General features: G+C 41.2%; 1 protein-coding gene across 1 annotated transcript; it reads left to right on the forward strand.

Moving 5' to 3' along the window:
- The first annotated feature begins 52,334 nt into the window (after positions 1-52,334).
- LOC126198442 (DNA repair and recombination protein RAD54-like) lies at positions 52,335-113,429 on the forward strand. Its single transcript, XM_049934765.1, has 4 exons — positions 52,335-53,775; positions 62,220-62,558; positions 76,260-76,456; positions 112,845-113,429. The coding sequence occupies exons 1-4, from the start codon at positions 52,468-52,470 to the stop codon at positions 113,215-113,217; spliced, it is 2,217 nt and encodes a 738-aa protein (XP_049790722.1). The 5' UTR covers positions 52,335-52,467; the 3' UTR covers positions 113,218-113,429.
- Positions 113,430-144,179: the final 30,750 nt, after the last annotated feature.

The following is a 144,179-nucleotide window of genomic DNA, read 5'->3' on the forward strand; positions in this document are numbered from 1 at the left end:
CAGGCGGAATGATAGGCACATGCCAGATACTGTTTACTCACCTAGGGCTTGGCAAACTGACAATGCGTGATCGCGAATAAAATAGTTGTTATTGAGAAAAATAAACAATTGATCTGTCGCACAACACAATGGTCAGTGTATTGTCAGCAGCTAAGGATAATGCGCGCGACAGGAATGCACAAGCTAGCCATGTGTGCCTTGTGAGATGGAGCTCGAAAAACATTGTCATGAAAGTAGATCTGCCTTTGTCAGCAGCACATTTCAACAAATTAAATATATCTAATCATAACACTCTTTTAGGATATTCCTACTTTCGTAATAATACCGACCATTTTCTTCATTTGTGTAGCCTGTTGTTGTATAATTAGTTTATTAATGCTGATAATGTCCATGCAACACTTGAAATGCTTTTTCTCGTCACGGCGAACCAATTAAAACATTGTCATTTGTGACTGCTTTTCGACTGTTTCTAGCTTGCAGTGGAAATATGTTGTTCAAATGCATGTAGTACAGTGTGTCGTATTACATACAGATCAGAGTAATCACAGTGAAACTTCTATACTTCAGATCTTGGACGCTTTTTACCACAAGAGCAAAGGGATCACACCTGTGGAGATTATCCCTTTCAAAATTTTTGTAACAGATCGTACAGATACGCTAGCTTACAAGGCAGCGAGAACATAACCTTGCTTTACTTTCCTGCCTTGATTCTTAATCACAATGATTTTATAATATTCCTTGCTTCCTTATTCACTACCCTCTGTCCCTTCTTGCGATCTGAAAACATCACGGAGGCATATGGTGCAAATTCCAGCGGCCAAAGGCTCATCAGTTACTGAAGTATACATTTTTCTTGACAGAAGAAAAACAAAACAAAACTATGCACATATAAATAGCAGAAAAGTATAACGTGCTAACGAAGAAAGCTGGAGCGTTTAAATGGCGAAAAACGAAACACTACCCAAAGGCAATAAAATTCGGTACACAGTAAGGCAAAATTTATCGTATTGTCAATACTACCACTGCTGATATGCGCCGTTCCGATGTGACCATATGGCCGTGCTACTTTTCCGCTCCCCTCCTCAAATTTCCCACGGTGCTAGCGTGGCAAGCGCGACGCGCGGCGCGAGAAACTGTGCCTCAACCACAACGCCGCGCGACCTGGCGCAGGCGCGTGTCGCGTCCCAGTCGCGTCGCGTCGCAATTTGCGCGGTCCCATTTGAACCTGTGACGTTACAAAAACGCGCACTGCGCTGCGTCGCGCCACACGCGCTATACGCGTCTCAATTTGCGCCTAGCCTAAGGCGGGTCCACACTGAGCGCGCCGCGCCGCGCTGCGCAAAACGGATCTGCGCGCTCAGTGTGGACGGCGAACCGCGCTGCGCCGCGTCGTGCCGCGCCGCGCAGTTTTCCGGCTGTTGTCGGTACATCAAAGGAAGTGGCGCGTTTGCGCGCGGTCATTTTAGACGGGGATTCGGTTCGCTCCATCTCCAGACCATGCTCGCGCTCCAACTGGAACACAGTGCGCGCCTCGGAGCGGCGCGGCGGGGCGCGGATGGCGCACTCCCCTCTGCTACAGCTGTGCGCGGGCTGCAGCAGCGCGGCGCAGCACGGCGCGGCGCGGCGCGCTCAGTGTGGACCCGCCTTTAGACAGCGGGGCAGTGGGCAGACACCTTTAAATACCACAACAAGGGGACGAGTGTGTCAGTACTACCAACAGAGACTTCTACTCGTAGTTGAGCAGTGAGGTCTTCGACTGTGATCCGTCGATCACTTCGAATGAGAGTGTCTGCACGTTCCTACATGGTAGAGGTCACAGCTGTGCGTGAGCGGCTGACACGCGGGAAATTGGACTGGTTTGAGCGACCTTGTTGCGATGACGACAGACGCGTCGCCCAACTACTCACCGTGCTTTTGTTCACTGCCAGGTCTCTGCAGACATTCTGCAAGCGCCTATGAATATCTGCGATGCTCTGGTTCTCCACGATGGCTCTCTGCTTAGAACGCACCTGTCTTACAGACGCCATTTTGAAGGCTACTTATAGCGCCGTGGCCTACCGGGGCTTAGGTGGGAATATTCCACGATGTCCCACAACACACTCAGCATTTTTTCAACGGAAATTTGCCGCGGAAAAAATGTGTTGCATTACTTATTGAACGCCTCTCGTACATGTGTCCGTGTGCGTTATTGAATTCTGGCATAATTTTCATATCAAGTGGAATCAGAATCCAATGCTACCCGACTTCCTAAAAAATGGAATAGACTTCTTTCATCCGCATACTCGGCATATCATCTGTTAATTTACTGTAACTGTGTGCATTTGTGTACAGTACGCCATGAAGGCCATGAAGGCGATGTCAAACTGGCATGAATTGAAATACATGCTGCCAGCTGGTGTGGCCGAGCGGTTCAAGGCGCTTCAGTCTGGAACCACATGACTGCTAGGGTCGCAGGTTCGAATCCTGCCTCAGGCATGGATGTATGTGATGTCCTTAGGTTAGTTAGGTTAAAGTAGTTCTAACTTCTAGGGGACTGATGACCTCAGATGTTAAGTCCCATAGTGCTCAGAGCCATTTGAACCATCTGAAATACATGGTTGTTGATGCAAATGATAAGCCTAGACTGATTTGTTGTTAGGATGAACATAAGAAAACATTCTACCACTACACGATCTGACAGCCTAACATACCTAAGCACAACATTGGGCTGACTGATGTGGGATACAGCTGCTGTCAAATCTACACTCATTAGGTGGAGAACAAAAGACACACTGCAACTGCATCACTGCTGTAGGAATGGTTGGTTGGTTGATTTGGGGGAGGGGACCAAACAGCGAGGTCATCGGTCACATCAGATTAGGGAAGAATGGGGAAGGAAGGCAGCTGTGCCCTTTCACAGGAAGCATTCCAGCATTTACATGATGTGAGTTGTAGGAGTAAAAATTCTTCTACCACTATTGTCATCTGCTGATAACTCAGTGTAATTGTACCTTCGACTTAGCATTCAAGATAGAACTCATAACAACTTGTACCAGTTCTGACATGGAGGAATAGATATCAACTTAGATGCTTAGATGTTGTGGGTTAGATGAGATAGAGAAATGAGGAGGTGCGGGTGAATACATCTCCCAGTGTACCAATGGCGTCGCTGACAGAGATGGGGTGTCGGTGCCATGACAGGTGGGCAGAGCTGTAGAGTAAGTGGAGGCCACAGCTGCCAGCTGTGTGGGAGTGGTGTGAGAGTGAGTTCACGGTAACAGTAGAGCACCAAGAGCACCAGCTATTGGGAGGTTGTCGCTGTTGCTGGTCATGGGGATGGGAAAATGATGGTAGAAGAAGACGAGGCATCTGTGGTAAAGGTCAAAGATTATTGGTATTGGGAGGTCCTGAAGGGTGTGGCGTTTGCTGAAGCTAATTTTGGATGAATCACCATTGTCAGCCATCCACATCTACATCATAGTAGAAATGGCATCCCAGAGCTCTGTGACCTTCCGCCCACCCTGGACACCGACCAAATGTTTGTGCCCACAAGGAAACCGATGGGATGATGATATTCGCTCGAACTACCTGAACAGGTGGAGTGAGGCATATGGCTGCCAGTCATGCTCGAGCTCTCCTGAGCTCTTCCCAGCAATCGCCATTGGATTGCTGCCTCCATTTTTTCCACAAAGGTGCGTATCATCTGCTCTATCTCCTCATTGGGTTGTGTGTGGAAAGGAGCAGCAAGGAGGTGCTGGAAGCCATGTTGTTCATAAAATTCTGTGAAGGAGGTAGATGTAAACTGGAGACTGCTGTCTGTTACTAGTGCCCTTTTTAGACCACTGGTGGCAAAGACTTGAGTCAATATCTTAATTGTGGGCTTCACCGTTGTACAAGGGTTGACTGAAAAGTAATGCCTCCACCTTGGTAACTTTTCAGCAGTTGGCAGCATTGGTATGCGGCAGGTACTGGCTTGTTCCGTAGCCTCTTCTCTACAGCTCCAGATGGTGGGAAGCCTTAGCATCGAACGGTTGTGTTTTTACAGTGTGAGGTATGGAACCCTACTCAGACGGTCGGTCAATGAGATCTAAGCAACATGCAGTCATTGAATTCTTGACAGCTGAAGGTGTCACCCCAAAGGAGATTCATCAGAGAATGAAAGCAGTTTAGGTGATTGTGTTGATGTGAGTACTGTGCATCCTTGGGCGAGTAAGTTTAAATATGTCGAGGTGGGAACATCTGATCTGCGTGACAAACAAAGAGTTGGAGGCCCTGTAACAGCAACCACCGAGTTTCGCAAGCAAAATGTTGACAGATTGGTACAGGGCGATCGTCTCTCACTCAGAGAGAAAATGCAAGCACAATCGGCATTTCTCAGGAACGTGTGGGTCACATTATTGCTTTGCTTGGCTGTCGGAAAATCTCTGCGCGATGAGTGCCCCAGACACTGACTCCTGAAATGAAAACGCACAGACTTGAAATTTGCCAGGAACTCGTCTCGCGTTACGGGAATGAAGGTGACGCCTTTCTCCACTCAGTTGTGGCAGGAGACGAAACGTGGGTACACAATTACGACCCAGAGACGAAAAGTCGGTTTATGGGATCTCGACACAAAGACTCGCCCCAGAGAAAGAGATTCAAGACGCAGCCCTCAGCTGGAAAAATCATGGCCATCGATGTTGATTTCCTTGATCGTGGAACAACAATAAATTCAGAGCGCTACATGACAAAGCTGCGAACTCTGAATCGCCGGTGAACAAGGATCCGAAAGGAAAAGGGAAATGTTTTCCCGCAGCATGACAATGCCAAACCACACACTTTACGTGCCACCACATCAGAACTTCAGAGACTGAATCTCACCACCGCACAGCATCCTCCATACAGTCAAGATTTAGCGCCGTTTGACTTCCATCTGTTCCCGATAATGAAAGACGATCTTCGGGGACATCATTATGCTTCTGATGAAGACGTTGAGAGAACTGTGAGACTGTGGTTGCAGAAAAAGAGTGTCGACTTCTTCCGTGACAGCTTCCGAAAACTTGTTCATCGTTGGCAGAAATGTATCCATTTGGCTGTTAATTATGTGAAAAAGTGAGTATTGGTAATTAAAGATCACATTCTAAGGGTTACTTCTGCGTTTGTTTTACTAAAACCCAATTAACGAAGGTGGAGGCATTACTTTTCATTCAACCCTCGTAGAATGCATCTGCCTCACATATGGGTGTTTAGAACATGAAGCCCATCACCACAAGAAACATCAGGTTTAAAAAGAGCCCTCTGTGAATCCTGTCTGAAGGAGCACACAGTTGAGACCATGGGACAAAGCCTTATGGTGGAAGCCTGGACACGAGTGGCTCAGATGCTCATTCAAGAAAAGTGGCAGCCGGCAAGATCCTCACATAGGTGGTGCCCCAATGTCCTTCATGCAGAAAGGAAAGCAATTTAGTGTGAAAAGTAGGTGCAGTGATCACCTGATAGGACTCATTTTCTGTGCCAAATAGTAGCATGGCAGCTTGAACTGTTAAAGGATGCCTTAAACAAAACGCTTTTGAATGTCAAATTGACTTATTTTGTAGGTGATCTGGCTAGCCTAGCTTCAGGCACACCTAAACTTGTCGAAAACTACTGACCTTCTGCAGCTCTAGTACAATTGTGGATGCAGTTATGGAAACTTCTTCTATAATGTGGTATGCCTCTGTGTTGATAATAGAGAATATTACCTCCAGTTAGTCAAAAGCAAAACCTGACCAGACAGAAACTTACGTAATACATCCACATGCTCATGATGTATGGCAGGCTTGTACCAAATACGACAGTCATATGCTGATGTGAACAGGCTGTGCTGCCATAAACAGTAAGCTGCCATACCCAGTAAAGAAAATCAACATCTGAATAATGCCAGCACCTCAAGATGTAACTTGACATCATAAAGATATGGCCGTGCGGTTCTAAGCGCGTCAGTTTGGAACCGCGTGACCGCTACGGCCGCAGGTTCGAATCCTGCCTCGGACATGGATGTGTGTGATGTCGTTATGTTAGTTAGGTTTAAGTAGTTCTAAGTTCTAGGGGACTGATGACCTCAGTAGTTAAGTCCCATAGTGCTCAGAGCCATTTGAACCATAAAGATATGTATGGAATTTGTGTGTAGTGTAAATCATCATCAGCACATAACGCTGTTGGGATGAGTTCAATATCTTGGATATGAACGCATTAGGGTGCATGGAATGATTTAGTTCATAGTGTAACAAGACTGCACGAGTGCTACTGTGAGAGATGTCAGTTGCTAGTATCAGTTGTTTCCTTGAGAAGTACAGTACTGTGGAATGCATAGACTATAACGCTTGTCTGAACATGTAAAACACTTCGTCACACTCTGGTGACCATACAAACATTGTTCCCTTCTTCCAAAATGCATAAGGGGGTGTGACATTGCTGCTACATCGGCAATGAACCTACCACGACAGTTTACTTGTCCCATGAAGCACTGTTGTTCCTTCAGATGCAGGGAGGAAACATACTATCAATGCCCAGAATGAGATTTTCACTCTGCAGCGGAGTGTGCGCTGATATGAAACTTCCTGGCAGACTAAAACTGTGTGCCCGACCGAGACTCGAACTCGGGACCTTTGCCTTTCGCCGGCAAGTGCTCTTCCAACTGAGCTACCGAAGCACGACTCACGCCCGGTACTCACAGCTTTACTTCTGCCAGTATCTCGTCTCCTACCTTCCAAACTTTACAGAAGCTCTCCTGCGAACCTTGCAGTACTAGCACTCCTGAAAGAAAGGATATAGCGGAGACATGGCTTAGCCACAGCCTGGGGGATGTTTCCAGAATGAGATTTTCACTCTGCAGCGGAGTGTGCGCTGATATGAAACTTCCTGGAAGAGCACTTGCCCGCGAAAGGCAAAGGTCCCGAGTTCGAGTATCGGTCGGGCACACAGTTTTAATCTACCAGGAAGTTTCATATCAGCGCACACTCCGCTGCAGAGTGAAAATCTCATTCTGGAAACATCCCCCAGGCTGTGGCTAAGCCATGTCTCCGCTATATCCTATCTTTCAGGAGTGCTAGTTCTGCAAGGTTCGCAGGAGAACTTCTGTAAAGTTTGGAAGGTAGGAGACGAGATACTGGCAGAAGTAAAGCTGTGAGTACCGGGCGTGAGTCGTGCTTCGGTAGCTCAGATGGAAGAGCACTTGCCCACGAAAGGCAAAGGTCCCGAGTTCGAGTCTCGGTTGGGCACACAGTTTTAACCTGCCAGGAAGTTTAATATTATCAATGGTTTGCACATGCTGCCAGGTGGAAATCATGTCCCTTCGCTGATTATGAAACCTAGATAGTCCTCATATTTTTCGAAAAAGGGACACTTCTTTAGAATACATTTCAGGACCACTTTAAGCATTGCGGTGAATAACATTCAAAGCTTCTGGAGATGTTCACATTTAGTAACCTTCATGACAGTTATGACATCAAGACAATGTGACATGTGGGAATATTGTTGATCAGCAGTTCTAGGTAGCACTAAAAGCTGGTGGAGGAGCTGCAAATTCCAAATGGAAGCCTTAGATGTTGATATAAACCAAATGATGTGTATAAAACTAAAACCTATTGAAACTCAGATGCAATGGGGTTGTAAATACGTGATGTACAGCTCGAGTTAGGTGTAGCAATCGCCCTATTTCAATTTGCACAATAAATCATTCGGTTGAGGGATCAGAAATATATCTACAGTAACTTGGGACTTTACCACCTCAAAGTCCCCACACGGTCTAAGGCAGTCATTTCCCTTTCAGACAACTACTAACGGAGATATCAAGGAACTAGATGTTACGCATGTAATGAAATTTATTCCTGTAGGCTGTTATGTTCTGCCTTCACTCTATCACAGAGGATGTGATGTATGGGCCGACCTCAGGCAAAATGTAATGTGAATCTGAGTCTGTTTGTCTTTCATACTACCTAACCCAAGGGAAAGTAAGTCTGTGAACTTTGTACATAATTCATCAACTGCTTGCAATGGAATATTGGTGGAGGCTAAGTAAATTTTCTCATTAAGTGAGGATCGAAACTCAGTGAAAGCAACAAGGCCAAAAATATTGTCTGTATTCGCAGAGCTAATAATCAAATGAGAATTTTACCTAGCTATACATTATATGATATTTAAAATTGAAATGTTTCTTTTCGCTGTAATTCATGTCCACCACATGTCATAACTTTCTTGGAGAGTAGTTGTAATGAAGATGATCCAAGAGGTATATATGTATTCCAATTCGTAAATAATACAGAAGACCTGTATTCACTTGAAACACTATTGTTTTATCTAAAATTTCCAGATTATTAACAGTTTTTGCAGATAACCTGTTTCCAGATTTACTATTGTGTGAGTTATTGGCCTTACGAGAAGCAGATGAGTTACAGACACTGTTAAATGACCATGTTTTTCACGATGTAAGTAGTGTTTGTAGGACTTAGGAAAATGATGGTGTGGATATTGTACAAAACATGCAGGACAAAAAGGTGGCGAAGCTCAGCTAGTTCACAACACTGAACTGTGTTTAGAATCGCTTGAGAAACAGTCAGAATCTGAACAACACTAAGGGGAGTAGTCAGTCAATTTTGCTCCATGAACAAGCACTTCAATGAACTCTGTTGTTTACAGTTGCTGTCCCTAACCATAGGTTGCTTTTTCGCTGGCCGATCTGATTATTTGTCTCTCTTAGCCATGGACAATGCACAAACTTAGTGGTGTGTTTCGTAGAGCCTTTTAGTCTCTTGTGAGCATTCGAGACTTTGTACATTTCTGAGAATATCATCCAAAGACAAATTGGAAAACTTAAATGCCTGAGTATGTGCTTCTTGTCAGGTGCACAATGCACAACCCAGTTCCTGATAATGGAACCGAAACGATTGTTTGCCTTGGTAATTTGTGCATGAGAAATTGACACAACCCAATCCTTTCATATGTGATACCCATTCCCAGCATTATTCAGAGATCAGTTCCTGACGATAGTAGAATTCTAATCTGGAAAGCACTAAATACTTTTTCCAAATAATATATTGAAAAAACACTATTCAGACCCTGGAGACTGACCACCTACCACTGTTGTCAAAGTGACTTAGTTTCCTAAGGGTAAACATTACTGTCTTGGATGACCCAGACAAAAAGAATGTTTTTGAATATCAAGATAATTTACCAAGAAAGCATCAAAATAACATTTAATTCGATACAGGTTCGTTTCCCAGTCGTCTTTCCATCCACGAATGAGGAAAATGATGGAACCATTTCATTTCTCAAGAAAAGGATGATATATAATATTAATATTTCCTTAAACAACAATATTTTTCATTCAAAAAATTGTTAAAAAATCCAAAAACCTTACCTCAGTTTATTTCATGTACTTTAGGATGATTCCTTAACCAAAAACTTTACAAGATGCAAAACTCATGTTACTTTTTTTAAAAATACTTTGATATTGTACTTTTATTTAGATCATTTTGATAATCATATAATCTTTTGAAGTGAATTAGAATCTTGATTATGAAAATAGATAAAACTTCAAGTTGAAAAATAACCTCAAGTTTAGAAATGTTTACTTAAAATGTTATGTCTTCAACTCAGAACTAAATAAATATTGTACTACAAAAATTAATTTGTTTCTATTGGTTTGTTCATTCAAATCTGAATTTATAGTAGCTATTCAAGCTAAATGCTAATCACAGGTCCATAATCTTTCTCATTTGAGGGAAAAGAGAAGAAAGTTTTTAATTTGAAATTCAAGAAAACTTTTGTTCCATCCTTAACTGAAAACATATTTTTCTAACGATAAAATCATAAAAAATTCTATGATTTTGTATCTACAAATCATATTCATAGATAATGTGTGGTTCTTCAATTTCTTCCAGCGTATTTGTTCACTGGACTGTCGACGGGTGTGATTGATTGATTTTAACAGGGAAGTTGAAATAGCTTAGGTCTGACCCACCACTGCCCGCACCAAAACTAGGTTTACTGTGTGGTATCGCTCCCTGTATATCTAGTAAAGCCAACCAGTGTCCTTAAATAGTGCAAGGAGTCCCTCTGCCAGTCTTTTGTTAGTCACAATGTCTTCAGGTCTAGTTGCCCCGAAGATTCTGTATCTTTTACTCTCCAGAGCCATGCATTAAAAGATTATGTGTGATGCAGTTTCTTCACCCTCATCACAGATCCTACATTTAGGGTCCTCTTCCGTTATACCCATTGTGTGTAGTTGTTCTTTGAAATTCCCATGGCTGGTCATTAGTTCAGTCATGAGTCTGATCTCTTTCCTGTTCAGTCCCAGGATTACAGAGCTTCTTGTAAAACCTGGCTTGGGCATCATTACCTTACCATGTTTTTGTTTATGGATCTTGGTCCAATATCCTATGTACTGTTTCCTCAGCCAGTTCCATAGTTCTAATTTGATCATAGCCTTGGTGATTGTCAGGACAGGACAGATCCTGGTCCAATAAATGGTGTTGTTGCCCCCATCGGCTTGTTCATTGCCACAGATCCCTGAGTGCCCAGGGACTCACACTAGGTTTACCCTATTGCTTCCCCTAGCTCCACCAGAGCCCTGTGGCAATCTGCAACAATTTTAGATCTTGTTGCAGGAGCTGCCAATGATTTCAGGGCTGCCTGGCTGTCTGAATAGATGTAGATGCTAAGGTCATTGTAGCACCTACGCATATTCTCCTCCACACATGCCCTGATTACAGTGATTTCAGCTTGGAATACAGAGGCCAGTTTCCCAAGAGAGATGATGCTCTCCAGTCTTGGCTGAACCCCATTCACCCCTTCCCCAATGCCTTGGTCTGTTTTCGACCCATCGGTGAACCAAACGATGTCCCCCATATGGTGTTCAACTGATTTTTTTCTCACTGCTCCGTACTTCCAATTATTATGTTGGGAGTTATTATATAGTTGGCAGGCATTTCCCCAGCCATTCCTACATTTACCTCACTCACTATGTTAGTTTGTGATTCTGTATATCCGAATGAGACCCAGTTTTTGCCAGCTTTAAGTCTGTGTGCCCCTGCTGCTGCCTCCATCTTGACTCAAAGGTGAAGTGGTGGCATATCCAGCATGGGGTCCATTCCAGCAGTTGGTGTGCTGCTAATTCTGCCCGTTATGGCTAAGCAGGCCAATCTCTGCACCTTAGCAAGCTCCTTAGCAGCAACCTGCTGTTCCACCTTTTTCCAGCACACTACAGTCCTATAGGAAATCCTAGGTTAACCACTGTGGTGTATATCTAGTGCATACCCCTGGGGCTTAGGCCCCAGTTTTAGCCACAAGCCCTCCTAGTACTCAGTAGAGTACTTTTTGCCTTGGAGCAGATGCTCTTAATGTGAGATGTCCAAGTTAGCTTCTCATCCAAGGTTACCACTAGATATTTCAGTATCCCCTTCACAGGTAGAGTTTCATCGAAGAGCTTTATATTCCAACTTGTGTGCTGAATATGTCTCTTCGTAAATGGCACCACAACGGTCTTATTAGGATTAACTCTCAGATCCTGTTTTATGCACCATTTTTGCACAATGTACAATCCTCCTTGTGCCACTGACTGTGTCAGTGAATTTACCAAGTATTGCTATGCCAAGGTCATCTGCATATCCTTGGCAGAAGAATTGTCTAGAACTTAGGTCCTCAATGAGTTCGTTCACCACTAGATTCCACAATAGAGGAGACAAAACTCCTTGTGGGCAGCCTTTAGTGGTCTTAATTACCATCTTTTCATTCACCATGGTAGCCTCTATCTTCCTTGCACTAAGCATGGCCCTGGTCCACCTACACACAGTGGTCCCCAGGTCATGCACCTCTGCTGTCCTTACCATGGAATCGGAGATCGTGTTACTGAAGGCCCCCTGGATATCCAGGAAGGGGCAGAGTGGTATTTCTTGGAAGTGAAGTGTTTTTCCACCTTCCCAACGACTTGGTGGAGGAGAGCTGTCTCACATGAGTTACCTGCTTGGTATGCATGTTGGTTCGGGTGTAGAGGCACCCTATTTAGCATCCTCTCCCCAACATATACATTAACCAGTTTCTTCAATGTTTTGAGAATGAGCGAGGACAGACTGACAGACTGATTCGTCTCATATCCTTGGCCTTGGTATGATCAATTCTCCCTGACTTTGGAATGAAGACAACATTCACTGCCCTCCAAGCATTGGGAATGATTCCTTCTGCTAGGCTAAAACTGAATAGCCTGCATAGGACTCTTATGAGCTTTCCTCCTGCCTGTTGCAGAAGAGCTGGAAAAATTCAATCTGGGCCAGGTGACTTGAACAGTTGGAATGTTCCCACCACCCACTGGATTTTATTGAAGTTCACACACTCCTTGGCCAATTCCCAGTCCTCTCTTCGAGTGCCTGAGAACCATTGTCTCTCTGGGGTCACATACTGGTCTGTGTTGTCCGGCAGAGCATATTGAGGAAAGTGAGTTTTGAGGAGCAATTCCAGCATATCATGTGCTGTCTTTGTATATTCCCCATCGTCCTTCCTCAACGTACCTCCTGGATTGGTTGGTACTCTAGTGAGAATCTTGTGAAATCTGGCTTGTGCAGCCATGTCCTCCACTTCATGCCTTCCAGAATGCCTCCTTTGCTTGTCTTATTTGCAAGATTATAATTGACAAGGGCCTCACCATATTTAGCGCATATATTTGTCTAATGATAAAATAATTAAAACTTCTATGATTTTGTATCTACAAATCATATTCATAGATTCTGTGCGATTCTTCAATTTTTTCCAGCGTATTTGTTCATTGAACTGTCCACGGGTGTACTACCCATTCATATTGTCCAACTGGCACAATATTTCGGTGATCAGACGTGTCTCCACCCTCAGGTGCGCTGGCGAACTGAGCTCCTGAAGGCTCGTGGCCAACTTATACTGCCTCACACTGCAAGCCATCCCCTCCACAGTCCGCGCCCACAGCCACGCGTCGGCGGTCGCAGAGATGCTAGCGTCAGCATCTGTGGTAGCACTGGTCTAGGTGCTCTGTCCACCCTTGCAGCCAGATCGTTCTGTTCGCTGAGAGTCTTCTTAATTAAACTCAGTGCTTGTTCCCAAGCCTTGCTAAGATTATGGCCACAGCCTCGGTTGATAATATCGTCCCTGATGCAAATTTCTATGGCCTCTCTAATGACGTTGTCTCAGTATTCGGAAGTTAGTGCCAGTATCCCTGTACGCATATACTTCATCACATGATACTACCACAAACATAGACATAACTGGTCTGTTTTTGCAATGTTGATTGTTTCATCAGTTGAAATAGAAAATCTAACAGCAACAGCTATTATGCTAGTTTGAATGTTTCTGAAAAGTTTACTAATTCCATTCTGTGTTCTAACAGACAACTATCTGCATTGTTAGTACTTGTTTCCAGATGGGTTTTTATTACTATATCTATTTCCTTCAGCTGTAAGCTACAAGAAATTTTTGAACCTTCAGTGTACACTAAAATAAGAAAAAAGGTAGAAGTATGATTACTTTTACATCTTTTCTTCTATTGTAGCACAAAGATTTCAATTTTTGCAGAAATTTATTTGAAGCTGTTTACCTTCTACTGTTTCTGTCACTATAAAGAGAGATTATGACTACACTACACACTGTAAAGTATGCTACTGTGCAACATACTATACTGATCAGCTGGAACATTATGACCTCCGACCTGCTATCGGCACAAACCCGCCCAGGTGATAACGGTGAGACATTGTGAGGAATGACTGCTAGTCAGACACATACATGGTACATGCATTATTAGTGAGCTTGCTCTCCATATGTAGACTGGGGAAGGCACACAGTCTAGCTGAGTTTGACAGAGGGCAGATTGTGATGGTCCAGAGACTCGGCACGAATATTTCGGAAACTGCATGACTTGTTAGGTTTTCGAGGAGTGCTGTGGTGATTGTCTTCAACACACGGCAAAACCAAGATGAAACCACATCCAGACATTTGGGGTTGGGCAACCTCCCTCATTACAGATGTCAGACGTCGTAGGCAGGACAGACTTGTAAAACACGACAGGTGGTGAACAAACATCAGACTTTAATGTTGGGCAAAGTAAAAGTGTATCTGAACACACAGTGCACCTAAGACTCCTAACAATGGGCCTCAGTAGCCAATGACCCATGCATGTGCCAATTTTAACACCATGACATCAGCAACTATGACTGAAAAGGTTATTGACCTTCAGTGCCAGATACTAGTGCAGTGACAGAGTGCTGCATAGTCCGATTAATCCTGATGCTGTCTCCATCATGCTGATAGGTGGTTGCAAATCCATCGACTTCTGAAGGAACAGCTGCTTGACACGTGTAATGCAGGATGGAGACAAGCTGGTGGATACTCCACTACGGCCGGCCGAAGTGGCCGTGCGGTTAAAGGCGCTGCAGTCTGGAACCGCAAGACCGCTACGGTCGCAGGTTCGAATCCTGCCTCGGGCATGGATGTTTGTGATGTCCTTAGGTTAGTTAGGTTTAACTAGTTCTAAGTTCTAGGGGACTAATGACCTCAGCAGTTGAGTCCCATAGTGCTCAGAGCCATTTGAACTCCACTACGCTCTGGGGAACATTCATGTGGGCACCTTGTGCGAGACACCATGGTGGCCAAGAAGTATCATACACTGGTTGCAGACCATATGCACCCCTTCATAACGACCATGTTTCCCAATAGCAGTGGCATTTTGCAGCAAGTTAATGCACAATGTCACAAGACAAGAAGCGTGATGGAGCAGTTTGAGGAACACACTGGCGAGTTTCATTTGATGTACTAGCCCTCAAACTCTCCAGATCTGAACCCAATTTAACATAACTGGGATATGATTGAACATGGCATCAGAATTCACCACCCACTCCCCGGAATTTACGGGAATTAGATGACTTATGTGTGCAGATGTGGTTCCGGTTTCCTCCAGCGACTTACCAAGACCTCATTCTTTCCATGCCACGACGTGCTGCCACTGTTATCCATGCAAAAGGAGGATATACCGGCATATTAGGTAAATGGTCATAATGTTCTGGTTGGTCAGTGCATATAAAGTTTGCCATTCTACTTTACTGCAATGTCAGAACTTCGAAACATTTATTAATAGTACCTCGATGTTTTTAGAAATGTATGGATATTCTGATACCATTCTATCAGAAAGCAAACATCCCTCTCGTCCTTCCTGTGGCCACCTGCACTTCTGTGACATTGTCTTTGCTTCATATCTCTATTTGCCGGCCAGAGTGGTCGAGTGGTTCAAGGCGCTACAGTCTGTCACAGGTCGCAGGTTAGAATTCTGCCTCGGGCATGGATCTGTGTGATGTCCTTAGGTTAGTTAGGCTTAAGTAGTTCTAAGTTCTAGGGGACTGATGACCTAAGAAGTAAGTCCCATAGTACTCAGAGCCATTTGAACCATATCCCTATTTCATACCTCTACTAACACAAATACTCTTTGAACATGGTACATATCGGGAACAGCCGAATAGGATGAGTACATTGCTTAACCACTTACTTGAAATTATGTGAATGCAGTGAAATTACATGTTATGACTATAACTGTATTACACATTAGCAGGTTTAAGACTTAGTATCAATAATTCATAACAACATCAGTATCTGAAAAATATCTGTTCTCCAACAGTATCTCTATTTATTTATTTATAATAAAGAATAAAGCTCTATATTCACCAATGGCTACTTGAAAGGCATCGATTTGAGATTATAAATAAATCTGCCTAATGTAATAATTTGTAGAATACAACATTTTATGACTTTATTATTATTACTTTAAAAAATGTAACTTCACTATGAATTTCAATATGCAGTAGACAGCTCTATGCCAGATAACAAAATTTCATGAAAACAATCAGTACCAAAAGATTTTAGAATGCTAAATATCTAAGCATAATACATTCATATTTTGCAGAAAAAAAATGTAGAACTTACTTTCAAGGAAAATGGTCTTGTATTATTCAGAATAAAACATTTAATATTTGCTTTTGATGTATTGGCTGACAAGAGGACTGGAATCTTCAAACATCTGAAAGTGTGTGTATGGCAACACTTTATCACTTGTCTGGTTTCAGATACATAAAAATATATGCATGGCTCTCATTTCTCCCAAGTTTGATAAGAAAATGTGACGCCATAATCTTACCTAATGGTAGATATTACATAAAGCTACAAAAAACGATGTTCACAAACGAAGTGTATATATGAACTGTTGTCAGTTCATAGATATACTATATCATTCGTCTACAAGGAAACAATGGGAAAGTCTTTTAACTACCCAATAAAAGAAACTGGATGCTTATGTTCAAAAATAAGAATGTTCATGCTTGTGAACTGTGAGTATGACCAAAGGAAACGTACATTAATTTTATAAACAACTAACGTATCTGCTTCAGCCATGTTAAAACGTAACTGAAACAGAAAAGAGCAATATTTATAAAAGATACTGATGGATCTCATTCACTTCCATAATGTACAGACAAATTACAATTTATATATTAATGCTTTAAGATATTTGTATTACACTAAAATCTACATCTATACTCTGTAGGCCACTGTGAAGTGCATGGCAAAGGGTACATTGTAGCTGTTATAAGGGCTTTTCTCCATTCCATTCACATATGGAGTGTGGGAAGAATGACTGTTTAAATACCTCTATGCGTTCTGTAATTAATCGAAGTTTGTCCTTATAACCCCTATGTAAATGCTATGTAGGGGGCTGTAGTATATTCCTAGTGTCATCATTTATAGCTGATTTTAGAAACTTTGTTTGTTGACTTTCTTGGAAGTTTCAATCAATTCTCAGGAAGTGACTGCCAGTGCAGTTCTTTCAACATCCCTGTGACACTCTGCCACGGTTCAAAAAACCCTGTGAGCATTCATACTGCTCTTCTCTGTATACATTCAATATCCTCTATTATATTCGGCAGGGATCCCACACACTTGAGCAATATTCAAGCTTGGGTAGAATGAGTGATTTGTAAGTAATATCTTTTACAAGGAGATTGAATTTAACTATAGCGACTGCCACGAAAATAGGCATTTCAAGATAATTTCACCATATTATGACATTGCCAGTTAGTCATAATTTCAAATTTTAGTGAAGTCTAGAATATGATAGAGTACTTTCCAAAAGAAAATGCTCGCCAGCTGCTACGAAATAAAATAAAAACTAACGTTATAAGAAATTTTGAATTTAAAAACTTTTAGTTCCACACATGGAAAAAACAGAACCACTTACATATTTGGATTGAAAAATATGTAGGAAAATTCTGAAAGTTTATAGATTCATGTCGTATGTATTTTATCATGAAATAAAAAAGTATTTCGAGATAAAAGATAAAATATCGTAATGGGTGAGAAACGAAAAATGTCGTCGCCTATGACTTTGCCTTCTCTTGGATCTTCTACAAACTTCTAGAGAGAAAGTTTTTAAGAAAACAATAATATTAATTTTGATAACATATGAGACATCGTTATTGTATAGTGTCACCCATAACTGCAGTTTGTTTCCAAGTGCGACAGGGCTCGAGTACTTGTATGATTCGCAAATACTTTATTTCCGACGGCTCGCCGTAGTACGACCAATTATTTTTTTGTCTGCAGCCGTTACATACCCTTCATCACTACACAAATCATCCAAGTCGCCGATATATGCTATACAAAATTAACTGTAGGTATTTTCAGCCGACTATTTCCGTTGAAGTCGAGCAAAATATATTTGTTTGTATAGTTTTGTAAAACCCAAATTTTATTGACGTATGCTACAAGACCATTGTCCTTATCACACAATAAGTACATTGTACACAGAAACTTCTCTCTTGCTGCTAAAATGTCCCTGCATTCCATTAAAAACAATCTTGTCCATCATTACATTATCTGAGTCGAAAACCAAGTAAGCAGAGAAGACAAAGAATGGAATTATTTGACGTACATCGCCATATATTTTTCTATCCATCGGATGCTCTCCTTTGTCGTAATAACCAAGTATAGTTCTGCGCACTAAATTTTTGTTAAAATCGTCAAATCCCGCAGATTTCCGTTTTCGTTTTTATTCCATTCTTGCAGGTCAAAACAAGTGCTCACGCCTGGAGATTCTGCCGGTGTTACCGTTCTATTCACACGGAACATAGTCGATTCAGAAATAGCGCAAGGTTTCGTTGTTCAGTTTATGAATTTACGAAAAATTTATATTATTCTTGGCTTCTTCAGTACGTTCATTAGGACAATCTTTGTTTATTTTGGAGTTTCTTATCACCCTTAACGCACATCGATCAGATGAGAACCTTGCTTCTCCGTTATCCTCACGACAATCCAAGTCAGTGCACCTTTCTGCTGAAGATGAAACCACACATGAGCATACTAGATGGAACGAGAACACTGAATATGCAGCTGGTGCTGAGCTCCATCGTTACTGCAGTGAGTATTCGTCAAAAAAGCTGTGAAGCAGACAAATGACAACGCTTCGCCCCTGATGAGGTCCTACAGTGGGCTTGAACTTGAGGTACCTCTTTTGGTGGCGGACATTCTAGTATTTTACCAATAAACCGAAGTCCGCTACCTGCTTTACACACAATTGATCCTCTTTGATGGTTACATATCATGTCCCAACAAAGTGTTACACCCAGCTATTTGTGTGGGTTTACTGATTCCAGCTGCGGCTCGTTAATACTGTAGTCACGAGGTATTATATTTTTTTATCATTTTGTGAAGAGCACAATTTTACATTTCTGGACATTTAAAGCAAATTGCCAGTCTGTGCACCACTTTTAAATCTTATCAAAATCTGACTCAATATTTGTGCAGTTTCTTTGAGACTGTGCGTCATTGTGCATCTGCAAAAAGTATGAGGTTATTATTAATATCGTTCACAAGGGCATTAACATACAACATGTGCTCGAAAGATCCTAACACATTTACCTGGGGCACACTCGAAGTTACTTCTGTGGCTTTCCATCCACGATAACTTTCTGCATCCTCCCTACCAAATAACCCTAAATCCAGTCACAAATTCGCTTGATACGCCATACGATCGTACTTTTGATAATAAGTGTGGTTGTGGTACTGTGTCAAATACTTTCTGGGAATTGAGAAATTCTGCATATGCCTGACTGCCTTGATCCATGGCTTACAGCATGTCATATGAGAAAAGCATGAGTTGGATTTCACTTGATCAATGTTTTCCAAATCTGTACTAGTTGGCATGGAGGAGATCCTTCTGTTCGAAATGCTTCATTGTTTGTTAGCTCATAATATGGTTTGAGACCCTACAGCAAATGAATGTCAATAATATTGGACAGTAGTCTTGTGGATCACTTCATCTGCCGTTCTTGTATATGGAGGTAACCTGTGCTTTGTTCCAACTAATGGGCACGGTTTTTTGTTCACTGGGTATATGATAGAGTATAACTAACAGAAGGACTAACTTAGCCACAGTTTGGTATGGAATGTGAGAGGGGTTCCACCAAGACCTCGGGCTTTGTTTAACAATTTTAGTTATTTCTCATTTCCTTGGGTACTCTGTTATGGTAGTCACTGAAGGCTTCACACATTGCTCTGTTGACAGCCAGACGCATTTATTTCAGCATTTATCAGTAGCCTTATGCTTTGTTTTGGACTTATTATGCAGTAGTCTCTGTTTCTGTAGAAGCTTCTTTACAGTGACTGTATATCATTGAGGTTCTGTCCCCTCATGAACTATTCTGCTGGGTAAATATAAACTTGAGCCATAGTTCATCTAGATTTTCCAGTTCTGACCTAAAAGTTTCAAGTTCCTCATTGAGATTTGACACTTCTGCTTCTTTGTTTCGTTTGCTGAACGTATAACTCTTTCTACTCTTTGGTTGCTCTTTGTAATTTGGTATTCATTATTACTTTAACTGTCTCATGGTCACTGATAACTGTGAGATACTGAAGGAGGTTAGGTTTATTTGTTGCCATTAGATCTAATACGTTTTCATCATGAGTGGCCTTCCGTACTATTTGTTCTAGGCTGTTTTTGGAGAAGGCATTTATAAGTGTTTCTTAACATGTCTTGCCACGCCCACTACAAACAAAACTGTAACTACCCTAACTGATTGTTGGTGAAAGTCTCCTCTGATCGTTACAGCATGATAGGGATAGTTATGTACAGGTGACTGAGATTTTCACTAAAGTTTTCGATTACATCAGGAGGTGAATCTGGTTGTTAATAGAAGGGTCCAGTTATATGTTACACCTATGCTTGATACTAAGTCTTGCCCAAACAATCTTACATGCTGCCTCGATTTCTGTCTTGGTAGATTTGAATTTCTTGCCTACTGCAACAGGTACATCACCTTCATTTCCCAACAGCCTATCCTTTTTGTATACACTTAAATTTTCCCCAATCTAACTGTTGCCAACTTCATATTTTAAGCGGCTTAATGTACCTAGTATTATGTGAACCACATTGCTTTTTAAGCGCACTTCAAACTCTGCCATTTTGTTGTGAATACTTTTGTGGTTAACCACTAGGATCTTAATATTCTCACCTGTGGGAACTTTTGTCTGGATTTTATTCTGATATATCTGGGTTTCCTACAGCTATCATTATCTGGGTTGGAGAGAGAGTCGTCTAATCAGAAGAAAAGACCTTGAGCGATTTCGTCTCAAATCATACAGATGAAGAGTGAATGTGTCACATCACTCTTTCAGAGTTTGCTGAAAAAAATAAATATTGACGTTTCACACGATACCTCTCCAAAACTACAATATTTTGATTTTATGATGAATTGTTAAAACACTAAGGACCTGTCTAAATTAGAGTCTTTGTGAAAATGTTGTAACAAAAGGGAAAATTGAAAAATTGTAATAAAGAAACACAAAGTGACAGAGATGTGAATTTATTTTCAATAAATACTCCATTCCCGATACTGAGACATGATTAATACATACATCCTTCTAAGCTTTTTCATTTTTTTTGGAAAAATAAAATATGAAAATTTATAACTTTTTGCGACTTTCCAAATTATGTTTTGAAAATATGAATAGTCAAAGGATGTCAACTGTCCTGAGAAATAATAAAGTGGAAAGGCTGCTAACTGTCAACTACGACATTAATGCATGAAATTCTTTAACTGTCAAATTATTTATACATAAAGATGAAAGAACTGGAATTTTTTTGTTATTTAGAAATAATTTTCTCCAAAAGTCCCATCCTAAATGTTCTAAAAAGTCATGGTACATTAGCTGGTCATTTCACTCAGGGAATCTACAATCAATGTGGACAATATTTGTCTGTAAGAAATGTGAGAAATTGTTTAGGTAGACATAGCTCTACTCTCAACATTAAAAATCATGGACACTTAAATATTTAAACTGATCGCTGATTTTATGTAAATGTTGTACAAAACTAGTATTTCTAAATAAAAATAAATACTTTACAACATTATAAATGAGTGGGAAAACAATTCGTAATTTTGTCTGAAAGCATTTTATAACAAAAATGAGATATATAGAATATTTATCCCCATTTTTCTTTTTATGATATTATTCACAAATTATTATGGCCTTCTGTCAAGATTTTACTTCTTCATGACTTTCCATGAGTTAAAATTGCCTACAATTTAACAATCAACACTGCACTGTTGAAACGATTTCATTTGTTTTTTCATCTGCTTCTCATTGAAGCCAAGCTGAATTTGCATGGACAAGAATGATCCAAAAAGAGCAGTACTTGGGAAATGAAAACTGTACACTGATGTTTTGATGATAGCCATTTGAAACCATTAACAGAACCATGAGGTGTCACATGGGAGACAGTTATATCTTGCAGCTAATAAGAGACACTTATTATCTGTTCCATTGACCACTGATTGTCATACACACAAGAAATGAAGTGGCTCACTACAAAGTCTTCTAATGTATACTGTGGTCTCTGCATTTCACACACAGTAACAGGCAGTATTTCGTGGAGAACCGTTCTTGCAACATATGTGCCATTCCAGGATTCAACCCGATACTGACTTATTAAATTCATACACGGGCTTCATAGCAGACCACTCTTCTTTCTTTTTAAATGGAATACCCTTAATGTACTTTAATTTAGAATTAAGAGTTTCATGTTTGTTACTAATGTTGGTGTGGTGCATACAAATTCACTAGCACCTCTTACAGCATCAAAAGCTTCATGCTGGAGCTTAAACATTGTTGCAAGATGTTTACAGAGACCTCCTACACCATAGCATGCGCTTTTTCCGTGACCTGTTTCTGAAAATATCCATTTATATCTTAATTCTTGTCCTACAGTATTGACAAGCTCATAAAGCTGAAAGAGGTTTTTAAAATTAAATGCTGCACCATCAGTCACACACATATGTTTAGAAAATGCATGGCCTCCTGATTCTATGTCATCAATTATCATGCTGACAGCATAGCATGCATGTACACTGTCATGAAGGAGATCATCACTGACAATAGCAAAACAGTGTGATGTTACAAGGAAGTGAGCAACACATGTGGATATTGATACCTGTGATGTGTGCCATTGGTAACTTTGAATTTCGTTCTGCAAAGCAACAGACCTGTTCTCAGTAAAGTTGAAATGAAGAACTAATGTATCAGTATTCTGGGATGTGGCTGATTTTACTTATGCTAGGCCTGTCTCTGAATCCTCCAGATGGTGAGCTATTCATTTCATGGCCTAATGCCTAACGTCTGTAAGAAACTTCTTTGGCTCTACTGTCTTCTTCACCAACTCTCCTCCCATCAGCAATGCATAGGTTACGTCATTGTCAGTATCCTGAAGGTGTAATGCTTCAACAGTCATCGCTTCAGCACCAGGACACATTGCACACTCCTGCAGCCACCATGTATCTTTCGGCTCTTGACATTTACACAAAAGCATCAGGTCTATCTCTGTGTGCTTCTTTCCTGTGACACTTCTTATGGCGAAACAAAAAAGTTTCAAATTGGTGCAGTAAATACACGTGCATACTTCCGTCACTGTCTGGCATTTTACCCATTTTGGTGGTAAGGAGTAGGATTTTGTGAGACCAATTTTTAAATTCGGGTTCTCCTTATTCATTCCCTTATTGATCTTGTTATAGATCTTCTTACCTTTTTAACTTTTTCATCATTTTTAGTAACACAGATAACATCAGCCTTGTTAGGACTTAGCCCTCTGCAATCTTTTTCATCACTTTGGTAATAGTCCAGAGCAACAGCAAGTGTATCTTGCAATGGAAGCCCATGGTAAGAATCAGGGCATACCCAGATACTTGCAAGTGTATCTTGCAATGGAAGCCCATGGTAAGAATCAGGGCATACCCAGATACCTTTCTCATTGTTTACTTTATGAGTTTTTGAAATTAAATAATGTGATGAGTGGGTATATATCTCTGTATCTGCTGCTTAGAGTAGCTACCTGGTATCAGTGTCAGTAACTGTATCTTCTCAGTGCAGGTGGCTGCTGAGATAGCAGTATTTAGATTTTGAAGCGATACATTACATTTCTTGCATATATCACTATCTTCAGATTCTGCACCAAGTGCATCTACATTATATGCATCACAAAGTTTTGAAGATGTTGCTTGTGAAAAATTTGTTTCAATTTCTTCCATTTTTTTCTTTTTACATCCTATTTTCTTCTTGTGCTTCTTACCTTTCCTGGACTTTTAAAGGAGGATATAGTGGGGGCTACAGCAGAACTGCCAACATTCAATGTATGAACATCTTTTCATACAGGAATATAACATCTGCACCATCTTCTTCAGTTTCATATTCGGGTGATATTGATCATTCAGGTGGGTTGTCACTAATTTTTTTCTTCTAATGTGTGTAGAACTCCTGCACAATGGATGCGATGCTAATACTATTACTTGAGGACCAAGATACTTCTGCATTATCTCTAACAGATTTCAAACAACATAAGTGATTTTCACTTTTCTTAAATACCACCTTCTTGTGTCTTTTTTCATATTACACACACCTCTCTCTTTCACCACTAAGATTGTATATCTAACAAAAAGATCAAACAAAACACAAAACTCGATGCAGATTGGTTTATGTGCAAGTTCTCACTCGTTTGTTACAAGCAGAAAAGCGCTGGAAACAGTATTGCCAACACATATATTTTACACTAGAAATTGAGTGATGCAAAATATGCAGAATACTGAAAAATTTTTAACACTTTACATGGAAAAATATTGCCCACTGTGTTTGCACTGACTATTAACATAGTAATCAAACAATATTTTGTGTAATTCTCAAAAGTTTTCGGGTGGAGGTTTTCGAGTGAATAATTCGTAAAAATGTTTTACATTTTAGTAATAACTAATGACATAATACACACAGCTGTAGCAGAGGAGATACTATTGATAATTACATCAGTGGTATCTGGTAATATGACAGAAAAGATAGCATTCTGTGACTTTCCATACTAGAAAAAAATTTAAGTGGAAAAATTAACTTAATTTCGCCTTTTCGTCTTAAATTTGTAAGTTAAACGAAGTGTGTGGGTGTCAACTAATTTCAACACACTAGGAAGGAGTTTAATGCAAATCATATGCCAAGTCTCCAGTACTTTTGTTTTATTAGTTACATTTCTTTCGTTCCCTACTGTTTTAGGAGTTATTTACGAAATTACATTCTCCAGAGGGCGTACTGTTTACAAAAATTAAGATAAAACGAAAATACTTTAATTCTAAACACTTTTGATAGATAGGTCTAATATATATTTTTTCGAGAGGGATTCATGACCGCAGGTTGACATGACCTGCATGATTTGAGATGAAATCACAATGTTGTGTTCACCCTTCTGATGTGATTGCACACTTGACCCATTTATGGGGACCCTACAGTTCTCAATCCTATGGTGCAAGCCTAAAACATCACAAGCCATCTTATCAAATAACTTTTGTATTCTCCAGTTAAAGTCTTCCACTTGATTGAGAACCAGGGGTCCACGTTCTGTCCTGGGGACTAATCTTCTTAATCTTCTCTAGTACTCTATGGAATGATTCAAGTATGACCGTAGAGTCCAAATGACAGGCATTGTTTGTTCCAATGTGTGCCACAATCTCCAGTTGTTTACACCCTGTTCTCTCAATGGCATCCAGGAATAGCCTCTTCAATGTGCCAAAGGATTCAGGCATACACACTGAGTGCGCCTAGTGTTCCTTCCCATACCTTGCTGCCATTTCCCTGAGGGGTACCATTGCTCAACAATTGACAGGCCCCTATCCACTTGCGTTTGCCTCCCCTTGACACAGGACGCAGCAAGTTTCCTAACATTTGAAGTGAATCTCACTGGCTCAGTTTCGGTTTCAGTGGAAGACAACACCTGTAACCTGTTTGATAGATGGATAGGTGTAGCATTCTGAGTTCCCTCTGATCCATGTCTTCCTTGTACAAAACACCTAGTCCTACCATTGACATGGTACTCACACTCAAGTGGATGGGTAGTGATGGTTCCTGTATTTCCTGCAGAAGAGACTGTATGTGCAGAAGAGGACAGTACCTGAGGTACCTTTGGTATGAGGGTGGTTTGATAAGTCTGGTAAAAAAGCAAGACAAAATGTCTGTTTCATAAACAACTCGCCTTGCTTCTCGACATAGACTCCTTTGAGGGATATACGCTTGGTCCAGCGTTTCCCCAACTTCTTCATCCCATGAGAAAAAAGATTCTATCAAACACTGCAAAATAATCATTGACTGTAATTACCCCTTCCTCCTTTGATCAAATTTTCTTCCCAACAATCTGAAGTTTCAAGTTAGGGAACAGCAACAAGTGAAGGGGATGGATATGAGACCAATTCGAATCTCATTGTTTTTTTCACCATTGTTATCACTGATGTATGGGATGGAGTGTTATCCTGGTGAAAGAGCACTTTTTTGCGTACCAACCTTCTTTTTTTTCTCTCAGCAAACGCAATTTCCAAACGATGTTCCAGTTATGATTCCGCCATTTTCCAAGTAATCTGTGAGAATTATTCCATAGGAATCCCAAAAAACTGTGACCAACACCTTATCAGCTGACAAAATGGTCTTCACCTACTTTGGCGCACTTTCAGCAGTCTTTGTCCAACGTTTTGACTGAATGGCATTCTCCTTCGGTGCACTTTCAGTAGCTTTTGTCCATTTATTTTTACTCTGGCGTTTAGTGATAGATGTAGGATCCATCAACAGTCACAAAAGTGTTGCAGATTGCGATCAAAAATCGCTAGATGTTGTGTTGAAATGTACCAGATGCACTTCTGGTCGACTGTGAGCAATTACGACCCCCACCTCGCACACAGCTTCCTTATAGCCAATTCTCCATACAGGATATTATGCACTCGCTCAGCTTAGATAAGTCTGTTAAGATTCCTACAGTCTCAGCAACCTCTCGCAGTTTTATTCGGCGGTCTTGCATTAACATATCATGGATTTTGTCAATGGTTTCCTTTGTGATGACTTCAGTTGGATGACTGTAGCACACTTCATCTTCAGTGGTTGCCCAACAATGTTTAAATTCATTAATCCAAAAGTAAATGGTCTTCAATGATGGCGCAAAGTCCTCATGAATTTCATCCAATTCTGTTTTAGTTTGTGCAGTAGTCCAATACTTCAAATGAAAATTTTTAACAGGCCAAAACTCGATTTTCTCCAGTTTTAATCGCAGTCGACACACTGGCCACTTCAGAGGGCTGTCAACAATGAACTGTATGCTGTGCATTGTTTAAATTTTTTTAATGGTACTTGAAATAATCAAGCTTACCAACCATGAAGGCGCAACAAAAATGTTCCATTCTTTCACAGAATTATCTAATAACCTTTATATCTCTAGTTCAGGACATTTGGTTAACCCAGATAAACCTGACGTCCTTCAGGAGGGACGGCGTCACTCACTGTTGAAATTATTTATTTTTGCTAATAACGCATTTTTGCAACGGACTGTGACGCATTGTTACATGAAGTAGGCAGAGTCAGTTGCGCGCTGCGACAGTCAGTTTGACGCTGTCTTTCACAGTGAGTGAGAAACTATGTCTTGAAAATAGGGCCTATTTTACCATGGACTAACTGACTGACCCTGTCATTGATGTGTATGTATATTTTCTTTCATTTTGCAACAATAATTCTGAAACTTGTCATATAATATCTTAAAGAATTAACCTATATTATTCACAGGTTCTTATTACGATTGAAAGTTTTCGTCAGTTGTAATTCAATAATGTTTCCAGAAGGACGTCAGGGTAAATTGTTCTCATTTTGTATTCACAGAAAACGATGTACACTGATGGAACTTTTGGACATGTTAGAATCAAAAGATGAGGAAATACCTAATGCTGGCACATGTAGTAAGGATTATGAAACGAAAGGTATGGGGTACAGTGTGGTAATGACTTATGTTGACCACTTACTTCCACATGTTCCATATCGAATATAGTTTGATAACCTCTGTACAAGCGTTGAACTACTACATGACCTAAAAGAGAGGGGAGTGGAATCAACAGGAACAATAAGAGGAAACAGAGCTAAGAATTGTACTCTATCATCTGTAGATAAAATGATAAAAGAAAATAGAGGATCATATGAAGTTTGTTCTGACTCAGCATATGGGATTGCCATTGTACGTTGGAATGACAACAATGTTGTTACTGTAGCCACCAACCAGGCCCCCATAACCGCACGAGTGGTCGACTGTGAAGAGCGGACAAATTGAATAGCTGGGCGGCAGCCATTAGAGTGGTAAACTGACGCGCGGAGTTCGAATGTTTATACATCGCTTTTGGTTATAAAATGCCTTCCCTCGAGTTAGGTCACAAACATAATGCCTCATTTAAATACGTTACGACAATATACTTTTTAATTTATGGACAAACAGCAACTAGTCACTGTTTATGAATTTATCTTACGTACTACATGGAATTTGCCGTAGCTAAAAGTTATGAACTGGCCCCCTAGCATTTTTCGTAGTTCATTCACGATAGATGTACGCAAAATGCATCAAAATACTCGAAGATTTGCCCACTATGTTAATAGATATTTTCTGGCTCTACCTTGCTTTACATTTTATGACGAGAAGTGCGTTATATATGCCATTGTGCTTTGGCAACTCATGACCAAATTATCAAGTTTCAACCTAACATAGACCATGAAAACACTACCGATCAGCCAGCTACAACAAACAAGACTTAAGGCAGGCATCCAGTATCGCACTAGTCACAACATTTACTTTTGAAGATGTACACTTCAGTTTGTATGTGTGGTTTTTTCATCAGTTTCTGAGCAACTTCACAGCCCCACTGAATGAAACATGTGAAATAAACAAACATTTGCACAAGTACTGTCAAAAATAACAGGTACTGTTCAAAAATGTAAAGGCAGTAACGTATCACTTCTGAAAATGTAAGTCCCTGATCTAATCTAGAGTTACAGCATGTTGAGTAATTTACTCTTTCTGTTATACATGAACATATTTTCCCCTCTATGAAGGTTAGACTTACAGCACACAAGCAATATTTACTTTTTACTGTCCCTGAAGAATAGTACTACCCTCCTCCCTATGAAGGCTATCCAATTTTAGCTTACGAAAAATTTTCATTTCTTAACTGCATGATAACATCACACTTACCTAGGTAAAAGAAAGGTCACCCACAGTGGTTATCAAATAGTAGTTGACAGTTCTACAGAAAAAGTGACTGCTCTGAATAATGAATCAAAGTTCAACCAGCAAAAAATTAACCCTGCTGTTATTTCTACTAAGTTATAACCAGCAAAGTTTTATTGTAGTTTTCAGTCAAAAGTTTGTATTATATTCCAAACAAATGCAGCAAGCTGTCTTATGAAACTTCAAGATTTTTTATTCAAAGTTTACAAATGAAAAGCATTCTAATTTTAAACCACTTTATTACTGATTAAGGAACAAAACATATTTATTTAAGTGTTGCCTTAGCATTTCTTTGTGAAGAGTAAAATTGTAAATACCTGCTACATGATGCAATCTGATTTTCATATAACATGAATTTATGGCCCTTAATAGTAGTACAATATGATTTTCAGGCAGTAAATTGTCTCTGGCATGGACATTTAATTCTTCAAATACACTGAAGTGCTGTAGTTTCTCCAATACTTTAATTTCCACTACAAGTTTAACATTGCCTCTAGGTGGCTTTCCTCCATTTACAGCTTGTATTTCTCTTAAAATAATTTCGTACTGAGAACATACTATTACAACACTATGTGAAGGTATTGTCAAACCTCCATTATTTTTCCTTCTTAAAAACTTGTTATACATTAAATCATCGTAAGTTCCAAAAAGGGAAGAAACACACGTTGAACACATTACAACATTTTTCAAATGCTGCACAAAATACACTACAATATTTTCTGAATATTCTGTCAGGATGGAGGGTGACTGAATATAGTCATGGTCTGGTATGTGAGACCAATTTTCATTCAAGTCAGATACAAGGCCTATATCAATATCATTCACTCGACTTTTTGAAAATATAATGGGATCAAACCATATTTCTTGAAACATATCCTTTTTCCAAGACAATAATGGAGTTACAGATTCTGATGAACAGTTCCCAGTGCTTTTACATTTTATCTCATTCCTCACTAATAGTTGCCTGTAAGCAGAATGGAACAGCAAAGCAGAAGGATTATTATTCCAAGCAAACCTACCTCGTATCATGCAGAAAAACATCTCTATATGATCTTGGCTGAATTTATACATTAACAAATATTTGAGGTAATCAGTCTCAACAAGATCTAACAAATATTTGAGGTAATTAGTCTCAACAAGATCAACAAACAGCCCCTTAATACTGTGAATGATGCATAAGAATCCTATTATTGGCGTTTTACGCTGTGTCTTATAGATCTCTTTTCCAGTAATATCTTTCAATCCCAATAAATAAGATTCTGCCTTTGATAGAAAAGGCTCCCAGATGGATTTGTTTGAGACTCGTAAAGCAGATTTGTAACCAACTGCTAATGGACTTTTGCAATTGCAAATGTCAAATAGCCTATGAAACATTTCACAAAAATCTGTTGTACCTTTAGCATCTTCAAAGGTATCAAGTTGTAGGTCTTCACTTAAGTACCTTAGGCTTGTACAAACTGAGGAACTAAGCACTTGTACAGCTAATTTTACTTTCATCTTTTGTCTCTGAAATGTAACATGATTTCTTTTCAATCTGTTACCCAAAACTAGGCCCTCCTGACACTGTAATTTTTCTAATGCAACTATGTGTTCCCACTTGATGACATTTCCATGCACATGTATCATCACTTTCATATCTGAAAATAAATTTCTTACTAATTTTAACATATGACAGGCATCAAGCAATATAAATACTTTTTCAGCAGTACTGGGATGCAAAAAGTAAGGCTGCAAATGGTTAACATTTATAATTGCTCCTAGTTTTGAGGCAAGTGTCAAGTTAGTGTTTAGACCATCAAATGTGAGGCCCACACACTTCACATTAACTTCGTGCAAGAGTCTGAATGCATTCTGCACCACACCAAACTTTTCTTCAGAGGACATGCTATTCACTAAAAAATATGCAATTGGGATTTTCCAATTAGTGTTTACACCCACAACAAGAATCACTAATGCTTCTTTGGCTTCCACTAACTCTTCATTCTGAACCCCAAAACCTCTGTCAACATAACCAATGAACTGATTCCCATCCCAGTCTAGTCTTTTTTTAATCGACATTTCATCAAATGTTAAACAAACGTAAACATCACCATTTACCTGCTTTGCTCTTTATGAAATTGCTGAAAATGCTTCAGCAGTAAACCCTGGCTTTCCATCTATAGAGTTGTACCAACATCTTAGTGTATTTGGATGTGGCAAAGCTAAGTCTAATGATTTACGCACGTATTCATATGCACATGGAGAATAAAAATACAAAGTTAATGAAAATGATTTCAGTTTTTCAGAGTATTCAGTGTTCTTGCTAGAAAACATTCTCCTAAATAATTCTACAGAGACATCGGAAAAAGTCTCCTCAATTAGGCCAGCAGTTCTCTCACTGATTAAGTTTTTGGCTTGCAAATCAGTCACAAGCTCCTTTAAACACTTTATTTTCTCTTCTTGTTTTTCACACTTCACTTTCTTTGCATACAATTGTTTTCGTATGCTTCTAATCAAACAATCCTTCTTTTCTATTATTTCACTACACTGTCTTTTGTATGTCCTTGGACTTTTTTGCAGCGAATAAATGTGATCTTTGTTAACACTACAAGTACTTGTTGTGGGTTCTGCTTCCATTTCTTGTTCAGCTGTGGCAGTGGAACTAGCTGATTTAGTAGAAGTTTTTGAGGTACGTGGTGTATTTCTCTAAAACAGAAATATTTATCAACATTACTAAAACAGGAGAGTGAAGAACAAAACAGTCTTATGATAATTAGTTAGTTGCTTGTTTCATGATTTAAACACAATAAAGATCATGATAAGCACAGTATAAGGGTTATACTACACATATGATTGTAACTTAAACTATATGCTGAGTATTTACAGAAAAAAAGCACATTTCAAAACACACACACACACACACACACACACACACACACACACACACACACACACACATACTAATTTTTTTGTTCAGAACTATACTACAGAGAGTTTAAAGTTATTACCAAATACACTCCTGGAAATTGAAATAAGAACACCGTGAATTCATTGTCCCAGGAAGGGGAAACTTTATTGACACATTCCTGGGGTCAGATACATCACATGATCACACTGACAGAACCACAGGCACATAGACACAGGCAACAGAGCATGCACAATGTCGGCACTAGTACAGTGTATATCCACCTTTCGCAGCAATGCAGGCTGCTATTCTCCCATGGAGACGATCGTAGAGATGCTGGATGTAGTCCTGTGGAACGGCTTGCCATGCCATTTCCACCTGGCGCCTCAGTTGGACCAGCGTTCGTGCTGGACGTGCAGACCGCGTGAGACGACGCTTCATCCAGTCCCAAACATGCTCAATGGGGGACAGATCCGGAGATCTTGCTGGCCAGGGTAGTTGACTTACACCTTCTAGAGCACGTTGGGTGGCACGGGATACATGCGGACGTGCATTGTCCTGTTGGAACAGCAAGTTCCCTTGCCGGTCTAGGAATGGTAGAACGATGGGTTTGATGACGGTTTGGGTGTACCGTGCACTATTCAGTGTCCCCTCGACGATCACCAGTGGTGTACGGCCAGTGTAGGAGATCGCTCCCCACATCATGATGCCGGGTGTTGGCCCTGTGTGCCTCGGTCGTATGCAGTCCTGATTGTGGCGCTCACCTGCACGGCGCCAAACACGCATACGACCATCATTGGCACCAAGGCAGAAGCGACTCTCATCGCTGAAGACGACACGTCTCCATTCGTCCCTCCATTCACGCCTGTCGCGACACCACTGGAGGCGGGCTGCACGATGTTGGGGCGTGAGCGGAAGACGGCCTAACGGTGTGCGGGACCGTAGCCCAGCTTCATGGAGACGGTTGCGAATGGTCCTCGCCGATACCCCAGGAGCAACAGTGTCCCTAATTTGCTGGGAAGTGGCGGTGCGGTCCCCTACGGCACTACGTAGGATCCTACGGTCTTGGCGTGCATCCATGCGTCGCTGCGGTCCGGTCCCAGGTCGACGGGCACGTGCACCTTCCGCCAACCACTGGCGACAACATCGATGTACTGTGGAGACCTCACGCCCCACGTGTTGAGCAATTCGGCGGCACGTCCACCCGGCCTCCCGCATGCCCACTATACGCCCTCGCTCAAAGTCCGTCAACTGCACATACGGTTCATGTCCACGCTGTCGCGGCATGCTACCAGTGTTAAAGACTGCGATGGAGCTCCGTATGCCACGGCAAACTGGCTGACACTGACGGCGGCGGTGCACAAATGCTGCGCAGCTAGCGCCATTCGACGGCCAACACCGCGGTTCCTGGTGTGTCCGCTGTGCCGTGCATGTGATCATTGCTTGTACAGCCCTCTCGCAGTGTCCGGAGCAAGTATGGTGGGTCTGACACACCGGTGTCAATGTGTTCTTTTTTCCATTTCCAGGAGTGTAGCTTATGAAGATAAGGTATTTGGTAATATATTTACTTTGAAGCACACTGTTACACTTAGTAGGCTATGAATCATATTGTATCCAAGTATTTTACAGATTTCTCAGACAGTGAATTGATGATTCTGTGCCTAAATTATGTTTTCCTTATTGTGTTTAAATTCCATTTGTACCAGAAAATGCATGAAAAAATAAAACTTCCATCGAGAGAAGTTGTGAAATCAGATTACAATTACACACATTCAGTTGCATTTTATAACGATAAAAAGCCTGCTAACTGAAATTTCGTGTAGCTTGCAACTCAACCTCTTTAAAACTTTTGTAATTAAAATAAAATATGGTTCACAAAGAAAAATTGACCTTCTGCTGTACATGGTTTGGAAAACGAAAGATGGATGGAACAGCATCATCTTTCAGCTTTCTGCGATTTACGTAATTTGCAAGGAAACAACTTTCTTCAAAATGATCGGAACATATAAAATGGTATTCTGTCGGTCGGAAATCTTGCCTCCTGACAGCGTGTAACCATTTTTGTAACAGCTGTGGTTTTGAGAAAGGAAACCTGCAAATAGATGCACAGACATTATGCTAATACCGCGTTACAAAAACATTTATTAAGCAAGTGCACTGACATACAAAACAACTTAAAATATCCACATACCTGTGAAATGTAATATTCGTTCCTTTCTCGAATTTATTTGTACAATTCATCGCTGAACAACTCTTCACCATTGTACTTCTTTTGATTGGAACGTACAGACATTAGAATTAGGGGTAACAAATACTGTATGTACGCCCCAACATATATAGAACGTTGAATCAGGGTCTTCACAAACAACAACACTACACAACACATCAGACTACAACCACTATAATGGCGTCCAGCCGAAGGTTCAAATTATCCCGCGACTGCAGCGCCATCAGTGAGTCTAGTTATTATTTACAAGGTCTTTGCCACCAACTTTGACAGAGTGCAACCACTACACTCTGTAGCAAGATTTTCCAGGGAACAAAAGAAAAGGATTAGCGTGCCGCAACCTAACTTATTACACTCCTACAATACTCATATGGGAGCCACAGATCGAGCTGACCAAAATGTATCCCTATATAGATGCTCTGTAAGAGGGAAAAAGTGGTATTTCCTAATCATTGCACATTTTATAGACATTGCAGAGCAAAATGCTTGGGATCTTTACACGCACAATGAAGAACCCATAGATCATCTGACACTTGGTCGTCGAATTGTCACTGCAGTTCTTGAAAGTAACAAAAGAGTCACTACCAGCAGTGGACGTCCTAGTAAGAGGGCAAAACTAGAATCTAGATTTGATGGAAGAGAACATTAGGTTGCCAAATTACCAACGGATGAGATAACAAAAAAGAAGCAGCTGAAATGTCGAAGTTGCCACAAGAAAACTACTACTATGTGCGAAAAATGTGACGAATCGCTTCATGTTTGCTGCTTTTTGTCTTATCATACTAGTGCATAAAATATGTGTATAGGTTATTTTCTTTGTTTATTTGTATTTATTAGCTGTTTTAGCCCATAATTCAAATGTATTTATGTTTATTTGAAAGTATAAAAACCAAAACAAGTTAATTGTGCAATGTCATATACTTTGAAAACATGTTCCCTTATTGTCCTGACTTCCTTCTGCAAGGACGCCCATTTTTTGAAATACTAAATAAAAATAAATACTCAACATTGTTTTTACTTTCTTCCTTACAACCCTGTGAATCAACATAGATAAGATATAAATCAATTTAAAAAAATAACTCAGGAATGTCTGGGTTAATTAGTTAGTTACTTATATGTTCCATATATAATTTCAACGATTATTTTATCAAAATTATGTGGAGCGAGACAATTTACAGGATACATTATTCCTTTACTCCTATTCATGTAACTACTCTTTAGAACTTTTTTTTTTACTGTTTTAAAATTTTTTGGAACATTGTTCCAGGAAAACAGCGACCTCTTAATATTTTAACTTATTGAGTAACCACAGTCGTTGTCGCATATAAATTGTTAATTTTTATTTTTAAATGACCAGTTTCGATCTTCTAAAGAGACCATCATTAGATCTGCCCTCTTTGATTACAACAGGAATCGCTGGTGTGAAGTGGCCCATCTGCCCTTGTGTGGAGACCACTGCTCAAACTCTCTCAGAATTGTCAGTCAAATCAATTTCCATGATGCCTATGTTGTCACAGTTTCTTGAAGACTCTGAAAAGAGAAGCTATTTCACAAAGCAGATGGCATTTCGTAGTTGCTTCTTACAATTCATCATCTACCATACACCTGCATTTGATGGAAGTCTGTAGTCTCTGCTTCCTTTTCTGGGCATAATAGTTACGTGTTTGTCTCTTGGGGAAAGAAGCCGTATGTCTGTTGGAGCTGCTCTGTCGATCTATGTGAAATTGTTTGTGAATGGAAACTGTTGCATATTTTTCCCATACTTTATTTGGAAATTTAGAAAGACCTCTTACCGATCGTTTATCTGATTTCAAGAAAGATCATTAGACTATTATACATACAGGTACCTTACAGACTTTGTTAAATTTAATATTTTCACTGAATGAGACTGCAGCAGTTTTTTGTATTTTCTACTATACTCTTGAATTCATTTACAGTATCTACCAGAGTCAAAGTACCCTCAAGCAAGTTAACCCATGGTTAGCCTACTCCTTGGTTTGCTATCTCTGGATATACGAGGTGCGACAATAAAGTAATGAGACTGATTTTCTTTGCAAGATGTGGCAACCCTGCAGGCTTGTGTAGGCACAATATCTTTGACATAAGCTGTTTCTAGTCCAAGCGACATATCGATGCAACTGCTCGGTTGTTAAAGTGGGTGAAAACGCGATGACAACTTACAGTAAGTTTCAGAAGGCTTTTGGAGAGAAGGTCATGTCAAGAGCTCAAGTTTTTCGTTGGCATAAAATGTTTAGTGAAGGAAGAACGAATACTGAAGATGAAGACTGCAGTGGACGACCATCAACCTCATGGACGGATGTCAACTTGGCCAGGGTGTGTGAACTTGTGCGATCTGATCGTAGATTATCCGTGAAAATTGCAGAAGAACTGAACATCCGTCGAGAAATGGTTCGTCTACTAATAACTGAAGATCTTGGTATGAGAAAGATTTGTGCAAATATGGTCCCCAACAATCTAACACAACAGCAGCGAGAAACACGGAAAAATGTGGCAGCCGATCTGTCAGAGCAAACGCAAATCAATCCAGAATTTTTGAGCCGTTTTATCACTGGTGATCAAAGTTGGTTTATCAGTACAATCCAGAGACGAAAAGTTCGCAATGGTGTTCAAAGGGATCATCCAGACCAAAAAAAGCTCGCATGTCAAAGTCAAAAGTGAAATGCATGCCTGTGTGCTTCTTTGATTCCAAGGGAATTGTTCATAAAGAGTGGGTGCCTCCTGGACAAACAATTAACCAATATTACCACAAAGAAATTTCAGAAAGACTTCGTAAAAGAGTTCTTCATGTCCATGCCAACATTGGTGATAATTGGATTCTGCATCACGATAATGCTCCATCCCATTCTGATCTGTCAGTACAGCAATTTTTAAACTAAAAGCAAATTTCAGTACTATCACAACCACCTTATTCACCAGATATCACTCTGCGCGACTTTTTTCTATTTCCAAGAGTCAAAAAAGCTGTGACAAGGGTCTTGGAGGATATTATAGAAGATGAGTTCCAGAAATGTTACCATCAATGGCAGAAGTGTTGCAAAAAGTGTGTGCAATCAGAAGGTAACTACTCTGAAGGAGACAACACTGAACTTGCCTAAATCAGTAAGCAACATTTTTTTCACATCAGTCTCATTACTTTATACACTCCTGGAAATGGAAAAAAGAACACATTGACACCGGTGTGTCAGACCCACCATACTTGCTCCGGACACTGCGAGAGGGCTGTACAAGCAATGATCACACGCACGGCACAGCGGACACACCAGGAACCGCGGTGTTGGCCGTCGAATGGCGCTAGCTGCGCAGCATTTGTGCACCGCCGCCGTCAGTGTCAGCCAGTTTGCCGTGGCATACGGAGCTCCATCGCAGTCTTTAACACTGGTAGCATGCCGCGACAGCGTGGACGTGAACCGTATGTGCAGTTGACGGACTTTGAGCGAGGGCGTATAGTGGGCATGCGAGAGGCCGGGTGGACGTGCCGCCGAATTGCTCAACACGTGGGCCGTGAGGTCTCCACAGTACATCGATGTTGTCGCCAGTGGTCGGCGGAAGGTGCACGTGCCCGTCGACCTGGGACCGGACCGCAGCGACGCACGGATGCACGCCAAGACCGTAGGATCCTACGCAGTGCCGTAGGGGACCGCACCGCCACTTCCCAGCAAATTAGGGACACTGTTGCTCCCGGGGTATCGGCGAGGACCATTCGCAACCGTCTCCATGAAGCTGGGCTACGGTCCCGCACACCGTTAGGCCATCTTCCGCTCACGCCCCAACATCGTGCAGCCCGCCTCCAGTGGTGTCGCGACAGGCGTGAATGGAGGGACGAATGGAGACGTGTCGTCTTCAGCGATGAGAGTCGCTTCTGCCTTGGTGCCAATGATGGTCGTATGCGTGTTTGGCGCCGTGCAGGTGAGCGCCACAATCAGGACTGCATACGACCGAGGCACACAGGGCCAACACCCGGCATCATGGTGTGGGGAGCGATCTCCTACACTGGCCGTACACCACTGGTGATCGTCGAGGGGACACTGAATAGTGCACGGTACATCCAAACCGTCATCGAACCCATCGTTCTACCATTCCTAGACCGGCAAGGGAACTTGCTGTTCCAACAGGACAATGCACGTCCGCATGTATCCCGTGCCACCCAACGTGCTCTAGAAGGTGTAAGTCAACTACCCTGGCCAGCAAGATCTCTGGATCTGTCCCCCATTGAGCATGTTTGGGACTGGATGAAGCGTCGTCTCACGCGGTCTGCACGTCCAGCACGAACGCTGGTCCAACTGAGGCGCCAGGTGGAAATGGCATGGCAAGCCGTTCCACAGGACTACATCCAGCATCTCTACGATCGTCTCCATGGGAGAATAGCAGCCTGCATTGCTGCGAAAGGTGGATGTACACTGTACTAGTGCCGGCATTGTACATGCTCTGTTGCCTGTGTCTATGTGCCTGTGGTTCCGTCAGTGTGATGGCTTGGTTCAAATGGCTCTGAGCACTATGGGACTCAACTGCTGTGGTCATAAGTCCCCTAGAACTTAGAACTACTTAAACCTAACTAACCTAAGGACAGCACACAACACCCAGCCATCACGAGGCAGAGAAAATCCCTGATCCCGCCGGGAATCGAACCCGGGAACCCGGGCGTGGGAAGCGAGAACGCTACCGCACCTTGTATCCCGAAATTATTTACCTGTTCCCAATATTTTGCGTGATGTCAGAAGACAGTTGGAGTTTTTACAGTGCAGTTTTTAAAATGGCCTGAAATAAAATAAATGCTCCATGTAATAGCTGAATAGATTTTAGATCAAGAGCTACCAGAAACATCAATGAGCAGAAAACAGACCCCCAAAATATGAGTGCAAAAATAGGTTTCACAAAGAAACGATTTCGCAAATAAATGATTTGGGGTCATCTACACCCTCCCTGCAATAAAAGAGTTATTGGCAGAGGTCGAAATGTCGTTCAAAAAGCGTTTTCGAATGAGTGTAGCTAATTTTGATTTCTTTTTGGGGCACTTTTTGTCCTTTAAATAAAAGTCAGATTTGGCATATATGAGACGCAATGCTATTTGGTGTTAAGCTAGAAATAACACTAAGATACCTGGCACTTGGGAACACTCTCGTCATCTCTGCAGTATATTTACTGCATTCCTAAAAACACAAATTCTATTCTCTTCTTGTAAAATGCTGATTGCTATTTATAATATACTGATGACACATTTAAAAGTAAAGCTCTTATATCAGCAGTTTTTTATTGTTCTCAGAGTTAGTCAGGACTCTGAGAATGCAGAGGTGCTATAAACATAAATGTTTTGCGTATAATTTTGAAACCAAATTTCGTGCTCTTGAGAAGAGCCAAGCTATCGTCTAGTAACTGTGCGAATAAGAACACAGTTTTTTTTTCTTTTTTACAGTGTATTTCATATCAGCTCAACCTACTTTCACTTCATTGTAGTATATGCATTCAATGAGTAAAGCAAAATTTTATTATTATTACGCCAGAATCAGGATACCATTGAATTATTAACAATGTGCAGTAACATAAACTTAAGCAAGTCTTTGCTCCAAGTTGGAATAATTTTAGAATGCATTGCCGCTACTGGAAATTATGCTATGTCACTTTAAAACTAATCATAATTAAAAGGAATTGCTTAAGTCTAAAATGAAATTCCTATGATAAAGTTTTTAGAACATTTCCCCAACTAACAAAGTAGTCTTGCTCTTCTTAGAGTGTCGATGACAACCATTTTAATGAAGTCAGCACTTCATCAATATGAACTGCTGTTGGACTTGCCAATGCCAGTTCGTCTTTTTGTGGTATCCAACACAGTTAGCTCTGTACTGCCAACGTAGAAGTCCCTGTTCAGCCTTTGACTTCACTAAGAAGGCAGTACTTGGGATTAAGATTTTCCTGCTGTGAAGATGTTGAGCAATACGTTCATGCCCATGAAGTGGGTGCCTGTCATCAATTTTGCTCCCTTTGGATTTCGCTGTTACTATTTTTCTGATGCTGGGCGGTGCTATTCTGGGCAGAACTTGAATCTTCTCAATTGGAGCATCCTGTCACCTGAGGTAAAGTTTGGCGAAGAACAATGTCAATCTGTTTCGAGTGGCAGGATTGATACCTCACAGGGGAAGTATGTTCTCTTACCGAGTAGCACAAGTCTAGAACAGATGTCTGAAGCACATGTGGGCTTGCTCTCCATCTTGTGCCCTTGAGTTGTTGTAAGACATCGACCTTCATTCTTACATTATCATATTGCTCCTTGAATGTCTCCATGGTATTTGTGGCTAGTGCTGTGACTGAGCGGATTTCCCAGTCGTCAGACTTTTAACTTGTAGTCAGCATTCCTCCCAGGTCAAAAAGAGTAGACAAAAGTAATTTACAAAGTTGAAGACAAATGCCATTTTTGCCATGACGCTCATATTCATATTTATTTATCAATCATTGAATTTGTACATGACATGGATTTTGTCAGTTTTTTTGTTTATTTAGTTATGGCTACATCACAAAAAATATTATTTACAGTTATCTCCAACTACAAACTGATATGCTGGTCACGTATGCAGTCTATTGATTCCTCTGTCATCATCAGGAACTCTTCTGAAGCGCCATGGAAAGCTCTCAGAGGACATTCTTGAACTACTTGACGAGCAATCTGCTTCTCAGCGCCCAGTCACAACTTGGAGAAGTTATTTTCTTCCACTTGTATAGAGAATTGGCACATTCTCTAGTGCTGGTTCTTATTCAGTTAAGAATTTACCAGGTGTTGTGTGACAGCTCAAAGCCAGAAACCTTGTTTGATATGTGTGGCATCAAAATTGTTCCATTGTAGCATTAATCTGTCATGTGCATCTCCAGCAGTCATTCTTATTAAAGCCTTTGCCAAGTAACTTCCTTGTGGGTTCCAGGGGTGGGTGATGAGAGCAAAGTTGTCCTTTGCTGATGGTTGGAATGCATGTTTTCTGTCATGTAAGTGCACTTCCCTGCTATAGAGATGAAGGTGTCACGGGGCTAAGTATGGGTAACCAGAAACTAAGTGTAAGTCTTGTCGTGCCAGTTATGAGACACATGGTATGATTGAGTTATGTCTCAAAAAGTCAGTATGAGTACTATTCATCTAAGTTGGGGAGTAATATTCCACAACAGAATACACCAATCTCAGGACTGCAATTCGGAGTGTCAATGCAGAGGAACCACACGATGTGACAGAGTTTCTGGAGAATGTTATTTTGTGTTTTGATTTCGACAGCTGTTCTTAAGAGATGCTGTTTGTAACTGTCCATTCCATCAAGAGTGACCCCCATATATTTTATGTTTTTTATGTCTGAGTAGCCTTCCTTCAAAGGGATACCGTGAGTTCTCTGTTGCCCAACTTGTTGTCAGGTATATACACGTAACAAGTGAAGACAGTTGTGTAATTCATAAGTGACAAATATATATATAGTGTATAACATAATAAACAATATTAATAACTAAACAATATTAATAAATAGCAAGAGAAATCAAGGTAATAAAATATGTGATACATTATAATTTCTGTCCAATATACAGGTTCCCATTAACCTAAAAAATTGCCAGGGCTTTAATTTTGCAATTGATGCTAACTGCTCATTATAAATCTCTTTATTCATCTGTTACCAATATACTTTGTACGGATGTAGTCAATTACAATACAATTTTTTATATTTAATTTGTTTCAAAAACTTGGATAATAAATACAAATATTTTATATCAGTACATATAAATAATATTACTTTTTCATATTCTGATATTCTTCAATGTCATAAAAACTATGTGTTAGTAAAAATTGTTTAAGAGCTACCTTAAATTTATGAAATTATTTAATTTTCTTTATTGTAGCAGGTAATGCACTAAAAAGTATTTTGGGCTGGTTGTTTACACTTTTTTGGCAGAGCACTCCTTTGTGGGTATCTCTGCGAAAATCATCTCGTTTCCTTGTTTCATGGTTATGAACCTGATTATTTAATGTTGAAAATTCCTGGTGAGTTTTCAGAAAGCAGACACATTCATAGATGTATAAGCTAGGAAGAGTCAATATTTTAAATCTTTAAATATTTCCCTGCATGACACTCTACAGGGAGCCACTTTCATTATTGTAACAGCCCTTTTTTGAAGTTTGAAAGCTTGTTTTGCCATATCTGTATTTCCGCAGAAGATCACACCATATTTAAGCAAACTATTCATATATGCATAATAGGCACGCAGCAATGATTCAGAGTTGCAACAGCCATGAAGCATTCTTAGCACATAGCAGAATTTACTTAGTTTTATACTCAAAACTTCTAGATGCTTTTCCAATCTCAAGTGCTCATCCAACCATATACCTACGAATTTTATGTATGGAGCTTGTGCAATAACATAATTCCCTAACTCAGCTATTACTCTTCTTCTAGCATTACTTTTAATATTACTGAAATTCATCAATACCGTTTTAACCTTATTTATGATCAAAGCATTATCGCTAAACCATTTTCCTGTCTCATTTATCATCCCAGAGACACTCTGCTGTAGCTTATCCTCAGTGTATCCTTTTATGAAAATGATAGTGCCTTCAGCGAACATCACCGCTTCTGCAACTGTCAGATGGTTTGGCAAATCGTTAGTATATACCAGAAACAACAGAGGGCCTAACATGGAACCCAGGGGCACACCATAGCTAGTTTTTTTTTTAATCTGAGAGATACTCCTTGCTTTCATGACATATTTGTACTTTCTGTTGTCTATCAGAGAGATAAGTCTTGAACCATGTGAATGAAAGTCCCCAGACCCCATAAAATTCTAGTTTCATAAACAATAAGTCATGGCTTATTAGATCAAATGCTTTAGATAAATCTAAGAATTTCCCACACCTTAATTCATTCTTGTCCAAGACAATAGGACCATTTTCATGAGTTGGAAGGCTGCCATTTCTGTGGATTTATTCTTTCTAAACCCATTTTGAGCATTAGTCAGTATTTTATTTTTATTCAGGAAGTCAGATAGCCTTTCATTCATTACTCTGTCAATCACTTTAGAGAAACGTTACAATAATGACACTGGCCTACAATTATTTATGTCAGCCATACTAGCCTTTTTGTGAAGTGGCTTTATTATGGAGAATTTTAGTTTTGATGTGAACATCCCTGACATGAAAGAAGTGTTAATAATGTAAATTAGTTACTGGTAGAACTATGTTTGATTACCTTGTCTGGAATTCCGTTAATACCACAAGACATTTTATTTTTTAGTTTATTAATAGCATTTCTAACTTCACATTCTGTTACTGGATACTGAAACATTCTCTTTTCACACATTTTACTTTTATGTTTTCGTTGTTTGAATTGCACAGACTTTTAATTAGATTTGGTGCTATGTTCACATAATGTTCATTGAATATATTGGCTATCTGTTGAGCATCTTCTATCACTTTACTCTCACTTTTAATTTTGAAATTATGGATATTGGTTTTACATTTTCCTATGCTATTGCTTAGAACCTTCCAAATCGATTTTGATTTATTGCTTCTCTTGTTAACGTATGAATCATTGCTTAGCGTTTTTGCTGCCTGTAAAACTTTCCTATAGACCTTTCTGTATTTCCTATAGTATGGTTTTATTGTTGTATTTATTTTAGCATGTTTGCCGAGGTTTATAAGAGTGATTGCAGATTTTTTTAATCCCTTGTGTTACCAATGTGTTAGTCTTCTCACTGACTTTAATTCTTTTTAACGGGAATGCCACATCATAGCAATATTTATAATCAATAAGAAAAGTGTCATACTTTTTGTCTACATCATCACTTTGTTCTATGCCTTACTGCACCCTTTTCAACATATTTTTAAAACCCCTTATGTTGTTTACGTTAATAAGTCTTCTTTGTACACATTTTTCAAATGGTTCAAATGACTTGAGCACTATGAGACTTAACATCATCAGTCCCCTATACTTACAACTACTTAAACCTAACTATCCTAAGGACACCACACACATCCATGCCCAAGGTAGGATTTGATCCTGTGACTGTAGCAGCTGCTCGGTTCCTGGTTAAAGCACCTAGAACCACTCGGCCTCAGTGGCCAGCATATTCAGTGACTGTGCATTTCTTATTGTTCTCATTCCTTATCATCATTTTTAAAGCCATATGGTCAGAAAAACCTCTATCTGCTACTTCAATATTGTACTCACAGCTTTGTTTGTTGGTAAATTTCTGATCAAGTGTTGTTTCAGATCCATCCCCATATCTGGTAATTACCTGCACAGTAGGTTGCATGTTGTATGAGTTAAACAGATTTAATAATTGTCTTATTACTTTTGTTAAAATTAATGTTAAAGTCACCAAGAACTATTACGCATTTTGACCTGCCTCTCAATTCATTTAAAAGATCATCTATATAGTATAAGAATTGGGTACAGTCACCTGACGGGGACCTATAGATGCAAGCAATGACAGTTTGACAGTCTGTAAGTTGACAAATACAACATTCAAAGTATTTTTCTGCACTCTTCACCTTGCTACGTTTTACCTCTTTAGATTTGCCATTACTTCTAACATAGATGCATACACCTCCACATTTATAAGGTTCTCTGCAAAAGCTACTTATTAAGTCAAAGTCTGGTATATTTTCTGCACAAATCTAAGTGTCCCAAAGCCATTTTTCATTGATACACAGCACAGAAACCTCCTTAAGATTAAAATTTAAAATTACTTCCAGCTCACACATTTTATTGCCTAGTCCTTGTACCTTCTGATACAGCAAAGTCAAGACACCTAGATTTGATGCACAGTTCACCTTAATGTGTGAGGGTCTAGTCACTCTTCTTCTGATTGGTACTCTGGACTAGATGCTGTTGTTGACGATGGTGGAGTGTCTGTTGCTGCTGCTGCTGCTTAATCTGGCAGATTCTCTGCTGCTATTTCTTTCTCAATACTTCCTACTATAATCGATTCTTTTTGTTCTAGTACTGCTGTAGCAGGAATTATTTATAGGGAAGATATTTTGCACATCTCCTTTACAGTTGGCCGTGAGATTTTGTCATATTTCTGACAGTCATAAAAAACACTTTCACTGAGGCTTTGATTTTCTGGCTGAGTTGCGATTTGCCCCATTTATTTAGATGCATTCTATGTGTTGTGAAATGCTTTCTTTCTAAATCATCAACAGGGAGAAAGAAAGCATTTGAAGTAGTCTTGCAGATATTTCTGTAGCTCCTGTTTGCTTTTTGAATCTCTTTATTTACACAAGAAGATTCTATAAGGTCATGCCTGTAAGGTATACCAGTCACAATTGCTTTTTGATCACTTAATGTAAATAGTGCATCTCTTAAGAGTCTGTTTGCTACTTTTAGTTCATTATTATAAATGTGATTTGAACCACTTAAAATTACAATATTCTGATCCTACGACACACAACTACTCATGTGATAGTCTTTTAGAACTTCTTGCAAACCTGCTCCAGGTTTCACAATCCTTGAAACATTTAAATCTGCTGATAATGAAGAATTTGCGCAAGTCCTCTTCCGTGGCTGTCAGCAAGCAAAACTGCACTAATATCGGTATTTTCTCGCTTCTTCCAGATACTTCTTGGAGACGTGATATCATTTTTCTTATTTCCCTGGTTGACTGTATCTTCATGTTTATCTAGCAGATCATATTTGTTAGTTGTTTTCAGTTTTGTTTCACACACCATCTTTCTTTACGCCCAAAAAACGGCTCATTTTCCACTTTCTGTTCTTGTTTGAGTTCATTTATCGCTGGTTCCAGATTACTTATATATTCCAGAATGAAATTTTCACTCTGCAGCGGAGTGTGCGCTGATATGAAACTTCCACCAGCGATGGTGGTCTATAGTTTTCTTTGTTTTCCTTGTTATCCATTTCGTGCACTGGCGAAAGTCTGGCTTGCTTTAAGTATTCAGGAAAGATACCTGAACTGAGTAATTCATTTGCAGTACTTTCTAAGGGCCCCTTTTTGCTGTATTTGGATTCGTAGAGCACACACATTGGAACTGCAGCTAAGCCTGGAGGTTCTTAATTTTTTTAATCTGCACACCACATTTCTGACTTCCCCCCTCTGTAGCAGGTAACAATGCCACTCAGTCGGTTAAGTAGCTTCTGGTAAGTAGTATGTATGGTTGGTTCAAATGGCTCTGAGCACTATGGGACTTAACTTCTGAGGTCATCAGTCCCCTAGAACTTAGAAGTACTTAAACCTAACTAACCTAAGGACATCACACACATCCATGCCCGAGGCAGGATTCGAATCTGCGACCGTAGCGGCCGCGCGGTTCCAAACTGTAGCGCCTAGAACCGCTAGGCCATTCCGGCCGGCGTAGTGTGTATGATTGTGCTGTTTTCCCCCTGATTTCTCCTCCCATTTCCTTTCTTATTACACGTGCAAACAAAGTTGACACTCGGGCGGTGGCTGATGGGAGCGACTGTAAAGCCATTTCCCATTTACAGTTGCGCCCAGCAGCCACTATGCGAGTGTCAACTTCGTTTGCATGAATAATATAGCTGCCCTAATTACTTTCCTTTTACAATCTAAACTACATATGTCACTGTCATTCATTGCTTCCTTTGCTGCTAGCAACACCTTCCTGTATATTCCTGTATATTTTTACAGTAATCTAGATACTCTGGGTCACTTTGATTTCTCCATTAGAGAGTAAAGATATTTAGGGGTTCAAGAGATTTCATAGTCCTTTTGGGGACATACTAATTTTCTTCAACAGAGCGTAATTCTTTCAGAAAAGTTTCCTCATATTTTAGTTTAAACATTGATGAAAGCTTTCAGTGCTTAGCCTCTACATTTCATTCACCATACACTTCCTCCTAGGTCTGGTGATATAGTTGCTTTACAGAATCACACATTGCTTTCCTTGAAGAAAACTCTTTCATAAACCTGCTTCCTGTGATATTCTTCCATGTTTAAATTAATGGCTTGACAGAAATGATTTGAAAGCCCTATATCTTTTGCAGTTACGTCAGACTTCATGTTTCAGTGTCAGATATTTAATGATCTACTATTGACACCACTGTTTTGGTTATTCTTGTTGCACTTTTGAGCAATGATGTAGTACCAAATCCATGCAGAATGTTCAGGAGATTGTTACTAACTTCATTGTTAACACTTGCATCTATATTCATATCCACATACAAAATAACATTATCCTTAAAGATAGAGCTCATATCAAGGGCTTGAATTAATTTACTGAAGAAGACATATAAATTACCACTAAGTGACCCGTATCCACATGGTATGGTTAATTTGTTTCTCTGTCCCTCTGTTACAGAGATTTCAAAATGTTTATCTTCACTGAGTAAGCTAATGCCACCTCTGACTTTAAACTGTAAAACTTTTTTTTTTGCACAGATACAGTATGGGCTTAGTAATCACAAACTCCTTTTTTAAACATAAGAACATTCACCGGTATACTTGGGAAGCCAGGGGAACCAGATCTGTCATTGACTATATAATAACAGATCAGGAATACAGGAAGGCTGTGAGGGACACACGTGTATTCAGGGGATTCTTTGATGACACTGATCACTATTTAATCTGCAGTGAAATTTTTATTGTGAGGCCGAAAGTGCAGGAGGTCAGGTCCATGTGTAGGAGGATAAGAGTGGAGAAACTTCAGGATAAGGAAATCAGACGCAAGTACATAACAGTGATCTCAGAAACGTACCAGTTAGTTGAATGTAGTCAATTGCAGTCACTGGAAAAGGAATGGACAAGGTACATGGACACAATACTAGAAGTGGCCAAAGAATGTCTTGGAACAGTAGTGTGTAAAGGTAGGATGAAGCAACCAGCTTGGTCGAATGACACCATCAAGGCAGCCTGTAAAAGGAAAAAGAAGGCATATCAAAAATGGCTACATACTAGAACTCAGGTAGACAGAGAAAGTTATGTAGAAGAAAGTAACAAAGCCAAACAGATAATTCCAGCATCCAAGTAGAAATCTTGGGAAGACTTTGGAAACAGGTTGGAGACCTTGGGTCAAGCTGCTGGAAAACCATTCTGGAGTGTAATTAGCAGTCTTCGAAAGGGAGGTAAGAAGGAAATGACACGTATTTTGGACAGGTCAGGAAAACTGCTGGTGAATCCTGTTGATGCCTTGGGCAGATGGAGGGAATATTTTCAAGAGTTGCTCAATGTAGGTGAAAATACGATCAGTAATGTTTCAGATTTCGGTGTACAATGGGACAGGAATGATGATGGAAATAGGATCACATTTGAGGAAGTGGAGAAAATGGTCAAAAGATTGCAGTGCAATAAAGCAGTTGGGGTGGATGAAATTAAGTCGGAACTCATCAAATACAGTGGAATGTCAGGTCTTAAATGGCTAAACAGGATAATTGAAATGGCGTGGGAGTCGGGACAGGTTCCATCAGACTGAACGAAAGCAGTAATCACACCAATCTTTAAACATGGAAAGAGAAAAGATTGTAACAATTACAGAGGTATCTTTTTGATCAGCGTTGTGGGTAAAATCTTCTCGGGTATTGTTGAAAGGAAAGCGCGAGTATTAGTTGAGGACAAATTGGATGAAAATCAGTGTGGGTTTAGGCCTCTTAGAGGTTGTCAGGACCAGATCTTTAGCTTACGACAAATAATGGAGAAGTGTTACGAGTGGAACAGGGAATTGTATCTATGTTTTATAGATCTAGAAAAGGCATATGACCAGTTTCCTAGGAGGAAGTTATTGCCAGTGCTACGTGATTATGGAATAGGAGGCAAACTTTTGCAACCAATTAAAGGTCTTTACATAGATAGTCAGGCAGCAGTTAGAGTTGATGGTAGATTGAGTCCATGGTTCAGAGTAGTTTCAGGGGTAAGACAAGGCTAGAACCTGTCTCCACTGTTGTTCATATTATTTATGGATCATATGTTGGAAACAATAGACTGGCTGGGTGAGATTAAGATAGGTGAACACAAAATAAGCAGTCTCACATATGCGGATGACTTATTTCTGATGGCAGATTCTATTGAAAGTTTGCAAAGTAATATTTCAGAGCTAGATCAGAAATGTAAGGACTATAGTATGAAGATTAGCATCTCTAAAACAAAAGTAATGTCAGTGGGAAAGAGATATAAACGGATTGAGTGCCAAATAGGAGGAACAAAGTTAGAACAGGTGGACGGTTTCAAGTACTTAGGATGCATATTCTCACAGGATGGCAACATAGTGAAAGAACTGGAAGCGAGGTGTAGCAAAGCTAATGCGGTGAGCGCTAAGCTACGATCTACTCTCTTCTGCAAGAAGGAAGTCAGTACCAAGACTAAGTTATCTATGCACCGTTCAATCTTTCGACCAACTTTCTTGTATGTGAGCGAAAGCTGGGTGGATTCAGGTTACCTTATCAATAAGGTTGAGGTTACGGATATGAAAGTAGCTAGGATGATTGCAGGTACTAGTAGATGGGAACAATGGCAGGAGGGTGTGCACAATGAGGAAATCAAAGAAAAACTGGGAATGAACTCTATAGATGTAGCAGTCAGGGCGAACAGGCTTAGATGGTGGGGTCATGTTACAGGCATGGGAGAAGCAATGTTACCCAAGAGACTCATGGGTTCAGCAGTAGAGGGTAGGAGGAGTCGGGGTAGACCAAGGAGAAGGTACCTGGATTCGGTTCAGAATGATTTTGAAGTAATAGGCTTAACATCAGAAGGGGACTATGCTCTAGACTGAACGCTGAAAGGCATAATCAGTCTTAAATGATGATGATGATGAAGATGACAGTTACAAGATGTTCTAAGATAACAACACTGTATTTTATAACAGGTTAAAGCTACTTCCACTGTTTCTGCTTCCTTATACCAAATATCTGTAATGCATACTACTGAGATATAATTGTTAGATCAGTAAGCTTTTCATTATTGCTCTCCCAGGAGGTTTCTTTTTTCTCTGGTCGATAGAAATCCTTTGGTGTACAGGAAACTCTGTTTTCCTTTGCCTTAATGCACTTATTCCTCCATTTTCAGGCACAGCTAAAGTTCTGTGTCTGATTCCCCTATTAATCATTCAATCAATGCTGCCGATTTATCACTACTTTTTCATTTGATCATTTCCTTGCTTAATCCTATTGTATCGATAGCTACATCTGACACCATATGAGTAGGTCCCTCCTGAACTATATTAAACTCTGCAGAATTAGATTCAGATCTTTTGTCTGCTGTTTTGGTTGATGATTTCTCTGTCCTTTCATGTGCTGCTGATGTTGATTTTTACATTGTACCATTTTTCTGACTGGTAATGAAACTAGGGTCGACTATGTTTGCAGCTGTAAGGCTTGGGGCTCTTTGATGCTATTTTCGCTGATTACTTTTAGTGTTTCTTCACACGTATACCTCTTTTCTTTCCCACTCCTATGAACCATGAACCATGAACCACATGCTTTGTAAAATGACCTCACTGAAGATGTTACTTGCATTAATGCTGTATTTGACCTTCGACCATAGATACTAGTAGACTGGCCTTGCTGTGCAGAAGCTATAGGGCTGGTGTGGCTCCAACATAAACCACGTGACTGTTGGCAAAACGTGGCGGGATTTCAAATCAGCGGTCTGCCATCCTATGTTTGTATCGTATTTTCCTCACATTCCTCAATTGACTGCCAAACGCTTCCAACAAAAATTACTTTTTTATTTGCGAAAAATTATGTCAGAACTACATTTGACCTGGATTTGTTCACAGTACCATTTATAAAATCTAACAAATACATCGAACGGCCCTCTGGTGGGCAGCGGGACGAAATTACTATAAACTATCAATTAAAGTAAAATGTCGTTAAAATTCTTTTAAACAGTAAGAGTGGGCTCGTGTCAAAACTTTAAATATTGGATTCGCCGCGTTTTGAGCTCTAGTCACTTATTAGAAAATGGGATATGGGAATTATGTCAACTATAGGTGCCAAAATTGTCGACTTTAGGAGTAGGTCCATTTTAGGGTACCAATTTTAGGTGCACTTCAAAGGTTCAGTTCCTACTATTTTTACGAAAGTTCAAACTAACAGTTTTTAAAAAAATGATATTTTAGATGAAAGTCACACTTTGAAGTTTCAGAAAATAATTTTGGAGCCTACATTTATTTAATAGTATTAGAAGGTAGAAAAAATTTCTCTTCATGTGTCGACTATAGGTGCTCTTACCTTATTATAATCTCACTTGTATATACAAAAAGGCGCGTATGTGCAGGTGGCTTAAAGTTTTCCCGTTTCAGGGCCTGTATCCAAAGCTGCCTTCGGTATTCATCCCTAGTGAACCTATGCGTAGGAACGAGAAACAGTTATACTTGCTTCTGTAACCGAATTATCACAGATACTTTCCAAAATGTAATATGAGTCTGACTTTACAGGCATCACTTTCAACACTTTAATTTACGTGATACTCTATTTCAAGTGTAAAAAAATATAAAAGTCACTTCAGCAGATTTCAATAAACGCATCTGCACTATCACAGAAACACACGTGAAATGTAATGCCATTTCCCCCGACAAAACGATTACAGCCATAATCGCAACACGAAACAACCATGTTTTGCCAACATTCACGTGACTTTAGCCCAGAGATGATGGAGCCACGAAAATGACGTCAGGGCCAGTCTATTATATTTATGGTCGAAGTATTTGACACACTGCTAAATACGTTCTTCAATTTTCTGTTAGTTGTAACTGTCTCTGTATTGACACACGAGTTTTCCATCACACCAGCTTTATGAAACGTTTACTACGAACAAGTTCACCTCTGTGTTCCCTGTACCATATCTTTTCGAACTCCTACTGCTTGTACGCTTTGAGGGCGGAAAGAATTATTTGAATCTTCCATTATTACGCAGTTTCAAACTGAGCTGACTGAGATTTTACAATCCTTTTACATTTCATTTCACAGAGGTCCTGACTTCGCAAGTCCACTCACTTTCAATTTGTCATCTTTATTTCACAATTGGCAGCAAGTTCCTTTCCATCGCTCTCTTCAAGTAAGATTATTTCTGTCTTGGATTATGTTTTATTGTTTAAACTTAAGATTTATTTATTTCTTCACTGGTAATTGTAAATGTTCATTTTTTCCTTCTTCTTTTATGATGCGCTCACCTCGCATCAGAGGTCTGAATCTGTTTGAGGTTTTCAGTTCATGGATTAGAAGTGATTCAAGTGACTACTATTCTTTTGTCTAACAAAACTGTTGAAAGTTTGTTGCTAATTAACTAACTAACTTAAAAACGATTCAAGACCTGAGCAGTCATCTCTTGGGTCTTACGAACGAAAGCAGAATAGAGAGCATTTCCACATACCTTTGACAATTACTGTCACGCCGGTACACAAGTACTACGTTCCTACAGACAAGCTGAGTTGCGCGTGCAAGTTTTCAATGACTCTGGATAAAGGACTTCGGACACATACCACAAGGCATTAAATGTTTTGGCACAGTAGAAAATTCGTTAAACTTCGAAAGAGGTGTTAATCTTCACAACATAGCTTTTTTCTCACGTTATTGAGTGCTATCTAACAAAATTTTGAAAGTGTCCGCTAGTTGACTTGCCGCAACAAACTCGCAGGAAACGCTTGCTTTTTTTCTGTTGTGGGTGGTAGCACTGTCTCTGTTTGCATTTTCAATATGTTTACGCGCGAAAGTAGTGAAGTAGTAATGTTTAGATTCGTAGTTTGACAGTAAAAACATGCGTGTAATCTGTTGTGTACATAATTCCCACTCTTAAAGTCTAAGTAATGAAGGCATGCGTCGAAGTCTTGCACCTAGTCAAGCAGCTAAGAGACAGCCTCTCAGCGCAGTTCCCGAGACACTTCAAAACCAGAAGAAAATAAGGTTAGATAAATCGAAAGATGAAACGTTTAGTAGCAAACTAGCACTTAAAAAGACATGTATACCGCAAGAAATCACCCCCGTGACCGTGTCTGCACATGAATCTCTAATCCGTAAGCTACTTTCAAAACCTTTTAAAATACCAATCCCGAATTACCAGGGTTCTAGTCTGTCTCGCGCACTTGGAGTCGGTCGACCAAAATGCCGTAGACCACTGCACGATCCTTTGGAGCCGAATGCTTTAGTTCTCTACGCACCCCCGGAACTTTCGGCTCACGAAAAGCTGAAAACTGATGCAGATAAACAGCCTGTCCATGTTGTTGTGGATCCTCTTCTCTCAGCTATATTAAGACCTCATCAAAGGGAAGGAGTAAAATTCATGTATGAATGTGTTACTGGTAAGCGTATAGATAATGCATACGGTTGCATTATGGCAGACGAAATGGGACTTGGTAAAACCTTACAGTGTATTACACTTATGTGGACTCTTCTGCGACAGGGACCTGATTGTAAACCAACTATTGATAAAGCTATCGTTGTAGCGCCAAGCAGCCTGGTAAAAAATTGGTATAATGAAATAAATAAATGGTTGGGTGGCCGTGTTAATGCACTCGCTATTGACAGTGGAGGCAAAGAACAGATAGATAGAGACCTTAATTCATTTATGCAAACATATTCAAAAAGACCTGTGAATCCCATATTAATCATATCATATGAAACATTCCGTCTGCATGCTAAAGTGTTGCATCAGAGTGAAGTGGGACTTGTACTTTGCGATGAAGGACACAGATTGAAGAACTGTGAGAATCAAACTTACCAGGCTCTCATGGGTCTGAGAGCCAAACGAAGAGTATTGCTGTCTGGAACACCTATACAAAATGATCTTCTCGAGTACTTCAGCTTGGTTCATTTTGTGAATGAAGGAATTTTGGGGACAGCGCAAGAGTTTCGGCGTAAGTTTGAAAATCCAATCCTGCGAGGCCAAGATGCAGATGCAACACCGGAGGAGCGCCAGAAAGGACAGGAACGTTTAGATGAATTAGTTGCAATTGTGAACCGGTGTCTTATCCGGAGAACATCAGCTCTGCTGTCGAAATATTTGCCTGTCAAGATTGAACAGGTAGTGTGTGTCCGTTTAACTGAACTGCAGCATAAGATCTACAGTGATTTTATTAACAGTGATGCAGTAAAGCGCACTGTTGGAGCTGAATCTTCAAACAAGGTAATAGCTGTAAGCATTTATAATGTTTAACTTATGGTACACCATTTGTAATGTATTTTTTTCACTTTGTTTATTATAATGTAAATAAGCCAATAGACCTGTTATGTAAACAAGCCAGTAGACCCGTACTGTACCAACGGTCTTGCCGCAGTGGTAACACCGGTTCCCGTCAGATCACCGCTGTCGGGCTGGGCTAGCACTTAGATGGGTGACCACCCGGTCTGCCGAGCACTGTTGGCAAGTGGGGTACACTCAGCCCTTGTGAGGCAAACTGAGGAGCTGCTTGATTGAGAAGTAGCGGCTCCGGTCTCGGAAACTGACATACGACCGGGAGAGCGGTGTGCTGACCGCATGCCCCTCCATATTTGCATCCAATGATGCTTATGGACTGAGGATGACACGGCGGCCGGTCCACACCGTTGGGCCTTCATGGCCTGTTTGGGAGGAGTTTTTTTCTAGACCTGTACTGTAAATATATGTCGGCCTGTAACAAAAAGTCATTCATCTTCGTAGTATTTTTTGAAAAATTTGTTTGGTGTTTCTTTGGCATTTACATAAATCAAAATGTATTTAATGAATTTGTCCAAGCTTTCTTTGGATGTTATAAAGATCAAAATATTTGTAATGGTTTTGTTGAACACTGCTTCAACATGTTAAAAATTCTTTAAAGACTATCTGTGTCCGTGATTGTAATGCAACAGAAAGGTTAAAGTTATCTATAAAAACTATGATAGGCACGAAAAGCAGCAGAAAACTATGTCTGCAGACTCGATGAACAGCAAGTGACATTCCACTTTCAAGTACTATGAGATATACTATGTTCTTAAACATTAAAATGACCACCACTCCAGACACACATGAACATTCATAAAAAGTGCTCATTGTTTCAAAGGAAGTAGGCTATATGGGATGGATGTATGCAAAATGCTCCGTATATTGTTATGTATAAATATTTATTTGGTAATCAGTCTGATTTAACTATTTCAGTTAATTTCTTTCTAAGTGCACATTCTTAAGTAAACATGCAAACATTAACAGCACACTGTTGCCCAGGAAATCTTGTTTGAGGAGGTTAAAGGATTGTGGCATCAGGGTGCACTACAGTTCTGACAGTGACTTACGTCTGAACAGAATGTATGTCTATTGGAGTCAGACCTCATAATTCACATTCCGTTGACAAAAATCATAGAAGCCAGTTGTGATCACATTTTGATGCAATACAGCCTTTCATATTTTTCATACGGTTCTGTTCTATTGATACTGGAAATCTTTCTGTGAAATTTTCTGTGGAACATTTGTGCAACACAGAAGCCAAATGAAGTCGTATTACTAGTTGTTACCATGTATTGCATACAGTGAAATGTATTAAATTATCTATTTATCAAACATATGTTAGTTCCCTATAATACTAAATCTATGCCAAGCTTCTCCATGCAGTAAACACTGCATTACCCTATTATAGTGAGTATTACTTACGTTGTCTGTGATACTCAAACTGGAGTCAGACCACAAAGCAAAGATTCCAACAGATAGAGTGTCCTAGAACAACCTTCTTGTCCTTTGTCACTGCTATTGGTAACTGCGTAAGTGACCTCTGTTACTACAAACAATACAGGATTGATTCAGGGACAATACAGGTATTGGTTTGATAGTAACAAGATATATAGATAGAAAAATATATTTTAGCTTTAGCAGATGTCAACAACCCATCTAGCTTCTAGCACACTGCACATTCAAGCTAGTATAGTGGAACTTCATCGCAAATGGGTAATCCCCCAGGGTTCTCGCACATCTTTTGTGAGTACTTGCATGGCAAGCATGGGGCTCCAAGACATTGCAGTACTTCATCCTTTCCTGTGCTGCAGTATTGCTCTCCAGCTATATCTTTTCTCAGTCTTTGTCAGTAAGACAGATTCCCTGTTGAAAACCTAGCTTATTCATAGGTCAGAGAGTATCTTTTTCCACTTTCTTTTTTTCACAACACGCTCTTCAGTTAATTCATGTTAGCTCCCCTAGGCTGGTTTGACCTCCACTTTTTCGAATTTGCATTTCGTGCAGGCTGTGTGGGGAAGGTCACCCAATACCCAGACTGGTTGCCAGTACATGTGGAGGGATCACTAGGTGCCTGCAGAGTGGTAGCCTCCTGGCTGACTATACAGGGAACACACTGTTGGTGCCAGAGCTGTAACCTCCCTGTTCATTCTGAGGAGTAGGTGCGTGACAGTTTGGGGGCACCAGGACTCCAAGCAGTAACCATTTAGTAAGGGGCTAGATAATATTGAAAATATATTAGGAGAAATCTTTTGACTCGGTGAACTGTGAAGTGGTTCTGCCTCATCATTACCCAGCTCCAGTTTCCCGGATGTGATTTAAAAGTGCTCACCATCTCCTCCTTTCTTCATAAATCTTCTGTTCCTGGTTCTCTTCCTACTGGAGTCTTCTCTCGTTGAAATCTGATTTCACTATATCCGTCCAGCATTTCCCGGGTTTTACAGATGGTTTTTTTCCTTTGATATTTATTTCAAAATATTTCTGGCTAGTCTTTTCTCATCCATTCTCATAACACACACATACCATTTCAGTCTTCATTTTTTCATTACACTGGTACTGGAAACTTTGATGCTGGTTACATTCCTGTTCACCCCATTTTTAGTGTTCCAAACCACAGTCAGTGAAAGTGGAACCCTTATAGGATAATTTTGTTGTCTGTAGCCTATGTCTGTCTATGTTACTGACTGTTAAAAATCCATTTTATTAGGAATGGTTAGACACATCAAGTCATGTGACAGTGTAAAAAAATTAAGCTTGTAAGTCAACACAGTCAACAGATATGGCCATTTGTATCACATATTTTGATACTCGCACTCTCACTCACCAAAACTTGTAGGATACATCCTGTTGTTCTAGAATCATGAAATTTAGTAAGAATTAAGATTTCACAGTACAACAAAAGTAAAAAATTTGAAAATGGTTAATTTTTAATTATATCACAGAGAAAAATTCTCATTTGTTGTCTGTCTGTCCGTTTGTCTGTTAAGATCCATTTTTCTCAAGCATGAATAGACTTATCAAGTTAAAATTTGTCACATACTAAAGTCTGGTCCCCTGCCTGTATATTAAATGTTAACATGTAAGTCAATGCAACCAAAACTTCTTCAGACCCAACTTCAGGTCTTAATAACTTTGGAACTATTCCACATAGTCCAGTGAAATTTTTACAACCCAGTAACATCCCTTTAGAGAACACACTCCATGAATCAAAACACCAACAACATATTTCTGAGGGGAAAATAAAAAATTCCAAAGTGTTATTAAAAAAATGTAATATGTTAAAAGGTACATATTGTAGGTGCCCTCTATGCCAAATATAATTCACTCAAAAAGGGTATAATTTTTTTTGTGGTAGGCTTAATGTGGCCTAAACACACACAGAACTCATCATGTCCATATAAATCACAAAAACTGAGTTACCTGCACACTTCAAAATTGAAATTAAAACATCTTCGGATGTCTTGGACTCCCTGGGACCGATATCTTGCGATATCAGTGCTGATAATGGGCAAAAATCATAGAGATTCTTGATTCCCATATTGGATGAACAGTCTACATACATAATTAAGTCTGTATGGAACCATCCGTGTGCGAGTCCTACTCCCATCTGGCCAATTTTTTTACCTTGTCCTTTCTAGTAATTTGGTTCATAGTTCTTATGAATCTCATTTCTGTCACTTGGATTCTGCTGTAGTAGATTATATGTCCCTAAACTGTAAGCAAGAAGTGGCACAAATATGTATGGTGCATGGTTGTTTTTTCTTTTTTCTGGTATTTTGCATGGCCCTGGAAGGTTTGAGACTTGACTGTAAATGTTGGATGCTTTCTGTTTTCTCTGAATATTTCCAGGTTGATACTGTTGTTTTATGAAGTTGTGCTTTTGAGGTGTTTGATTTTGTCCCTTCCAAATATTAAATTCAAGCTTTGCCCTTTCCACCAGCTTTTTCTGCACCTCAGCTTCTTTTTATCCACCCAGCAAAGTAGGACATTGGATTCATTGATCATTTCAGTAGATTTTATAAGCTTGTCCATCACTATTATGAAAAAGAGTGGCAATAGGCCACCTCCTTAACAGACACTTCTCTTTATCTCGGACAGATTTTGATCCTCCAGTGCCTATCTGGACATAGCTGTAGCAATTTTAGTATAATGTTCTTACTTTTCCAATTAAATATTTGAGCATTTCAAGGTCTTCCCGGCTATCTCAGCTGAGCATCGTATAGGATCTAATTTTTCACTGGAACTTAACACTGCAGATGGATGAGGAATTATACAAAAACTTGGAGAAGTGAGGGGTCTAACTTCATACATTGTGTGTGTTGTGTGATACACGCCGGAAACAAAGTGGACACTGGAACTTTCATTCTTGATTTTGAGGGTGATTTGGTACTTCAGGGAGGATGTAATGGAAACTGTAAACATTTATTTAAAAAAAAGAAACATTACACCCATATTTAGTAATGTACAAATCTAAAATTTTGCATGTGTAAAGCAAAAGAGCTGTGTTTTAATGGAAAAATAAAATATGCAGGATTAATATTTTGCCAGAAATTTCAATTTTTAATTTCTTTTAGTGCCGTAATCTAATCATAATTCTAATCATGCAGTTAATCTGAAAATTTTATTGTAGTGTCCTGAGAAGGTTACAAGACCACTGAACTACAGTTATTAATTTATGGTGCAAATTGTATCATTAATAAAGTTTTTATTTTGCACATCCATTTTTTTTCCTACATATAATCATCTAAAAATCAGAATGTAATTGCAGGATCTCGTATTTTATAGTTTCAGGGAGACAGCAACAAGTTGCGAACAGTTCCTGAAAATTTCATAGCATTAGCGCATATACTTTTTGAGAAAAGGCTTCTCATAATGTAAAACATATAAAATGAGGTTCAAAGATTTTCTTCATACTTGTACATGTAATAAGCTTACCTCAATTTTAAAATCCTTCATACTAATATTCCTCATCCACCGGGTTTCTCTTCTCTCCTCTTTGAATCTTCCTGGCCTGTATTTGCAGGTAAGACACTGATCTATTAGCTTTCTTGACCCTGCTCTTGTCGATGGTGTAAAATGCTTTTGTTGGAAACACACCAGGATCCAGACCAACTCTCTTCAGTACATTAATTATGCCATTCTTTCCATTATTGTAACGTAAAACTGCATCACAGACACCTATTTTGAGTACTTCAAGTCCCCAGAATGTCCTTTTTGAGCATCTAATCAAAATTAAATTATTGAGGCTTTCATTTTGCATTTTGTGTCTTTCCGTGAAGACACTTTCTCAATAAATCAGGGTTTGCAAGAAACCTGAATGTGAGCTTAATTACATTCAAAACAGGTTCTGGTAATGAGTGTTTATGTGAATATGTCTCATTTCTGTTGTTGAACTTACACCAATCGTCTTTCGGACACAGATTGCTTCTTGGTGTTTGTGGAAAAAAAATTGCCCACACCACATGCCTCATTGCCTCTAAATTGTGTGTGTTTTTCTGATAGCTCTCTCATAAAATAACTGAAGAGAACCACTCTCTCATAAAATAACTGAAGAGAATCAGTTTCTTTCAGAGTAAGCCTGCCTTATCCTCCTAGTGGTTTTCCATCCTCAAGTACTCCACCTTTCTTTTCTTTCTCTACCTATAACACACAGGGTGTTTGGAAATTCCCGTTAAAAACTTCTAGAACTTGTAGAGCAGAGTGCATACATAACTTTTTGAATAGGAACCCAGGAATGGGAACATACCATTTCTGTTCTAAGATGGTTTCAGTTCAGATGTTTAACTGATCCTCTTCCGCCTGAGGAATTGACTTAGGTTTGGCGAAGTACAATTATTAGGTAACAATTCGAAAGAAAACATAAAGAAACATCCATTTATCACTTAAGCACATTTGTTTGTATCAACACACAAACATTACAGGTTTACATCGTTCCAAAACAATGAAGAATTCCAAAACAATAAAACAATAAAGAATCCAGCATACTGTACATACAGATTCTAATGTTTGAGTGTTAATACAAACAAATGTACCTAAAAAATAAATAGGTGTTTTGTTAAGTTTCCTTTCGAATTGTTACCTAATTATTTACTGCTTTCCTCAAGCAGACACGGATGAGTTAAACATATGAATTGCATCCATTGTAGAATGGAAATGGTACTTTTCTGGACATGGGTTCTTATTCAAAATACCATGTTCGCACCCCCCCTTGACTAGGGCTAGAAGTTTGTAATGGGATTTCCTGAACACCTTTGTATTTTTGATATTGGTCTGCTGTAGAAGTGCTTATGTGCTAGCATGAGTGTTATGTTGAAAAGTGGGTTACACAACATTGTTATTGGATGAGCTCTAACAGGCCTCAGTATTCCACCCCCATGCCAGACATTGTTCCACTCTCCTAAACATAGTGACTTGATTTTCAACCATTCAAATAATGTTCATGTTCAGGCATTGGGCCTCTAAAGTGTTTTGTCTAGCTTCACCATGTAGCAGTAATTTAACTGTGTACCTTCACTGAAATACGTTACAAGAAATAAATGTAACCTGAGTGTAGTTCATTATTCATCTGTAGTTTAGTTATTGTTACCAGTTTAATCCTCTGTTGTGCTACAAATATAAAAATGGGTAGATTCTGCCCAGTCTCTTAACACTGACTGCTCAGTCCAACCCAGCTAAGAGAAAGTTGACACTAAACAGACTGTTTCGATTGTAATCATTACCCGTTCCTGGGCTGTTTGCATGTGTGCATGTTACTCATACCTGTTAAAAGTTCCCAATATTGAACTACTTATTACGTTAAAAGTTCCTGCACTCTTCGAAAAACTATAGGATCCATAAAAAGGACTGTATGCATATACAGTTTTCTGCTCTTCTATACAGTGCTGCTGAGAGAGTTATTTAAGATTTGACCAACAGGTTACAGTATTACTGTTCCTCTAAGCATTCTGTATTGGACTGAAATACGTCCCAACTCCTGTGCTTGTTAGAATGTGATTCTTTACTTGTTTGCTTTATCGAACGGGTAAAATGTATCCTTTCCAAAATCTTGTTAAACCTTAATAATGGTTCTTGGTTCCATTTTATTATAAACAGCTGTTTTGTCCTGCATGAAAGAAATTGGGCCTACTTAAAGTTATGGCTGGTTCTTCTCATGACACCTAATTTTCTTGACTGTCTTCATAATTTGTTTCTTAAGTCTTCTGCAAAAGTATAACTGTAAGCTTTTTGTTGCTTGCCAGTTAAAATAACAGTAATTTTTCACATCTTTTACCACATAATGGAAGTGTTCACCTTAGTGCTGAGTCATTAATGAGAATGTGTGTTAGTGAAATTAAGCTTTTAAATGCATCAGTGGCTGTAAATACACAGTTATAATCTTTATTTGTAGCTTACCTTTCTTATTTCTGATGCTCACACAGTTTCCCATGCAGCCTCAGTTTTAATTTCAGCATTCTTAATTTTCTTGTCCAGTGCAACGCGTGCATTGTACTTCTGTTCTAGATACAGTTGAATCCAATATTGAAATGTTATATGTTTTCTATTTCAGGCAAGTTTTCATGCCAATTGCTGTGAGAGTCCCACTGACCTCCTCCTTATGCCATTGCTCTATCAGTGTTTTGGTGCTGATTACAAACACAACTAATACAATATTTTAGTGAAATTTATTAGTGTTTAATGTCTATATGTATGAACCATTTGCATTCATTTATGTTAATTAGACAGCGCCACAGATTGAAAAGAGAAATACGAGAAAACTTCTGATTCTCCTACAAATTCATAGCTACCTAGATAGTCGACTTTTATGCTTACTATGTACTCTGTTCAAAGCTTATAAAAGTAAGGTTAAATGTGCAGTATTGGAAGGAGAAGAGGGGTTGGGACGTCTGTCATTTAAATCTGTAAACATTTAAATGTGACCAGTTTGTGACTTTGAAACAACAACAAACACCAGGGTTCCACTGTTTAAAACATAGTTACAGTTCATTACATTTCAGTGAAAAATCCAGTGGAGAGTTTGTGTAGGCGAGGATAGATCACTACTCACGAAATAGGAATGGCACTGAACTGTGCATAGGTTCTGAGAAAGGACAATGAACTGGAAGAGGGGGGGGGGGGGTGTTAGTATAGTGTTAACACTGAAGAAAATCCAGCAGTTTATCATTGTTTCTATGTCTCATTTCTATCAGATGAATTGTTTTCTCTCCTCATATACATAGTTATATTTGATCTGATCATTTTGCGTAATTATTGCAGATGGTCATTTTCTTAATTTTAATGAGTTTTTGATTATGATTGTGTAAGATTTCTTGAATCTATGTGTGTTGTTCAATTATCATATATTAACTGTCACCTGTAAAACTATGCGTATTTTGGGCATTCTTTCTGTTACAAAGGTGAGTCTGTCAGCACTATCTTCGATAACATCATTGAAGAAGTTATGCAATCATCCTGACTTGGTGCTTGACAAAATACAGTCTCAAAGTGAAGGTTTTGAAAAAGCACTTGAGCATATGCCAGCAAAGTATGACGGACGGACTGTAATGCCAGAGTTGTCTGGCAAGCTGATGCTTCTGGATTGTCTTTTAGCTGTTGTGAAGACAACAACTAATGACAAAGTGGTTCTGGTATCCAACTACACACAGACATTAGATGTGTTCGAGAAGCTATGCCGGCTCCGCAATTATCCGTATGTTCGTCTTGATGGGACCATGACAATCAAGAAACGAGCAAAGGTGAGTAAACAGATTTTATTTATGTTCTTATACATATACTTCCATATACAGGGTGTCCCACCACCAATATCTCTGGAACCACAGTAGATATTGACAAACGGCTTATGGCAGAGGCTCATGAAAGTAATTACTCCGAGACATTCTAAACCACATGTAAATATTTCTTTCAACACTTTTTTTTTGGGCACCCCATATTATCCCATACACAATCAATAACATGTGTAATCAAAATAATAATGGCACTGGTTGCATTGCAATACCTCAATTACATCGCGAGAAATTGGAATGTGAAGTTGACGCATGAAATGAATGAAATGCACTCCTATTGCGCTTCCTACGATGCAAGCGTGACCCACATGTTGCTAGTAATTGCGATGTGGTTAACGCACATATTCTTACTTTCATGTTATCACGAGGGTCGAAACTAATAATAGGGATTCCTGCCACAAACATTGATATGTACATAATGGTGTCCCTTGTGCATGTTGTATTTATCTATGTACAGACTATCAGTTCTAGACATTTGACATGGTATGGAAATGGTTGATATGATATCACTGTATGGAGAATGTCACCAAAATGGCACATGTGCCAGCCCAGTGCTACCCTAATAGACATAATCTGACGCACCCGCGCCCTACCTTCATGAATACTGTTGAAGGTCTTCGCATCACAGGGCAGTTGTCTCCACAAACCCGGATCCAGACCAGAGGTGTAACAAATGAAGCAGCAGAGGTGGCTGTTCTGTTGGTCGCTGCAATAAACCCTCATGCAAGTATTTGTGAAATGGAGATACGGATGGGAATGGTTCGAACAAGTATGATGCGTATTGTGTGCAGGCATAGATACCACTCGTATCACATGGCGCTACATTAAGGTCTCCATGGCAACGGCGTTCACAGTCGTCTGGAATATTGTCAATGAGTTCTGCAGCAAGGCCATGACTTTATGCGTAGGGTACTGTTTAACGTTGAGGCCACATTTACAAACAATGGTAACATCAACTTACACAATATGCACTAATGGTGGCCAGAAAACCCACACTGGATTCACCAGGTTGAACATCATTGTCAGTGGAGTGTCATCACATCATTGGCCTATATTTCATTGATGGCACTCTTTAACAGAAGACAGTATGAGCTGTTCCCCAGATGTACCTTATCTGGACTGATGAAAGACCTACCCCTTCATTTGCATCAAACAGTGTTGTATCAACACCGTGAGTCCCCTGCGTATAATACCTTGATGGCACGACAGGTGCTAAACCAACAGTTCCCTCATGGATGGATTGGACAAAGCAGTCCCATTCAGGTAGTTCCAACACAGTTGCCAGACCTCACCCTCATGGACTTTTTCTCTGGGAACATGTGAAAGATGTAGTGTATCAGCAGGTCCCAACAACAATGGTCAACATGAAAGCCTGCATTTCTGCTGCATGCACTGCAATGACACTACAAATACTGACAGCTGTAAGTGGATCCATGATGGAGAGTGCACTGCGATTTTACCAAGCAAATGGTGATCTCTTCGAGCATACGTTGTAGCGTTTAGGCTACGAGACGTGATTGCACACCAGCGTACATTTTGTGTGTTACAGAGGAGATGTATGTTTGTTTTGTTGGTACTACTGTACATTTATGTATGCGTTGCCCCAGCTGCAATGGTCCAGTTGTGTCACAGTCATTAAAGAGTTCAGTGTCATGTCCTGTACGTGGCATGTACCATTTTGTCATTGATGTACAACTACGTACAAGTAGCATGTATCCCTCTATGGGACCCTTTGATAGCCATTGACTTTTTTTACACTGGCCAGTGGTTATCGGTATTTCGTTACTGTTATGCCCTTTGTAATACTGTCAAAAAGTTCGGTAAAGCACATACAACTAAACCGTGTTGTCGTTTCCGTTGTGGGTGAATGGACACCCGTACGTTTTCTAGGCCACATACTAACAGTGCACATAGCAATAGGTAAGTGTAGCATTTGTTGCATCATAGTATGTTGATCACATCATGATTATGAGCCACGTGCTAGTCACACTTGCATCACGGGAAGTGCAGTGGCGGTGCATTTCATTCATTTCACGTGTCAGCTTCGCGTTCCAATTTCTCGGGATGTAATTCACATATTGCAATGCAACCAGTGCTATTACTATCATGATTTCTCATGTTACTGACTGCATATGGAATAATGTAGGAAGTGAAAAACAGACGTTTGCGGTGAAACCAATATTTGCACATGGTTTAGAATGTCTCAAATGTCTCATGGTATTTTACTTTCATGAGCCACTACTGTACATTCATACCATTATAGCCGATTGTCAATATCTATTGTGGTTCCAGAGATACTGGCAGTGAAAAGTTTAGGTGGGACACCATGTACATCACAATAGATAAAATACCCATTAATATTTGATAGTGTTGCCAGAAACATAACATTAAATTCTAGTATTTTGCAACAAACCCAATTACTATTAGTAGTTACTAAGGAGGGCCAGGAAGAAAGAGATGGTGGTTAAATTGGGACTTATTCATACATCTATTCTGTAGATCCTTCAGGGATGAGACAAGCTAGACATTAACAAAATACAAGCAAATCATTGAAACTTAACCTGGACATGGTATTAGCAATAAACTACCACTGCGCAATACTATTCATACATTTGTCATCCAAACATAACCTAGTAAATTAGAAGAAACCTACTTTAAAAAGCTACTCCATCCTTAGGTATATTGAATCAGGGTCTGCAGCTCGTGGTCGTGCGGTAGCGTTCTCGCTTCCCATCCCCGGGTTCCCGGGTTCGATTCCCAGCGGGGTCAGGGATTTTCTCTGCCTTGTGATGACTGGGTGTTGTGTGCTGTTCTTAGGTTAGTTAGGTTAAGTAGTTCTAAGTTCTAGGGGACTGATGACCATAGATGTTAAGTCCCATAGTGCTCAGAGCCATTTGAACCATTTATTAAATCAGGATTTTGGCTTTATACACATTTTTAATACCATGCTTTCTCTTTACGCCTGTCATTGTAATTTCATTTGGATTTTTATATTGGAAACAATCGTATGTTAGCATGTGTTTGTTGTTGATTAAAAAGTACATCAGCTGCACTAAAATGGTTATTTGAAGTACATATTTTTTCTTAATTACTGAGGAAAAATAACTGAAGCCTGTGTATGCTTTGTGTAGCTGTATTGTTTCCTTTCCATTACCGATGTAATGGAGTATTTATGATTTGTGCCTTAGTTTGTTTCACTATATATAGTGTTTCAGATGGTTTTGCCATTGCTTGTCATATCTCTTAAATTCATGTGCATAATGCTTACTTTGAGATTTTCACTAACACAATTTAACACTTCATACTACTTTCTCCTTTTTATATTGAATAATAGTTAAATTACATTATGATGAAGATTTGATAAAGTACATTTCGATCCTCAAATTGAATATGCATACTAAAGAAGGGGATATATTGAGTTATGTTGAACGCTTTAAGTGAGAAGATAAAAATAAAAAAAAATATATTACTCTAGCCCCAAGAAAGTGGTTCAGAGGGGAAATAGAGGTTTCAATGGAGACATTGTATGACTCAGAAATAGGAAATACAGTACTATTGTGAAGAGTGGGACACACAGAATGCAGCAAACCACATGCAAGAATAAAAGCAGTTGAACATTAGGGAATGATAGTAAAGGAAATAGATTAAACATACAGGATTAAAAGATGTAATTATTTCCAAGGTAATAAGACTTGAGGGTTAAAATACACAAAATGTTGTTTTTCCTCAATGTAGTGTTACATCCTCTGTGCTCTTGTTGACAGCTTTTTTGTATGCATTTTCATTTTATTGAAAGGACTCCTATACATCAGAAGAGTTGGATTTAAATCTCCATATTTAGGTTTTTCTTGGTTGCCTGAAATTACCTGAGGCAAATGCTAAACAACTAGGGTTAATTTTTTGGCCATTCTTGACCAAAGAGAGCTAATGCTCTGTCCCAGCTATCCAGATATTGGTGGGACTTTTGAACACTAATCTTTCTATCTTCTTCTTGCTGGAGGACTATCTCAGCTGAATCTTAATCACGCAATATTGTTAATAAACCAATACGTTTGTACACATCACTCCACTCCATGACCCTGGTGCATCAACAGTAATTATTTTTCCAAAAAGAAAGAGGAAAAAAAAAACAATCTGTTGTAAAAGGCTTTATTGCTAATGACACATTTCGCATGGTTCAGATTATTTGCAAGTACTAAAAACGTTTTTGTTACATAAAACACGTGAACCTATCTAGCCCGTCAGTCGCCAAGATTAAGCTAATGGTGACATACTGAAATAATTGTACTTGCCTTAAAACAGCAAAAGCACATTAGCCAAGTAATGGAAATGTTGTGGCTGACTTCTTGGACACTGGGTGGCCAGTAATAATACAGTTAATTAGAACACACTGAATAAGTAATACTTTATTAATTCCAACAAAACCTATCTTTGCTCGCCAGGCTCAGCTGTAGCTATGAAACTGCATATGTGCACTTGCAGTTCAGAACACACTGAGTCACGATTACTGAGTGGTGAATTGATACAAGTTCATCATGGCTGTACTGTGGCTTCACTACAGTCACTAGAAAATACAAGTTTGTAGACACTTGTCGAAACAGTTCTGATAGCGTTGGCGCATAGGCACTGTTCATGGGAGACAGAAGTCCTCCGACAGGTGACACTGGCTGTGTCACGGCAAGTAGCCAGCACAATGGCTCTACTCTGACAGTAACTTCTTGAAGTGGACAGGATCTGACCTCAAACAGAACTTTTCACCTTGTGATGCTATTTCATGGAGGTGATGCTATTTCATGGCAGAGGCCAGCAGCATTGATGCCTTGGAACTACGAGATTGCTTCTACCTAGCATCTCATTGGCATCTCATGATACTGCTTTGCTGTGCAAGACCTCTGTGGTGGTCAATATTTCTTGTGCCACTTTCTTTACTGGACAACACTGCAGCAAAGCGTCAATAACTTAGCCTTAAAGCGAATCACACAGTCATCAGCTTTGGACCAGGAGGGTGGCTGAGAATGGCAAGATGAGTAAAGTTATGTTAAAAATGTTATTGAGCTCAGAATCAGTATTAACACGACCATTACTAACAGGGAGGGGGGGGGGGGGTGCTTTGTAGGCCCACTGGCTCAATATTTATATGTTGTAACTAAGTCTTTCGATATATGAACTTGAAATCAAAACTAATTGTCCATTACCACATCTACAATTGAATGATTATAGGATTTGTTAATTAAAATTCATTTATTTGTTTTTATTCTCCATGGGCCTTAGAAGCCCCACCCCCGTCCCCCTTCCTGTCGTAAATAACACAAAGGAAAGATTTCTGATGGTTAAGACTGGTTTTAAATTTTTAAAATGAAACAAACTTTTGCATTGTTTTCTCCAAACATATTTTTATGAATTCAACCATTTTTATTTTCATTGTTTCTGTTGCTGTTGAACAAGTAACATGAATAGGCAATGTTTACTTGATAGTTCTATTGAAGGAGTGCTTGAAGAAGTCCTGAATGAATCAGATTTAGGTGGAACTGACGTGGATGATGATGATGATGTGGAAGAAATTGGAACTGATTCACCATCTGAGAATGAAGAAGAGGTTCAGCCCAACCCACTGGATGCCAATGATACCAACTATGATAAATTCATTGCCAAAAGTGGACATGAGTATGTTAAGGAGCTATCTCAAGAATATCAGATTTCTGAATAAAATAGAGTGCAGGAAAGAATGGGACTAAGACAACAAGGAAAAACTGAGTCTCCGAAATAGACTATAGAGCTCACTTACACCCCATTCTATGAAACTAATAAAACTACACTCAATTGAAGGGGTCTCTCAACTAGGTATTCAGCACACCAATATAAATGAGTTATTTTGTTATATAGGGCTCTTACTAATCATGGGTTCAAATTGTTATAATAAGATACCGTATTTACTCGAATCTAAGCCGCACTTTTTTTCCGGTTTTTGTAATCCAAAAAACCACCTGCGGCTTAGAATCGAGTGCAAAGCAAGCGGAAGTTCTGAAAAATGTTGATAGGTGCCGCCACAACTAACTTCTGCCGTCGAATATATGTAGTGCTACACAATGTGGGCACAAAGATAAATACTGGCGCCAAAACCTCTGCATCAGTGAATAAATTTAAAAAAAAAAAAAGGTAGAAGACGAGCTTTTTTTTCTCCGCCCCGCGTTTCGACCACTGCATTTTCATACATTATCCAACGAAGTAAATACAAATTCCGTATTGTTCATCTTCGAATGTAGCAGAATTTCAATGTACTACGAAAATCCGACTGGCAAGACTGTTAGGGATGTTTGTCAATATGGCCAACTCTACGTTCCGAGTTTTTTCCTACCTGTGAGAAGAGATGGTTGCTAATAGGAACCTGATGAAATGTGAATCACATGCAGTATTCTCTTCACCATAAGAATAATACGAATATCAACATTTTGCCATGTATTCTTTCGTGTTTGCTGCTATCTCATTTAAATCCTGTCTACGTAATAAACTACGAAACCAGAGTGAGACAACAGCAAACGCGGAAGAATATACGTATCGTGTCATGTTTATATTCGTATTATTCTTATGCCTAATAGTGATACAGTCAGAAATGAAGCACGGCAACTGACTAGATTTTAAATGTAAGATGACTAATTTCTGTGCAGAATTTGATGTACTAAAGAAGCGGCCGCAAAGATTTTCAAACCGAGGAAAATTTTCGCAAAACTCTCGTTAGAACATGTTCTATCATACGCATGTTCTATCATACGCATTTGGTTCTTGTTGATCATTATCAAAGAAAGCAGCAGTGTAAGTAACAACAAATAGCAGTCTCTTGCCATTGTTTCGCTAATGAGACGATTCCTCTTTTTTTAAAAAGCGGCGGTAGCGCGCACAAAAGCAAGTCATGCCGCGAGCGGCGACAGGTCGTAAACACGCACTATCAAAATGCGACAAACAATGCATTACACAGTACAGTAATGCATTTTCAGCTTAGAGTGACGTAAACACCTATAACAAAGAAAACGGCACTTATCAGACCAAAGCAAAATAAGCAATCGATTCAAACCAGACGAAGCACGTAAAAAAGGAAGGGTACCCGTATAAATACGGACGGAGCGCCTGACGCATAGTAATGGCTACCTGGTAAAGCTTAACTGCTTAGCTTACGACTCGAACCAAACTACTGTAGCTGTATCGTCTTTCATTCGACCTAAATTGTGTCTCATATTACAATGGACCAACTTTGTTTCGATTTGGAGGTGCGGCCTTAAACTTTTCTCTCCCCATGAATTTCGAGTCTCAAATTTCAGGTGCGGCTTAGATTCGGGAAATTTTTTTTTTCCTTTATTTCGAGTCTCATTTTTCAGGTGCGGCTTAGATTCGAGTAAATACGGTACCTGTCCAAGATTTATGGTTTGTGCTTCAGGACTACGGCTCAATGAGTGAGACCTGATTTTTTCCAGTTGACCAAAATATTGAGGTTTGATGATAAGAATACAAGCTTGAATTCTTCATTTCATTGTATCTGATTCCTGATCTACACACCCCGGAAAATGAGATGTTGTCCTTCTTCTGTGTTCGCTGCCCATTCAAGGTGTTTTTAAAAGAGAAGCCCGGAGAACATGCCATTCTAATTAGAATGCTGTCTGATTCTGAGACTAGATATGTTATCAGCAGGGACGTCTAAAGAAGAAAGTCTGGAAATGCACAGCATCTAAATGGGCCAATGGGTATTGCAGAGACACTAATAAAACCCATCGAGAAATCGGGCCGGAGTGTTACCATGGATCGGTATTACACTTCAGTGGAGCTTGCTGAGACTCTGTGGAATGATTTTCACCTGACACTTGTTGGCACCCTGCAGTTGAACAGATGACACACAGCTGAAGACTATGACTGGCTGTAGTGTACACTCATCCATCTTCGCATATACTGGACCTCAGACACAGAGGTCACCAGTTACTGTGACAGCAACTCTAGTCCATGAGAAACCAAAGTGACTGCTGTTGATGCTTTTGACTTATCAGTCAGAAAGGTTGATTAGTGAGGACTCAAAAAACACTAATTCTACAAAGGAGTGTGGACACCATAGACAAGATGGCATGACATTACAGCACGAAGAGAGGAACAAGAAGATGGCCTACATCTCTCTTATACACAGTCATTAATATCATAGCAATAAATGAATATCAGACTTTCTTCTCAACTTTCCAATTTGGAAAAAGAATTTGCTAAATAGCAGAAGAGTTTTCCTCACTAACTCGGGTCTTGAACTAATAAGGCCACATGTAGATAAACGGGCCTGAAATTTGTACAGGCTTCAGAAGCCAGCAATAATGGCAATGGAAAGCATCACACAGTGGAAACTTAGCTGCACTGTTGAATATTCACCATCACAGAAGAGCCAGGAACATGGACCGTGCCACCTATGCTGCAAAGAAGCTGCACCTTAGAAGGTAAAGTACAAGAAGTTGGGAAAATCAACTGTTCCCTGCTGTCTGTGGAAAACACAGTAATAAGACAAGTGTTGCGTCAAAATGTGTTTCAGATTGAGACAGTAAATCATGTTTGCTTCATGTAGCAGACTAAAATTAAATAGTTGGTTTTTAAAAGAGAACACAATTATGAATGTCACTGGAACAAAATTATACAAAGTGAATTTTATGATTTGTTGATTTGGTTCCTATTATAATTTAATTTTTTATTATCCAGTATACAAAAATAATGTTTAACAGTTCTAAGTGTTCTCAATGGTGTCAGAAGTATAGAAACTTGCATTATGATAAATTAAATTGCCAGTTTCTTTCTTCCCATTATCTGACTAAAGCCCCTTCCACTGTTAAGGCAAGTACAGTAATTTTCATACCTCACCATTAGCATCATCTGATTGGTTTGTGTTTTTTATGTAACAAAAACTTTATTACTTGCAGATAATCGGAAGATGTGTGAAACAGGTCATTAGCAATTAACTCTTTTGCAGTAGAGACCTTTTTTTTGTTAAAAAAAAGAACATATTAGTATTTAATTAATTGAGATTCTATCATGGGCAAAAAAGGCTAATGAAAACTTCTCTAGCCGGCCGAAGTGGCCGCGCGGTTCTGGCGCTGCAGTCTGGAACCGCAAGACCGCTACGGTCGCAGGTTCGAATCCTGCCTCGGGCATGGATGTGTGTGATGTCCTTAGGTTTGTTAGGTTTAACTAGTTCTAAATTCTAGGGGACTAATAACCTCAGCAGTTGAGTCCCATAGTGCTCAGAGCCATTTGAACCATTTTTGAAAACTTCTCTATCTGTCTTACTGTTTATCAGATGTACAGTCCTCTACAAATAACAGCAGGCTTTCCCCTGCATCCTCCTTATCTTCCCTCTCATGTCATGGACCTTATTCAAATGCCATTTGCTGTCTAGCCTTTTATGGTCTTGTAAGTTTTGTGAGTTCTTTGCCTAAATGACATACAAGGCCTTTTTGCTTGCCACTTGTTCTGCTAAAATGGTTATGATTTTTATATAATAGACATTTCAGTTTTTTGCACAAAAGTATCAGCAAAGGCCTGACATTATACAGTACTATACTAGTGAGCATTGTTCTTTATTTACGGGGTGTACATAAAGTCCGGGAACACTTTCAGTTATTTATTGCACAAGAACCAAACATTGTACAGATATCATACATATGTCATTTTGGAGAGAAACCCTGAAAGTTTTTTTTTCATGTATACCGCCACAGCATGGTTTGGCAATTTGGTTAGTTAGCGCTAGTTGCAAACATGGCGAGTTCAGGTGCGGAGTGAACTTTCTGTGTGTTGGAGTTCGACAAAAACAAGTGTGCTACAGCTGTTCAACAGATGTTTAGAACCAAATACAGTAATACCCACCAACAAGAAAGGCCATTTACCACTGACACAACAAATTCGTTACGATGCATTGCTTGTGCCCAGCAAAGAGAAGCAGACATCCCAGTGTGAGTGAAGGGAGTATGGAGTGCTTACGAGAGACATTCATAAGGAGTCCAAAGAAATCGGTTCCTCATGCATCCCGTGAGCTCGAAGTGGCTCGAATGACAGTGTGGAAAGTCCTGCGACAGAAGTTGTCTATGAAACCATTCAAATTGCAGCTAGTGCAAAAGCTCAATGACAATGACAAGCGCTTTGAGTTTTGTTTACAGTTGCAGCAATTGAATGTGGATGGGGATGGCATTGTTGATCACTTAATTTTTAGTAACAAAGCAACTTTTCACACTAATGGGAAAGTGAACAGGTGTAACTGTTGAATCTAGGGTACAAAGCATCCACATGAATGCATTGAATTTGAGTGTGATTCCCCAAAGGTAAATGTTTTTTGTGCCTTGTCACGTCGAAAACTGTACTGTCCATTCTTCTTTGTCGAGAGCAGTGTCACTGGATATTCCTACTTGGACATGTTGCAGCAATGCAGCAATGGCTGATGCCTCAAAAATGCAGTCGGACTCCCCGTTCATCTTTCAGCAGGACGGGGCTCCACCCCATTTTCATTGTGAAGTTTGTGGGTACCTGAAAACGGAGTTGCTGCATCGATGGATCAGCTATGCTACAGAAGAGGATAGCTGTTTCAGGAAATGGCCTACTAAAGATCAGGTGTATGTACCGCCTTTACCATGTGATGTAGCAGAACTCCGGGAGAGAATACGGGAAGTGACTGTCACAGTCAACGATGCCGTGTGGAGATGGGTAACAATAAATAATTGAAAGTGTTCCCAGATTTTATGTACACCTTGTATTTTACGTAATCTATTTATACTTTTTTCTTACATTGGAAGCAGTTGGTTTGTTTTATTGATATGCGAGAAACTACCGTCTCCCACCGTAACCCATGAAAATGACAATATACCTTGACATCCACAATGAATTACTTACATCAGTAAAGCAGAGGGTGAGAAATGTGTTCGAACCCTGAGACCTCCAGATCAGTTGGAGAACAAACAAAACACTGCAGCTACTTCACTGCTGTGGTAATGAAAATCCTTGTACCATTGCTGCCAACGATTAATCATTCTGCATAGTTGTACCTTCAACTTAGTATTCAAGGTAGCACTCATCACAGTTCTGTGACAGGATTCCATCACCATGTTCATAGGCACAAGAATATGTAGCAGTATTCAGAAGACGTTCTTGGCAGTTCTTTCAGTAAAAATAGTGCCCGCCAGTGTGGGGGAGTGGAGAGTCGTATTGGCATATATAGGGAAACATTCCACGTAGGAAAAATATATCTAAAAACAAAGATGATGAGACTTACCAAACAAAAGCGCTGGCAGGTCGATAGACACACAAACATACACACAAAATTCTAGCTTTCGCAACCAACGGCTGCTTCATTAGGAAAGAGGGAAGGAGAGGGAAAGACGAAAGGATGTGGGTTTTAAGGGAGAGGGTAAGGAGTCATTCCAATCCTGGGAGCGGAAAGACTTACCTTAGGGGGAAAAAAGGACGGGTATACACTCGCGCACACACACACATATCCATCCACACATATACAGACACAAGCAGACATATACAGAGGCAAAGAGTTTGGGCAGAGATGTCAGTCGAGGCGGAAGTGCAGAGGCAAAGATGTTGTTGAATGACAGGTGAGGCATGAGTGGCGGCAACTTGAAATTAGCGGAGATTGAGGCCTGGTGGATAACGGGAAGGTGAATCTGATTCACCTGGTCCTACTCCAAATCCCATGCCACTTTCCTTGATGTTGACCACCACCTGACCAATGGCCAGCTTCACACGTCCGTCCACATCAAACCCACCAACAAGCAACAGTACCTCCATTATGACAGCTGCCACCCATTGCACATCAAACGGTCCCTTCCCTACAGCCTAGGCCTTCGTGGCAAATGAATCTGCTCCAGTCCGGAATCCCTGAACCATTACACCAACAACCTGACAACAGATTTCGCATCCCGCAACTACCCTCCCGCAACTACCCTGGTACAGAAGCAAATAACCAGAGCCACTTCCTCATCCTCTCAAACCCAGAACCTCCCACAGAAGAACCACAAAAGTGCCCCACTTGTGACAGGATACTTTCCGGGACTGGATCAGACTCTGAATGTGGCTCTCCAGCAGGGATACGACTTCCTCAAATCCTGCCCTGAAATGAGATCCATCCTTCATGAAATCCTCCCCACTCCACCAAGAGTGTCTTTCCGCCATCCACCTAACATTCGTAACCTCATAGTTCACCCCTATGAAATCCCCAAACCACCTCTGGCTCCTACCCTTGTAACTGCCCCCGGTGTAAAACCTGTCCCATTCACCTTCCCACCACCACCTACTCCAGTCCTGTAACCCGGAAGGTGTACGCGATCAAAGGCAGAGCCACGTGTGAAAGCACCCACGTGATTTACCAACTGACCTGCCTACACTGTGACGTATTCTATGTGGGAATGACCAGCAACAAACTGTCCATTCGCATGAATGGACACAGGCAGACAGTGTTTGTTGGTAATGAGGATCACCCTGTGGCTAAACATGCCTTGGTGCACGGCCAGCACATCTTGGCACAGTGTTACACCGTCCGGCTTATCTGGATACTTCCCACTAACACCAACCTATCCGAACTCCGGAGATGGGAACTTGCTCTTCAATATATCCTCTCTTCCCGTTATCCACCAGGCCTCAATCTCCACTAATTTCAAGTTGCCGCCACTCATACCTCACCTGTCATTCAACAACATCTTTGCCTCTGCACTTCTGCCTCGACTGACATATCTGCCCAAACTCTTTGCCTCTGTATATGTCTGCTTTTGTGTGTGTGTGTGTGTGTGTGTGTGTGTGTGTGTGTGTACCCGTCCTCTTTTCCCCCTAAGGTAAGTCTTTCCGCTCCCGGGATTGGAATGACTCCTTACCCTCTCCCTTAAAACCCACATCCTTTCGTCTTTCCCTCTCCTTCCCTCTTTCCTGATGAAGCAGCCGTTAGTTGCAAAAGCTAGAATTTTGTGTGTATTTTTGTGTTTGTTTGTGTGTCTATCGACGTGCCAGCGCATTCGTTTGGTAAGTCACATCATCTTTGTTTTTAGATATATTTTTCCCAGGTGGAATGTTTCCCTCTATTGTATTCATATATATAATCAGCTGAACAAAGTTATCCTCTTTGATAAAGAGCTTATTAGATGTACTGACTGGAAGTGATAATGAAGACGAAAACTTCAGCAATTTCTTGGAAGGTAAAGACATTTACCTCATCCTATAACAAATGGAGAGTGGTTGCAAATGTATTCAGTTTTGAAATAAAAAAATTATAAGCCAACAATGAAGTTGATGGGAGTTGCATGTTACACTTGACACTGAAAAAAGCTTTCATGGTTGAACAGCAAACACATGCAGTACTACCACAGCACTGTGGTAACAATTTACCCACTAGACTAAAAACAACAAAAAAGTTATATATGCAGATAAGGGCCAAGTAATAAGCACATCAGATATAGTTATTGAAATGTATTTCTCAAAAAGTTTTAAACATAAAACTTTCTACAGCTGCTTTAACAAATACTTTGCTATCTTTTATATATTTAGCAGCTGTCTTATTTCATCTCTTTCTATTGACTCTACATTAATTAGAAGACTATTGTGCCCTTCGAATGCTGTGTGATTATGTAACAAATAATAATGTATTTACTGATTCAGGTGGTAGAGAAATTTAATGACCCGCTGAGTCCTGACTTCATATTTATGCTTAGTTCAAAAGCTGGAGGATGTGGGTTGAACTTAATTGGTGCAAATCGCTTGGTAATGTTTGACCCAGATTGGAATCCTGCAAACGACGACCAAGCTATGGCTCGTGTTTGGCGTGATGGGCAACGAAAGCAATGTTTTATATACAGGTATGTGCTACCTAGATAAGTATAAGAATTATAAATATGTCAAAAATCATATAAAATGTACTTTTTTTGTAAGTAATGAGAACTGTCATTGTTTACAAAGAAACTTATATAATTTATTTATTTCTGGATGTTTACCACTTACAAAATATTCACCACTTACAAAATATGAGACTGAAGATAACAAACTGGAGAAATGAAATATGAGCATCAGAAAATTAATTCTCTATAACCATTAATGACACTAATTACATTTTGATGAGATCTCTCTTAAGCCGAAAGATGAACTGACGGTACATTAAATACAACTGAGTTGATAGCTTCTTTGCCTTATGAATTCATTAACCCAAGCAATAGCAGTGGGGGTACATTATGCCCACCTTTTCAAAATATTGTAATCTAGTCATAAACTAAAAATTTTGAAAAATATTTCTTTAATGAATTCTTCTACCAGATTCTATCATTGTTTTACGGTTTACAATTAAAATTGAAGGATGTAGGTTGCAGTAGGTAGTGGGAGATGAAGAAGCTTGCACAGGATAGAGTAGCATGGAGAGCTGCATCAAACCAGTCTCAGGACTGAAGATCACAACAACAACAATTAAAATTAATCCAAAGATTGATGTAATTGAGATAGTGCAATGAACGTCTTATTCAATAAATAATAGCACTGAAAGATATTTCCTGGTTCTGAATCTTACTTGCACATCAGTATCTCTTGTGGTATACATTATTGAAAATGCTTTGGTATTGCTAGGGTTAATGTTTATCAAAATTAACTACTGTGTGCCTATATTGTGGTTAATAATAAGACAGTTTCATTCTGACAGCAATCAGTATTCATGGTATGCAGCAGAGCAGTAATGTTATCTGGTTATTTGCCGCTGCCTCCAAGTAGTTGTCAGGGGCAAGCACCTTGCGAAAATAAGCAACTCTTGGCTGGGTGTAGGTCTAGCAAATAACATTACGAGATTGAGAACTGGTCAGTCCTGTCTCAAAACATTTTCTAGCAACAAAAGTCTTTAGAAGTAGGAACAGGTGGACATTGGAGGATGCAGCAGGATAAATGTTTCAACATTTCACACCTCAAATCCCTCTGTTTTCCTCCTCCAGAAGCATCAGTGAGGGCAGGTGCATTCGTGTGATGAAAAAATTTCAATTCTAGGATCCCTTTTAATGTACTGTTTCATCTAGTTGTCCCAGGAGACTGATGTAGTGTTCACCAGTTATTTTGATCAATAAGACTACTTCCTTTTCTGCCTCAGAAAACACTGACCAGATCCTTTCAAGCCCATGAATGCAACTTCCCCATGTCTTACCCACAATAACAGATTTATGCATAGTCCAAACATACACTATGTGATCAAAAGTATCTGGATCCCCAAAACCATACTGTTTTCATATTAGGTGCATTGTGCTGCCACCTACTGCCAGGTACTCCATATCAGTAACCTCTCTAGTCATTAGACATTGTGAGAGAGCAGAATGGGGCACTTCGCAGAACTCACGGACTTTGAATGTGGGCAGGTGATTGGGTGTCATGTGTGTCATAGGTCTGTATGCGAGATTTCCACACTCCTAAACATCCCTAGATCCACTGTTTCCAATGTGATAGTGAAGTGGAAATGTAAAGGGACATGTACAGCACAAAAGTGTACAAGTCGACCTCGTCTGTTGACTGACAGAGACCGCTGACAGTTGAATAGGCAGATATCTATCCAGACCATCACACAGGAATTCCAAACTGCATCAGGATCCACCGCAAGTACTATGACAGTTTGGTGGAAGGTGAGAAAACTTTGATTTCATAGTCAAGTGGCTGCTCGTAAGCCTCACATCATGCCAGTAAATGCCAAACGATGCCTCACTTGGTGTAAGGAGCGTAAACATTGGACAATTGAACTGTGGAAAAACATTGTGCAGAGTGACGAATCACAGTACACAATGTGGCAATCCAATGGCAGGGTGTGGGTATGGCGAATGCCTGGTGAACGTCATCTACCAGTGTGTGTAGTGCCAACAGTAAAATTAGGAGGTGGTGGTGTTATGGTGCGGTCATGTTTTTCATGTAGGGGGCTTGCACCCCTTGGTTTTTTTTGTGTGGCACTATCACAGCACAGGCCTACATTGATATTTTAAGCACATTCTTGCTTCCCACTGTTCAAGAGCAATTCGGGGATGGTGATTGCATCTTTCAACATGATCGAGCACCTGTTCATAATGCACGGCCTGTGGTGGAGTCGTTATATGACAATAACATCCCTGCATTGGACAGGCCTGCACAGAGTCCTGACCTGAATCCTGTAGAACACCTTTGGGATGTTTTGGAATGCTGACTTCATGCCAGGCCTCACCGACCGATATCGGTAGCTCTACACAGTGCAGCACTCCGCGAAGAATGGGCTGCCATTCCCCAAGAAACCTTCCAGCATCTGATCGAATGTATGTCTGCAAGGGTGGAAGCTGCCATCAAGGCTGAGGGTGGGCAAACCCCAGCATTACCAGTGGAGGTTGCCATGAACTTATAAATCATTTTCAGCCAGGTGTCTGGATATTTTTGATCACATAGTGTTGCTGAGATATGTGTTTTTCATCTGCTTTTGGTTGGCACAAAGCTCTCTCAAATTTAAACTATTACAGATTGACTCATTCTTCATCTAACATATGCTTTCTTCGAATAAGACATCACTAAAAAACACAAAATGTTATTGGACACATTCTAGATATCTTCATCTATGGTTGCACTTTTGGGATGTTCTTCATGCGGATTTTCAGAATGAAAAATATGACCACATTTGAATTTAGTTCCTTTTTCATAACAGTTGGAAATGAAAGGGCAGACTCCTTATACGCCTTCACAAGCCTTAGATGAACTTCCATAATGGATAAGCCATCTAAAACAAATCATTTTGATAAAAGCATAGTACTCCAAATTATTCAGCTGAAAGAAACACAACATGGTTACTTTTAAAAAACCACATAAAGAACGCTATAATAAAAAGCAATACTTCACCCATGTTAACACTGCCTCTGTGCTAGGGTAAGAACTCTTCACTTTACCTATAGGACTTAAGTTCTCTGCCACTGTTCATGGTGAAGGGAGTAAGTTTGCAACAAGTACTTTTAATAACTATCCCATATTTAGTCTTTGGAATCAAGATGGTGAAATGAACTACCAGTTCTGTCTGGTAGTGACAATCTCCTGCATATTGTATTGCTGCTCCCCTTTCAATGAAATTAAGTCATTTGTAACTCATATACTTATACAAAATGTTGTTCCCTTCGGTTTAACTATCCAGAGAGATTTACTTTCACCTTGGAAATTTTAGAGGCCAAGAATAATTTCCCACCTGCAAGAACACCGAAGGTACCATAATCCACATCAAATAAGTTATTGGAAAGTCCGTGGTGGAATATAAATAATCTAAGGAGTAACAGTAAGAAGTCAACAAATTGTTGATGTGTTGAGTCACTGTCAGGCTCATAAACAAGATGAGGAACCTTGTTAGTTTTCTCCTTCAGAGCCACAGAATACAAATACACACACATACACCTGCATGGCTAGATTGACCCAGCTGACTACATTGATCCAGAACTGTAGCTCAGTGGATGTGCAGGGTTTGTGTCAGGTTAAGTGGGTGAGGGGAGAAAGGAGGTGGATGCAGGGTGTGAGAGCTAGAGAAGTGTGGCTGATGGCTGGGAAAGAGAGGCAGTAGGCACCTGAAATAAGAATGTGGCTTCTTATGCCTCTAAAGAGCGGAAGTTGTCTGTGAAGCTCGCTGTGGATTGCGAGCAGAGGGGACATAAAATGTTGGGAGGTGCAGACTATTCATATGAGAGTGTGAACGCAGAATGAATTAAATTAGGGTCATAAGATGAGAGGAGGTGGGTGTGGGGCAGGGGCTAACAGAGATCAAGGCCAGGAGGATTATAATATCAAAGTAAATGTTGCAAAGACAACTCCCATCCATGTAACACAGACAAGCTAGCTTTGGGACTGAACAGTCCAGATGACAGGTTGTGAAACAGACTTTGAAATCAAGCATGTTATGTTCAGCACTGTGCTTCACCACTAGGTGATCAACTTAGTTCTTGATTTCAGTTGGGCAGTGGCTGTTCATTCTGTTAGACAACTGGTTAGTGATATGCTCAAATAAAAAAAATTGCATCATAGCATGACTGCTGTCACATGTGTCCCTACCTTTGAAGTGATAGGATAGATTGGAGTCAGTTGTATGTATGGATGGATGTACATATGTATTTATTGGACAGGTCTTGTGCTTGGGTGTTCTGTAGAGGTATGGGTTTGGGAATAAATGTAACATAAGGGTGGAACAGTATATTATTTAGTCTGGGTGAGTTGCAGTATACTGTATTTGCAGGGTTGTGGGTAGGATGTTACACATTTCCTGGCACAACACATAGTCAAAGCCCCAGCAAAGGATATGGTTAAGTTGTTCCTGTCAGAGATGATATTCAGTGGTGAGGGGATGCTGCTTCACAGTTTGCTACTAGGGTGGTCGCAGAATTATGGTCGTATTTAGGTAAAGCCTGTCTGTGAAGGCCGTAGTATGATCTTCAGCATTCTAGGCAAGAGATTACTTATCACTGCAGAATCACATTCACAAGTAGACATTCTATATGGGAGAGACTTATTAATGTGAGAGGGATGGCAGCAAGTAATGTTGAAAGTGGTCTTGATATGAAAAGTTTGGATGGAGCCACCAGGGGGTGGAGGTAAATGGTATGTGGCACTCCAGGCTTAGAATTACTGCATGAAGTGAGTGGAAGAGGTATTTAGGCCTTGGAGGAGTGAGGGTAGTGCATCTTGGCCCTAGTTCCAAATCATGAATGGACCTGAACCAGACAAGAAGCTTGGGATTTTTATGTGACTAGGAAGGTTTCTTCTAGATGGCCCATAAATAGGTTGACATAGAAGTAGTGGCCGTGCGGTTCTAGGCGCTAAAGTCTGGAGCCGAGCGACCGCTATGGTCGCAGGTTCGAATCCTGCCTCGGGCATGGATGTGTGTGCTGTCGTTAGGTTAGTTAGGTTTAAGTAGTTCTAAGTTCTAGGGGACTGATGACCTCAGAAGTTAAGTCCCATAGTGCTCAGAGCCATTTGAACCATTTTTTGACATAGAAGTGTGCCATGCAGATTCTCGTGGAGGTGCTGCAGATTTCTCAACCTTCACTCCAAGGATGAAGTAGTTACTCATAAGGATGTAGTTTGTAAGGTGTTCAAGGAAAGAGGTGGTGGGTTGGATTCTGTAGAAAATTGGGAGAGGTAGTGTTAGACAGCGGCAAGGTCACGGGTATGGGTGAACTTGATGATATGGAGGTGGTATCTACATTGATATTTATGGATCAGGTTCTTAATGAGCCAGGGATGGTTGAGAGGTGGTGAAGGAAGTGATGTGTGACAAACTGCCTATTGGCTTCTGTCTCGGGTTCTTCGGCCGACGTTCATCTAATGATTTTTCTGACGTTTCGCCAGCACGAGTGGCTGGCATTGTCAAAGCTTCACCCTCCATTGCCGGTGGTGAACTGGAGCCGAGCTCGCGGCCGCAGACTATATGTACCTGGCACGCCAACGTCCGAGGGCTTCTCCGCGGTCATTTCCGGTGCGGTTCTCCTCTTGCTACCTGCGACGGTCGTTCACTGCAGTACGGGAAGCCAGGATCCGTTTACCTTAAGGCTTTCCTCTTTCTTGTTGAAACTGTTCGCGTGTTTTTGTATTTCTACAGCTTCTCTAAACAAGCGCGTGTGATAGTGCTTCTCTACAGCCAGAACTTCCGTGTCGGCGAATTGTATTACGTGGTCGGTCTCATTCAGTGCGTGCTCTGCCACGGCCGATTTCTCCACTTGCCCCAACCTGCAATGACGCTTATGCTCTTTGATCCTGGTGTTAATGGATCGTCCAGTCATTCCGACATAAACTTTTCCGCATGTGCAAGGTATACGGTATATTCCCGACATTGCAAGTGGGTCTCTTTTCTCCTTCGCCGATCTAAGACACTCTTTGATCTTCCTTGTCGGTTTGAAAATCGTCTTTACGCCATGTTTGCGCAATATACGGCCGATTCTGTCCGTCACTCTGGGAATGTATGGCAGAAAGGCCGTACCCGACATTTCTTCTTCTGGTTCCTTACTTCGCCGAGTGTTTGGCTCTGTTACACTTCTAATGTAATTTGTGGAGTACCCATTACTCCTCAGAACAGTTTCCAGGTGTTGCAATTCTCGTTTGAGGTGTTGCGGCTCACATATTCGTCCTGATCTCGTTACGAGCGTACTAATCATGCCTCTTTTCTGGCTCGGGTGGTGGTTTGACAGTTTGTGCAGGTATCGGTGTTGTGTCTAGTTCATACAGCATAGACACAATGAGGTAGCTAGGTGCACGCTAAACTAACGCAGACGGGCTTGAAGTTCTGGAACATGAGACTTATTAATGAATAAGAAGAAAAGTACGTAGATGTTTGTTACTTATCTTTATTCTCTGGTTGGAATACATCTCTCTTGAATATTCGTAAGCTATAAGCACTGATACAAATGGCGCCTTGCTAGGTAGTAGCTATGGACTAAGCTGAAGGCTATTCAATCTGTCTCTCGGCAAATGAGAGGAAAGCTTCGTACGTCTGGTCGCAAGCTATGTCGTCCGTACAACTGGGGCGAGGTCGAGTCCGTGTCTTGTGACCTGCCATGTGGTGGCGCTAGGTTTGCGACCACCCAGTGGCGACACGCGGGTCCGACATGTACTACAGGACCGCGGCCGATTTAAGTTACCACCTAGCAAGTGTGGTGTCTGGCTGTGACACCACAATCGGTCCGTGTGTGTCGGTTTTCGATACACGCTGTGTCCCAGCTTTTCGCCGTCCCTTGTGACCAGCACATCTAGAAATGGCAGTTTCTTGTCTTTTTCTACTTCCATGGTAAATGTTATGTTGGCATGGAGGCTGTTCAAGTGCCTTAGGAAGTCACCGAGCTGTTCTTCACCATGGCTCCACACCACGAAAGTATCATCGACGTACCTGTACCACACCTTAGGTTTGCAAGTCGCCGAGTCCAGTGCCTGTGCTTCGAATTGTTCCATGAAGAAGTTGGCCACCACTGGACTGAGAGGACTACCCATGGCGACACCTTCCAGCTGTTCGTAGAAATCACCATTCCACGTGAAATAGCTCGTGGTGAGACATGCATGGAAGAGCTTTTTGATGTATTGCGGGAACATGGAACCGATGTGCTCCAGAGCGTCACTGAGTGGCACTTTCGTAAATAACGAAACAACATCAAAGCTGACCAGTATGTCGTTTGGTGCAAGTTTCAGTTCCTTCAGCTTCTCAATGAAATGTCCTGAGTCCTTAATGTATGTGTCGGTCTTCCCCACGTGTGGCTGCTGGAGCAGAGAGGCCAAGTGTTTTGCCAGTTTATACGTTGGAGAGCCAGGAGCGCTAACGATCGGTCTCAGTGGAACGTTGTTCTTATGGATCTTGGGTAATCCATACAGCCGAGGTGGCAGGGCTTCTGTGTTGCGCAGGTTTCTCTGTATGTCCGCTGGCAGAGAGGACGCCTTGATTAATCGATTCGTATTCCGAGTGATACGCTGCGTCGGATCTGCACTTAGTTTTCGGTACGTCGTCGGATCCAATAGGTCTCGGATCTTTTGCTCATAATCTTCGGTCTTCATTACGACTGTCGCATTCCCCTTATCGGCAGGCAGTACCAATATACTCTTGTCGGCGTTGAGATTCTTAATGGCTTGTACCTCTTCTTTCTTCAGGTTGCAAGCTGGTGGTTTTGCTCGGCGCAGTATCCTGGCTGTTTCAGTGCGTATTTCCTCTGCCCTTTCACAAGGAAGGGTCCGAATGGCTGCTTCGGTGTTGGCAATGATGTCCTCCATAGGTATAGTTCTCGGGACGATAGCGAAATTCCCTCCTTTTTGAAGAACAGACACTTCCTCTTCGGTCAATTGTCGTTCAGTGAGGTTGACCACTGTGTGTGACATGTCGGGAATCGCCTTGTCGGTCTGCTTCCAGCATCTTTTGAACTTTTTCTTCTGCCGCTCGGTGCAGCGCTCGAGTTCGTTCTGCATGCTCTTGTGAGTGATGCTGTCGATCTTGTCCCAGTCGTCTCAATGCATTCTGCTACTTAGGTGATAGAAAATGTCCAGAAGTTCCTGATCCGTTCTTGCCAAGTCTCTCCGTGTTGTATGTATTCGCTCACGAAGAAAAGCTCGTTCCATTCTGTCGTAGATACGATGTGCTTGGGCGGTGGTGAATAGGCGCTTACATCTCAAGAACTTCGGTGTAGCACATTCATCTCGGCATCGTGACAGAAAGGCGAGAGAGGACATCAGTCGCGCTTTCTTCTTCCGTCGTTGGTCAAGGCGTCGGTACAATCTGCAAATCTCCTCCCCGTAGAGGCATAATACAAAATTGTTAAGGCTTTCGTGGCCACTTGTTGACAAACTGCCTATTGGCTTCTGTCTCGGGTTCTTCGGCCGACGTTCATCTAATGATACATACATTAAGGACTCAGGACATTTCATTGAGAAGCTGAAGGAACTGAAACTTGCACCAAACGACATACTGGTCAGCTTTGATGTTGTTTCGTTATTTACGAAAGTGCCACTCAGTGACGCTCTGGAGCACATCGGTTCCATGTTCCCGCAATACATCAAAAAGCTCTTCCATGCATGTCTCACCACGAGCTATTTCACGTGGAATGGTGATTTCTACGAACAGCTAGAAGGCGTCGCCATGGGTAGTCCTCTCAGTCCAGTGGTGGCCAACTTCTTCATGGAACAATTCGAAGCACAGGCACTGGACTCGGCGACTTGCAAACCTAAGGTGTGGTACAGGTACGTCGATGATACTTTCGTGGTGTGGAGCCATGGTGAAGAACAGCTCGGTGACTTCCTAAGGCACTTGAACAGCCTCCATGCTAACATAACATTTACCATGGAAGTAGAAAAAGACAAGAAACTGCCATTTCTAGATGTGCTGGTCACAAGGGACGGCGAAAAGCTGGGACACAGCGTGTATCGAAAACCGACACACACGGACCGATACCTGCACAAACTGTCAAACCACCACCCGAGCCAGAAAAGAGGCATGATTAGTACGCTCGTAACGAGAGCAGGACGAATATGTGAGCCGCAACACCTCAAACGAGAATTGCAACACCTGGAATCTGTTCTGAGGAGCAATGGGTACTCCACAAATTACATTAGAAGTGTAACAGAGCCAAACACTCGGCGAAGTAAGGAACCAGAAGAAGAAATGTCGGGTACGGCCTTTCTGCCATACATTCCCAGAGTGACGGACAGAATCGGCCGTATATTGCGCAAACATGGCGTAAAGACGATTTTCAAACCGACAAGGAAGATCAAAGAGTGTCTTAGATCGGCGAAGGAGAAAAGAGACCCACTTGCAATGTCGGGAATATACCGTATACCTTGCACATGCGGAAAAGTTTATGTCGGAATGACTGGACGATCCATTAACACCAGGATCAAAGAGCATAAGCGTCATTGCAGGTTGGGGCAAGTGGAGAAATCGGCCGTGGCAGAGCACGCACTGAATGAGACCGACCACGTAATACAATTCGCCGACACGGAAGTTCTGGCTGTAGAGAAGCACTATCACACGCGCTTGTTTAGAGAAGCTGTAGAAATACAAAAACACGCGAACAGTTTCAACAAGAAAGAGGAAAGCCTTAAGGTAAACGGATCCTGGCTTCCCGTACTGCAGCGAACGACCGTCGCAGGTAGCAAGAGGAGAACCGCACCGGAAATGACCGCGGAGAAGCCCTCGGACGTTGGCGCGCCAGGTACATATAGTCTGCGGCCGCGAGCTCGGCTCCAGTTCACCACCGGCAATGGAGGGTGAAGCTTTGACAATGCCAGCCACTCGTGCTGGCGAAACGTCAGAAAAATCATTAGATGAACGTCGGCCGAAGAACCCGAGACAGAAGCCAATAGGCAGTTTGTCAACAAGTGGCCACGAAAGCCTTAACAATTTGGAAGTGATGTGTGTCATTGATTTGAAAGCCAGGCTGCAGACAATCAGTTTAATGTGTTGGGCAACAAGTGCTGAGATTATTTCTGTGAGGTCACAAGTTCATTAAGGATACTTTATTCATCTTCACCCAGACCTAAAAAAAATCGGTCCTCATTAGTTCTCTGCCTCAACACCTTCTCTTCCCTACATTTCATTTGGTTCTCCTCATACCAGCATACCACCTTCTTGGATAATGATCTTCACTTCTCCGATGTCACCATCCGAACCTGGTCATGACCTCCACCTCTATGATGTCACCATCCATACCTATCCATGTCATGCCTGCTAACTTCACAGTACCTGCATTTTGATAGTTGCCATCTTTTTCAAGCTAACGATTTTCTCTCGTTTAGTCTGGCTACTCCTGGCCAGAGCATCTACAGTATTCAGCAATCCCTTGCCCAGTGTGCTGAATGTCTTACTAAGGTCTACACAGACAGGCATTACCCTCAAACCTAGTTTACAAACAGATTTCTATTGCTGTATCCACACATACCTCTAATCTTCTGGTAATCCCCAGGAAACAGTTGTGAAGGAGTGCCCCTTCCATCAGCCAGTGTCATCCCAAACTGGAATAAGCCAACCATATCCTTCACCAGGACTTAGACTATTTATCAACCTGCTCAGACATGAGGAACTCTGTATCCACAATCTTTCCCACCCCTCCCAAAGTGGTATTATGCTGCCAACCATATCTACGTAACTTCAGATTCCATCCATAGGCCACACCTGCTCCAACCCATTGCCATATGGGTCATAACAGAGAATTGTGAAGGTGGTTTGATGATGCTCTGCCAGGCACTTACATGTGATTTGCAATGCATGATGTGCCCAATACGCCCACACCAGCACATCCTACTTCAGTCCTGTCACAGTTCGATCCTATTCGATTAGAGACAGGATCACATGTGAAAGCAGTCATATAACATAACAGCTCTGCATTAACATTTACACAGCATTTTATGTGAGGATGTCGCCAACCCGGCATCCACCCAAATGATTGGCCACTCAATCTCCACTGGATCCTGCCCCACGAACCTAACTTCACTCATCCTACACTCACATCTTCCTCTCCACTGTTCTCTCTACCCCTCCCAATCCACTGTAACACATCATTGTGCACTACACACAACTCCCTCTGCCTGTGACCAGAGTGAGCTCATTGGTGCTAAATTCCTAACCCGGGTGCCTGCTGCCTCTCCTTCCCAGCCATCATCCATACTACCCTAGCCCTCCCTCCTTCTCCCCTTCTCATTTCTACCCTCACCTACTACAATAACACAACCATTTATCCCAGTTGAGCTTCTGTGTCAGGTCAATGTTGTCAACTGGGACAATGTAGTTGTGCAAGTGTATGTGTACTACATAGCTCTGGGGTGGATTTGTCTGAAAGCTAGCAAAGCTTTGAATCTTGTTTATCTGCCTATCGGTGACACATTGCCTCAACTATGTGGTGAGTTGCTAGCTTTACTCTTAAATTAACCATATGCCACTTCAGAATTTTTATATGTTTTCTACTGTAGGTAGACATCTGCCTGGCCAGTGCACTGGTTTTGTGTTCTTCTTCTGAGACACATTAATTGCACGGGCTAAAGATCGAAAAATGAATATATATTAATATGCGTGTGTAAGTCTGATGACACTCTGAACTGTAGCGAGTTTCAGTTGATCACCGCAGCCATGATGTAGTCTTCTCCAGTGAGTGTAAGCAGGTCATTGTCTTGTTACTCTATTCTGTTTGTAGTATCACATACTACTCAAACACACGATGCCTGCCATGCAGTACACCATGCATATTGTGGACATGGAAAGTAGTTTCTTGCCCCTGACATGTAGGCTACCCTGCAGAGCAGTTCAGTGAGGCAGAACGATGCTATTCCCACACAACAATACTATTCCCACACAACATACCTGTCATACAGGGCAGCCTATATAGCAGAGCCGGGGGGGGGGGGGGGAAAGGATCCCCCCCCCATTAACCAAGGACCTTACCATTGGTGGGGAGGCTTGTGCGTTGCCTCAGTCATACAGATAGCTGTACCGTAGGTGCAACCACAACGGAGGGGTATCTGTTGAGAGGCCAGACAATCGTGTGGTTCCTGAAGAGGAGCAGCAGCCTTTTCAGTAGTTGCAGGGGCAACAGTCTGGATGACTGACTGAACTGGCCTTGTAACATTAACCAAAACGGCCTTGCTGTTGTGGTAATGCGAACGGCTGACTGCAAAGGGTAAACTACAGCCGTAATTTCTCCCGAGGGCATGCAGCTTTACTGTATGGTTAAATGATGATGGCATCCTCTTGGGTAAAATATTCCGGAGGTAAAATAGTCCCGCATCCAGATCTCCGGGCGAGGACTACTCAGGAGGGTGTTGTTATCAGGAGAAAGAAAACTGGCGTTCTACGGATCGGAGTGTGGAATGTCAGATCCCTTAATCAGGCAGGTAGGCTAGAAAATTTAAAAAGGGAAATGGATAGGTTAAAGTTAGATGTGGTGGGAATTAGTGAAGTTCGGTGGCAGGAGGAACAAGACTTGTGGTCAGGTGAATACAGGGTTCTAAATGCAAAATCAAATAGAGGTAATGCAGGAGTAGGCTTAATAATGAATAAAAAAATAGGAATGCGGGTAAGCTACTACAAACAGCATGGTAACGCATTATTGTGGTCAAGATAGGTACGAAGCCCACGCCTCCCACAGTAGTACAAGTTGATATGCCAACTAGCTCCGCAGATGACGAAGAGATTGATGAAATGTATGATGAGATAAAAGAAATTATTCAGATAGTGAAGGGGGACGAAAATTTAATAGTTAAAGGTGACTAGAACTCAATAGTAGGAAAAGGAAGAGAAGGAAACATAGTAGGTGAATATGGAATGGGAGTAAGGAATGAAAGAGGAAGCCGCCTGGTAGAATTTTGCACAGAGCATAACTTAATCATAGCTAACACTTGGTTCAAGAATAATGAAAGATGGTTGTATACATGGAAGAAGCCTGGAGATACTGGAAGGTCTCAGATAGATAATATAATGGTAAGACAGAGATTCAGGAACCATGTTTTCAATTGTAAGACATTTCCAGGGGCAGATGTGGACTCTGACCACAATCTATTGGTTATGAACTGTAGATTAAAACTGAAGAAAGTGCAAAAAGGTGGGAATTAGACAAAAAGGTGGGAATTAGAGGAGATGGGACCTGGATAAACAAAAAGAACCAGAGGTTGTAGAGAGTTACAGGGAGAGCATTAGGGAACGATTGACAAGAATGGGGGAAAGAAATACAGTAGAAGAAGAATGGGTAGCTTTGAGAGATGAAATAGTGCAGGCAGCAGAGGAGCAAGTAGGTAAAAAGACTAGGGCTAATAGAAATCCCTGGGTAACAGAAGAAATATTGAATTTAATTGATGAAAGGAGAAAATACAAAAATGCAGTAAATGAAGCAGGCAAAAAGGAATACAAACGTCTCAAAAATGAGATCGACAGGAAGTGCAAAATGGCTAAGCAGGGAGGGCTAGAGGACAAATGTAAGGATGTAGAGGCTTGTCTCACTAGGGGTAAGATAGATACTGCCTACAGGAAAATTAAAGAGACCTTTGGAGAGAAGAGAACCACTTGTATGAATATCAAGAGCTCAGATGGAAACCCAGTTCTAAGCAAAGAAGGGAAAGCAGAAAGGTGGAAGGAGTATATAGAGGGTCTATACAAGGGCGATGTACTTGAGGACAATATTATGGAAATGGGAGAGGATGTAGATGAAGATGAAATGGGAGATATGATACTGCGTGAAGAGTTTGACAGAGCACTGAAAGACCTGAGTTGGAACAAGGCCCCTGGAGTAGACAACATTCCATTGGAACTACTGATGGCCTTGGGAGAGCCAGTCCTGTCAAAACTCTACCATCTGGTGAGCAAGATGTATGAAACAGGTGAAATACCCTCAGACTTCAAGAAGAATACAATAATTCCAATCCCAAAGAAAGCTGGTGTTGACAGATTACCGAACAATCAGTTTAATAAGCCACAGCTGCAAAATACTAACACGAATTCTTTACAGACGAATGGAAAAACTAGTAGAAGCTGACCTTGGGGAAGATCAGTTTGGATTCTGTAGAAACACTGGAACACGTGAGGCAATACTGACCTTACGACTTATCTTAGAAGAAAGATTAAGGAAAGGTAAACCTACGTTTCTAGCATTTGTAGACTTAGAGAAAGCTTTTGGCAATGTTGACTGGAATACTCTCTTTCAAATTCTGAAGGTGGCAGGGGTAAAATACAGGGAGCAAAAGGCTATACAATTTGTACAGAAACCAGATGGCAATTATAAGAGTCTAGAGGCATGAAAAGGAAGCAGTGGTTGGGAAGGGAGTGAGACAGGGTTGTAGCCTATCCCCGATGTTATTCAATCTGTATATTGAGCAAGCAGTAAGGGAAACAAAAGAAAAATGAGGAGTAGGAATTAAAATCCATGGAAAATAAATAAAAACTTTTGAGGTTCGCCGATGACATTGTAATTCTGTCAGAGACAGCAAAGGACCTGGAAGAGCCTGAACGGAATGGACAGTGTCTTGAAAGGAGGATATAGGATGAACATCAACAAAAGCAAAACAAGGATAATGGAATGTAGTCAAATTAAATGGAGTGATGCTGCAGGAATTAGATTGGGAAATGAGACGCTTAAAGTAGTAAATGAGTTTTGCTGTTTGGGGAGCAAAATAACTGATGATGGTCAACGTAGAGAGGATATAAAATGTAGACTGGCAATGGCAAGGAGAGTGTTTCTGAAGAGGAGAAATTTATTAACATCGAGTATAGATTTAAGTGTCAGGAAGTCGTTTCTGAAAGTATTTGTATGGAGCGTAGCCATGTATGGAAATGAAACGGGGACGATAAATAGTTTATACAAGAAGAGAATAGAAGCTTTCGAAATGTGGTGCTACAGAAGAACGCTGAAGATTAGATGGGTAGATCACATAACTAATGAGGAGATATTGAATAGAATTGGAGAGAAGAGAAATTTGTGGTGCAAATTGACTAGAAGAAGGGATTGGTTGGTAGGGCATATTCTGAGGCATCAAGGGATCACCAATTTAGTATAGGAGGGCAGTGTGGAGGGTAAAAATGGAAGAGGGAGACCAAGAGGTGAATACACTAAACAGATTCAGATGGATTTAGGTTGCAGTAGGTACTGGGAGATGAAGAAGCTTGCACAGGATAGAGTAGCATAGAGAGCTGCATCAAACCAGTCTCTGGACTGAAGACCACAATAACAACAACAACAACAACAACGGGGAAAAGGAAGCACTTGTAAATTAGTTGTGTATTTTCAGAAGTGCCTGTAGATTGTACACGAGTTTCTAGATTTGATTTAGCTTCATTTGTTTGCTTTTCCATAGAACTTGGCCTTCCTCAGTAATACTAAGCAAAGAAACCACTATGAACTGCCTGACATAAGATGTTTCTTAGTGATCTCATAGGATTTCACGTGATGGTTGAAAATAATGCTCACTGTCATCTTCTCTAATCCTATCTCTTACATAAGTGAAGTTATGTAAAACACAATGGATGGTTACAATATTGATTGCAAAACTGATTTGTACACCTAGTGAACAATAAATAATCAATCATTTACTAGGTAAAATCTCTAAAGTAAGTTTGGTGAATCATTGAGCATGGTTTAAGCTAAAATTGAACTTATTATATAAAGGATTTGAATTATTTTCAGAATATGGATGCATCAGATATTCTAAAAGGGGAAAAGCCTCAGCTGAGGCTGGGGCCACAATGAATACATATGGCTATGTGTAGCTCTCGCTATAGAAACTGGAGAGTCATTTTCAGTCCCTCTTCGTACAGTTCAAAAATTGAAGAATCACCTGAACTTTCGACAGATCCTCAACACAAACAAAAATTAACTTGTAATCTGTGTCACAAACAGCAAGCAATGCAATTGAATAATATGTTTTGTAATTATAGTGCCGCAAATCACTATGAAGTGGCTGGCTGATACTTACTTGCTTTCTACTTTACTGCACCTGTACAGATTCAGGACTTGTGTGCACATGTCAAATGTTTTTCCATTTTATATCTGTAGGATCCTGTAACCATACATGAGTCACTTCCGTCAATATGGCATAACAAACTTGCCATATTGTAGTGCAAACAGCATTCCTCCCAATTTTAAAATAGTGCCAAAAATCACAAAATCTGCACCCTAAAACTAGATTCCTGGAAGGAAGAAGTGTTTCCGTTACTTGCAGTTGCAACTTGAGAGAAAAAGGAAATCAAAAAATAAACAAAATTGTGCAACCACTCCAAGAAAAATGTTTATATTTCTCGAACAACTCCACTTTCTTAAGATGTCATCAGAAAGTGGCACGATTGCGTCCAATATTGTGTGTCCTACTAAACCACCAACTGTAGAAATACCAGTTTTCAACTCATTGTACTCACAAACCAAAAAATAACTGCACACTGAGAATGAAATTGGTATTGAAGTAGAATCCCACTTTAAGTCAAGAGACAAGAGAGAGTACTATGAATCAGACAAGCTGTTCCTAAAGTCCGTCTGGACAATTTTCAGAAGATATAATATTATTCCATGCTCAATGATAAAATACAAAATGGTGTATATATTTAAAAAAAAAAAAACTGAAATGTTTCAGTTGCCTGAGACTGCAGCCGAGTGTGCGAGTTGTGTTTGCATGAGAGAGAGAGAGAGAGAGAGAGAGAGAGAGAGTTTTGTTGACGAAGGCCAATGGCCGAAAGCTTTAATTGTGAGAGTCTTTTTGTTGTGCCTATCTGTGACTTAGCATCTCTGCTATATAGTGAGTAGCAACTTTCCTTCTCATAATATTGTTACATTCCATCCTGGATTTTCCACTGTTTGAAATATTTTATATTATACACATATTCATTCTTCATTGTAGTGGATGGTGCAACTGCATGTAGTAATAACAATATATAAAATAGCCTCACCTTAGTACACATCTGATCGATGGTTATATTTTAATTCCCAGATTACAACAAGCGGTCAACTGAAGTATTGGTGGGCACTGGTGTAATGTCACTTGCATGATGCGGACATAGGGTGCAGTTACTGGTATTTCAGTTTACAACTTGCTGATATGGGAATTTGAGATGTGATTGTCGATTAGATATGTACAAAGGTATATCTGAAGATGAGATGTAGTGTCTCGAAATTGAACATGCAATAAAACTTGCAACATCATAACAACAGCCTAAGACTACTTTATTAATTGTTATTATTTTATGTTATATATTTTTAAAAAATGTGTTTTCACAATAAGAAAAGAACTGAATTTTTTGGAAACTTCTCTATACTTGCATAATGGCACTATCAAAGTCTAGTTCATATCTTTGGTACTTTTGCTTTGCGGCTGCAGAAAGCTAGTAAAACTATTTGTAAATACATACCTTAAAGTGATATTTCTTTTCATGGATATGCTCTAACAAAAACTTGCCTCCATTACTTCTATTTAATCTCTTATAACTGATCAAAGCATTCCATACTTATGTGCTTGAAATAATTGCAGAGAAGACAAAAAGCACCTTTTGTGGTACATCTCAGGAGTATGCATCCAGTATCGGCAGTGTTGTTTTTTACTTTTCTGTGATCTCAGAGGTACTATCTCTTCAGCCTCCATTTTAAAACCAACAGCATTTGTTTTGCATATAGTAGTATGTAATATGTTGTGTATTAAGTTGCATGCGACTTCTTACATCAGTGTAGACAAATTAATTCTCCAAAAAGCATCACCACATCACACTGGCTTTCTGAGAAAAAGGAAACAGCAGGACTGCTTAATGCAAAAACTAGAAATTTGCAGCAACATACACAGAAAACATCTGTAAATAACCGTATATTGTCAATGTGTAGTTATCATGCACCTCACTGGAGAGGCACAGTAATGCATTAGTGGGAGGAACAGTGGCAGGGAATGAGGACCATAAGCTGCCATTGTTGAAGACTTTGGTCTAACTATTATATTTTGATGCATTTCTAAATAGGGTCCTTCTACACATGTATTACTTTCCTGGCTAAAAAAAGTGAACTTGCAACTATATACCCATGCTGTCACCTTCACTCCTCTTTCATCATTGCATCGATGAGGTTGTGCGAGACATCTCCGACACAATTACCCATGCCAGTGGAACTGCTGTTCCTCTTTCTAGAGGCATGCTCCACCACCAGCCAGTCCCATGGTGGACCAAAGATGTCACAACAGCTATTTAAGCTCACCATAAGGCCCTGCAACGTCTCAGTCGGCATCCTCCAAAAGCTGCTCTCCTCACTTACTGTATACTAAGGCTCACTATCTTATGAAGCGCAATAAGAAGGAATACTCGGAGCACTACATCTCATTCTTGGAAACATAAGCCTCTTTCTCACAGGTTTGAGCAAAGCTGTGTAGTTTTCTGGGCCGCCACACTGTTCTGTGACTTGTCCTTCAGGGTAGCCTTTGGACCAATGTGTTGGTTCGTGCTGAACACCCTGTGTCCCACTTTGTGACAGCACTGGCATCCTCTCCTTACCTGGCTTCCTTTCAACACAGAAATAACAAGTTGAAGACATCCTCCTGTGTTTGACCCCCTGCCAAGCTGATTTATATAATGAACATTTCACACTAGGAGCTGCTCCTGGCTCTTGGTGCATCTCACTATAAGTCCCCAAGCCCTGATTCAGTTCAGATCCAACATGTGATTGTTACTCAGAAGCTGCATCTACACAGGCTCTTCAGCCATATTTGGCTCAAAAGTGCCTTCCTTCCACAATGGCATGATAGTATAATCAACCCATTCCTTAAGCCAGGCCTTTCCCATGGTTCCCAATTCTCTTCTGCGAAAATGCGTGTCATGCATTTCTGTTATCATACCATCGTCCATCTTGACCCGGAAATCTAAATGGGTATGCAGCACTTGGACATGGTTGCGCTGTCCAGTTTTTTGGCCTCTGCTTTAATAAACGCTTACTTGCCTGCCCCATATTTATGAATCAGGGACTAGGTGCATGCAGAAGCTTCCTTTCCCACACGTCTTGGGGTGTGGATCATGCTACTCTTCAAATTTACTGGTCCCTGGTCTTGTCCCAACTGGACCATGGTTGCCAGGTTTATGGCTCAGTGGCACCTTTGAAACTGGTAGACCCAGTCCATCATCGTTGCATTCAACTGCATGCTGGTGCCTTCTGGACTAGTGCCATAGATAGTCCACTTGCTGAAGTGGGAATCTTCCCCTTCAGCTTCGACGGTACCCACAGTCCTAAAATTTCAGCCACCCCCATGGCTTTTCAGCATCCTTTCCAGTGAGTTCTCCAAGGCTATCAGTGCTACCATTATTTACACTGACAGGTCTAAAACCATGGATAGAAAGGGATAAGGTCTTACTTTTCCTGCTGGTCAGGAACAACATTTGTTATTGGGAACCTGTACTGTTCATGTGGTGGAGCTGATAGGCATTAACAAAGCCCTCATATTTATTAAACAAGCTTCCAGTAACCATGTTTTAAATTACAGTGGCTCAGTTAGCAGTCTCCAGCCCACTAATCACCATTCCTCTTGTCAGCTTGCAGTATCTTCTATTGATGACCGTCTCTCTAATGTTAGTTGTATTGCGTGGTCAGTTGCCTTTCTTTGGGTCCCAAGTCATTTGGTTATATCAGCGGATTAACTGGCCAACTATTGGAGTAGATAAGCAATTATTCACCCCACATTTGCTTTGACAGTCCCAGGTGCAGATTTGCAGGTGCAAATAATGGATTTGCTCATTCAGAGATGGAACAACTTATAGTGTGTTACTGCCCCCTCTAATAAACTTCATACCCCCGGAGGCTTGCTGCTATTTGGTGGGTTCGTGCTTGGTTACCATGGGGGCCCCAGCCTTTGCAGCATATTTTTCACTTCTGTGCTGTGTATCTGTCCTCTTGCTATTCCTTTTCCCCTCTCTTAGGGAACACGACTGGGATGTTTCTGTTCTGCATTTTCAGTAACCGATATCGGAACATCTCTCCAGTGCTTTTCATTCCTTTTTTCTTTTTTGTTCCCCTTCTCCTATACTTCCGCCGCGTGTTTGAGGTTCCTCTTTTTCTTCTTTCTCCCCGTGTGCTCCTGAAGGCCAGCCCACACACATGACGCGTAATGGGTGACTGGGTAACATGTAATTCCCAGGTAGGGTTCTCACATATCCCCTGGTACAGGCCAGGCCCAGTGCGGGGACGATTACCTGAGTTGCTCCCTTCCCAAATTGCCGATTGGTCCCTGTGTCACATGTTCGGGAGTCATGACCAGACATATGAACAATCACCTAAGGCGGGTGCATCTCCTTTTGAGGGGGCCTCTCAGTTGGAAGGAGCATGCCATCAGAGATACTGGCAATCATGGGGGATTTTCTCACAGTGAGCCAATCTTCTTTACGGTTAATGTCTTCTAAATGTGTGCAGGCTAACATTTCAGAGGCCCTCCCAGCTGCACCATGGTTGCTCATGCTTTCATGTACTGAAGGCGATCAGTCCAGTGCTACGGTAATTCCGTTTATTATTCAGAAAGGTGTTGATGCAATTGCTGGCCATGTGAAATCCTGTTCTCTTTTACACAATGGCCCTTTGGTTTTGGAGACTACTTCCGATTCTCAAGCACAACAGCTGCTTGCAGCTTCGCTCTTCCATGGCTATGCTGGTCATGTCGAGGTCCATCGAACGCTGAATTCTCCCTGTGGTGTTATTTACACTAGGCTGCTCGATGATCTGACTGAAGCAGAAATCCAAAAGTACCTCTCTGATCATGGTGTCATTGCAGTCAATTGCGTGATAAAAAATGTTGACACATCGTTAGTGCCCACACACACTCTTTTTTCCTCACTTTTGATAGAGTTGTGCTTCCATTGAAGATTAAACCAGGTTGTGAAGTTATCACAGTCTGACCAGACATTCCAAATCCGATGCGCTGCTGCCAGTGTCATCATTACAACCACACTTGAATGTCCTGCCAACACCCAGCCAAATGTGTAACCTGTGGTCGGGATGCTCTTGAGGGTGACTGCCCGCCTCCCCTCCCCCCCCCCCCCCCTCCCCGCCCCTTTTATGAGACAGCAAGAACTAGTAAAGATCCAGAAGTAGTTTTACACTATAAAAATTATTGTAATATACTGAGAAAAGTTGTAAGGAAATCAAGAAATATGTATGTTAAAGAAGAAATTTACAACTTCGGCGATAAAATCAAATCAGTATGGAATGTTGTTAGAATGGAGACAGTAAAAGTAACCACTGGGGTAGGTAGTATTACTATTAAGTAGACCGAGACCATCCTAACCAACTTCACACAAGAAGCTAATGTATTTAACAACCATTTCTTAAGAGTAGGAGAAAAAATTGGTGAGAACAGTTCAAAAGAAAAAGCTAGGCAGTACATGGAAGAGTCTGTTTTGAAAAAAATTAGTCAGATTAAGCTTCACCTAACAACCTCTTGTGAAATAAGTAAAATTATTAAATCTTTGAAAAATAAATCTTATGTTAGAGTAGATGACATCTCTAATAACATATTAAAACAATGTGGAGCAATTACAGTTGATTTTGTGAGTCACATATGTAATGCATCAGTAACTCAAGGTATTTTCCCAGAGAGGTTAAAATATGCCATTGTCAGGCCGCTCTACAAAAAGGGGGACACCACAGATGTCAATAATTAGCGCCCAGTATCCTTGCTTACAGCATTTTCAAAAATCTTCGAGAAAGTAATGTACTCGACTGGTTAGCCATCTCAACAGTAATGGGATACTTAATAAATCACAGTTCGGATTTCAAAAATGCTGTTCCACTGAAACAGCAATATACAATTTCACTGTCTTTAACAGTAAAATGTCACCAACAGGAATTTTCTGTGACTTGTCCAAAGTATTTGATTGTGTGAACCATGACATTATGTTACAGAAATTACAGTTCTATGGTATAAATGGAATAGCATATGAGTGGTTTAAGTTGTACCTACAGAACAGGAAGCAAAAAGTTTCCTTTTATGGGTCAAGTGATTTAAATAAGTTTGCCACTTCATCTAACTGGGGTGAAATTACATTGTGTGTTCAACAGGGTTCAGTCATGGGTCCCCTTCTGTTATTGATATATGTGAACGACCTCCCTTCCTAATTGAAACAGGAAGCTGAACTGACACATTTTTTGCTTATACAAGCATCATTATTAATCCAGTAAAAGAAACTCCAATTGAAAATGATACAAATAAGGTCTTTGGAAAAGTCATTAATTGGTTTTCTGCAAATGGGCTTGCTATAAACTTTGAAAAAACACAGTACATCCAACTATCTGCTTCAAAAAGTACAGTTCCTTCAATAAACACACACATCAACATAAGCCAGTAGTCGGAGTAGAGCATACTAAGTTTTTGGGTGTACATATAGATGAGAATCTTAATTGGAAAATTCATATTTTGCCTCTTCTAAAGCGACTAGGTTCAGCAACTTTTGCAATCAGAATAATTGCCAATTTTGAGGATATAGAAATTAGTAAGCTAACATACTTTGTATACTTTCACTCTCTGATGTTATACGGAATAATATTTTGGGGTAACTCCACAATTAGACAAAACGTATTCACTACTCAAAAGAAAGTGGTTAGAATAATGTGTGGGGTTCATAGTCGCACATCTTGAAGGCATCTTTTAAAAGATTGGGAATTCTTACAACAGCCTCACAGTACATTTACTCACTAATGAAATTTGTTCTCAACAACATGGACCAGTTTGAAAACAACAGTGACATTCATGATTATAATACCAGAAAAAAGAAAGACTTACACTATCCTTTACTCAACCTATCTTTGGCACAGAAAGGGGTAAAATATGTTGCTATAAAAATTTTCTACAAATTACCAGATGAAATAAAATGTCTGACAGACAGCAGTAATAGCTTCAAAAATAAATTGAAATCATATCTCCTTGACAACTCTTGACAACTCTTTCTATACAATAGATGAATTCTTGAATAGGAATAAATAAATCTATAAATATAGTATATGCATTTTGTGCCATTTAAGGGAATGGGGTAAATAATAGAAATATTACTCTCTCTCTCTCTCTCTCTCTCTGTGTGTGTGTGTGTGTGTGTGTGTGTGTGTGTGTGTGTGTGTATATATAGAGGGAAACATTCCATGTGGGGAAAAATATATCTAAAAACAAAGATGATGTAACTTACCAAACGAAAGCATTGGTATGTTGATACACACACACACCACACACACACACACACACACACACACACACACACACAAAATTCAAACTTTTGCAACCCACGGTTGCCTCATCAGGAAAGAAGGAAGGAGAGGGAAAGACGAAAGGATGTGGGTTTTAAGGGAGAGGGTAAGGAGTCATTCCAATCCCGGGAGCAGAAAGACATACCTTAGGGGGGAAAAAAGGACAGGTATACACTCGTGCACGCGAGGGCGTGCGTACGCCCTCCCCTCCCCCCCTCCCCCCCCCCACACACACACATATATCCATCCGCACATATACAGATATACATAAAGGCAAAGAGTTTGGGCAGAGATGTCAGTCAAGGCGGAAGTACAGAGGCAGAGATGTTAGTGAATGACAGGTGAGGTATGAGCGGCAGCAACTTGAAATTAATGGAGGTTGAGGCCTGGTGGGTAATGGGAACAGAGGATATATTGAAGGGCAAGTTCCCATCTCCAGAGTTCTGATAGGTTGGTGTCAGTGGGAAGTATCCAGATAACCCGGACGGTGTAACACTCTGCCAAGATGTGCTGGCCGTGCACCAAGGTAGGTTTAGCCACAGGGTGATCCTCATTACCAACAAACACTTGTCTGCCTGTGTCCGTTCATGCAAATGGACAGTTTGTTGCTGGTCATTCCCACATAGAAAGCTTCACAGTGTAGGCAGGTCAGTTGGTAAATCACATGGGTGCTATCACACGTGGCTCCGCCTTTGATCGTGTACACCTTCCGGGTTACAGGACTGGAGTAGGTGGTGGTGAGAGGGTGCATGGGACAGGTTTTACATCGGGGGCGGTTACAAGGGTAGGAGCCAGAGGGTAGGGAAGGTGGTTTGGGGATTTCATAGGGATGAACCAAGAGGTTACGAAGGTTAGGTGGATGGCAGAAAGACACTCTTGGTGGAGTGGGGAGGATTTCATGAAAGATGAATCTCATTTCAGGGCAGGATTTGAGGAAGTTGTATCCCTGCTGGAGAGCCACATTCAGAGTCTGATCCAGTCCCGGAAAGTATCCTGTCACAAGTGGGGCACATTTGGGGTTCTTCTGTGGAAGGTTCTGGGTTTGGGGGGATGAGGAAGTGGCTCTGGTTATTTGCTTCTGTACCAGGTCGGGAGGGTAGCTGCGAGATGCGAAAGTTGTTTTCAGGTTGTTGGTGTAATGGTTCAGGGATTCAGGACTGGAGCAGATTCGTTTGCCACGAAGACCTAGGCTGTAGGGAAGGGACCGTTTGATATGGAATGGGTGGCAGCTGGGCAGCTGTCATAAGGGAGGTACTGTTGCTTGTTGGTGGGTTTGATGTGGACGGATGTGTGAAGCTGGCTATTGGACAGATGGAGGTCAACGTCGAGGAAAGTGGCATGGGATTTGGAGTAGGACCAGGTGAATCTGATGGAACCAAAGGAATTGAGGTTGGAGAGGAAATTCTGGAGTTCTTCTTCACTGTGAGTCCACATCATGAAGATGTCATCAATAAATCTGTTGGCAGGCCTGGGTGACCAAGAAGGCTTCCTCCAGGTGACCCATAAATACACTCCTGGAAATGGAAAAAAGAACACATTGACACCGGTGTGTCAGACACACCATACTTGCTCCGGACACTGCGAGAGGGCTGTACAAGCAATGATCACACGCACGGCACAGCGGACACACCAGGAACCGCGGTGTTGGCCGTCGAATGGCGCCAACTGCGCAGCATTTGTGCACCGCCGCCGTCAGTGTCAGCCAGTTTGCCGTGGCAGATGGAGCTCCATCGCAGTCTTTTAACACTGGTAGCATGCCGCGACAGCGTGGACGTGAACCGTATGCGCAGTTGACGGACTTTGAGCGAGGGCGTATAGTGGGCATGCGGGAGGCCGGGTGGACGTACCGCCGAATTGCTCAACACATGGGGCGTGAGGTCTCCACAGTACATCAATGTTGTCGCCAGTGGTCAGCGGAAGGTGTACGTGCCCGTCGACCTGGGACCGGACCGCAGCGACGCACGGATGCATGCGAAGACCGTAGGATCCTACGCAGTGCCGTAGGGGACCGCACCGCCACTTCCCAGCAAATTAGGGACACTGTTGCTCCTGGGGTATCGGCGGGGACCATTCGCAACCGTCTCCATGAAGCTGGGCTACGGTCCCGCACACCGTTAGGCCGTCTTCCGCTCACGCCCCAACATCGTGCAGCCCGCCTCCAGTGGTGTCGCGCAGGCGTGAATGGAGGGACGAATGGAGACGTGTCGTCAGCGATGAGAGTCGCTTCTGCCTTGGTGCCAATGATGGTCGTATGCGTGTTTGGCGCCGTGCAGGTGAGCGCCACAATCAGGACTGCATACGACCGAGGCACACAGGGCCAACACCCGGCATCATGGTGTGGGGAGCAATCTCCTACACTGGCCGTACACCATTGGTGATCGTCGAGGGGACACTGAATAGTGCACGGTACATCCAAACCGTCATCGAACCCATCGTTCTACCATTCCTAGACCGGCAAGGGAACTTGCTGTTCCAACAGGACAATGCACGTCCGCATGTATCCCGTGCCACCCAATGTGCTCCAGAAGGTGTAAGTCAACTACCCTGGCCAGCAAGATCTCCGGATCTGTCCCCCATTGAGCATGTTTGGGACTGGATGAAGCGTCGTCTCACGCGGTCTGCACGTCCAGCACGAACGCTGGTCCAACTGAGGCGCCAGGTGGAAATGGCATGGCAAGCCGTTCCACAGGACTACATCCAGCATCTCTATGATCGTCTCCATGGGAGAATAGCAGCCTGCATTGCTGCGAAAGGTGGATATACACTGTACTAGTGCCGACATTGTGCATGCTCTGTTGCCTGTGTCTATGTGCCTGTGGTTCTGTCAGTGTGATCATGTGATGTATCTGACCCCAGGAATGTGTCAATAAAGTTTCCCCTTCCTGGGACAATGAATTCACGGTGTTCTTATTTCAATTTCCAGGAGTGTAGTTTGGCGTACTAGGGGACCATCCTGGTACCCATGGCTGTTCCCTTTAATTGTTGGTATGTCTGGCTTTCGAAGTTGTGAGTTAGGATGAAGCTGGCTAAGGTAATGAGGAAAGAGGTTTTAGGTAGGGTGGCAGGTGATCGGCATGAAAGGAAGAGCTCCATCGCAGCGAGGCCCTGGATGTGCGGGATATTTGTGTATAAGGAAGTGGCATCAATGGTTACAAGGATGGTTTCCGGGGGTAACAGGTTGGGTAAGGATTCCAGGCATTCGAGAAAGTGGTTGGTGTCTGATGAAGGATGGGAGACTGCATGTAATGCGTTGAATGTGTTAATCTACGTAGGCAGAGATACGTTCTTTGGGGGCTCGGTAACCAGCTACAATGGGGCAGCCGAGATGATTGGGTTTGTGAATTTTAGGAAGTAGGTAGAAGGTAGGGGTGCGGGGTGATGGTGGGGTTAGGAGGTTGATGGAGTCAGGTGAAAGGTTTTGTAGGGGGCCTAGGGTTCTGAGGATTCCTTGAAGCTCTGCCTGGACATCAGGAATGGGATTACCTTGGCAAACTCTGTATGTAGTGTTGTCTGAAAGCTGACGCAGTCCCTCGACCACATACTCAGGAAGATCAAGTACCACGGTCGTGGAACCCTTGTCCGCCAGAAGAATGACGATGGATCGGTCAGCCTTCAGATCTCGGATAGCCTGGGCTTCAGCTGTGGTGATGTTGGGAGTAGGATTAGGTTTTTCAAGAAGGATTGATAGGCAAGGCTGGAAGTGAGAAATTCCTGGAAGGTTTGGAGAGGGTGATTTTGAGGAAGAGGAGGTGGATCCCGCTGTGACGGAGGACGGAACTGTTCCAGGCAGGGTTCAATTTGGATAGTGTCTTGGGGAGTTGGATCATTAGGAGTAGGATCAGGATTATTTTTCTTAATGGCAAAGTGATATTTCCAGCAGAGAGTACGAGTGTAGGACAGTAAATCTTTGACGAGCGCTGCTTGGTTGAATCTGGGAGTAGGGCTGAAAGTGAGGCCTTTGGATAGGACAGAGGTTTCGGATTGGGTGAGAGGTTTGGAGGAAAGGTTAACTACTGAATTGGGGTGTTGTGGTTCCAGATTGTGTTGATTAGAATTTTGAGGTTTTGGGGGGAGTGGAGCTGGAAGTGGGAGATTGAGTAGATGGGAGAGACTGGGTCTGTGTGCAATGAGAGGAGGTTGAGGTTTGCTGGAAAGGTTGTGGAGGGTGAGTGAGTTGCCTTTCCACAGGTGGGAAACCAGGAGATTGGATAGTTTTTTGAGGTGGAGGGTGGCATGCTGTTCTAATTTGCAGTTGGCTCGTAGGAGGATGCTCTGAACAGCCGGTGTGGATGCGGGAGAGGAAAGATTGAGGACTTTAATTAAGGATAGGAGTTGACGGGTGTGTTCATTGGCTGAGTTGATGTGTAGGTGAAGGAATAGGCGGGTGAGGGCTTTGGATTGTTCAGTTTGGAACTGGTATAGGGGCTGATGGAAAGACGGGTTACAGCCAGAAATGGGAACTTTAAGTGTGAGGCCTTTGGGGGTAATGCCAAATGTCAGACAAGCCTGAGTAAATAAAATATGGGAGCGTAATCTGGCTAGGGCGAAGGCATGTTTGGGGATGGAATGTAAATAAAACTTAATGGGGTCGTTGTGGGGATGTGCAGCATCACCACAGCTGAAGCCCAGGCTATCCGAGATCTGAAGGCTGACCGATCCATCGTCATTCTTCTGTCGGACAAGGGTTCCACGACCGTGGTACTTGATCATCGGGAGTATGTGGCTGAGGGACTGCGTCAGCTTTCAGACAACACTACATACAGAGTTTGCCAAGGTAATCCCATTCCTGATGTCCAGGCGGAGCTTCAAGGAATCCTATGAACCTTAGGCCCCCTACAAAACCTTTCACCCGACTCCATCAACCTCCTGAGCCCACCAACATCCCGCACCTTCTACCTACTTCCTAAAATTCACAAACCCAATCATCCTGGCTGCCCCATTGTAGCTGGTTACCAAGCCCCCACAGAACGTATCTCTGCCTACGTAGATTAACACCTTCAACCCATTACATGCAGTCTCCCATACTTCATCAAAGACACCAACCACTTTCTCGAATGCCTGGAATCCTTACCCAATCTGTTACCCCCAGAAACCATCCTTGTAACCATTGATGCCACTTCCTTATACACAAATATACCTCGCGCGTCCAGGGCCTCGCTGCGATGGAGCACTTCCTTTCACGCTGATCACCTGCCACCCTACCTAAAACCTCTTTCCTCATTACCTTAGCCAGATTCATCCTAACTCACAACATCTTCACTTTCGAAAGCCAGACATACCAACAATTAAATGGAACAGCCATGGATACCAGGTTGACCCCCTCGTACGCCAACCTATTTATGGGTCACCTAGAGGAAGCATTCTTGGTCACCCAGGCCTGCCAACCCAAAGTTTGGTACAGATTTATTGATGACATCTGCATGATCTGGACTCACAGTGAAGAACTACTCCAGAATTTCCTCTCCAACCTCAACTCCTTTGGTTCCATCAGATTCACCTGGTCCTACTCCAAATCCCATGCCACTTTCCTCGACGTTGACCTCTATCTGTCCAATGGCCAGCATCACACCCATCCACATCAAACCCACCAACAAGCAACAGTACCTCCCTTATGACAGCTGCCCAGCTGCCACCCATTCCATATCAAACGGTCCCTTCCCTACAGCCTAGGTCTTCGTGGCAAACGAATCTGCTCCAGTCCTGAATCCCAGAACCATTACACGAACAACCTGAAAACAGCTTTCGCATCCCGCAACTACCCTCCCAACCTGGTACAGAAGCAAATAACCAGAGCCACTTCCTCATCCCCCCAAACCCAGAACCTCCCACAGAAGAACCCCAGAAGTGCCCCACTTGTGACAGGATACTGTCCGGGACTGGATCAGACTCTGAATGTGGCTCTCCAGCAGGGATACAACTTCCTCAAATCCTGCCCTGAAATGAGATCCATCCTTCATGAAATCCTCCCCACTCCACCAAGAGTGTCTTTCCGCCGTCCACCTAACCTTTGTAACCTCTTGGTTCATCCCTATGAAATCCCCAAACCACCTTCCCTACCCTCTGGCTCCTACCTTCGTAACTGCCCCCGGTGTAAAACCTGTCCTATGCACCCTCTCACCACCACCTACTCCAGTCCTGTAACCCGGAAGGTGTACACGATCAAAGGCGGAGCCACGTGTGAAAGCACCCACGTGATTTACCAACTGACCTGCCTACACTATGAAGCTTTCTATGTGGGAATGACCAGCAACAAACTGTCCATTCGCATGAACGGACACAGGCAGACAAGTGTTTGTTGGTAATGAGGATCACCCTGTGGCTAAACATGCCTTGGTGCATGGCCAGCACATCCTGGAAGAGTGTTACACCGTCCGGGTTATCTGGATACTTCCCACTGACACCAACCTATCAGAACTCCAGAGATGGGAACTAGCCCTTCACTATATCCTCTGTTCCCATTACCCACCAGGCCTCAACCTCCACTAATTTCAAGTTGCCGCTGCTCATACCTCACCTGTCATTCAATAACATCTTTGCCTCTGTACTTCCGCCTTGACTGACATCTCTGCCCAAACTCTTTGCCTTTACACATGTCTGCTTGTGTCTGTATATGTGCGGATGGATATGTGTTTATGTGCGCGAGTGTATACCTGTCCTTTTTTCCCCCCCTATGGTAAGTCTTTCTGCTCCCGGGATTGGAATGTTCCTTAGCCTCTCCCTTAAAACCCACATCCTTTCGTCTTTCCCTCTCCTTCCCTCTTTCCTGATGAAGCAACCATGGGTTGCGAAATTTTGAATTTTGTGTGTTTTTTTATGTCTCTATCAACATACCAGCGCTTTCGTTTGGTAAGTTACATCATCTTTGTGTTTAGATATATTTTTCCCACTTGGAATGTTTCGCTCTAATACACTCCTGGAAATGGAAAAAAGAACACATTGACACCGGTGTGTCAGACCCACCATACTTCCTCCGGACACTGCGAGAGGGCTGTACAAGCAATGATCACACGCACGGCACAGCGGACACACCAGGAACCGCGGTGTTGGCCGTCGAATGGCGCTAACTGCGCAGCATTTGTGCACCGCCGCCGTCAGTGTCAGCCAGTTTGCCGTGGCATACGGAACTCCATCGCAGTCTTTAACACTGGTAGCATGCCGCGACAGCGTGGACGTGAACCGTATGTGCAGTTGACGGACTTTGAGCGAGGGCGTATAGTGGGCATGCGGGAGGCCGGGTGGATGTACGCCGAATTTCTCAACACGTGGGGCGTGAGGTCTCCACAGTACATCGATGTTGTCGCCAGTGGTCGGCGGAAGGTGCACGTGCCCGTCGACCTGGGACCGGACCGCAGCGATGCACGGATGCACGCCAAGACCGTAGGACCCTACGCAGTGCCGTAGGGGACCGCACCGCCACTTCCCAGCAAATTAGGGACACTGTTGCTCCTGGGGTATCGGCGAGGACCATTCGCAACCGTCTCCATGAAGCTGGGCTACGGTCCCGCACACCGTTAGGCCGTCTTCCGCTCACGCCCCAACATCGTGCAGCCCGCCTCCAGTGGTGTCGCGACAAGCGTGAATGGAGGGATGAATGGAGACGTGTCGTCTTCAGCGATGAGAGTCGCTTCTGCCTTGGTGCCAATGATGGTCGTATGCGTGTTTGGCGCCGTGCAGGTGAGCGCCACAATCAGGACTGCATACGACCGAGGCACACAGGGCCAACACCCAGCATCATGGTGTGGGGAGCGATCTCCTACACTGGCCGTACACCACTGGTGATTGTCGAGGGGACACTGAATAGTGCACGGTACATCCAAACCGTCATCGAACCCATCGTTCTACCATTCCTAGACCGGCAAGGGAACTTGCTGTTCCAACAGGACAAGGCACATCCGCATGTATCCCGTGCCACCCAACGTGCTCTAGAAGGTGTAAGTCAACTACCCTGGCCAGCAAGATCTCCGGATCTGTCCCCCATTGAGCATGTTTGGGACTGGATGAAGCGCCGTCTCACGCGGTCTGCACGTCCAGCACGAACGCTGGTCCAAGTGAGGCGCCAGGTGGAAATGGCATGGCAAGCCGTTCCACAGGACTACCTCCAGCATCTCTACGATCGTCTCCATGGGAGAATAGCAGCCTGCATTGCTGCGAAAGGTGGATATACACTGTACTAGTGCCGACATTGTGCATGCTCTGTTGCCTGTGTCTATGTGCCTGTGGTTCTGTCAGTGTGATCATGTGATGTATCTGACCCCAGGAATGTGTCAATAAAGTTTCCCCTTCCTGGGACAATGAATTCACGGTGTTCTTATTTCAATTTCCAGGAGTGTATATATATATTAAAAATCTTTTTTCATATGTGTGTTTCTTGTGCACTTGACACGTTCCATATCATAACAGCTACAGTACTGTGTGATTGATCAATGGAACATGCATTCAAATAACTAACTATCAATTGCAATGTCGACCATGCCACCTCCTCCCGAGATTGTCACGTGTGTCTTGATGAGCAGTCCATCCATAAGATCCAGGTAAAGGAAAAGGTGCCTTACCTGGTCACTCAAGTTTTTGGCTAGTCGGAAATCCTGCATTCCACCATCCAACACTACAGTACTGTTCATGCTACATGTTGCTCCACGAAGAACATAGCCACACAGGCATGTGACCTTGAATTCAGCACCATGGTTGTGAAATCGCCCAGAGTCATGGCAGCATCCCTGTGTCCTCCTCCAGTTGTGCAACAAACCACCAGGCTTTTGCCTCACGAGGTGAAGTCACCTGCTACACAACTGGCAGGCCAGAAACAAAAGGAATACTCCCACAAAAATTTCCTTTGTCCCTCCAGTCAACAAACATCTGGATCTTCCTCTGCCAACTGTAAAGGCTCCAAGAAGTTAAACAAAGGCAAATGGTGTTCTCCTTTGCTGACTCAGAGATCCTCTTTGACAGTGTCGCCACGTGGTGCCCTCGCCTGGCCAACCTCCCTGCCACCGATGTGCACCACCAACCGTTTTTCTGCTCTGGACTCCACAGACCTACATAAGGAGAATGCTGATGCCTCTGTAGATTTCATGGAGCAGGATCCTCCAGCCTCTGCACCCTGTAGCAGTGCGTCTTTGAAGGCTGGCGCTCAGCAGCCTCTGAGATGACTCCCCTTCATTTTTTCCCTCCTGTCCTTTCCTCGTCATGACTCCTGCAATAGAACGTTCATGGCTTTCGATCTAACAAAGAGGACTTACCGCAGCTCTTAGAATCGCAACGTCCTCTTGTTTTCTGCCTCCAAGAAACAAAATTGCATCTTCATGACCACTTTGAGCTCTCGCATTTCTTCCCAGTCCGCTTTGAACTTACCCCAAGGACAGCATTCCATCTCATGGGGGTCGTGCTGCTCATCCGGGATGATGATCACAGTCAACCCAACTTCAAGCTGTTGCAGTCCGCATTTTCCTTATTCACTTGACCTTTTCCCTTTGTACTGTTTACATCTCTCCATTATTCAATGTTATCAAGGTAGATGTCCTCAAGCTTATTGGGCAACTCCCTCACCCCTTTGTGCTGCTCAATGACTTTAATGCACTCCATGCCCTTTGTGGTTCTGCCAAAACCTTTCAGAGAGGTGCTGTATTGGCTGATCTTTTCAATCAACTTAACCTCATGTGCCTTAACACGGGAGCACTTGCATTCCTTTCAGACTCCACTCACACCTATTCCCATTTGGACCTATCCTTCTGCACTACCCAGCTTGCCCATAGTGTCGAGTGGTCTGTTCTCTCTGACACGTACTATAGTGACCATTTCCTGTGTGCTATCCAATCGCTGACTCCTAACCCAACTACATGCGCACGCAACTGGCAGCTTTCTAGGGCCGACTGGAGGCTTTACTCCTTCCTGGTGATCTTTGACAAACAACATTTCCCCGTTTATGATGACCAGGTAGAATATCTTACAAACATTGTCCTTACAGCCACAGATTTCTTGCACTTCCTCTTTACCGCACTGTGTCCTAGCAATAAGGCAAAGGGCATTCAATCTTTAGTTCAGGACCTCTGTTTCTCTATGTTGTATTTTATGGACCTTTCTCCAAGTCTGTGTTTTTAGCTGTTAATTCCTTTTATCGTCTTTGTGTTTTACATCTTGACACAGGTGCATATGACTCTAGTTGTTTTTGCAGCCTAAAATAAACCAAAACAAAACAGAAATTCACACTATCAAGGCACACCACCTTCCATTCCTCCGCAGGAATCTACTGTCCTACGTCATCTCTGCATTGATCCTACCAATACCCATAGTTTTATTTTACGTAACAAGCCACTCCCGCTGTGTGGTTGTGAGGCCTTGCAGGCAGTAGCTCTTATCCCGATGCAATGCCTCCCCCCCCCCCCCCCTCCCGCCCCCTCTTTGTGGCTTTTCATGCTAAGCGTAGTCTTACAAATTCTTTGCCTCTAGTATTGGCAGATGAGTCACAGACAGTTGCTGCTTCTCTGTTTTCTTCATGAGTGTGGTTTTTATTCTCAGATATAAAGTTTTGAACTACCTTCATGGCAGAGGCAGGGTGTTTTGTGTTAGAGCGTCTCACACTACACGCTGGGTCTAGAGGGACCCTTGACCCTACTCCTTTTATCAGCTGCCTCTTTCAGCCCTTTTTTCCTGTGTTTTAATTGCTTTTTGATGTGATTTCCCTTTTTTTCTGCCGTATCCTACTTTCCATTTTAGGGGTTGGACTCTGTTGAGTAGTGGGTGCTATTAAATGCCTCGACAGTAATGGACCAGAGGTAGGATGGCTGGGAATGGGTCATCCCCCGTCATATGCAGAGCCCTGGGGACACCGACTTGCTTACATATCTACTTCTCTCATATTATTCTTTAATTGATGGTCTGTTGCACTCTCAGCCCTCTCACTTTTACTGTTCCGAATCTCCCAGCTAGGAAGCATACTTTACTCTGTAACTGTCTTCACCTTTGGACCTCTCACTTGCTCTCACCTACAAACTGGTCTGATCCATATACATCTCTGTAAATCATTTCTCAGCTTTGGCATCATTATTGCCTTCAGTGTCTGAATTTTATTGCTCTTACGTACTTTCATCACCAGAACATGTTCCTGGTAGACGTCAATATCTCCAGATAACTACCCATGGACTGAGGGACTGATGACCTTGCTGTTTGGTCCTTTAACCCCCATCCAACCAACTTTCTAGACAACTTCTGTATAGTGAAGTGAGTACAGGTAGAAGGTATTGTGATGCTCCTCTAAAACACTTTAACGGTCAATTCACGAACAACCTAAAGAATCTAAACATTGACCCAAGTAACTGGTGCACCACAGCAGATTTTGCTCACTGGTCCACAACTACTTCACCTGCTGTTTTACAGTTTTAGTGGAACATTAAAGACTTGAAAAGAGATACGTCCGAGATGCAAACTTTGCCAAATCCAGCCACGCACTCCATTTCTATTATGTGTCATCTGTGTAGGCACATGTTTCATGCTAGGATTGGTCTGCTAAGTCATCAAAGACACCTTCACACCTGAACTGTGATGCAATAAAGAAAATACAGGAGATAAATGAAAACAATGATATGAGTATTAGTCAGTGATGACTTGTGGCTTAAGGTCAGTCAGAAAGTAATATGTCATCGTTTTTTCCTCTCTCAAGACAATGAAAAAATAAGTAGACATGACTCTAAAACTCAAAAAAGTAATGAACATACAAAAAATAGTGCCACATACCCGCCGTTTGCCTAAAGGGACCGGCAGCTCTCAGACAATGAAGCATTACAGTTTTCCATCTGTACAAGGTGTTGCCTCCCTGGACTGCATTGATCACAACAAGGAAGACAGATGGCAGTACAAGCACTACCAGAGGTCCTCCATGCCAGGGTCTTATTTCCCCTGTCATGTTGTATGAGGAACTGGATCGGCATGAATTACTATGCACCCCGGTTATATTGGGCAGCGCAAGCCAACACATCTGCAGTTCACTCCACCGGAGCCCATCAGTCAGGGCCTGGTCAGAAGCCACCGCAGTGGGAGCTAAGACTTTCCAGCAATATTCCGAGACATACCTGTCGGCCAACTACACCAAATGCTCAACCTCCGTTTTTAGGGATTATCAGTGGCATAGTCTTCATGTGCCACTACTTTATTCACTGTGTGTTGCAGCTTATGCCTTATTTTTTATTGAGAACAGTTTTCCTTTGTTATTAAATCTCTCTACTGTGGCTGTAATAAGCCCTTGTTTTTGTTTACCTGTGCCGTACTATTGCTTATCAAGAGTCTCCCTGTGGGAGATATAGCAGATAGTAAATTGTAGAGGGAGGGAGAGATATGTGACATGAATTGAAAAATGTTTGTTTATGCAAGAAATTTAAATCAGCATGTAAATATTGTAGTGTCAGTATGGTAGTGTTCAGTCAAGGTGTTCACACTTTCCATTCCTGTCAGTAAACTTTGAAATATTTCTGAATCGCCTAACTGTTTCAACGAGAGGTGTTTCCTGTATGTGATTTGACTGCCACCATAGCAGACACCAAGATTAGTTTAAGATGTATTTGCTATACAGATATAATTTGAACAAACGTTTTAGGAAAATAGAGTTATATAGTTCGTTACTTTTAACTTTTGTTTATGAACAGATTGTAACTGCTCTTTATAAAGAGTGCTTTTGAAAATATTGGCAATTGGAACTACACTACTCGACTACTTTGGTTTGTTGTCCTTGGAGTGCTGTATATCACCACTATTTGACAATTCATTAACATAAATACATATATGCTAACCCTTCCAGAGCAGCTTTTTAATCACCAATCAGACAATTTAATAGTGCTTTAAAATCTGAAGGATTTTCCCAGTCATTGTTGCCAACACTCAGGTAGGTCAATAGATTTGAAATTTAGATTTTTGTGCACTCTTTCTTTATTAAATCCATTGTAAATTGTGGCCACCTACATTCTTAACTATTATCTTTTTTTTAAAAAAAAATCTCTAATCATCTCCCTGTTAACCATAATCTAGATCATGAAAATAAAGCACTGTCTCTAAAACCTGCTGAATTATTGTATTTCAGGCTCTTGTGCACAGGTACTATAGAGGAGAAAATATTCCAGCGCCAAGCTCATAAGAAAGCTCTGAGCTCCTGTGTTGTGGACAATGAAGAGGATGTGGCCAGGCACTTCAGTCTTTCGGACCTGCGTGATCTTTTCCGACTTGAAAATGGAACACTCAGTGACACCCATGATAAATTTAAGTGCACACGCTGTGTCAATCGAATTCAAGTGCGGCCTCCACCAGAGGGCACAGACTGCACATCAGATCTTTCACAATGGAATCACTGTTCTGACAAACGCACTCTTGTTGACACTGTCCTCAAACAATGTTGGGATGCCGGTGTGTCATTTGTTTTTCATCATCGCTCACATGAGCAAAAAGCTGTTCCTTGATTTTCAGTATTCTTTTAATCTCTACAGAACACGTTACAGAAACCATGTAAAGTCTGCATTGTATGTTAAATGTCTTTATTTGTTTTCACCCCAACTAGTTTAAAATGTTCGGTGCAAATTTATTTATTACTTCTTTATGATGAGAGTGCTCTTGCATGAGAAGCAGCACACCCCTCTACAGAGTGTATGGTTTCTATATAAAGAAATAAATATGATTATGTATTTTGACAAAAACTATTGTACCCATTGGTTCATTAGTGCATTAAACTTTCACAAACATAAGTGATAACAAAATGCTTTGCGCACTCACTCTCTCTCTCTCTCTCTCTCTCTCTTACACAAAGGGAAGAGGACATAGATGAACATGAGATGGGAGATGTGATACTGCAAGACGTAAGCTGAAACATGGCCTCCTTAGAACAACTGATAACTCTTGTAAGAGTGAACCACGACAAAACTATTCCATCTGGCATGCAAGATGTTTGGGGCAGTGGAAAAACCCCCAGACTTCAAGAATATAATATAAAGGGCAGTCAAATGAAAGGAAGACAGATAGAAAAAATAAGTAAACTGTTTATTATTACAAAAGTAACTGCTGTAACTGTTAATACATCAATCCCACTGTCAAACAAGACAGTCACTGCCTTCGTGGAAAAATGTTTTTGTCTGCCATGGAACCATGATTGTACCCAGATGTGGACCTCTTCCTCTGAAGCAAATTGATGGCCTCAAATGTTGTTCTTCAGGGCTTAGAAATATGTAAATCACATGGAAAGAGATCCAGAGTATATGGAGGATGTGTAAGGGCTTTCCAGCAAAACCTTTGCAGCATAATTGAAACAACAGCACGCCAACTTAAGGAAAGTCACAACGACCTATTTCTTTGACTGTGAGTGCTCGCGCCCATTAACTTTCCCGAACACAGTGCCACAATTGACACAAAGCAGTACGTGTCCACTTTACAAAAACTGAAGTGCACCATCAAGTCTAAACACTCAGGAATGTTGACAGTCAACATCATTCTGTTGCACGATAGTACATACCCACACGTTGCCAACATTGTTTCAAATACACTGCAGAAGTTTCACTGAGAAGCCATTACGCATCCTCCATACAGTCTCCATCTCTTCCCATATTTTTGGAGCCCTGAAGAAAGACATTCATGGCCTTTGATTTGCTTTGGATAAAGATGTGTTCACCTGGTTAAAACTATGGTTTCATAGGCATTGTCTGTCTTGTCTCACAATAGGATATATGTATTAATAATTATGGTGATAACTTTTGAAATAATTAACAGTTTACTTACTTTTTTTCTCTTCTCTGTCATTTTCATTTGACTACCCCTTATAACTCTACTTCCAAAGGAAGTACATGCTTAGTGATGGGACTAACTGTTTGTAACTGTAGTCTTGGTTTAGGTGTGGTTGTTCCTTCACATTTCCACTTCACAATCACGCCACGAAAAGTCACCTGGGCAGCTTTGAAAGGGTTGAAATATCCCAGATGGAAATGTTACTCGGGTGACACCAGTGACATGTTCACGTTCAAAGTCACTGGGCTGTCCTGACTGGCCAGTTCTGTTGTTTCCGCGCATTTCTGCTGACAACACAATATTCCTCATCTCTCTGGAGGTTATAGCTTAATTGTTTCATAATACATCAGAAATTATGAAGAGCAACTCTGAAACTGCAACAATAAAAAATGGTCTTGTTTTGCCAAGAGCCTAGTCTAATCAGTTAAAATGATTTCACACATTAGTTTTGTTATGGGAACTCACCATTGGTTTTCTCTTTACCTGAGCATTAAAGGCAGTTGTGAATTTCTGATACATGGAGATCAAGCAGGTGTAAAGAAGGCAATGACTTTCTGTACACCACTTGGATAGAATTATGAATTGTGCTACAAAGCACATCACATTGTAGCTACAACTCAGACTTTGTGCCAAATCCAGGGACTCCAATTCAGGATTCTGAAACACTAACAAAACAAAAAACACAGATAACACTTATCTTCAACTACCGCAAACTAGCTTCAACTTACTTCTTGTTTGTACAGCAGGCTTAAGTTTCGTCACCAGATAATGAATTTTGTCATGAAAAATATACCAGACCATACACTTCAGATGATAAACTAGAAACTGTGTACAATACATATGGTGCTTCACTGCAGGTTTTTAATTCAGTGTACTTAAAATATCATTCACAACTCATCACAGTAAAGCTCATCGTATGTTTACACTAAACTTCCTGCTTTCGTACAACTTTTTTTAGAAATTAATATTTGCAGTAGTTTCTGTTCTTATTGATTGGCCCACTTGGAATGATCATTAATAATCTAGCTCCATAACAATGAAAATGATATGCACCAAAGCATCCACTTCTTGACTGGCTTTGCTTGTGATTTACTCAGTGACCACATTCAAACCTTGGTTGACCAGCATGAAACACAAAACATTGAAAATCCATTTTGTAGTGGAGACCTACAATCTACACCTGCATGACTTGGAGGAACTGCAAGAAAAAGCATGCTTCCTTTTGTACACAATTGGGAGGGCAATGTTGCTTGAGAACAGTATGCAATCACCTCCACACGCTCTCTGAAGCACGGTATTTTCCCAGATAGACTGAAGTATGCCATTGTTATACCACTGCATAAAAAAGGGGATACTTCTCATGTCAACAACTACCGCCCAATCTCTCTTCTGACTGCTTTATACAAAATTCTTGAAAAAGTAATGTATTGTAGAGTAGCTTCACACCTTTGTAAAAATAAAGTTTTAACAAAATGTCAGTTTGGTTTCCAGAAGGGTTTTTCAACGGACAATGCTATATATACTTTCACTAATGAAATATTAAATACTCTGAGTAACCGGAAGTCACCTGTGGGGATTTTTTTTATCTATCAAAGGCTTTTGATTGTGTAAATCATGGAATACTTCTAGATAAGCTCAAGTACTGTGGTATGAATGGGACAGTGCTCAAATGGTTTAAATCATACCTAACTGGAGGAGTGCAGAAAGTTGAAATAAACAGTTCACATAATATGCAAAAAACTGGTGATTTCTCAAACTGGGGAACAATCAAGAATGGGGTGCCGCAAGGTTCGGTCTTGGGTCCTCTGCTGTTCTTAATATATATTAATGACTTGCCATTCTATATTCACGAAGATGCAAAGCTGGTACTTTTTGCCGATGATACAAGTATAGCTATCACACCCGACAGACAAGAATTAACTGGTGAAATTGTAAACAATGTATTTCAGAAAATCATTAAGTGGTTCTCTGCAAATGGGCTCTCATTAAACTTTGACAAAACACAGTATATACAGTTCCACACAGTAAATGGAATGACCCCATTAATAAATATAGACTTCGATCAGAAATCGGTAGCTAAGGTAGAATATTCAAAATTTCTAGGTGTATGCATTAATGAGGGGTTGAACTGGAAAAAACACACTGAGGGTCTGCTGAAACGTTTGAGTTCAGATACTTATGCTATTAGGGTTATTGCAAATTTTGGCAATATACATCTGAGTAAATTAGCTTACCATGCCTATTTTCATTCTCTGCTTTCGTATGGCATCATATTCTGGGGTAACTCATCATTGAGTAAAGTGTGTCATCAGAATAATTGCTGGAGCTCATCCAAGATCATCCTGCAGACAATTATTTAAAGAGCTAGAAATCTTCACTGTAGTCTCACAATATATATATTCACTTATGAAATTTGTTATTAACAATCCGAACGAATTCAAAAGTAATAGCAATGTACATGGCTACAACACTAGGAGAAAGGATGATCTTCATTACTCAAGGTTCAATCTAACTTTGGCTCAGAAGGGGGTAAATTATGCTGCCACAAAAGTCTTTGGTCACTTACCTAATAGCATCAAAAGTCTGACAGATAGCCATATAGCATTTAAAAGGAAATTAAAAGAATTTCTTAGTGGCAACTCCTTGTGACTTACCGAACGAAAGCACTGGCAGGTCGATAGACACACAAACAAACACAAACACACACACAGAATTCAAGCTTTCGCAACAAACTGTTGCCTCATCAGGAAAGAGGGAAGGAGAGGGAAAGACGAAAGGATGTGGGTTTTAAGGGCGAGGGTAAGGAGTCATTCTAATCCCGGGAGCGGAAAGACTTACCTTAGGGGGAAAAAAGGACGGGTATACAATCGCGCACACACGCACATATCCATCCACACATATACAGACACAAGCAGATATCTCACAAGCAGAAAGAAACTCTTTGCCTCTGTATATGTCTGCTTGTGTCTGTATAAGTGTGGATGGATTTGTGTGTGTGTGTGCGAGTGTATACCCGTCCTTTTTTCCCCCTAAGGTAAGTCTTTCCGCTCCCGGGATTGGAATGACTCCTTACCCTCTCCCTTAAAACCCAAATCCTTTCGTCTTTCCCTCTCCTTCCCTCTTTTCTGACGAGGCAACCGTTGGTTGCGAAAGCTAGAATTTTGTGCGTATGTTTGTGTTTGTTTGTGTGTCTATCGACGTGCCAGCGCTTTCGTTTGGTAAGTCACATCGTCTTTATTTTTAGATATATTTTTTCCCACGTGGAATGTTTCCCTCTATTATATTCATACCATATATATATATTAGAGGGAAACATTCCACGTGGGAAAAATATATCTAAAAACAAAGATGATGTGGCTTACCAAACGAAAGCGCTGGCAGGTCGATAGACACACAAACATACACACAAAATTCAAGCTTTCACAACAAACTGTTGCCTCATCAGGAAAGAGGGAAGGAGAGGGAAAGACGAAAGGATGTTGCGAAAGCTTGAATTTTGTGTGCATGTTTGTGTGTCTATCGACCTGCCAGCGCTTTCGTTTGGTAAGTTGCATCATATATATATATATATATATGTGTGTGTGTGTGTGTGTGTGTGTGTGTGTGTGTGTGTGTGTGTGTGTGTCTATATATATATATATATATATATATATATATACCTGTCCTTTTTTCCCCCTAAGGTAAGTCTTTCCGCTCCCGGGACTGGAATGACTCCTTACCCTCTCCCTTAAAACCCACATCCTTTCGTCTTTCCCTCTCCTTCCCTCTTTCCTGATGAGGCAACAGTTTGTTGCGAAAACTTGAATTTTGTGTGTATGTTTGTGTGTCTATCGACGTGCCAGCGCTTTCGTTTGGTAAGTCACATCATCTTTGTTTTATATATATATACACACGAGTGTCATGTAATATTTTGTCTAATGTAATATCTTGTATAGACACCTTTTATTAATCTGACACTTTGCACATCATTACGAAGTGTCGTATTCATGATCTATGGAACAAGTACTAATCTAATCTAATCTCTAATCAATATGGTCCCCAGGTGTCCTTTACGCATAGGAGATAGCTACATGGATAGTGGACTGGGTGATTTTTTTTTTCTTGGGTTAGATGATCGGGAAGTGCAAAAATGCAGGTCAAACATGGGACCTGGATAGAACTAGCAAACATTCATATTATAGTTGTAAATTGTCATAGCTGTGTTGGGAAAGAACCAGAACTCAAGCTCTCATAGAAAGCACTGAAGCAGATATCATTAGAGACACTGAAAACTGGGTAAAGCTGGAGATAAGTTCAGTTAAAGTTTACACCCATGACCTAACAGTGTTCAGAAAGGATGTACATCTACATCCACCTCTGCAAACCACCATGAAGTGCGTGGCAGAGGGTACGTCCCATTGTACCAGTTATTAGGGTTTCTTCCTGTTCCATTCCCATATGGAGCACAGGAAGAATTCATCTGTGTGTGCTGTAATTACTCTGTCATGATCCCTAAGGTAGCAATACATAGGAGGTTTAATATATTCGTAGAATCACCATTAAAAGCCGGTTCTTGAAATTTTCTTAGCAGACTTTCTCAGAGATGTTTACACCTATCCTCAGCAGTCTGAAGAGTTCAATTCTTCTTTCCATTGCTCAGGTAATAATGTGTATGATGACTGACAGATTTAAAAATTTTTTGAAGGAGAAGAAGACAATGCAGCTGGAATGAACTATCGGAATCAAGAAGCTATGCACAGGTATTCACAGGTGATGTATTCTAGAATAGTGTCTCACCTTAGCAACAATAATATCATCAGCAAAACACAGTTTGGGTTTCAGAAGAGTTGCTCACTCAGAATGCCATTTACATGTTCACTCATCAGATTTTACAGGCATTAAATAATAAAATAACTCCAGTTGGTATTTTCTGTTATCTATCTAAGGCATTTGACTGTGTGAATCACAGTATGCCCCTTGATAAATTAAAGTTTTGTGGGACTGATGGCAAAAGCAACCAATGGGTAATGTCAAATTTAACCAAAATACTGCATAAAGTTGTACTTAGTAAGCAATATAGTCTGGGGACGCAATTCTGACTGTGGAGAAATCATGTATGGAGTTCCATAAGGCTCAGTCTTAGGTCCACTTATGTTCTTCATACATGTAAACAATGTTCTGTCCAAAATACAACAAGCAGAATTAGTTCTCTTTAGAGATGACACCAGTATTGTAATCAATCCAAGTGCACACACAAAAACCGAAGAAATGGTAAATAAAGTAGATGAAGTATCAATGACTTAATTTTTTGTGAGTAGTCTTGTCCTCGGTTTGAAAAAGATGTGATATATTCAGTTCTGCACATCTAGGAGTACTATACCAATTATAAGTATAACACATGGCAAGGAAATAATAAATAGGGTGGAAGCTAAACAAAACTTAGGTGTTGATATTGATGAGGATTTAAATTTGGAAAAAAGCACATTATGGAGCTTGTGACGAAGTAAGATGGGATCTCTTTACTTCATCTCTTGTTTTGCCATCTGCCTCCTTAAATACATTTTATTTTCACCTTTGCCTAATTACCATTAACATGTGTGAGTATAATCTGCATTTCTATAAAAGAGAAAGGTTGGCCCTCAGTCTTAAGAAATATATCACCAGGTCTAATTTTGTGCTTAGTTTTGTGTATGTAATTAATTTCCTAATTTATTTTGACTATTCCCAGTTAATATCCTTTGTTCTGGGGTTGAAATCAGTAATTGTTTTGCGACTTAGATTCTATTGTTGACTTGTAAACAAATATAAATTTTGTAATAATTATAAACATTGGAAGAAGAACTGCTAGGATTCTTAAAGTATTTTCAAAAACATATTAGCAAAGCCAGCTCGTAATTAATTCCAAAATAATTACCAGGTTTGTCAAAAGTATTATTTGGATAACTATATCTGTTAATTTCATTATTTAAACAAATAATTTGACCTAATCTTTGTGGTAGAAGGAACTGTTAAAAGGAAAGAATTTTTTAATGTATTCAGTTAATTGAATGAGTTATGTTTTAATTGTAATTTGTGTAACTTAAACATTGAACAATGTATAGTTTTAGTGCCTATTATTGGGAGGATATGTAAAGGACGGATTTTTTGTCCCGAGGCAGTCAGTACACGGCCGATTTTCAGAGAAGAATTATGTACTATTTCAAGTAACAACAATGCATCAACTTAACAGTGCAATAAGTGTAACACAAATAGGCCATGTGTTAGATCAAGTAATGACAATGTCTGTTCAAATTATTTAAGAAATGGTGTCACATGTACCGTATTATTCTGCAAGAACTGTGAATTATGTGGTTAGGTTTTTACTGCTCATAGATGTTCAACAGCAAACTATTGTAGCAGTATGCTGATATTGCCTGCAACTTATTAATGAGGCTTATCAATATTTACCAATAGTGAACAGGTCATATAATTGTGTAGTATTGGGAGGTTGTGAACAGTGAAAGTAAAGAACTGTGAAATGCAATTGTGCAACTGTCGGCCAAATCATTTACAGTATTCAGTGTTGAACTTCCACCCCCCCTATTTCAGCCAGTATAACAATGCAGTACGTCGACACTGAGGACTATCAACAAAGAAATAAAGCAGGCGAACGTCACAACTTCCCCCGTATTCTACCAACAAACCAAATCCTACTACCTGCTGTACCCAAAACTGAAACTAGAAAGATAGATAGATTAAATTCAGTTGGTTGTGGTGGCATGCTTTTTGCTGTTAAAAGTAGCTTATCTTGTAGTAAAACTGAAGTAGATAGTTGCCGAGTCAGTATGGGTAGAGGTTACAGTTGACAACCAAAGTAAATTAATAACTGTTTCCTTTTACCAATCTCAAGACTCGGATATTACAGTTGCAGGACATTTTAAGGAAAATTTGAGACACTCTTTAAACAGGTACCCACCTAACAAGATTTTAGTTGGAGATGACCTCAATCTACCCTTCATATGTTGGTCAAAAATAAATGTTTAGTCATTTGTAGGCATAAAACATCATCTGAAATTGTATAAATGCATTCTCAAAAAATTATTTTGAGCAATTAGTTCAGGAGGCCACACAAAGCATAAATGGTTGCAGTAACCTACTAGACCCCTTGGCAATACAGTCCTGAGCAAATAGGGAGCATCATGATAGTTACAGGGATTAGTGACCTCAGTGTGGTAGTACTGACACTGAATACCTTGACAGACAAATTAACCTAAAATAAATGCAAAATATATTTATTTTAAAAAAAGCACATAAAAATTCACCTGAAGAATTCCTAAGAGAGTGTCTCCATTTCTTCCAAATTAACTATGTAAGTGTTTGCCACATGTGTTTTAATTCAAAGAAATAGTATAGACAACAACTGAAAGATTTATATCAAGTAAACTATTAAGAGATTGAACAGATTCCCAATGGTGCACAAAACAATTCAGAACACTGTTGCAAAAGCAACAACAAACCATGCCAGATTTTAAAAAATGCAAAGTCTCCAAGACTGGTGACATTTTACAGAAGCTCAAAATTTAGCACAGACTTCAATGTGAGATGCTTTTAATAGTTCCCAAAATGACACCATCTCTTGAAACTTTGCAGAAAATCCAAAGAGATTCTGGTTGTATGTGAAGCACACCAGTAGCAATCAATAGCTTCACTGTGTAATAGCGATGGTAATGTTACCAATGACAATGCCACTATAGCTGAGCTACTAAATATGGTTTTCTGAAATTCCTTCACCAAATAAGAGGCATTAAATATTCCAGAATTCAAATCAAGAAAGCTGCCAACATGAGTAACTTAGAAGTTAATACCTTCGGTGTAGCAAAGCAACCTAAATCACTTAATGAAGGCAAGTCTTCTGGTACAGATTGTATGCCAATTAGATTCCTTTCAGAGCATGCTGATGTAATAGCTCCATACTTATCAATCACATACAACCTTTCGGACAATGAAAGATCCATACCTATAGGCTGGAACATATCACATGTCATACCAGTACACAAGAAAAGAAATAAAAGTACTTTGCTGAATTGTAAATTCATATCACAGACCTCAATTTGCAGATTTCGGAACATATACTGTATCTAAATATTATGGCATACCTGGAATACCTTGAAGATAATGATCTATTGACACCTAGTCGGCACAGATTCAGAAAATATTGTTCCTGTGAAACACAAGTGGCCCTCTATTCCCACAAAGTAATGAGTGCTATCGACAATGGATCTAGTTGATTCCATATTTCAAGATTTCACGAAGGATTTTGAACCTTCCCTCACTTGTGGCTTCTAATGACAATGCATGTCTATGGAATATCATCTCGGCTGTGTGACTGGATTGATTTCCCTTAAGAAACAACGCAATTTGTAGTAACTGACAGGAACCTACTGAGCATAACAGAAGAGACATCTGGTATTCCTCAGGGAAGTTTCATAGGCCCTTTGGTGTTACTAATCTCTAAAAACAATTTGGCAGACAATGTGAACAGTCCTTCAGATTGTTTGTAGATGATGCTGTAGTTTACCATCTAATAAAGTCGTCAGAAGATCAATACGAATTACAAACTGATTTAGACAAGATATCTGTATGCTGTGAAAAGTAGCAATTGAACATGAACAATAAAAAGTGTGAGGTTCTCCGTGAGAGAACTAAAACGGATCCTTTAAATTTTGATTACACGATATGTAACACAAATTTAAAGGTTGTCAATTAAGCTAAATACCCAGGGGTTCCAATTGTGAACAACTAAAGTTAGAACCAACATACAAAATTTGTAAGGAAGGCAACTGTGTTTTATTGGCAGAATGCTTAGAATATGCTACAAATCTATTAAATAGCCTCACTACACTGCACTTGTCCATCCTCTGCTACAGTACTGGTGTGCAGTATGGGATACTCAACAGACAGGATTGACAGAGGACATTGAAAAAGTTCAAATAAGGCCAGCTCATTTTGTACTATCACAAAACTGGAGAGAGAGTGTCACAGATATGATATGCAAGCTAGGTGGTGATCACTAAAACAAAAGCATTTTTTTTTTGTGTCTGTGAGAACTTTTCATAACATATCAGTCAACATCTTTCTCCTCTGAATGCAATGATTTTGTTGACTCCTACCTACATAGGTAGAAAAGACCACTATAATGAAATAAGATAAATCAAATCTTATGTGTTCATTTTTTCCATGTGCTATTCGAGAGTAGAATGGTATACAGATGGTTCTGTGAACCCTCTGCCATGCACTTCGATGTGAACTGCAGAGTAGTTATGTAGATGCAGATTACAAACAATAATACAAATCTCCCAGCAGAATGGTGTGCAAAGAAGTTCAGTACAGAAACATCTCGAATAAAACCTGGGCCAATTTGGTCAAGCTGTCTTCACCAATTAGTGCAAAATTTGTCTGGTGTTTTACGATCATCATAAAAGCATTTGGAGACAGTGAGGCACCAATGTGCATCTCATGCAAACAGCCCCACAAGTACAACAGAAATGTGGGTCAATCATATTTTGAGCCAGTATCAAGTATGGATGTCAGATCTAACCTGCTTGCAGATTAAAGAAGGGGGCCAGAGTACTGGCTAGCCTGGATGTGGTTTTTAGGCAGTTTTCCATACACACTTAGATAAATACTGGACAGATTCCACTTCAGCTATACAATGCATAAATACTTTGAAAACTGATACTTGCCAAGTCCTTCCTCCAGGAGACAGGGATCAGCCAAATGAAATGGTTAGATGTATGTGCTGATATGAAACCAATAGAGCAAGCTTGATATTGTTCGAAATTTGCAGTGTATCATAGCAGTAACATTCCTCACACACTGAATTACCTCACAAGGACCCCCACTAAAATGTGGGACAGGCTTGAGGGGCTACAGCATGCCGAGGAGGATTCATCCATATTAAAATCTGCTGGGTGGAGCAACAGCAACTTGGCATCTAAATGAACAGACTGCCTTGATTTCAAAGTGAAACTAGCATTTAACAACTATATTATGAAAAGGATAGATTGCTACTATAGAGCAGATGATGAGTCACAGACAGGCACAAGAAAAAGACTGTTATATATTTGAGCTTTCAGCTAAAAGGCCTTCTTCTAAAGTAAAAAATACACACAGGCACACAAATGACCACTGTCTTTAACTGCTGAGACTGGACTGGCAGGCCAACTTCAGTGGCCAGAGGCAATGTTCATGTGTGCAAGGTTTGTTATTGTGTGTGCATTTTCTACTTTAGAAGGCCTTTTCGCTGTAAGCTCAAATGTATAGCAGTCCTTTTGTTGGGTTTGTCTGTGCTTTTTGTTGTGTTTGTCTGTGACTCACTACAAACACCATTAAGGACAAACAGAAGTTGCATGACAGTGACAAAATATGACAAATAGCATTAAAGGTGATTCAAATATTACACCAACAACCTGTCACTTTTGCAGCCTTTCTATATACACTCCTGGAAATTGAAATAAGAACACCGTGAATTCATTGTCCCAGGAAGGGGAAACTTTATTGACACATTCCTGGGGTCAGATACATCACATGATCACACTGACAGAACCACAGGCACATAGACACAGGCAACAGAGCATGCACAATGTCGGCACTAGTACAGTGTATATCCACCTTTCGCAGCAATGCAGGCTGCTATTCTCCCATGGAGACGATCGTAGAGATGCTGGATATAGTCCTGTGGAACGGCTTGCCATGCCATTTCCACCTGGCGCCTCAGTTGGACCAGCGTTCGTGCTGGACGTGCTGACCGCGTGAGACGACGCTTCATCCAGTCCCAAACATGCTCAATGGGGGACAGATCCGGAGATCTTGCTGGCCAGGGTAGTTGACTTACACCTGCTAGAGCACGTTGGGTGGCATGGGATACATCCGGACGTGCATTGTCCTGTTGGAACAGCAAGTTCCCTTGCCGGTCTAGGAATGGTAGAACGATGGGTTCGATGACGGTTTGGATGTACCGTGCACTATTCAGTGTCCCCTCGACGATCACCAGTGGTGTACGGCCAGTGTAGGAGATCGCTCCCCACACCATGATGCCGGGTGTTGGCCCTGTGTGCCTCGGTCGTATGCAGTCCTGATTGTGGCGCTCACCTGCACGGCGCCAAACACGCATACGACCATCATTGGCACCAAGGCAGAAGCGACTCTCATCGCTGAAGATGACACATCTCCATTCGTCCCTCCATTCACGCCTGTCGCGACACCACTGGAGGCGGGCTGCACGATGTTGGGGCGTGAGAGGAAGACGGCCTAACGGTGTGCGGGACCGTAGCCCAGCTTCATGGAGACGGTTGCGAATGGTCCTCGCCGATACCCCATGAGCAACAGTGTCCCTAATTTGCTGGGAAATGGCGGTGCGGTCCCCTACGGCACTGCGTAGGATCCTACGGTCTTGGCATGCATCCGTGCGTCGCTGCGGTCCGGTCCCAGGTCGACGGGCACGTGCACCTCCCGCCGACCACTGGCGACAACATCGATGTACTGTGGAGACCTCACGCCCCACGTGTTGAGCAATTCGGCGGTACGTCCACCCGGCCTCCCGCATGCCCACTATACGCCCTCGCTCAAAGTCCGTCAACTGCACATACGGTTCACGTCCACGCTGTCGCGGCATGCTACCAGTGTTAAAGACTGCGATGGAGCTCCGTATGCCACGGCAAACTGGCTGACACTGACGGCGGCGGTGCACAAATGCTGCGCAGCTAGCGCCATTCGACGGCCAACACCGCGGTTCCTGGTGTGTCCGCTGTGCCGTGCGTGTGATCATTGCTTGTACAGCCCTCTCGCAGTGTCCGGAGCAAGAATGGTGGGTCTGACACACCGGTGTCAATGTGTTCTTTTTTCCATTTCCAGGAGTGTATAAAGGATGCATATGGTGATGTGGATATTTCTACATTTTGACAAAACCTATGTGATGTGGGTACAACACCAAAAATATTTAACTGGTGCTTGTATTTACTACAACACAGACTCTTAAAATTAAGCGCGACAGACAGATGATTGATTTCCAGTACCATTCTATAAAGGTTTATCAAAAGGAGATCCCTTGAGCCTGTTACTTTTTAACATGTGTACCAGGTTGATTGTTCAATGATTATACTATCCTGTCAGATTTCTACAGTGTGCGGATGACTTTGTAATATACACCACACACAAGGACCAGAAACATGCCTTGAACTACCTGAAATGAGATGTCAACACTGTGGTAACTGGGTTACTTGAGATAGGAATGGATGTGGTCCTTAGAAATGCAATGTTTTTCTGTCTTTACCATACACAGAGCAGACAAAGACACAATTTCCTTTCAAACTAATAACCAAACTATTTTAGCATCTACTTGTGTTAAGTTTTTGGGTATGCAGCTAGACATTCAATTGGCATGGCAAAAATGTGCCAACGAACTCCAGGCTAAGGTACATAACAGAATTAACACCCTGAAAGCTTTGGCTTGCACTAACTAGGGAATCGACCCTAGGACTATCTTACATCTGTATAAACAGTCAGTCAGGAGCAAGATGGAATACAGCTGCATGTCAGATTGAAGATTCTACACCATATACAATTAGCAGCTCTGCATATTTGTGGAGGCTATATTAAAACTACTCTTATATCTGTCATGTAAGCAGAGCTGGCAATTCCTCCACTCGTTATGAGTGTTATGTTGATGGACATATCTTCTACCAATCATCCATTACATTGGAAATTACCTCAATTACTGCATCTGATAAAAATTAAGTCACACTGGTCACAGGAACCCAAACCACTCCTACCAATATCATATAACAGGTGAATATTCATACAGCATAACATTAACATCAGTTTCGCTTAGGTCATGTGGTGTCAAGCAAACAATATCACTTCAAAAATTCAATGAACTTTATACGGTAGTTATATATCTAATCCATATGTAACCCCAAGTGAACAGAGAGCTTTTACACAGTCAAAGTTGGTCATAACTGACATAACTGGCATAAACTGTGCACAAATGGTTCCAAAATGTATGTCTCTGTGGGCGCCACATTCTTTGATGATCAAACTGGGCATGGATACTTTTTCCTACTGTCTTCTGAAGCACTGATATTAACCACAGAGTAGTACACCATTCGTCAAGTTACACTTTACACAGTCGACTTAAAAGTTGACAAGGTCCTAGTACATACTGACTTGATGAGGGCCCTACACTATGAGGGCAGCCAAAGGAAAAACTTTTAATCCTTTGGCACATGATATAGTGCACAGTCTCAGTTGAGCAAAGGAGCTGTGTCAATAGATACCAGGACAGGTTGGAATCTGCACACTTGTTGCCCCTACAACAAACGTGCAGATCAGCTCACAAATATGGTACAGAATCTATTTCCTATTGACGTACCCCTACCATACAGTGATTTTTGTATTAAACTCACCAGACAAGCAAAAACAAAACAGACAACAGTAGTGGACATAGAACATAACATCAAAGGCACATAGTATTGGGCATTTCAGCAACAGCTTCCACAAAACCCTTGGTTTCTCAACTTGACACTCAAGAGAAGATAAATGGTTACTCTTAACGTACTAAGATCAGGTCACATGAAAAGCAATAAAACAAGACATCTGTTAAAATTCCTTCCTTCTTCAAACTATGATTCCTCCCTCATTGATGAGGACATTGTATACAGGGTGAGTCACTAACTATTGCCACCTAGAATAACTCTGAAAGTAAGATAGTAGCTGAAAAGTTTTCTGCATGGGACAACAGGGGCCATAACATGATGTTGGTTTTTTGTTGCTAGGTGGGGTTGCATCAGAGATATGAAGGTCAACTTTTTTTTTTTTTTTTTTTAAATGGGATGCTATAGCTTCGTACTTATTTTCTGATAGTGGCTCTCAAGACAAATCCAATTATGTGTAACAGTAGGGTCTTTCAAGGTCAAAAAGGTGGCATGAACCTCCATTTACAGAAGGTATCAGTGCAGTGCTGCAATCTTCTTATCATAGATTGAGTGGTATTCCTTATCACTTCGGCACTTATCGAAGCACATGCTTTTACAATTCTCTCTTGTGTATCGTGCAAATAGTAAATATTCACTGAATACCGTGTATCCATCGAACTTGCCATTGACATGTAAACACCATTTGACAGTTTCGCAATGCAACATTAATAGGAACGATAAGACATATCGTCAAATCAGGTGAATGTGAATGATGTATTCCTGAGAAGAACAAGTTGATATGCTTCTCATTTACGGAGAATGCCAATGAAATTCAGTGAGAACTACTGACTTACACGCTGAAAGATATTCTCAATGTACTCACCCTACATGTTGTACATTTAAATATGTGTATGATAAATTGAGAACAATTGGATCTTTGGCGCATCGGAAACATATCCGACAAAGGAAAGTTACTAATGAGGAAACGGAAATTGGTACTCTTGCCACTGTGTCTCGAGATCCTTGTGTTAGTTTGCATCAAATCGCAAGTGAATCTGGCATGAGCCAGTGTAGTGTTGTTTGGTTCTGCATCACCTTAAATACTATCCTTACCATATCAGTCTCCACCAAGAATTAACTGGTATGAATTGTATGTATCACATTGAATTCTGCCGATGGGCTCAACTTCATATTCAGAGGGATGCCACATTTATTAATTTGATTTTATTTACTGATGAGGCTACATTCACAAACCATGGAAATGTTAATTTTCATAACATGAATTATTGGGCAACTGAAAATCCATGCTGGCTGCAGCAAGTTGCACACCAAAAACCGTGGTTGGTGAATGTATGGTGTGGGATTCTGGAGGACAGAATTATAGGCCCCTATTTCATCAAAGTACACCACATTCCTGCGAGAAACATTAGGTCTGTTATTGGAAGAAATACCTTTAGGAACAAGGAACAGAATGTGGTATCAACACAATGGTTGTCTGACACATTTTTTGCTGATGGCTAGAAATGAGTTGCAGAGACAATTCCCAAATCGTTGGATTGGATGCAGAGCAGATGTGTCGTGGCTGGCTTCTTTGCCAGACTTGATGCCTCTGGAGTTTTTTCTTGTGGGGATTCGTAAAAGACATTGTTTATAAAGATGTTCCAACTACACCTGAAGATATTTGAGAGAGAATTGTCAGAGCATGTGCTTCGATAAGTGCCGATGTGAAGGAATACCACTCAATCCATGGTAAGAAGATTGCAGCACTGCATTGATACCAGTGGTCATCACTTTGAACACCTTCTGTAAATGGAGGTTCATGTCACCTTTGTGACCTTCGTTGACCTTCAAAGACCTTACTGTTACACATCATTGGATTCATCTTGATACCCGCTATCACAAAATAAGTACCAAACTATAGCATCACATTTAAAAAAAAAACAAAGTTGACCTTCATATCTCTGAAGCAATCGCACATAGCAATAAAAAACCAATGTCATATTATGGGCCCCATTGTTCCATGTAACTTTTGTCCCACAAACTTTTCAGCTCCTATCATTCTTTCAGAGTTATTCTTGGTGGAAATAGTCAGTGACTCACCCTGTATATAAGGTTGGTGCATAAATTTGTAGAATTTTTCCGTTTGTTTAACATACACAACGGATACACATAACAGAGATTTTATTATCAATAACTTATTCTCCTTCACTATTTACAACAGTATGCCAATGCTGAGGTAACTTTTCAATTTCACGACTGTAGAAAGCACATGGTTTTGAGGGAAAGAAGTCATTGAGCCATGTTCAGAGAACATTTTCATTCAGAAAGGAAGCTCCTTGAAACTTGTTCAATAGAGAGCAGAAAAGGTGAAAATCTAAGGGTGTAAGATCAGGTGAATAAGGTGGGTGCAGGATGACTTTCCAACCCTACTCCTGTATAGTGTTTTTTGTCAGTCTAGCAGAATGCAGATGGGTGTTATCATGGAGTAGCATCATTTCACACAGTCTTCTAGGCCATTGTTCTTGAACTGTGTCTGCAAGATGTCTCAGTTGTTGACAAAAAATGTCAGCAAAGATAGTTTACCTCTGGGAATCAATTTGTAGTACGCCACATTGTCGCTATTTCACCAGACGCATGACACTATCTTTTGTGGGTGCATGCAGGTCTTTGAATGAGGAGCTGCTTCTTTGTTTGGACCCAACCATTCTCTTCTTTTCTTTATGTTACCATAAAGACACCATTTCTCATCACCAGTAACAACACAGGATAGGAGTGGTTGGTGTTGCTCACGAGCCACTTGATGATGAGCAAGCTGAATGCATATATGGCCACTCACTGATTTTTGTGATTTTGGCTTAGAGCATGTGGTACCCCTGCACCCAATTTCTGAACCTCCCCAATCATGTGGAATGATCCCAGTTCATCACATCTGCCTATTCTCGAGTACACTGATGTGAATAATTGTAGATTAAAACATTTAAATGATCTTCATGCTCTGTCCAATGGCATTATCCCCACACATGGTGCAAGTGTTTCTAGCTGCCTCTGCTGCTGTCACCCCTCTATTGAATGCAAACAAAATAATATATCAGAAATGTTCCAGTTTCTCCACTTGGCACTCCATTTTCTACAATCCACAGCTGTGGCAATTGATAAATAAACGCATAGCATATAGAATATCAACATGCAAAACAAAAATGCTAAGAACTTATGCACCAACCTAACATATTCATAGAGTGTGATAAATACAATCATCCATGAACAATTACACTGTACAATATTTTAAAAATAAAGGACTGTTTTTCTCTTATGGTAGCTCTTAGTTTCATAAACAGATCTGTTGCTAAATGTGTTTTCCATTTCATTTTTCTTTGTAAAATGGAATTTTAAAATTTGAGGGTATCTTTAATGCTTCATTATTTAGTATGTAACTGGATTTTATGATAAAATTTCGCAGCTTTTATTGTAATAGTGCAGTCAGACTAATGTACTTGGTTGACTCCTTATCTTGCTTAATTATGTTTTATATTTTGTAATGAAACTGCTTTGTATTTGTATCATTATGTGCAATAATTGTATCTGGTGAAATGGGCTCTGTCTGAAATGAAAATAAAATAAGTTATGCAAATATCCTCAAACAAAAAATGCTCTGTAACTGCTTTTGTTGCAAGTTGTTCACTTCAAGTACTGGCTCTCTCACAAGAAATAATTTAAGAGACTGGCAGAGTTTGTCAAAACTTCTCTGTAATCATGAAGTGTTCTGCAACTATATTATTGAAATGTGCAACTGGAAAGCACTTTCTCACAGAACTAAAAACTAAAAATTAATGGATCAGGTAACTTAAGTTCAAAATTATCAGGAACAAAAGAGGTGGAGATTGGTTTTGTTGAGGTCTTCCATTAAGAGCTGACCACGAAATGTTGGAAAATTCAGGTAATGGAAACTTTTTAGGGCAAGTAGAATTAATGACCAAGTTCAATCACATATTAAATTATTATTAATCGTATGGCTAAACCTGGAAGAGTGGTTACTTGCTTAAGTCAGAGCATACAAAATGAAATCATTGCCATAATTTCTGATGAAATTGTATCTATCAAGAAGAATACCATACTGAAAAATAATGTAATTGTATCAACAATGCACGAAAAAGACAGATTGCAACCTACTGTAAAGAAGACGCGTCACATTGCAGTCATGCACAATTAAAAGACACTTATATATTGTTGGGGACAGCAGTCCAATATTCAGTCTTTCCTTCTCATCCTGTCCAGTAAATTCCCCCTGACCTGGTGTTCTGGGTGACACTTTCGAAGTATACCCCTTTTCCTGAACCTTCCCAGACCTTTTCCTTCACCTCTTTTCCTTCCCCTTCAACTCCTCTGCTGGAAGAAGAAGCCACCTTTTTGTATGTGTGTGTTCTCCTGCCACTGCTTGGTGAGTAGATTTTTTTTAACCCTTGCTGTGCTCATAGCTTGAACTTGGTTGTTAGTGAAAAAGTTAAATTATCTTAACTGCACTACATTTTCTTCAATGCGGTTCAAAGACTGTTCACATTATTTTCTGCCTCTGTGCAGTTCTGGGAAGCACTCAAGAATCACAGAATTCTAACTCTGAAGCCACTGTGTGGTACAAGATGGGAAGCTAGAATTGAAAGTGTTTGGTTTGTGAGAGCTGAGCTTAGTAACATAAGGCTTGCATTAGCGGAGTTAAAGAACACTTGCAAAAATGATCCAATATGTTCACTGAAATATCTAGTCTCTTTAAGGAAATCACAAAATTTAAGTTTTCTTTGTGTGTTGTGATATGGCATAGTGTCCCTTACCATAGAGTCAATAGAGTCAATAAAGCAGTTCAACAAGGAAGTGTGCAAAGACACTACAGTAAAATTAATAAAATCAACACTTGGTGTTTTTGGAGAATATAGAGCCTATGGTTTTGAAGAGACAGAGAAAGAATCAGGGGAATTTGTTGCAGCTTTAGAAAATGTTGCTGAATTAACAGATCCAGATCTGCGACACTTAAAAGGCAGTTTTGTTACTCCAGGGGAAGAGAATCCCTTAAGGGCAAACTACACCTATGCTGTATCGACAACACTGTGAAACAGACAGATTGCTATTTGTCATAAAGATGACAGATTGAGCAGCAGACAAGCACTATGGAAAGACTGTTACAAAGCCAGTTATCCAACCTGCTGACATCCTACTGCTGCCTTACGACACCACTATCCAACTCCTATCCTATCCATAGGACTGCTCCTCATCAACCCCTCATAGCAGCCAGTCCCTGCCTAGCTGACCTTTTCAGCTTTCCACATGTCTCAAAACTCCCTACCAATGCTCCACTAAATCCAGAGCCAAAACAATCCCAGAATACTGTTGTTAACCTTTTGACCAAACTCCCGGTCCCACAGCAGTTTCAGTCCTATACAGAGAACTCACCTTGAGTTCTAAGCACATTGGATTTGTCAAAGATATGTGCTCCTTGTCCCAATCCCTGCAGCAGAAACACTTCTTTGCCACCAATTCCTCCAGCCAAAGCCGATCTAATCCCAACACTGAACCCTGTCTCTTCCAGTTCATACCATACATATCACCATCCAACAATGATCTTCCCTCACTTCCTGTCCCATCTAACCACCCCCTGGTTACATTCCAGGAATTCCTTACCTCTAATTTGGCCTCACCATTCTTCCCCAAATCCCTTCCTAAGAATATCAACCTTTCAGCAGAAGAAAGGACACTCATACACAGCCTCAAAGCAGATCCTAACCTAATCGTTCGACTTCCAGACAAACGTTCCACCACTGTCATGATGAATCACGGTGACTACCTGGTAGAAGGCCTCTGTCATCAATTGTCTGGTGCCATCTATAAACTCTGCCTGAATGATCCCATACCAGAAGTCCAACACAATCTCCGATTGCTGCTTATAGTTTTAGGTCCTCCCCAGAGCCTCTTCCTTGAATCCGGTCCACTCCAGACCCCTACGATTCTCCATATGCCCACCTCCTACTTGCTCCCCAAAGTCCACAAACCCAACAATAGTGGATGCTTCATTGTAGCTGGTTATTTTGCCACCACTGAAAGAATATCAGCCCTCACTGACCAACACCTCCAACCAATTGTCCAAAATCTGGCCTTCCACATCAAAGACACCAACCACTTCCTTTGCCAACTCCTGGGTCCCTACTCGTCACTGTTGATTGCCAGTTCCCTGTACACCGACATCTCTCATGCCCATGGTCTTGCCACTGTTGAACACTAACTCTCCCAATGTCCTTCAAACTCCGACCCAGCTGCCTCATTTCTCAAATACCTTACTAACTTTATCCTAATACAGAACTACTTCTCTTTTGAAGTGAAAGTATAAAAACAAATCCACAGTATAGCCATGGGCACCCACATGGCACCCTCCTATACCAACCTGTTTATGAGCCACCTAGAGGAAACCTTCCAAACCTCCATAAACCCCAAACCATTATCTGGTTCAGGTTCGCTGATATCTTCATGATCTCAGGGCCAAGACATCCTATCTTCTTCCCTTCACAACAACACCTTTTCTCCCACCCACCTCACCTCATCCTCCTGAACCCAGCATGCCATTTTCATGGATGTTGAGCTCCTCTTCTCTGATGCCTCCATCCTCAACTCTGGCCACATAAAACCCACAGTACTGGCATTTCAACAGCTGTCATCCCTTCTGCACCATAAAATCTCTTCCATACAGCCTGGCCACCCAGGGACATTGTACCTCCAGTGTCACAACCATCAGTTTGCTGAAGGCCTCATGAAGGCCTTCACAGACAGGCACTATCTCCCAGATCTAGTCCACATACAGATTTCTCATGCCATATCCTCACACAAACCCAATCTTCCCACCACCCGAAGAACCAGTTACGAAGGAGCACTCCCTTCATTACCTAATACCACCCCAGACTGGAAGAACTTCACCACATCCTTCATCAGCACTTTGATTATCTATCATCAATGCCCTGAAATGAGGGTCATTTTACCCAACATTCTTGCCACACCTCCTAAAGTAGTCCAAACTCCAACCCCTTGCCACAGGCATCATATCCCTGTGGAATACTCAGGTGCAAGACCTACCAAATCCACCCACCCTACATTTCCTATTCCAGTCTTGTCACAGGCTTATCCTACTCCAGATATGTCATATACCAGATCTACAGCACCCATTGCTCAGCGTTTTATATTGGTATGGAATGAGCCATACTGGCTAGAGCACCCAGAGCTGGTTGGTTGGATGATCAAAGGACAAACTACTATGTCATCAGTCCCTTTTCCCTCGAACAGACAGGTCTACATGACTGTATATCAGAGATGGCCTACCATGCACAACCCAGCAGAAAAAATCCCAAGCTCCACCAAAGGTCAATAAAGGCTGGATAAGGGACAAGAAAGAAGACAGAGAGGCACAGGAAGAAAGGCAGGCAAGGTGCCCCATCTAGGGAGCAGCTGGAAGCCCCCAAAAGCAGAGTGCTATGAGGGGACATACATCCCTCACCCCCAGCCACTTACTGGCAGTACGCTTTTCAGAAATTGACCAGGAAAAGACTAACAACATGGGCAAGGCTAGAGAGGCTCAGATAGGTAAAAGACAAACAAGTTGAACAGACCATGCAGGAGGGGGGAGGAAGAGTAAAAGAGCAGGTAGGGTGAGAGCCAGGATGGACCACCAAGCCCAGATAGCTGAAGTATGGTGTGGGCACAGGAGGAAACAGTGTTCTGCCAACCCCTCAATGGGCTGATAAGGTTAAGTGGCCCTCCCTTAATGAGAGTGGTAAAAGCTCTCTTCGCAAATAAAAGATAAAACTAAGACAACTGATGAGGCATTGTCTCCTAACACCAGGGATAGCTAGTCAGGGAGATTAACAGTCTGCCACAGGGCAGTTAGGTTGGGACTATTCAGCAAACTGTGGACTGTTGTCAAATGAGAACCACAACAACAGTGGGTTGGGTCTTCATGATGGAGGAGATGAACAAGAGTCAGCAATTATATCCAAAGCTGGGCTGGCAAAGAATGGTAGAGTCCTTGCAAGAGGCTTGCCTGTTGGACCTCCACAGATTCACAGTCTCCTTTATCACCTATAGTTTGTTTCAAATGGTTCAAATGGCTCTGAGCACTATGGGACTCAACTGCTGAGGTCATTAGTCCCCTAGAACTTAGAACTAGTTAAACCTAACTAACCTAAGGACATCACAAACATCCATGCCCGAGGCAGGATTCGAACCTGCGACCGTATATAGTTTGTTTCATCAAGTCAAAGTGAGCCATTCCGCATTCCAGATGCCTAAACCTCTATGGCATAATACCGATCTCAAAAGAGTCAGCCTACCAGTAGCCACGTTGGCCAGGCTATCAGTGAGTTCACTCCTCAGAATTCCAATGTGGCTCAGGGTCCAGGCAAAGGCCACCGAGTATCCACATTGTTTGAGGGCATAGAAGGAATTCTGGACAGCCATGACCAAGGGATGACAAGGTTAACACTGGTTAGAGCTTGCAAACTGCTCAAGGAGTCACTGCAGATGAGAAAGGACTCATCGGTACAGGAACGGATACACTCAAGGGTACGAGAGAGGCTACCAACTCCGCAGTGAAGACACTACAGTCATTCAGTAAATAGCTCAGTTAAGCATGGCCCACGTGAGTATAAGCAAAGCCTATGTGACCAGCAACCATTGAGCCATGAGTATACACTAATTCTGAACCCCAGGATGCTCTAAGGATGGAGAAAAATTGGTGGCGGTGGGCTTCAGGATGAACTGAGTCTTTCAGACCTTGTAATATGTCAAGACAAAACACCAGCCAAGGGATGCACTATGGGAGTGTACGTAAGTGGGCTCAGAAGAGAGGTAGTAGAGGGAACAACTGGATTTCAAAGAGGAGGGACCAGATGCAGATTGCAGTCATAATCTTTGATTTGGGGTGCAATAGCAGGAGATGGGTTTCCATGTTTTGAAGGAGGAGATGATAGTCCAGATGCTTAGGGGAGCTGCGAACATGTGTAGTGTGATTAAAAAGCTGTTGTTGGCACCAGATCCGCAATGGAGTGACCCCACCCTCCATGATTAAGCTGTCCACAGAGCTAGTTAGAAAGGCTCTTGTCACAAGTAAAACCCCATAGTGGTGGATTGGATCCAGTACCCTCAATGCCGAGGGCAATGCCGAACTGTATGACAGACTCCCATAATCAAGATAGGATTGTATCAGGACTTTGTTAAGCTGCAGAAGGGTATTGCAATCTGCACCCCAGCTGGTGTTACCCAGACAATGACATGTATTAAGGCACAGCCAGTACTTTCACTTAAGCTGGCACAGATGGGGAATCCACATCATCCAAGAATTGAAGACCAGTCCTAAAAAGCAATAAGTCTCCACCACACTGAGTAGTTGGTCATCGAGGTAAAGTGCTGGTTGTGGGTGAATGCCACAACATCAACAGAAGTGCATGACGTGAGTCTTGTTGGCTAAAAACCAAAAGCCATGGGTGAGGGCCCATACCAGCACCTTTCATATGGTGCCTTACAGTCAATGTTCAGTGACATCCACACTAGAGAAGCAATAGTAGAGACAAAAGTCGCCAGCATACATGGAGGGTGATACCAGGGATCCCATAGCTGCTGTTAGACCATTGACAGGTACCAGAAAGAGGAGGACACTCAGCACAGAGCCCTGCAGAACCCCTTTCTCTTGGAAATGGGGAGAACTGTGGGAGGTACTAGCTTGAAAGTGGAAAATATTCTGAGCCAAGAAGTTATGGATAAAAATCAGGAGCAGACCCTACAGACCCCTCTCGAGTAAGGTAAGACCCCTCTCGAGTAAGGTAACAAGGATGTAGTGTCACAAGCCTTTTGCAGGTCAAAGAAGACAGCTATAAGGTGTTGACATTGGTCAAAAGCTGTCCAGATGGCAGACTCCAGGTAAATCAGGTTATCAGTAGTTGAACAGCCTTGGCAAAAACCACCCTAGCACAAAGCCAGAAGACCCCAAAACTCCAAGAGCCAGCACAGCTGCTGCCTCACTATGCGTTCAAGCAACTTATCAAGAACATTGGTGAGACTAATTGAGCGATAACTGTCCATGTCTAGAGAAAGCTTACATGGGTTCAGCACTGGGACAAAGATGCTTTCTTGCCACTGCGATGGGAATTCACCCTCACTCCAGATGTGGTTAAAGATGGCAAGGATATAACGCTGACAATCCAACAATAGGTGTTTCAGAGTTTGGTTGTAGATGTGATCTGCCCCCGGGGCTGTATCAGGGCAGTGGGCTAGGACACTGACGAATTCCTACTCACTGAATGGAGCATTATATGGCTCCAGGTGGCATGTAGTAAATGATAGCTTTCACTCCAGCAGCTGCTTTAGGACATGAAAGGCAGGTTGATAATTGTTAGATGTACAGGCTCGAGCATAACGCAGGGCAAAATTTTTGGCAATGGCATCTGGGTCAGTGTAGACAGCACCATTCAGGATAATACCAGGTACACCTGCAGATGTCTGATATCCACAGACATGTCTGATCTTTGCCCATATCTGTGAAGGAGAGGTACATACTGTTCCTAGCATTCTCACTTCTGTCGTTTCATTAGGTGGTGGACACCAGCATGGGGCCACTTAAAGGCAATGAAGTGTTCCACCAATGTGTGCCGCTTATGGCATTGGAGAGCCTGCCTAAGACCTTTAACAGCCCCTGCGATTTCTAATGGCCACCAAGGTACGGTCTTCCATTGGATGGGCCCTAGGAACAGAGGATCGCCACAGATCCAGAAAGGATGACTGTAGTTGTATTCTGGAATGCCTCACTGATATCTCCGTGCAGAGGGGAGCCAGGGGCGACAGCAGAGGCAAAGTCACTGCAGTCAACACTGCTGAGAGTCCATCTGGGAAGGCGTCCAGGGGAGTGATGCTGATGGAGGGACAGGAAGGTCGGGGAGTGGTCACTACCATGCAGTACATCATGGACGTTACAGTGGATATATGCGAGATGACAAGGGCGGCAGATGGAAAAGTCATTGGCTGAGAAAGTTCAGTGCACCACACTGAAGCATATGGGGGGCACCACTAATCAAGAGGTAAAGCTCAAGTTGTGCCAGTAAGTTTTTGAGATCTTTACCACAGCCAGCGATAGTGGTTCTGTCCCACAAAGGGTTATGGACATTGAAATCACCCAAGATTAGGAAAGGTGATGGAGCTGAGAAACCAATGCAAACATTAGGAGGGAGGTAAACATTGCAGATGATAATATCCTGCAATGCCCTTATCCAAAGAGCCACAGCCTCCAAAGGTGTATCAAGAGACACAAGTTCACTATGTAGAGTGCCCAACACACTGTCAGAGTTAACACAATTCTTATAATGTCTCCACTATCCACGAAGGGCCAGGGTCCTCATTGCTGGAAATCAAGTCTCCTGAACAGCAATTCAGAAGGCAGGTGAAGTGCTTAAAAGATGTCATAGCTCAACCAAGTGGTGGAAAAAATTGCTACAATTCCTCTGGAGAATAATGTTGTCAATGTGCTTTGAGGCCATGAATGGATCAAGGAGGCAGGTTATGTCCTAAGGTCACTTGCTGTCATTGGTTGTGGAGTTATGGCATCACCAACACACATAGGTTCTAGGTTCTGTTGTGTGGTGCAAGATGGGGCCTCAGGGGCCACCGGAAACTCCACCTTGGCCACAGGAGTGGAACAGTTGGGATCTGGTGGTGTGGGGCTACTGGAATCTCCTTCTTCTTGGAGGATTTCTTTTCATCTTTCCTCTCCTGAAAGGATTTGGATGATTGCAAGGGCTTCTCTGAATGAGTTTCAGGCAATGATGATGATCATGAGGCCCTATGACCAACAGCCTGTGGCTACTTCAGCCACTGGCTGGTGACCCGTTACAGATTGGCAGAAACCTTGGAAGAAAGTGTCCTGAGAGACCCCTTTCTGGCGAGAGAAGCCAGAGGAAGGAAGAAGATGATTTGTCTCCAGCTGGGAGGTGGGGACCAATGTACTCATTGGGTGGGAAGCCAACAATCCCAAAGTAGGCAAGGGGGAAGCAGCAAGAGGAGAGTCTCCAACCATCGGGGGGGGGGGGGGGGGGGCAGGCATGGTCAAGCGAACCTGAGAGCCCTCTGCAGAAGGTGTAATGAGCACAAGTACCGTTGTCAAAGGGGATGACTTTGTTGTAGCTGTAGCGTATGACAATGTTATACATGTTGGGTGCAACCACTCATACTTCTTCTTGGCCTCTTGATAAGTTAGTTTGTCTAGAGACTTATACCCTGAAAATCAGCGCAATATGGTGAACAGAGAGAATGGTGCTTTCTACAACTTAGAGATGGTGAGGTATAAAAGGAGTGCTCACATGCAGTGGTCATCCACAATCTCTACAGATGGGGCTATAATTGCAAGGTGAAGACATGTGCCCGAATTTCAGATACTTGAAGCACTGCATTGAGAGGGGGGGGGGGGGCAGGTATTGGTGGAAAATGTTGCCCTGAACCATATTAGAAGTATTATGTGGAGTGACAGTCACCAGTATGTCACCCAGCTTGTTATAAGTGAGCAGGAATCGTGACTGGGCAAGGGATACTGTTTTGACCAAAATGAACTGTTTTTCATTTGAGAGTCGGCTGCCACTTCCCCAAACTTGTCCTCTGTCTACTCCACATATGGGAACATTTTAGGGCCTCTCTGTACTAAAAAGGACTTTTCTTCCACAGAGACTGCTGGGGTTGTATTGCCACCAGAGGGAGATAACCTGTTCTGCTTCATTTGCAGCCCATCCACCACGGTTCCACCCACTCTGGGGGCTCCCCCCATGGATTCTACTCACCCTCAGCAATGGCTACCTGGCCAGTAATCCATTGCTCAGAGACCCGTCTCCCAGATACGACGGCCACATACTCCTTGGCGCACATGGGGAGTTTTCAGCTCAGACACCAACAGTGACATCCCTGCATGCTGGGTTTTCGGTGTGCTACCTTATTAAAGGGAAGGGTGCAAAGATGGAAAGGCACAAGGGTGGAGCATACACTGCACTCGGTGACCTTCCCTGCACAATCTGCACTTCTGGAGAATTTTGAAAAGTGGTGGCAGGCCAAACACAACAATGGGGATCATGTATTTATTTAATAAAAAGTTGTAGAAAATGCTGGAAGTGGAAACTCGAATCCCTAAACACAAACCAGGTCCAAGCAGGGTCTGTACCAAGAAAACCATCTGAAGGAGAGGCAGAGGGGGAAAGGGATTGTGGAAGTGCAAGCTTGCAGCAAAGAAAGGAAGAAATGCTGCAAAGGCTGTTCCCTTGGCGGGAGAGGTGCAGGTGACAGCCAGAGCTAGTAGTCATGTGTGCATGAGGTGTGACACTGCTCGTGTAAATATGTGTTGTTTTCCTTTCTTTTCTGAAGAAAGCTTTGGCCAAAAGCTCAGTGTCTAAAAGTCTTTTCATTGTGTCTGTCTGCAACTCAAAGCGTCATATTTATGGTAAGTAGCAATCTATCCTTTCCACAATTGTTGATGCTGTAAGTACATTTTTTAGATACATAACAAAATCAGCATAAGTGAACTTGCTGTTAAACTTCTAAGTTAAAGAAATATTATATCAGACATTATGATTTCAGATGTAATTTTCAAGGATTATTTCTAATCATTGAAGACGAAGGCATTGCATTGGACATTGCAACAATGATGTTCTACTTTGTAACCTAATGTGCCCCAGAGAGGACTTTTTTTAAATGTGTAAACTATTCCGATAGATGTAAGGAAGGCCTTTTCAAAAGATTTGGAAAAATATTTAGTAATTTACTATACCACACACAACTAAAATTGATTCAGATTTGGTTTAGTATTACTGTAATGTTAGTAATGCCTTATAAATTGTTAGATTCCTATTTTTTCAGTTTTATTTTGTGTTGGTTTTATGTACAGGTTTGTTCATTTTAAGTTCATGTGGATGTATTTTTGATTTTTGTTGCATGTTTCCCTTTTTTGTGTATATGTATGGTCTTTTTGTATATACTTTTTTTTTAAAAAAAGAGATACACAAAAATGTTTCGAAATCAACACTACTCAGTATTCTTATAACTTGAGCTTGACACATTACACTCCATACGAAACACTGCTGAAGTGATATGTATCTTTATCAAAATGTCCTAAGCCCATGTGAAGCTGCTGGTAAGCTAGTACTTAATAAATTGCTGGTCCATTTGTACATACATTCAAAGAAACCTCTATCTGTCATTTTTATCGAAACTGTTTGAACTGTAAACATGGGCATGTACGCACACATGCACACATACATAACAATGATTTATAATCATGTAATCGTATAAAGTGTAATCAAAATTACATTGTACAAAAAAGTAGGTGGGTCCCAAAATCAGACTTCGCTGGGGCCCCAAAATTCCTTAAACCAGCCCTGCACAAATGTAGCAATAGAAGAAAATGTAACTTGTAACTTAACTTTTCAGTAAATTAGCTGACTGACTTTTGCAAATGTATTATCACTGAACTTCTCAAGACAGTTCTGCACAGGAAGAACGTGAACTCAATAATAATAATAATAATAATAATAATAATAATAATACAAAATGGAACACAGTCAATATCAAAAATAGAATGAGCAAGATATCTGGGTATGCTAGCTGATAACAACTTCAAACGGAAGATGATTGTACCAACTAATAAGATTTTGAAGAACATTTAAAGGATTTTGATTGTTCTTTGATGATCAATTTGTAATTCAAACTGCAAGAATACGCAATATAATAATAATTACTAAATATTTTTCCAATAATAATAGAAAATGGAACACAGTCAATATCAAAAATAGAACGAGTAAGATATCTGGGTATGCTAGCTGATAACAACTTCAAATGGAAGATGACTGTACCAACTAATAAGATTTTGAAGAACATTTAAAGGATTTTGCTTGTTCTTTGATGATCAGTTTGTAAATTCAAACTGCAAGAATACGCAATATCATTTTTTATTGTTGCACACAACACAAGATCCCATATTGCAGACATTATTACATAACACTCAAGTTTACGAACATTTGCTATCTGCTTTTTAATTGATTTTTGTGATCAAAATACCAGAAAATTAGTTTTACATGCTTACATTTATTAATGAAAGACAGAATAGTATTATAGGATATTTCTACACTAGACCTAAAGTATATACAGTATAAAATATGCAATGAAACCAATCAATTATTGACAAAATTATTTAATTGGATAGATAAAAAAGATCTACTCACCAAGTGGCAGCAGAACACACACATAAAAGACAGTTGTAACTGACAAGCTTTCAGAGCCAGTGGCTCCTTCTCCAGGCATAAGGGTTGAAGGGGAAGGAAGAGGGGTGAAGGAAAAGGACTGAAGAGGTCTAGAAAAAGGGGTAGATTTTGGGAAAGTCACCCAGAACCACACAGGTCAGGGGAGACTTACCATACGGGATGAGAAGGAAAGACTGAGTGAGTAGACTTTTTTTTTATCTATCCAATTAAATTAAATATGCAATGAAGTATATGAGTGTTGTATGGCTTCAAGCTTCCTGAAGATAATTAAGCAACAAGGCATGCCAACAACAGATTCAAAATATATTTAATCTGTTATCAAGTTTGCCATTCATATCAGCTTAAATTTTGAATTATAGCTCTAGGAATAAAAATGCTTTCTACTAATCTGGATTTTACCTGATACTGAAACAGAAAATGCCAACTTACACTGAAGATATCTGCTTACCTTCATAGTAAATTAAAGGCAATGACAGACTATAAAAACAAACTGATCGTTCCTTGACCACTCCCATTACAGTATTTCACTCAAACTGGTTTGTTGTTACACACATCATCACCATTTTTCTGGCGTGGAGCACACAAATAACTAGCTGATCTTGCCTCAGACAGACCTAATAATTATGTTTAACACAAGCTTTTGATCTAGCCATACATTAAGAATAAAAAATTAAAAAAAGAAAAAAAAAACTGAATTTCTTCAAGTAATGCAAGAAGGAAAAATTTGATACTTAGTATGTGTGTTGTTATTTTACCTTAACTTATACTCTGTCAAGAGACTGTTGCCATTTTATGTAATGTATTCATGTTCGCATTTATTTTTAAGTTACAGCTGTAAAAATGTCATGTACAAAGGAAGTAAATTACTTACATGCCACGGCAATGTTCTTCACCAACAATGTCACACATACA

Source organism: Schistocerca nitens, chromosome 8 (assembly GCF_023898315.1).
Source record: "Schistocerca nitens isolate TAMUIC-IGC-003100 chromosome 8, iqSchNite1.1, whole genome shotgun sequence".
In the NCBI taxonomy this organism is placed as follows: Eukaryota; Metazoa; Arthropoda; class Insecta; order Orthoptera; family Acrididae; genus Schistocerca; species Schistocerca nitens.

Excerpts from the sequence above, each read along its gene's own strand:
- LOC126198442 (XM_049934765.1), top strand. The coding sequence starts at position 52,468 with ATGCGTCGAAGTCTTGCACCTAGTCAAGCAGCTAAGAGACAGCCTCTC. Across the intron at positions 62,559-76,259 it reads CAATCAAGAAACGAGCAAAG|GTGGTAGAGAAATTTAATGA; the intron begins GTGAGTAAACAG and ends TTACTGATTCAG. Across the intron at positions 76,457-112,844 it reads AAGCAATGTTTTATATACAG|GCTCTTGTGCACAGGTACTA; the intron begins GTATGTGCTACC and ends ATTGTATTTCAG.